Source organism: Thunnus thynnus, chromosome 16, assembly GCF_963924715.1.
Source record: "Thunnus thynnus chromosome 16, fThuThy2.1, whole genome shotgun sequence".
Lineage (NCBI taxonomy): Eukaryota > Metazoa > Chordata > Actinopteri > Scombriformes > Scombridae > Thunnus > Thunnus thynnus.
In genome coordinates, this window is record NC_089532.1 from 21,779,934 (window position 1) to 21,924,112 (window position 144,179).

The following is a 144,179-nucleotide window of genomic DNA, read 5'->3' on the forward strand; positions in this document are numbered from 1 at the left end:
GGTAACTAATTTAAAACCCCTGAAAAGTTGGCTTCAATGCTTGAGGATGTTAGCGACTGAATAAGTAAATCAAATTTAAAAACATCCTTACTGTGTGGTATTAGTTTAATCAGATTTGACTGGCAACACTAAAAAACTACACAACACATCTTCACATTTTTTTCAAATATGGTTAAAACCTGATTTGTTCGGAGAAGTATGTGACATCACCTTTTTCCTACTGAGCCCCACCCTCCTCACACCAGTGAGGGTCACAAAGATAAAGCAGCATAAACAGAAATCATAAAAAGTGGTGAAACTTTGGCTAAATGTTCATGTACTGCAGATACCCCATCGCCCAGAGTTAGAAGCTAACTTGAGAAAATAGGTTTTAAGGGCTTTTACTATACCACTTGGCACCCTAAAATTGTTTTAGGGTGCCAAATGTTGTTATAGCTTGTAATGCCACAGTGGCTCCCTCTTTACATGGTTGTTTCATTTGAATAGACAGCGCTACAGAGGTTTTCTAGCAAACAATTTATATATTACTAAAGGTTTTACGAGATAAGACATTACTTAATGGTGCAACCTGTTTTAGTAAATCACTCGTTTGAGACTAGCTAGTTATTACTGAGGACTTTACACACAAACTTTGCAATGGATTTACAATTAATGGGTGCAACCCAATACGAAAGTGAGAAGAGAGCTTGATGATGACGATGGAGAGGTTGTCCTTTTAAGTACGCATGCAACAAATTTTATTGATTTATGATGTGTTTGTATATAGTGCCCTGCATTTTATGACAACAAGAGTGTTTTTCTCATTTTCTCAAGCAATTACTGAAATGGATACATTTACGTGCGTGTGCAGGGGTGACCCATATTCTGTTCTACAACATAAAACACACTTTATTGCATATGCAGGCTATGCAGCCCTTATATTAAAAAGTGTTGGTCTAAGCATGGAAAGGATTTATTTAACCAGCACTAAATGCAATGCCACACATTTCATCAAACTAGCAGCCATGCATTGTTCTTCATTGTGGCAATGGAACGGGTGTGTTTTACGACACTTTCATCATCACAGTGTGTGTATCTCTGAAGTTTATTAGACATTGTTTATGGCTAGGAAGCAGAGCCTCCATGCCTGCTGCTCATGTGAGTTATTGATGTGTGTGGAGTGTCTGTGTGTAATTGTGCTGCGAGGTGTCCTGTCTATAATCAGGTCATTACATGAAGCCCTGTGTTGACAGACAGAGTCCTTGCTTGTGAATGTGTCACTGATTAAATGGGTCTGATTGAAATGCGTCCCAAGCGATGGGCTTGACCCATAAAGAGCCACCAGGGCCACACTGCCTCATTGCTTCTGTAACAACCGCTATATTTTAAGATGTTTCCTTGCACACAGACGTGCACACATGTGCAGCACATCAGCTGAACAAAGCCTGTATTGTGCATGGATACAGTATGAGCACTTGAGGCACAAAATGTCAACATGACCTACATGTGGGATTAGTTTTCATGCTTGAGTGAGATGCAACTTTGCAGCCATAATATTACATCATGACTGTGTTTTTTTTAGTTTGGGGGGGTTTTGTGATTTTTGGAGAATTTTTTTCAAATTTTCAGCATTTCCACTTAGGTTTTTTATGTGCAAATTGAAAATGCACATAAACACAGTGTGAGAGCAGTGGGTATGGGTCCCCATATGAAAATATGTACTACTCCTGCAAGTAAATAACAACAGAAAATATCCATTAACTAAAAGCATGTTATTTGTGGTAGGTAATGGATCATCAATCTCCCTGTCTTCATCTTTCTCCATCAGTTTCTATCTTAGTCCTTCTCTCTGATTTTCTCATTTCTTCATTTAATCTGTTCCTCTCTTTCTCTCATTTCTTTTTTTCCTCTGAGAGTTTGTCATCCTGTTTCTCCTCTCAGTTTCTCTTCTCACTCTTCTCTCCTTTTCCATCTCTCTCCAGTTTAACACTGCAGTGGCGCACCTGCAGCTTTTGGATCCTAATTAAAGGATTTGACTGATTTTCTATATTTATTTTCTTATTGTCAACAAATCTAACAGATGCAGAGCCAAACCAACAATGACTTACAAGTCCTACTTACAAGCAGTGTGCATATATCTGAAGTCTGATATATCGTATTCCTCTGTGCTGTAGACGAACATTGTTGGCCAATAACTATTAAAAACATGTTAATAAGCCACACTGTTGCACGACATGACATGTTCCTTCACCACCAAGAGTTTGGGTACGGTAGTTTGTTTAGAAACGGCTACAAAGACTAATAACAGTGATCATGTTTTCAGTCGTCGGACAGTAGTTCCTTGTACGGCAGACGCCATTGTGCATGCGTGGAAAAGCGTTTCTGTTTACAGAGCTTCACTTGCTTTTTGTGCGACATAACACAACCTCTTGACTTTATACTACTACAATGCACAACGCAGTATAAATGACCTCAAGATACAGCAGCAGCTCAGTCGCTCTGCTCTGTTGTGTTCTGGCTAACGTGCTATGATGAATATTCAATGGCATTCCAACAGTTTCCGGAGGCCTAAATGATTGTGGATTTTCTCCCTATTTTTGCCTATTTCCTGCCTATATCAGTGCTTTCCTCAGGCAGCTAAGGGATGTCGACGGGACTGAAAATATTGACTACTTTGCATACAGTTTTGGAACTGGAAAACTGTAGATATGCCCTGGCTGTTTCATTTGGAAATGCTGGGCTCTAGAGGAAAACTGTGTCTGAGAAAAACAGGAGACAGGGCAAATGAGTGAAGATCAAAGGTATTTATAAACCAGGAAAATTGTAGGAAATTTCCATCAATATTTAAGGATGGCTTATTGGCTGTCTGACAGATGGGGGAGAGAATGACAAGAGTGAGACAGAATAGTAAAGAGTTTCTCTAAATGTGGTTTCATCCTTTTTATAATACGCTGAATATTTTATCACAACCGTAGCAATTAAGCAGCTATAATTTTCATCCTATGTGAAGTATGGGGTCATCTTCTCTTCTCTACTCTTTTCTCTTCTCTTCTCTTGCTTTTCCTTCTTTCCAGAAAACATCAAAGAAGCAAACAGGGTATTTAGAGATTAGTCTTTCCTCCTACTTCTTGGAAAGTGTTACCAAACACTTCATTCACCTTGAACTCGTGGCGCACTTACAGATAGCAGGCACAGGGACTGGGACTTGACTCAAGCAACTTTTCCACGTGGCTGTCAAGAGGTAATTACATTAAATTTTCATTCATGAAGTGTTATGCAGCAGTAAAACATGACCCCTAGCTGTGCACAGATGGAAAGGGAGAAGTCATGCATGTCTAAAACCGAGCTACAAAAACAGCCCTGGGGACTGACGTGTTGCCAGACAGAGGGCAAAATTTCCCAGCAAAATTTCCTTGTGAATGCCTCCAACTAGGTTACATCATTCCTGCATGCAATGCCCTGCAGAGAATATTAGCCACATAAAACAGAGCTCTTTATCAACCACAGTTTTACAGGCGGTGATGTTTGCTCTGTATGTAAATGCCTCCACTCCTTTTTGACTGCTATTGATTGTATCCCCGTAGGGACATCTCATTCCTATCAATCAATAATTATTGGTCAGTTAGGTTTCATGTCCCCAATATCTCTGTTTATATTTCTTTTACATTAAAAGAGCCTAAAATAGCCAGGAGAAGGATAATAAAGCCCCACTCACAGTAGAAACTAGTGAGCACCTACTGAAGCATAAACAGTCTCCTTCGTTCCCTCTCACAGAAAGTCCTGGAAATTGACTAGAGGTTCAGTGTGTGAAAGTGCAGAGGTGGCTGCAAGAGAACAACACATTGATTCCATCTACAAGGTGCTGTTGTTTGGGTGCAGGTAATGTGTCTGAGTGCAGGGAGAGAGACTCTGGAGATGGCTCACAACTGCTTGGTTACGTTGTCTAATGAAAGCTTCATTTTCTCTGCTTTTGGATCGGGCTCACCTCATCCATCACTAGAAGCCCATCAGTGAGAGACAATGGGAAAGTGGGGAGCCTCTGGGACTCCCTCCATCCCCATCTCTGAAAATGAGAAAAGTAATAACAGAACATGGCTGGGCATTATCACAGAAGACATCGTAGTGTTTACTGCTTTTAGTTGGCTGACAAAACCACCCTCTTCCCCTCAGTTGGATTAAGATGTGTGTAGGTTTGAAAGATCAGATGTGGCTTAATGAGGTGGGTCAAACCTCAGGATCCAAACATCACACTGTAACTGCTTCTACCGTGACACATTCTTGCAAATTCTTATATTATCTTTCAGTATCCAATCAGACATTTCTACGTATTGTGGACACCTGTATTTGCATTTTAATGTTTATGTATGAGTTGCTTGCTACTATGAATGGCTGCTTGGTGTTTTCCACTCTGCCTGTGTGTCCTTTAAGTGCCACAGAGACAGAGTGAGGTATAGATGGAAGAAGAAGAACCTTCAGATCCCTGAGGGAATATGGCGGCGGCTCCACTGCTACACTAATGAACCCTGACTTAGCTGACCTCTCTGGACTCCAGAGAGTGTTAGCAGCCACACACACTGCAGCCAATTAGACCCGACCCAGAGCCAAGACACACAAGATTACAAGGAAGCAGTGACAGAGTCACTGATGAGTGTATGCTATGAGGAGGGATGGTATTGTTGTGAGGATGGATAAGGTTAGATGGTGAGATGAAGGCTTTGAATGAAAATGGACATTGGCCAGTTAACAGCCAACATGATGGAGGTGAGGATGGCAAAGTCATCAGTGTTAAAGCTGCACTAATCAATACTTTTATATCAACAGTTGATCAAACGACTATGTGTAATGTGAAAGGGGTGTCTTGTAGTGACAAACCGACGGAGAATCATTATGCAACTCTCATCTCTATAGAACGTTTTAGCATCTTTCAGCTAACTGTTTTGGTTTTATGGCAGAAATTATATTATTTTGTTTCAAGAAATCGTCACTTGGAACATGGAACAAAGACACCTATCTAAACCGGCTGCCTTACATGACCTACTCACAACATCATGTTAGGATTGAATTGTGTTAGTTTCTCACGGTGTTAATGACTTTTAGACAGGTATTTCAATCCTGAAATGAACTGCAAAGCATAAAATTCTCTTTTGTTGTCGTCATTTTTGGCATTAAAACGTTGGAGATGATAAGATGTGTATCCTCTTCACTACATGTATTTTCCCCTGTTGCTTTTTCTCCTGTGAGTTGTTGAATCTCTTTCTGTTGCAGTATAGATGTTGAGCTCTCCTTCACCTCCTCCACAACGCTCCCTGGGGACCCCATCACACCCACTGTCTCCCATGGATACCTCAATTCTCCCTCTCATTACTGTGGAGACCCAGCACGCCGTTTGCTCCCAGCAGGCATTGGTCGATAGCACAATTCAAGCAAGCCCCCAGGAAGTGCGCTGGGCTTTGAAGCCAATTAGGCATAGTGGCCAAACTGTTTAATTACATCTTCTGGGTCTGTCACGTGATGCTATTCGGCCGAAAAAGACTTTTTCCCATGGACTTACATTGTGAAAAAGGACGTTTGTAAATCAGCAGACACTTTTTTTGATTGTCACAACCCCCACGAACTTTATTCCCATTCAAGTTAGTGGAGGGCTAAATCGAAAGTTAGCTGGTTCGGCCAACAGAAGTCACTGGTGCACATGTTGTATGGGCCCAATGATCAGGAAGTGTGAGCAACATCTGCGTAATTTCTTTACTGCAGGAAGTGGCTTTTTTGACTTCATGCGCCACTGAGCAACTTTCATAGGAATGAACGGGGCCCCAACTCCAATGCTGTATCCTGTTCTCTTTATACATCCATGGATTCAACCAATAACACCTGCCCTAGTAGAGTCATTTAGCCAGTTCACATTCCTTTGAACGCCTCATGAGTTCCTGCACTGTTAAAGAGTTAAATGGCTCCAGTAATGATGCACTTCACTTGGAAAAACATGTTAGAAACTTATACATGATCAATAAATTAACAGAGTATTTGACCTTCTAATGAGCATCACATTTGAAATTTCCTCTAGCTAGTAGCTGTAAAGAGTTTTCATTACTTGATGATAGATTTTGCTTTGAAATTTGTTTCTATTATCTGCAAAATATCCCTATAATTAAAAAAAAAAAAATTAACTCTGGCTCTTTTCACGGTAACCTTTCTCCATTTTCATCTTAACTGTTTTGTGTTATTCTTGAAAAAAATACTAAAGAAATAAAAATAAAAGGGAACATTTTCCCTTGTAACAGGTTCAGTTTTCTCCTCTGAGGCTTGGTTGGGATTTGTTATCTCCTTTGCAGAAACAAATCTTCAAGGTTGCTCTGTTATCCTAGCAGGAAAAAGGGCCTGCAGACCTGATTTATTCAATTAACCCAATCTCTGGCGTGACATTCTGTTGTTTATATGCTTGTGATTTCTCCGTAGAGTTTCCCACCTCTTCCCATTCCTCTACTCCTCTGCCTATAACTTCATAAGTCTGCCCACAGTAATACCATTTTGGACCTCACATTAAATAGCAATGTGTGTAATGTATATTATAGGGGTGGGTTTTCATGCCAGAAACACATCTAAGCAGTTTGGACTGCCTCCCATCTGAACCTACCAGCTCACTGCCTCCAACTTCCAAGAATCCATCAGGACTCTCAAATAGCAGATTTAACATCTTCTATTGAATTTGCAAAGACCAACAAGTATTCCTGTGCAACAAATCCTAGTATTTCTTAGTAATCCTCAGTAATCCCCTATCACAGACTGTTTCAACTTGATGACTCTCAACATATCATATGCACTGCACATCCTGACAAAGATTCAAACGACCTCCTCCTGGGAGACATTACCACTAAGGTCAAGAGCTCCTCCCCTGACGACTATTACTTTTCTTAACCTAACCTTTACAATGCTGTTTTAGCTCACTTATAGGGTAGGAACACTCCTCTGGGAGATCTGGTCTTGCCTTTGGCAAATTAGGATTTTGTATGACGTCTCATGGAGCCAAACAGGTTACAGTTTATCATACTGTGAGTGCTTGTCAAGTTACAATCACTTCTTGAGGAGGCTTTGGTAGTTAAGTGTCTGCGGTGTCATGCTGCAGATGTTCTATTATTTGGCGGCTCAAGCTACTGAGCATCATAGACATGCCTTATGAATGAGGCTGACATTTTTTGTACTTAGTGAAATGTTTCATCAACAATTGGATGGATTGCCATGGAATTCGGTACAGATATTTATGGTCCCCAGAGAATGAATCCTACTGACTTTGGTTTCTCCCTTGACTTCTCATGTAGCACCACCAGCAGGTCAAAGTAAAACATCTCAACGTCAGCTAGATGGACGCATACTTGCAAAACTAAAGATGTTCCCACCAACCTCAGCTGTACTTTGTGTTTATAGTGCTAATTAGAAAATTTTAGCATGTAAACACACTAAACTAAAATGGTCATTGTCATGTAAGAAGTGTTGCACCATAATTTGTTCATCTCCCTTTATTTTTTATTCTATGCTATTTTACTTTATGTGTATTTTATTTCACTGTATATATAGTATATTATGATAATTTGTACTTTTCACTCTATTTTTATTTTATCCTGTTTTTATTTAGTATATAGCCTATGCATATTTCATGTTAATATGTATATATAGTATCGCTAAGATATAAATATATTATTAAATATATTTTACTATATATAGAAATAACCTTTTTGTTTACAAAAAATTATAATTTTCTTCTTTGCAATAAAATTCTTATCTTATTAAACAAAAAATTACATTTTTCATCTGATAATCAAATTGCCCAAACAATAATTACATATAAAGGATGTTCTCAGTGTTTGTTAATATACCAGTACCAAACATACCCAATCATGGTCTCTCTCTCTCTCACTCTCTCTCTCTCTCTCTCTCTCTCTCTCTCACTGTCTGTGCGACCCAATGAGCCAATGCTCCCTAGAGGAAGCAGTATCATCCATGTGCAGAATCTGTCTGTTTGTTTGATTTTGTCCCCCAAGCGTGTTTTATATGCACTCAGATTATTCATATAGCTTACAGCTATCTGATACCAACATGTTTAGATCATACATTACAGTGCACCCAGGGGCCTTACTGTTGCTTTGATATGTGCAGCAGTAGCTGAATTGTATTCAAAGCCTGGGGCTCATTCACTGGTATCTGCTCACATGCCTGTTTATCATAGAAAGAAAATATTCTTAGGTGATATACTGTAAGACATAAGGCAGTTTATTCTATCCTTTCATTGTTAGTTTAAATGTTCATGATTTACATTTAAAGGTTTTTTTAGTCACATATGGAACATGACAGAGATTTGCTGAGCCAAAAAATAGTAGATGAAAGCAATACGCAGTGTTTCTTTTTCTGTCTGGCTGGTGTAAGGCCACTGGAAGCTGCACATGGCCACCCTAACTCAAGCTGACACCCAACATTACAGCTGCTCTAGCTCCACTCCCTCCTCTGGTTAATCCACAAACCCTCTCTGGATTTCCTCAACTCCTCCTCAGTGTTTTTCTCCCTGTTAATTATCAATATGTCTGTAGAATGGTGGATCACATTCCTTCCAAAATGTGCTCAGTTGTCTTTCAGTTACTGCGCAGGGCAGGTGCACTGGGGGAGTAAAAGCCCTCTGCTCAACGGGCTTGTAAAAATAGAAGCTACAGTGAACTGGGCTCGTTACGGTGGAGTGAGATTGAGGGGGATTTTTATGAGATGTGTGGCCTGGTGGAAAGCCGGGAAACGTACGTGACAACGCCAAGAGCCAAGAGGCATCACAGACACTGAAAGTACCCACCAGGGGGGCCAAATCCCTTTTTTCAACCTTAAAGACATTTCTGTGCAGGACTTCAGGCCCATAGGAACTAGAGGTACCCAATAAAGTTCCACAGAGCCTTGACTAAAAGCTACAAAGGCTTAAAATCTTCAGTCTAAAACTAAAGCTGCCAAACACAACTACCATTGTGTCTATATCAAAACCAAAACCTGTGCTCACTGATCCTATCTGGCAAATCAAATTATAGACATTTTTCACATTTTGACATGTCACTGTAGGAAAAGCACAGGTGTAAAATTCTTGATGGATGAATTCCATTTAGCTGTTTCAGTTTTAGGGTCCAGGTATTGTGCATGATGGGTCACTGTCACACTGTCATGTCTTACTGGGACACTTAATGGAACGTAGCCATCGCTAATGTTAACACCTGTGCTTTTTGAGTCAAAATGCTGGGTGTAGTTACAGTAGGCTACATAACTTTTCCTGACACTGAAATGACGACATTTTTAAATTTCTGCTTGTGTCAATCAACATGTTAATTAGTGAGCTTTAAACATCCTGGTGGGTGGATCTTTGAACGTTAGAAAGAGTCAGGCTAGTTGTTTCTCCCTGTGTTTCCAGCCTATATGCTAAGCTAGGCTAAAAGTGTCCCAACCAAACGGCAACTACCTCAGCTTGAGGCTGAGGCCGATGGAAAAGTACCATAAAGTTCAAAGCCACCCACAGCTACCAGATGCTGGCTCCAACTGACTCCCATTCAAAAAGCGTCAACTTCTCTCTAGAAATACTAAGTCAATAATGTTTTTCAAAGAGTCATTATAGTCTCAATTGCTAATCTTTGTCCCTCTAATAAGTGTGCTGATGGTCATTTCTAGGAGTTATTGCTCCATTAATAAGATGTGAGGGCTCATAGTAGCTTTGATGTCTGCCATGTGCCATGCGTTGATTGACAGCTGTGATTGACAGTTGGCTCACCTGCTGCTCTCCCCAGCTCCAGGTCTCAAACTGTCTGACTTTAAGAGCTTTTGTTTGAAGAATAATTTCTCCAGACACGCAACTCTACTGTGTCTGTGGTTAAATTAGAGTTGAGTTGCAAGACCCTCACATGATGCTGTCATGCAATATTTCAGTAAGTTCCTTAATATACCTGCCTTGTTGCACAATTTAGCTAAAGTAGCTAATGCGTGCTCCGGTCGATGTTCTCAGCTAGTGTTCATTTCGCTCCGAGGTAGCATTTATGTATTTCCAGAGCTCCCCACACTCCGTAAATGGAAAAGATGGTGCCAACCATAAGCTGCATTTCTTGGCTTCAAACCAGCGCCAACGCAAACCAATGAGTGACGTTAAATCTTTACAGTCTATGGTCCCAACTCCAGCTGCATACTCAATATACAGACGTGAGAATGATATTGATCTTCTCATCTACCTCTCAACAAGAAAATGGGCATATTTTAAAAAATGTTGAACTGTTTATTTAAAACAGTCTTATTTGTAAGATTTTTAGAAGCCCAAAGGGATAAAATTATCCAGTAATTTACATGGAAATAGCAAATATGAGAGGAATGGCTGAAAAAATAAATATTATTTCGTGTAACATGTTTTTTTCAGCGTTTCTGTCTGTAAATTATTGACCCAGACAATCTCATTGCGAAACACTGTTCACTATATTCTTCTTTTTGGTTACTTAAAACATTTTTCCTTGTATACCTGTTTGTGATATTTGCACATAACTGGCTTCCACATACTGTACTGTGGCATGGCTCTAGTGGCATACTAGGCTCTAGCTTCTTATGGGCATGCTGACAACTCCATCTCCACTTGTCTTCACCTCCCTTAGACACACTGCAGGTAAAACAGCCTCTGGGGATGCCCTGCGGCTTTCTTGCACTGCTGGGTTTTTTAAGGAGATTTAAAAACCCCCACAGAGAGATACTTGATATCAACAAACTACCTCTTCCTCTCTCTGTCTCTCTCCGTCTCTCTACCAATTAATACACTGAGCAACTAGAATAATGAAAGCAGCATTCAAACCCTGTGTATGTTGATTGCCGAGGATGTTTGAATGTATCAAAACACATTTATATTTCACTACAAAGGATGTGACACAGCATGTAACAGGGTAGATGCTGATGTGTGATTTTGTTCCTGAGAACATGCCAGTTCTGCTTACTGTACCTGCTGCTGTTCACATGGTGGAGTCGGACTGGAAAGGAGATCCACAGCTCCCCCTGTGGGCCACCAGGAACACCACAAGACAGATAATTCAGCTGTCATGGTGTGTTGGGGTGTGTTTTACTGCACCCCAGTAGCCTGTCTGTATGTTAACTAGACATGCACACATAAACACAGCAGCAAAAACACACAGACACACAAGATGCGATTACTCTTGTGAAGTCTAATAAACTCTCAGCTCTCATCCTACCTCTCTGGACTCTCTCTCTCTTCAGCTCTCTCTTTCCCCTGAGGTCAATGAAACGCCACGTAATGTTTGTTCGCCCGTAAACACACTGTAAAATAGATGGTCCTGAAGTGGGGAAAGGTTCTGCAAAGTCACAGTGACATTGCTGAGGGAGGAACGAGAGTGCTGATGGAGGCACGAGATTGTACACAGATGAATATTCCACTGCTGAGAAATACCATTAATCAGGAGCTTACCTTTTCTGTCAAGCTGTGTGGTTAGCTTGCCCCAGACAGACGGTGGTTAAGGTCAGGGTGTGATGCCTGATACTAAAAGTGAAAAAGTTTTACCTTCCCTGTCCTTATCTAAACCTTTTCCTCTTTTTTATTCTCTGCCATATGCAAAGTATCACACATGCTCTTTATTAATGAGGACAGGTGTAATTTGAAAAACTAATGTTGCATCTGTATGTGTTTGAGCATGTTAATACCTTTTTTATGGAGTTACATTTGGAGAGTCTATCGTGCCCATGAGGTATATGGGATTAGTATGTTCCTCGACACCCTTACGTGTGATCATGACATCCTTGTTAGCTCCAAGCTTTTGTAATTTAGCATGAAAGGCGGTAAAAGGAAGGACAAAGTTAACACAACCGTGAACCCCTCAAGCTCTTCCTCTCTACCTCTTCATCTCTTTTATTAAAAGAATAAACTGGCAGCAGAATTAAATTACTTCTCAAAGAGTGAGGGGAATAGGAGAAGGTGGGGGGGGGGGGAGATCCTGCCCCAGGATATCGCCGCTTTCTCCTTCCGTAAAGTTGAGGAGTTTTGGAGCGGAAGATTTAGAGAGAAATGGGAGGTGATAATATGACAATTTATCTGCCAAATATGAATGAGATTCCGTAATCCGCTCTCACCAGCCGCTTGAGGAAGAATGGGATGATTTTTCTTGGGGATGTGATATTGCCATCCACTCTCACGGCAGTTCAGGAAATACTCACAAACTTTAATCGATAGATTTGTGTACATGGACGCAAATTTTCCATTTTTTCGTGACACTAAGCAGGACTTTCAAACTAATGTATTTCAATCATGATATCTTTCATGCCTGTCAGTCGGGACTCAGGAGCACAGATGCTGTATTTTTTTCTCATTTGTTATTTGTTTTTTTTTAACTATAACCGCTACATTACTCATTTAATCACAAGATTTTATTCTTGTTTTTATTTCTTTATTTTAATTTTATCAGTCCATATCAGCCCAGTGGGTGGACAGGAAGACGTGCCCGGAAGTATCTTCCTCACTGACAATGTGTTAAGGTTTTCTTTTAATGAAGTCTTTAACATTAACAACACAAGAACACGAAAGAATCCTTGATAACTCAACAATAAAATAGGTTCATGTAAATCATCATCAGTTTTAATTATGTCTCCTTCGATTATGAGAATTTGTTTTTGTTAGAAATCAAAGACTGACAAAACAGAGTTAATCTATCATATCTTGTCTCTGTCTCCTTCTTCTTTCTGTCCAGGGCCAAATGACCCTGAAGCATGCCCAGGCTGAGCTGAAGACCAAGTAGGCAGAGGTGAAAAAGATGGACAGTGACTATAAGAAGTATCAGGACTCCCTGCAGGCTGTGAGAAGCAACAGGGAGAAACTACAGGCTGAGCTAGCCAAACTCTATCAATAATACATGCAGTCAAATAGGTTAGAAAGGTTTCTTGGTCGGGCATCGTGTCATTTTTGGCGTGCAGTGAAGAGAATATGGTCCTAATTTGACATGCAGTATGGAAAAAGCACCTACATCAGCTGGTTGTCAGCCTATCATTACTTTTGAACTGGTCACACACTATCCAAGAGAGAAAAAGTGTCCTCTGCTCATCCAAGTTTTGGTCGAATAATAGATCAAAGTTTTCATGAAATTGGCTAAAAATGCTGTTGAAAATGCTAGCCAAGTAACATACCTGAGTGGAGTGTGGTTACCTAGCAACAACAAACTGGTTTTCTCGCTTCACAAATCAAGAGAGTTTGCACACTTTGCGTTTCTTAACATGCAAAGTGTGATCTAAATGTGATCCTACTTAAACAACTCTGAACACTACACAGGATTTTTCATACATGGGCTAAACAGCATTTTTGGCAATGATCTTACCTGTAGTTTGTTTTTCCTCTTTAGACGCTGTCATCAGCACATACAAAACAACACACCCGAAAGTAATGGAAACCATGACAAAGTACCTGAAGTATACACCAGAGAGGATGGGGGGTGGTGGTAACTGTAAGAAATGAAAACTCTCCCTTAAAGATCCACGCCACTTAGTTTATAAAGGGTTTAAAGACCCATAGTTAGTGTTGTTGTTAAATTTTTGTTTTAACAACATTCAGGAGAAAGAAGTCAGGATTTAGCTGTTGTAGTTATGTAGATGTGTTTTCCAACACTCCATTTTTGCATAAAATGGTGGCTTTAATAAATAATAAAAGTTGCCTGGAGTGGAACTTGTTTTTGTTTGTTTTGTTACAGTTTTATGTTTTACTGTTGTCATCTGAGCAGTTCCTCCCTCTCTGAATAAAAAAATATCTATATATATTCTAAAAAAGTGGTTTGTGTTTTTGTTTTTATACAATGTTTTTTCTCCCATACAATGTGGAACATCCTCACTCCTGAATTGCAACAGCTGCTTTCTCTCATGTTTATTCAGAAAGGTGCCATAATCTCTTTTTCCAGGGAGTCTCATTTAATCACATTCAAGCTTTACTGAGTTATTTAGAGGTGTTTATTTTTGTGTATATGGATAGTAATATTGAAAGTTAGGCACAGCAAGTTGCATACATGTAATCAAAACTTGAACAGTGTACTGAAAACATGAAATATGTAAATCACTGATTCAGTCAGTATTGTCATATGTTGATCCAATTGCAAACTAGATTATGATATGATTTAATTCACAATTGTGTACAGTTGCAGTTCCAGTATGAATATAAACTCGTAGCATCACTAATACTATTATTACAGTAATGCTAAGTGTATCTGTGGATCGGAATGGATGTATTAGCCTCGGCTTGACACACACTGCCCAGCGGGCCACTACAGCTTTATGTTCTGAGCAAGTTAGCTGTTGGATGCTAATCAACGTAACACAACGTTGCCAAGCAAAGGAATTCCTGCAGTTTGACCATTTCTTTTTCACATGCGTATCGTTACCTTCATGGCATGTCTATCAAGTACATTTACACAACGTTACAGCAGCAACACACATATACCAGCGAGGATCACAGAGCAGAATGGGCTTCTGTGTAACAACAAAGCTAGCTGAGCTAGTACTGCAGTTTCACCAAAAGCAACATGAAAAAACAGTTATCACCATCCAACCTACTACTGTCATTATTTAGTTGGCTTCAAATGAGGCTTATCGTCCATACAGTTTCTCTTGACTGTCCCTCAATATTACAACATTAGTCCAACATCGATCCAGTCTGTGGTACAATAGACGCTAGCAACATTCTAATGCCAAGTTCAACAGGCTAACCTAAATAAACAGTAAAACATTTTAAAACATGGCAAAACTTACAGCTTCCACGTCTGAATTTGGGTCACAGACAGCCAGTATCAATCCATCTTTGTGAATCCTGCTTTATACTGGCCCTCGTTCAGAAAACAGTCCGAAGTATAATGGTTCACGAACACATTCAACAGTTTTCCAGTTGCTGTAGCGACATTTCCATCAAAAACAAAGAATCCATTGAGTCTGAACTTCCTCAGATGATTGAAGAACGTCTCTGTGTTACCAAAGCTAGCATTAATGAGGAAACAACAATGGTGGACAGCGAGGTGGATTAGGTTTTCAGTGGGTGTGGACCATCAGCCTGCTGAAGGGCTGGAAGAGGTCCTATGTTCAACAGATCCTTTTATGATGTCATAAAGGGAGCCAAATTAAAACAGTGTTTTTGCACACACGTTTACTGAAAGATGGAGCAAGAAGAGAGAGGATGGTCTTTGCTCATAATCTGCGGGTCTTTAGACACACCAGGTACACATATTTATGTTAAAAAGACATGAAAAAGGGCATTTTGCATAAGATGTGACCTTTAAGGCCGGGTGATTTTTTTTCCTGTCAGGCGATATTTGAATGGAAGGAAAATTAAAGGTGGGGGAATTAGCTGAAGTTGAGTAAATGATCTTCATGTCCTTTTTGAAGGACTTTTTGAGATGGATTGATTGAGATGGAAACATTTTTTTCTCGTTTGCTGTTTTCACATGTCTTTTCTGTCTCCTGCATAAATAAAAGTGACTGAAAGTTACAATTACATAACAGTCATACTGTGAGGAGGGACAAACAACCCCGAGGGAAGTCAGGTTGTTTACGCATAACTTTCTGGTGACATTCTTTAATCAGAAATGCAGGAGATTAGCACCTGAAAGGCCTGCTGCGTGCTTGTTAGTGCAAAAACAGAAGTTCCGTCTGTCCAGGTTTATCAGTATTTCTCTAACATATGCATAAAGGAGGCATTCTAGCAGGTTGTATGCCAGTGAAGTCCACAGCTCCTCCCTGCAAGCAGCATGGTTTATAGTGCTGCTGATTTGTAATTTCCTTGTGCTCACAGGTCTCCTGGGGGAGGAGGTTTTTCTGCTTGCCCTCGCTCTCTGCATTAACTCTCATAAATGATAGAGGAGGCACGTGTCGGCCTTGGTTTGGGCCATTTCTTGAAACACACTGATGCTATCAAATATGAAATGCACACATCTCCTGTGTAGATATGAGAGGAAGTGGGTAACATATAGATAGAGATGACGTAATTCTCAAATGAGTGAATTCTCATAGAGAGAAAGAGTATCTTACATCCTATAAATGGCCAAGTGATATCTTAGTTGTATTAAAGCATAAAAAACATTTTCAACTACTTTATATGAAAGCAATCTTTCTCACAGAGAGACAATCCAAGAGACCTGTGTTTCAATCTTAATAATATTAAACCTTCTGGAATAATTTAGTGTCAGAAAAATATTTAAATTGCTGCTTTCTTTCATTACTCCTGTATCTCCTCTTTAGAGCCAGACCCAGCCAGGATTTTGAGTTCAGGCCCTCTGGGATGACGTCAAATCCCAGCAGGAGGTGAAGGTGGTGGGGCGGCCTCTTCAAAGGCAGGCTTGTCAGACATCCTCAGCCACAGCGCTCTTATGTAACTGTGTGCCTGCCTCTCAACTTGACAACCAAATGTGCCTCATCAGCTGTCTTCGCTGCATTATTCATGGAAAGAGTGGAAATGAGTGACTCGAATACACTTCATCTATCTTAAATGAGTGTCTTAGCCTTTGGTAGAGCACGCAGAGGTCTGAGCTGGGAGCTGTGTGTGGTCAAATCGAGAGATTGGAAAGTGCACACAGTTTACTGCAACTGATAATAAATGGAATAAGAGAAGTTTAAATGAATGTCTGATATTATTATGCAACAGAAAATGTGTGCACCATGACACATCTTTATTGAATAAGCTTGTCAACAACATAATCCTGAGAGTAAAATAAATGTCAAATAAATCATATTTTCAGCTTCAACCTCACACAATCCTTGATGTTAATGTTCCACAGTTGGTTAAAGAACATTTAAGACTTACAGTACAGGACTTAAGGGCTGGTGTGTCCTTGTCTGTGGCTTGTACTGGCAAGCAAATGGTGACATGTCTTAGTACAGCCACTAGAGGGCGTATTAATTCCTAAAACTGACTCTTGCAAAGCCCTCTGTGGAGTTAATGATTATGATAGCCTCTAAAATGCATGCATCAAACAGACGCAAGTCATCATACAATGCAAAGAAATTTCTTTTTGTTGACTTAAAGTTGATTAAAAGTTAATGAATTTTCCTTGTTTTTTAAAAATTTTTTTATCAAAGTTATTTTTTTGGAAGGTAGATAATCTGTAAATCCTTTTAAGACAGACCACAGGCTGAAACCCAGCAGAACACACAGTGAGATTTACCTGCAGCAAGTGTCTTCACTTCCTAGAAGACTTTCAGTACCAGGTGTTGCCACAGCATGTGCAATAGAGTACCAACTTTCGCACAGATGCCAGCATTGATCTGAGGGGTTTTGATCTATTTTAAGTTTTGAGGGGATGATATTTACCCTATGTGGAATTTTTTGACTGAACCATACCAAAGTAGATAATATCCCTTTCTTACTTGACACAGTATGTGCACTGCAGATGTAGTGTAGGAGATCAACAGCATACACAGTATGAAACAGTTCCTGCATCACAAGTGAGCATCCTTATTTCCAGTAGCTGAATTCAATCTGAAAGTATGAATTATATATTTTTTATAAAGGGGACTTATGAGCACCCAAAGACAACACTGTCCTGCAGGGTTTATGCTTCTATGATGATATGATTTCCCTTTTTTTAAGAATCTGTAGGAGAAGAGGAATCTGTGGTTTGTAGGAGAGGCACTGGATAATATTGCATTAGGCAGTTATTTACTCTATCCAGGCTCTTCCAGCTTTACATCTAGACTGTTTCCAACAGAGAGTTCCTCTTGGCTGTTTTTATTTTATGTCATCAAGACTGTGGAAAGAAATTAAATATTACTTGGGGAAGGATATTAAGCTTCAGTATTTCAGCTGTTCGCTGTAGAGTCTCACATCAGCTTGTTAGATGATCAACTAGCAAGCTCTTTAGGCAAGGTAATGTTCATGCATCATGTAACCAGTCGCTGAGAAAGTGATCTAATGTCTGTTTGTTTTGATCCTAACCCTCTCTCCCCATGCTCCCTGTATGTGACCTTTCCCCCGGCCCCTCCCAAAGCCACGTACATTTTCTTTGGGGACAAAGGCAAAGTCCCCGAATCCCGCTGACTCTGTGGCAGCGGTCCAGTCCCAGGGCCGCGCCACACTGAGCCTCCTCAGGGGCCCACGTCCTGAAGGCTGCAGCATCAAAGAGTTCCCGGGTCAGGGGGCCGAGTAGAACCTGGTTTAACCCTCCCGTGCCCTTTGCATCACAATGTCCGGGTACGTTCCCACTCTTTAACCCTCACTTTCCCCATGATATGCGTATATCAATGATGGTCCCCCTCCCTAACAACCTAATGTGTCCCTCCCACTGCTGCCTGACATACAGATCACACTCTCAGCCGCATGACTCTCATTATCTGACCTTGATAAAGGGGTTGAGAATTATGGGATTAAGAAGCCAGAAATGAGAATTTACGACAGTTTGATTTTGGAGTTAATAATAAATCTTATTATTACCGTCCTTAAAATATAAATATACTTGGATTATCACTAGATAATAGTGATGTCAGAAATCAACCCACGTTTCTGTGAGGCACAATAGATAATCACACAGTGAAATAATCCATCCTAATCTTCCGGTAGCAACCAGCTGATTCGTATGTTCTCTTTTTCATTATTCTGAAAAATTTGATGTTGCACATAAACTGTATTTTTAAATATGTAAATCTTTCAATGAGAAATGAACTGAATACAGATTATGGTTCTTAAATTGCACCTTTTAAGGTCATTTATTTCCATATTACACAAATGTACAATGCAGATCCATCTAGTAAAATGACATAAGGAGATTATGACCTATAATTAAGTTATTTTCTTACGCATCACTCATGCTAGATGACATTTTAGATTGGAGGAAAGAGATGGCCCAAACTTTCTGAGGGGAGCTTATGGTCCCACCAACCATACTCTATCCATAAAGATGTCAAAGGCATCACAAATCCCTTTATCTCACTGCCATTTCCACTGAGACTGTGATTATCCATGCCGCGCGAGACACATTATGCAACAGAGTATTAGACTTGCCATTCAAAGTTAATGGGATTATATTTCAGTCTGTGCTGCTCTGACATGTCTATAAACAGGGTTTTGCTGAGGGAAAAAAAAACTTTATTTGCAATCTAGATTTTGCAAGACACAATGGCACTACATGCAGGAAGTGTGGTTAATCTTTTAAGACACATTTTCAATTGTTCAGTCTAGCCCACGGTTATTCAAATAGCTCTGCAGAGGTTCAGTATAGTGGGAAAGGCATGTGTCTTGCATCATAAATAAACTGAAATACAATAGTTTTCACTGAAACTCTTCACACAAGCCAGAAAGTGAAACACTGAAGTCATCCCTTCTGGCTAGTTTAACATAACAAAATTCAATGTATTATCATGAGTTTACTTTTCAGGGGCTGAGCAGAAGGCAATTGTTTCAGAGGGATGATAGACTTGGTTAAGTCGAATGGGAGGAGGAGAGACGGAGGGCAAAGGGCACAATCTTACATGAGTTTCCTCTTTCTCTGATGCCCAATAAAGTTGTGAAAGGACTGAAAGTGAATGGCAGGGATGGGGTCACTGAAAGACACAATAGTAACTGAGGAGAGAGGAAATCTAATCAGCTTGGAGATGCTAATTTTATGGAGCACCAATTAAGGAGATTTTTTTATGACACTTTTTTGAGAAAACAAAACAGCATAGCTGTCCCCTCTTGGTTGGGGGCCCCTGGTCGAGTGGCCCTCTGTACCAGTGAAATACCCCCCTCTGCCTCAGCCTGAGCAGCATTGAGCCCAGGTCCTAATGGGATGGCACCTCCTTTCTGCCTGCCCTCGCCCACATTGGGGAAATGAGGCAGTGTCTGTTTGTTGTTCTGGAAGGCTGTGTGTCCCGTTTATCACTGTCAGAGCACAGAAACACACAGAAAGAGGTGGACTGAGGGGGGGGCTGTGCTGTCCAATCTGTCCTGCTTTGGGCTTTACGACCATGGACCCCACGTGGCGAGTACCCCACCCTGGACCCATACATCTCCATCTCTGCCTTTCGGGCACCGACGGCCTTTGTATCGGCTCACTCCGGCTGCCAAGATATGTGTCTGCGCTGCTAACGGGGGCCCGAGTAGAGCTCCTAACTAGACAATGACAAGAGATCCAAGACGGCCAATGTTTAACCAGTGAGCGGCCCACTCACACCCCTGCCTGGCCTCATAGCCCCCTGTGCCTTTGTGGGCTCAGGGTTAATCTTTTAAAGGCCGGAGCTGGGGCGCACCCCCTCCTGCCCACTGTCCCTCAAATATACTACCACACAGTCACTAGAGCTGTACTTTTATGGGACCTTTTGTTTAAGTGCTGCGTACTCTGCCTTTAAGTCTACAGCGCTTCATTACTCTCTGATCCTTAAATCTTTTTTAGGAATTAACACTATGAATAATAGATCACTTGGAAGACAAAGCAGTGTGAAAACTTTAGAGGATGCTTTGTACTCTTCAGTGCTAGTGTTTGGTAAACGTAAATAAAATCATTAATTAATGGTGGAAAGATGTGCTGTATAATAGATTATGAAACTTGGACACGGTTTTGGTTGTAAAAGGACAGGATGTTTGCTCACAACCCACAACAGGTGCAACAGGTGGATAGTCAGCTGACACCCTGCAGTGGCCTTTTCATATTCTTTTACATTTATGTCTATTTTCCATTTCTTCTCCTTTCCAGCTCTGCCCTAGTTTACATCTTCATGCACATGGGAGAAATGAGGCCCTTGGTCTTCTCGTTCTTTGCTGCTTTTCTGTATTGAGTATTTATGGGGGCTCGTAAACATGTATTGATATTTAATGCTGCGCTCAGCAGGGCAGGGTATGCTGGGCAGAACTTAGAGGCCCGTGCATCTCCGAGACAGGAAAAGTGAGACAAAGAATGATATCAATAACAAAGGTGCTATAAACCCACACTCAGCCCTCATGCCACTGAGAGGCCACACAACTATATGACAGTGGCCTGGTGTGGCATCTGAGAAACAGGCTGGTTGCTGTTTGCTTTGAGGAGAAACAACCTGAAGAAATCCTTCTCAGACAGCATTTTTTTCTTTCACAGTACATATGAAGAAAAATCTTCACTTGCTATCTCTTTGTATATAGATTTGACAATTTTTTTGTTCATGTGCTTGAGATCATCTGTTGGATCTTGTCAGTAGTCAGATTGTTAAACCTACTCATTTAGCTGATGAACTGAAGTAAAATACTAATTTGTTTAGTAGTTATTAAGATTATAATCTGATAAACTAATCACAGTTCCAGTCCTTAGTTCTGATTGGTTGAGCCATCTATGAAACTAATATAGAATACAAATAAATTCACACATGTGCATAACATTTCATATTAATGTGCATCATCACAGTTTTCTTACCAACCTCATAAAAATTAAATTAAGTAGTAAGGGATGATAGCAATAATGCAATGCAATTCAAAATACTTTATTTGTCCCTCAAGGGGTGATTTGAGGCATCCAAGTTTGCAAACAGAAGTACACATAGACAATTCATTTACACACATTTTAAAAAGATGTAAAAATACAAATATGACAATGTTAGAAAGAGATGAAATACACAAGGATTGATGGCATTTATTACTAAACTGTGAAACTCTAAAGCTGTTCTGAAAGGAATTGTAAACTGTTCTGCAGAGCATCAGAAAACAAATAAATTACAACAAATATCACAACCAAACAACAATGTATTTATGTTTTTACACAGATATTTTAAAAAAGAGAGATCAATTTGGCCTTTTGTATCAACACTGGCAGGCTGTCAGTATTCAGTTGTTTTATGAATACTGTAAAACATTTATTGGTTATCATGAGTTCTAAATTGAATGCATTAAGCACATTGTTAATTAAGGGCTACATTAGTGGAAAGGTAATGAATAAGGTGAATAAAGAATAATTAATTCATGTTGTTAATTGAATCATCAGTTGTTATAATTAAGCATTTATTGTATATCTTCTTTGTGGTGTCAGTCTTGTTTTAAGCTTCTCGTGACTGTGCTTCACCTGGTTCCTCATTGAACAGTGACTGATGGGCTGATTTAAAATAGCTGTTCAACAAAACCCCTCATGTCATATGTATTAAAGAGAAGGCTGAAGCCTGACAATGCAATCACATGACGTGAGTAACGATGAAGATATCCCAACCAGAATTTGAAAACGTCTCTATTCAATGACAGCAGCGGGACACAGATCTTCTATGATGGCAGCAGGTCAAGAGTGCTTTCCCTCTTCGTCCCTCCACTAGTTACACAACAGGAGGTCTATAAACCACAGGGTCATGGCCTGTTTTTCTGTCAGCAAAGCAAAGAAGAACAACACAGCCACTATGCGTGTGAGAGTTACTCTGTGTGTTTTTCCTTCATCTGTCACTCCTACAGGGACACAGTTACAGATCAGACCCTGCAGTAGAAGCGGTCCGTGTTTCAGCCATGTTGGACACTGGATGATAATGTGCCACAGGAACAGTTCTCCTCATCAGTATTCAGATCCAGCCATATGTGAATTAAGGTTTAATGTGCACCCGTAATTGCCCACCTGAGCCCCTTGTCGGTGACTCATGAAGTGAATGTGTGTGTGTGTGTGTGTGTGTGTGTGTGTGTGTGTGTGTGTGTGTGTGTGTGTGTGTGTGTGTGTGGGTGTCATGGGGGGGCAGGGGGTTGAAGACAGCAAAAGAGCAAGACAGATAAAGAGAAATTATGAGATGGAAGTGACAGACTGAAAGAATACAGCAGAATTTTAAGTTCAAATTCTGTTTTTACACTTAAAACATCAGTTACAAGAAGACACAAAACACATTAATAAATATTAAAGTAAAAATATTACAAAATATTACAGGAAAACAGCTCCATTCAGTTTTGTTAAAGTCCAGATAAGGCGTGTGCCTATTGACCTAAATTGCAGTTATTCATTTCACTACATCAAGCTAAAAGCCAAAGAAGTTAATTGTGTGTCACTAACTAGTCTGACGCCTTCAAAAGACCAATACTTAAAAAACAGACACGCTTGATTCAATGGGTCTGCAGAGGCCATATAGAAACCAAACATGTGGGTGCACACGCACTCACACTGACCATTGATCAGCTCGTCAATCACGGGCCAATGAGGATAGCCAGTGGCCACCAACACTCAGGTTATTGTGCACTGTGACCCCGGGGTCAGCGGTAAGTAGCTGAGGACTGAGCCCCACACAAAAGGACAGCATCATGTACTTTCCACATACAGTTGCGTTGCCGCCGGCACCCTTATGAATAGACACATGGCAGGCCTATCCACAGATGGGACGGGGACAAGGAAGAGGGGGGAGTATGTGTGTGTGTGTGTGTGTGTGCATGTGTTGCCGTGGTGAGGGAGCACAAGCGGAGGTAACAGACTGAAACAATGGTACTGATGAAAGGCAGTAGTCGTGCCTGGGCTTCGGGGAGGGAGATTATTGGGCGAGCAGGTCCTCTGTTTTATCAGACTGGATAACGTGGAGACAAGGGGGATGGAGGAGACAGAGGGGGGCACAGAGCGGCAGAAGTCTGCAGATCGGGGACACAAAGCCAGCCTCATGCACCAGTGAGTGGCCAACTGTTCAAAAGTGTGACCAGCACAATGCCGAACAGATACACTTTGTGTGTGTGTGTTGTGTGTAAGTGTGTGCATCTGTATAGGCTTGTGGGCATGTGTATGTGATTCTCTTGATTGATTAAGATTAGGAAGTAACAATTTTGAAGCAATTTTTTCTCATCAGGAACAACTATTTGTATCTCTTGTGCATCTTATGCACATGCAGTTGTCCTTTTTTGTAATTAACTCTGTTTAATTGTATTGGTAAGACTGAATCAGTGATCTTCAAAATCTTTAAGGGTCAGTCCACCTAAAATACAAAAAATTACAAATATGCTTATTTACCTGCAGCTGGTCTATGTAGCAATGCAGATAACTTTGGTTGTATTTTTCCAGGTTTTGAGATATTTGTCTCTGCCTCCACCCCAGTACAGAGGAGGTGGAATTTGGTTTGTGATTCTCACTGCCATAAAAAATATATTAAAGTTCAGCAGCAATGTATGTTTCTAGAAAACGTGTTCCCACTACTCTGGATAATTCACAGACCTCTCTTTATACAGTTAGTCCCTCTGAAATCTGCTCTTAGATTTAACACAGGACACTATTTTTGGAGAAAAAAAATGCTGTGAGCACCATAAATTCAGTTTCATGTACTCTCATTTTATTGTGGTGGAAGCAGAAATCTCAGAGACAGATATCTCAAAACTTACAAATAGAACTTTTGCATAATTTGGGCAAACTGATCCTTTGAAGATGCAGATACTTGGACAGTGAAGGTAGCAGCCTTTGAAGTCGTCATACTTAAAGTATAGACTATTTCTGTTTTTGAATCAGGTGCTCAAGTAGTTGACACTCATGCATTTTTTAGCCAACAGCCCCCCCCCCCCCCCAAACTATGCCCTCATGTCTTACTTTATGCACCTGCAAACTCTGGCACTGTGTCAGGTGGAATTTCAGCTTTGTAACACATTCATGAAGGCTTCTCCTTGATCTATTGTGGCTTGAATTGTACCTCATTTATTTGTCACTTTTGGACAAAAGCATCTGCCAAATGAATAAAAATAAATGTAATTCTTTGTATTATAAATAAAACTACAAGTATGTGCCTGTATGATGCATCTTGGAGCCTTCAGAAGTGAATCTTTCTCACTTTGTGGTGACAGTCTCAGGGAGGCAGCCATAATTTGGGTCCCAGCAACCTGAAGGCCAACATCTGGACCTGGGCCCTACGCCTCCTGATGACTGTCTGCTGGGCAACTGGTTCTGCTCTTTCCCCTTTCACTCTCTCCCCCTCTGGCCTGTCTTTCCTCCCTCGGTGTCCCCTCGAGGTAATTGTGGGGTAATTTATGAAGTTCTAGCAGCATGGAGCAGGCCAGTGTATGGGACAGCCTGCTGACCTAGCCCCATTCAGCTCCAGAGGAGAGGGCCTGGATTCCTTTTATCCTACCCATAATCAGCATCTCTCTGTGGGCCTGGGTCTCCCTCCTGATTCCCCTCGCCCTGCAGCCCTCCACAGCATGCAATCCTCCATAGCTGCTTAAAGATGAAGGGGAAAGTTATTGGACTCTTTAGTGACTCATAAACATCCTAGGGGATTTTCATAGCGCCTTTGTGTCTTTTTGTTGTGGCCAAGATAATGCAATTGTTTCAGGCAGTGTAAATGAATAAATCACCAAGCAGTTTGTCCCAGCGGTGAGAGATAACAAAGGGCAGCACTCCCCGTTCTCAGAAACACTTGTCAGCCCCGTTCAGACACTATGTGAAACAATTTTATATCTCTCTTCCCAGACGTTGGTACTCGAGGGAGATCTCGTGTAGATCTGTAGATGAAGCAAACCGAACCATGTTCACAGATCTGCTCCCCATGATCACTTTTCCTGCTATGATCTCGATCTCAGAGCCCTGATATCCAAGCGACATTGAGAATAATGGTGGTAAACAAAGGCTGCTGAGCATCCTCTATGGGCTCTGCTCTCGACTACATGCCCAGATTAAAGCCCAGTGTGTGTGTGTGTGTGTGTGTACAGAAGATCTAGCCACTGATCCTGTTAAACAATGACCAACAGAGAGTGAAGGAGGCCTTACGGTACACAGCACAGGTTTGCTCTTCAGCTTAGCGCTTTATTGAGCCATGATAGGCCCTAATCTAGCCTGATCCTCTGTCGCTACAAGCATATGCCTGTGATAATGCCCTCATTTTCTGGTCACCTGAGCACTTTCATTGGAGTGCACCCCGTGAGGCTGCAGAAAGGGGGTCTCTAAACCCTAAAGAAGGTCTGTTGCAGAGCTCTTGAATTGGATGAAAGGTCCTGAAAGGTGGCATCCAGAGAAGAAAGTCAAACACTCCAATGCAGGGTTAAAAATTGAAGGATTATGTGGAAACATGGAGGGTGGCTACGCTTTCATTTGTAAAATGCAAAGCTCAGAGATCCTTGTGTCTCTCTGTGTGGCCCGTTGCCTCTGTAAACACATGAATAAGAATAAGAATGAGCAGGAGAATGGGATTTATCTGGCTCATGCATATATCAATAGAGTAAGAGAAGGACTGATTACACCTCTTTTCTTCAGCTAGAGCCCCTGACAATGATCTATATATGTGTTCGTAGTGATTGTACTTTTACTAATATACAACTACAGCTCATGGCTGTTTTCTTATTGATGTGCTGTATTTCCATTCATTTTATGAGTGACAATCTCACTAATCTAACTTCATGTACAGTTAATGAGTAGCCTTGGCATATTTTTCAAGTTATAGATAATTTATTAAGACCATTAAAGAAACATTATCGATCGTTTTCTTCTCTTTGGACTGTGTAAAGCACAATGAAAGCTGTGGCATGGAACCAGCCATCAAAAGGGCTGAAAGACTGAAAAAAGAATGAAATCCGGACCATTGTGTCCAACATGGTTAATTAGGACCTGACCCAATTAGCAGAGGAGAGTCCAGCAGCCATGTTGGCTCTGAGCCTAACGACGGGAAAATCCATATGCTCCAAATAAATGGCCCATGTTGGCTCTCAAAGTTCCCCAATTATAATATCACTGAATGTTGGCTGAGCCAAAGCACCCTGCGGGGCCCCCTGATGGAGCTGTGGTGGGGGGTCCTGAGGGCCCTGCTTGATTCCCACTCCTAACTTTCTATGTGTCCGTGTTTGAGAAGCACACACAGTATAAATCAAACACTACATCACTGTCCGTGCAAGTCTATCAAACCACCAAAAAATACAAACACAAACATATAAATTGCAAGTCAGTGGTTTCTAGAACAATCATGAAGCTGCACAAAGACGCCTACGGCAGGAGGAGAGCCTCTGCTGGTGTTGGGTAAATATAAACCAGGGTGTCCTACTGTGTACCAAGAGGAGGAAAGCAAATAGTTTCTCAGATGAGCTGACAGATCAGGAAAAACAACACTTTCAAGCCATGAAGCCTCTGAAATGTTTCTTCCATTTGAACTGAATAAAATCTTGTATAATCACAGTGCATTTATTGCGCTCCAGGCAAGAATCAGGAATCAATGCTGCATCCAAGGTTCACAAAACTAATGTTTTTGCAAATCTCTTTTGCTACCCCAGATGGTGTAACACATGAGAATTATCATATGTTTAAACTACTGGCCCTCTAGCACTGCCTCATTGGAGGCTTTGCTTGGCAAGAGGAGACAGGAAATTCCTGAGCTGAACAGTGAAATCCAGCCTCAAAGAGAGACATGTTGAGAAGAGAGTGAACTCGGCTTGATCCGGCCACAAGATTAGATCAACAGATACATGCTTGACATCAAACTTGTTGGAATTTCATGGAAACTTCTCTATCTGAGATGAGGAAGAAACAATACTGTACAGTCATTTTTGCCTTGTGTTCCTGACAACTCCATGTCATATTAAGAAAATGAAAATGTGGGGAAAACTAAAAGTCAAGCAGATATGCAAAAACTGACATTCTGTGGATCTGAGAAAGTGCTAGTAGCTTTATGGTTGAATTAGGGGAAGACAATGCCATGCCCACTCTTTAGTATCTTTTTAACTACCTCCTCCCCACTGAAGGACCCCCTTCCAGTGATAGTGATGTGATTTCACAGACTGTTTGGGGAGCCAAGTCAAATTTATCTGACCCCTTTTGTCCTGAGCTCCTGGTGAATTGTACCTAGTCTGCCATTAACGCTGCTCTTTACATGTTTAAGCACCTCATATGGTGCTTCATACCTTTCTAAGTGTCTCATGGATACCATATGTAAATAAGGCCTTCAAGGCATCATATATCTGGTGTTATGGACCGGGGCAATAAGTCTGTTTCACTAAAGGGCCAAACTCTCGCTTTTACTTCACTTTCAGTGTTGATATATGGTGAATAAGGCACTATATTAGTATGACTTCAAAGATCAAACATGTGAAATCTCCAAAATTTCCATATCAGATTGAGTACATTAACCTTGTCTTCCTTAATCTAATCTATTTGCTGAATTTTAACTTTTAACCCAATTTTATCATCATACAACAAAACATACACCACTTTGTCTGTCTTTAATGAAGGTTTTAACAGTCCTAGTTAACTTCTGGGTGTGCAGCTTAACACAACATGTGAACAAACCCCTGTTTTGGTTAATGTGTAGGGGGTTCATCAGGGGTGGGGGAGTTAAATGTGGGTGTGGGAAGGTGAGGTGGGGGCTGCAGGAAGGCTGTGTGAGGGGGGGGGGGGGTGAAAGTGTGTCCCTTCTGCAATTGGCTGTGGCTCTAAGTGTCTCATTATGCGACTTATTGTTCCTTTGTTGTGTTGGCGGTATAAATACACCCCAGTGGGCCCAGAGGGTGACAGTTTAGACAGACTCACTCCTGTGGACAGACTGATCATCAGATTGAACAACACAAACTCTGAGAAGTGAGAGACTGTGGTGACTCTACAGGGAACTGAAGCAGCTTAAGAAACATAGAATTAGGAAGCATCTGTAGAATTCAAGCTCTTAGCTCAAGTTCTCAGCATTTAGAGTCATATTTTTGGACAGTTTTTTGCCTTTTCCCGCACTTTCCTCTGCTTCAACCAAGATGGATTCTGACGCTGGCTCCACCTGCAGCCGCTCGTCATCCCCAGACCTGGTGGTAGATGACTCTCCTGTGAGCTTCTTCTCCAACAAGATGTTCCAGACATACTGCCAAGAAAACAGGGCAGGCAGCGAGGCCGGCAAGGGCAGGACAGAGCACTGCAGTGGGGGCGGTAAGAACAAGAACAGGTCTGATCTCAGCAAGGAGGAGGTGCAAGACCTGAGACTGAAAGTCAACAGCCGGGAGAGGAAGAGGATGCATGACCTGAACCAGGCTATGGATGGCCTGCGAGAAGTCATGCCCTACGCTCATGGGCCCTCAGTCCGCAAGCTGTCAAAGATCTCCACCTTGCTGCTAGCCCGCAACTACATTCTCATGCTGTCCAGCTCTTTGGAGGAGATGAAGAAGTTGGTGGGGGATGTATATGGAGGCAGTGCTGCTGTCCAGAGCCGCACTGCAGCCCACCCCACGATTACCCCTGCAGCACCAACTGCCCACCTCCCACTGCATCCTCTGACCCAGTCCCTGCACTCTCTGGTGGGCGGCACGCCATCCACGCTGCATCACACACCTTCTACAGCGACCCCTGCCCCGCACTCACCGCCATCAGCTAGCTACCTGGGTTTCCATGCTCCGGTCCAGGGCCTTCTGAAGGACCCCCTCCACCTAACCAGCTCTTACAGGCACTTCCCTGGCATGCCTTGTCCCTGCTCACTCTGCCAGCCTCTGCCCACCACTACCTCCACACTGCACAGCCTGTCTATGAACAAGTGAGCCGGACTCTCTTAAAAAATGACCTCTGCTGTTCGGATGAATGCAACGAACCAAGCAGCTCAAAGAAAATTGTTCAACAAACTGCTAAAATGATGGCTGGTGCCTGAACTTGTATATACTGTACATATCTTCTGCCATGCAAACTGCTGCTATTTTTTATCAATTGTGTCTTCTGCATTGTTTATACAGAAATATTCTAAATGCACAATGGATTTTATCAGAGTAGCAAAGACTGTAATTTATCTGATATCTGTGGTGACGAAACATTGTCAAAAATGGATCTGGTGTGTCCTAATGTGCAGGATTTCTATTTTCCTAAATTAAAATTTTGTTATAATAATAATTCTTGTTTGCTCTCTTCTTTTCATAAATGTGACCCTTCAATTATTATTATACGTCATTATTTTCCTAAATGGTTGTGATTTGTAGTCAACAAGTCATATCTCTGGAAAACAAACCATGTCTGTCGGGTAGTATTTGTTTTTACAAAGCAGCTACTTTTCTGGAAGGGTTGGAAGTATACACTTATAAATGCATAGCAGCTATATCAGAATCATACAGCAACAACTTAGTTGTAAACATAGCTAAACAGAAGAGTTTTATGGTGCTATAGGAAAGACAGGGGAGTACTGCAAAAATGAATATTTAGGAAAGGGCGTCATTGACTGCTAACCAGCTTTGGAGAGACCAACCTCTAAAGAGCTAAAGAGGGACAGAAGGGCCAGACAATACGCCAGCACAGAAGCTGAATGTGGTGTTCTTGAGCCAGGGGACCATCCATCTTCACCTCAACAGGGTGCATGAGATGAAAGGACGACACAGGCGCCAGGAAGGCGCGTCACTTTTGTCTGACGCAGGCGAGGGACATAGCTATGTCCTTAGCTCTAGGCCAACGATTTGTCACTGTCTCATAAGAACATGGATATAGGCACACAAAGGGCAAATTTAAAGTAGGGGTCGGTCTAAAAAAAAGTCGCTTTAAAATTGTACTGGATACTTCTAATAAATATTCCCACACATTAAAAACTGAAGTGTAAACTGATAAAAATGATTAATCAACTGAACTGCAAACGTAACTATTATACACACTGATTGCCATGAACATGATTTAGTCAAACAACACAACAATGGCTGGCCTTCACTTAGCAACAAATCAAGCGTGTAAAATACATGCTTATCCTCCCACGGCTGACAGATGAGTTGGAGATCAGGGGAAAAATGAAGAGATGTAACTCATTCTCACCCACATCCCTCCTCCTCCTCCTCTGAGAGCCCTGAAAAGGTCTGAACAATAGCCATGCGTGGGACACAAAGGCCGAGGGAGTCCAAGCTCTCGTGCCTGAGACACAGGCCCCCTCCATTCAATCTACATTTCATCATGGTAACAAGCGCTGTCGGGCCAAAAGGCCTGACACCCTCGCTCACCACAAAGGCGGTTAGCTCTAATATATGAGGCTATTGACACTGTAAAGAGCCCCTGTCAGTACTGGGGGATTGTCAGCTGTGGGATGTCTCAGTGGGGGGAGGCAGCTGCCAGCCAAACCAAGCGGTGGAGCTTCTGTCGTGGGGACCAGCACTGCAGCGTCACCTGGTCCCTGGTCCCCTGACACAGAGACCCTGGGTCCTCCCACATGGCCCCCCTTTATTTGGGCACAGGTGGGAATGGGAAGCAGAACACATTGTGGAGATTAGTGGGGATCGGCCTCCCTTTGCTCTAGGTAGATAATTAGAGACACTGACTTGTGCAAAGCTGGTGTTTCCTGATCGGCACCAGATGGTGTTAACCCACGGTGTGGCATCAGCAGGCTGGAGTGAATGTGTGTGTCGGTGTGATGTGTGTGGTGTGTAATGGATATGCTTCTTAAATCATACAATATGGGCAGGTCCTCTGTGTGCCATTATGGTCAGCCGCTGCTGTCATCATGGTGCTCTTTAGCGTATGCTAACCAGCAGTGGCAGCACCACTTTCAGTCATAATGTTGTGCACAATTAACTCTGAAAATTAAACACAGTGATACAGAAAATGGTTATTTTAATATTCCATACAAACCATAATGCACAGAAAGGATTTCAATAGCTTCGAATATAGAGTGACAGTCTATAGCCTAAATATACCAATGCTGGACTATAATTATTCACAAACATCTGCACCTGAAACTGAAAAAACCCAAGATCGGAGAGGAAATATTACAAATTATTGCTCATCAGCTGAGGTGATATCATGCACAAATTGCAAAAATCAAAGACACTAACGTCTTAAACAACACAAAAGATGCAGTGTCAATATTACACAGCCCCCTTTTGTGCATTAAACCTGTGTCATACAAACACTATCACACTATGGCCATGTAGACAGATGGATAAGTTAACTGGTTCAGATACTGATCAATAGAGGGGTACTCGTCCAACCAGGCTCAGCACAACCTGCATTGACAGAGTTAATTGGGGGACTGAAAGACCCAATTAAGGGAATTGAGGGGCTGGACAGGGGAGACATATTGCAGGACATACGCATACATTGTGCAGCGTCTGGATGAAGGGGAACTTCAATTAAGAGAGAACACACTTCCAGAGGCTTGTTGCCTGTTCTTTTTCATTTTGTGCTCAGTAAACCCTACAGCCCCCTTTTCACCCAGAATACTGATGAGGAGAAAGCACAGCTGCTGGGGGTCAACACACATATGCATTTGGGCGTGCACATACGCTCACACACAAGTCCACAGATGTACTGAGAAGATGAGATTGATGAGGGGATTCAGGTTGGAATTGCTAAACACTGATTAGTCAACATAATGCCCCAAGAAGGAAATGTTTGCTCTTGATACATTTGTTTTCATGTTCAGCTTATTGGTTAAATTAGTTTTAATTAAAAGAAAAAAACTTGCATATGCTCAAATCATTATCATTATTCTCCATCATGGAGGAACTGTACTACAGTTTGTTTGTTTTTTCATTGTTTTCATGCAGTTCTGACAAACTCTGTTCTAAAACTGCAACTTCAAATGCATTCACTTAACTTCTTCTAATTATTTCTGGTTAATTTCAAGCAGCTCTCTTTACTTATTTGTTTGCAAAACACCTCATTTCATATCCAGGTCACACTATGAGGTCACATCACAACTGCTAAAGTGGATTTATCACAGAAAGCTTTTTAATCCAAGGACCAGGAAAAATTTACAGTGCAGTGATGTAAATGAAAGGCGAGATATGGAGAAGTGGCCTAAAGTATTTGTTATTATTATAATATCATTATTTTGTTTGTTATATTTAGCTTTGTTCATTTCAACTAAATGATGCATGTGGGAACTTGATTGGTTGAACTTGATGATTTGATGTTTTATCCAGTGATTTCTTTGTAGACACCAGCATGGGATTTTTACTAATTGATGATGTATGATTTTGTATAAATTTTTTTATCAAAAAACATACAGAAAAAAAACTGTAAGTCTTCTATCCTCCCGGTAGCATATAGCCCACAATAGTCTCCAAACTACGGTAACATTTACCACGTCTTTACCGTTACCGTCTAATTTGGTCATTTGCAGCCACCGTAGATAGCGCAAAAAATGCAGTGAAAAACATGTGCTGTTTACTAAATGTAAAATATGAGCATTGTAAACAATAGTTTCCCTCTGTGTGTATGAATGTGAATATCTATTAAGAAAAAGGGAAACGTAATTGCATCACGTGTGTATCTTTTCAAAGCCATGCAACCGGGGTTAGAGTTCAGTAAATACTGATGATGTCATCGTCTGAAGATGGCTGAAGGGTGAGAGTCAACCATTAGTTGTAGTTTTTTAATTTAATGTAGCAAACAGCACTGTCTTAGTATAATTGTGATGTTCCTTATAGTGTTGCGTCTCTTATTGTGTTCAGTGTAATTACTCTGTTAAAACGCTGCGTTGCTCAGCCTGCGGAATCAGTTCAGGAAGTGCATTTGTTTACCAAACACAGCCTAGCTAGCGTTAGCATAGCCTGGCTAGCTTTGGATTTATAGCAGCCTAAACAACAAAATAACAACAAACGGGCTGCATGTATGCTTGATTATAACGTCTGGTATTAACTTTACCAGTTGCAGTCGCGTCAAATTAGCCGTCTTTGCAGCGACAGGTGACGTTAGCAAAGTCGTTTAGCTTGCTAGGCTTTATTTGTGTAAGTTAGCTTTCTAGGTACCTTTACTAGTCAGCAGATGACAGTCAATAAGTTGTAGTCTGAAGATATTTGCGACACTGGATGAACGCACAACGAGAAAAATGTGTTGTTATGTGTGTGTAAATTTGTCCGCTCTGCATTTTGTTAATGAAAAGCAGCTAATGTCCAGATGTGCGTGTGTTCACAGAGAAGGCTGGTGGGGAGGCTGGCTTCAGCAGAGTTTCCAGGCCGTCAAAGACAAGGTAATCCTTTAATAATTAAAAATATGCACAGCAGAGAAAATAGCTCCCATAAATGTGTCTGTATAGCAGCTCATCAGCAGTTGAGATGTTATTTTTGCAAAGGTTGCAGAGTATTTCATCAGCTGTTTTTCCTTCATTGTTTACATTTCACCAAACTCAGTGAGTGCATAAAAAGAAAGTATTGATTTTAGACATTATACACACAACTGTCATAGAGGGACAACTATTATTGAGTATGTGAAAACAAACCTAAGCAGCATGATTACTGAAAAATTTAAATTTGGTAACGAAACTGTTTATGGTCAAATATGTTGTCACTGTCAGTGTCAGCATGCATCGATAACATTAAGCTCTTTCACTAAACTGGTTGCACAGCATTGTTAAGGTAAAATGCAAATCTAAAACTCAAACTGTTCCAAGCAATCTGTTTGAATAAGCAGGCAAAATCAAGGAAGCCACAGTTCTGAGACATCAGATCTCATAAATTTGAGCTTTAATGTTTTGCAATTTTTTTTTAGAATAAATCAGATGAGAGATCCATTTATCTACACTGCCTCAAGGTTGTTTAATACTATTACTAAGACACCAAATGTTAAGCAGACCTTATTAAACATATGTTTTTTTTAATATAGTGTTGCTGGAGAACTTAATGTATATTTCATGTGGTTTATATGCTGTTTTCATACACACTTTTATGAAGACTTCCTAGTGGAGATGATAAAGTTGAATCTGGATTTTGATTATGACTATTGGACTCTTTTCTTTGCAGTCATCTGAGGCCTTAGAATTCCTAAAGCGAGATCTGACTGAATTCTCCACTGTGGTGCAGCATGACACCGCCTGCTCAATTGTGGCCACAGCCACTGCTGTCAAAAATAAACTTGCGGTAAGTTGCAGCCAGAGTTATTGTTTTTTTTAATCTAAATGTCTCCCCATAGTCTAAGATTAATGGGTTCAAACGCAGGTCATGTGTGTATCTCTTGTATAATATGGTTATTTGTCACTAAATACCAAATTCAGCCTGTATATTTGACTGTTTTTCAGGTTGAAGGCTCCTCAGAGACCACAGAAAAGGTGAAGAAGAGCCTCTCTAGTTTCTTAGGGGTAATAACGGATACTCTTGCTCCACCCCCTGATAAAACCATTGACTGTGATGTAATCACATTGGTGGCAACACCTGCAGGAACTACAGAGGTCTACGACAGTTCTAAGGTGGGCATTTAGTTTTACTTGTAGCTGCTGTCAGCAGAAGTCTGGACTTTAGAGTGACACATTTATATGAGCAGTTGACAGAACCATGAAATGATGAGTTTCTAAATGTTAAAACAACAGAGTTGAACGTTTTCCCTGTACTCTTGAGCAGGGATTTGAAGATATAACAATGTTGTGATTCAGTACAGATTTAGTTTTGTTATGTTTTATTATAAGTGGCTGCAGGACTTTAAAAGTGAGCACATGATGTGCATGTGGGAGCAAAACAACCACATCTAAGCATTTGTTTTCCTTTCAGGCTCGTCTCTACAGTCTGCAGGCTGACCCTGCAACATACTGCAATGAGCCTGATGGTAAGATACTGTAAGATACAATACACAGTGAAGTAGTTGCACCAGAATGTTAGACTGATCATTGTTATTAGACATATTGTGTTTGAAGTAAGATGTTCTGCCTCTACCGCTTTTTGTTTTGTTTTGAATATTACTGAATAATAGAATTAGTAGTCAGCATATTTGCTGGATTTGTGCAATGATAGGTTGGGTAATGCATCCTCAATAAATATCTGTTATGCCTCTCTAGTGTATTTTAATCAGACATTATTTTTGTGTAGGTCCCCCGGAGCAGTTTGACAACTGGCTGTCTGGCTTCAGTTTGGAAGATAAGAAAGGAGAAATCTCAGAGCTTTTGGTCAGCAGTCCTTCTATACGAGCCCTCTACACCAAAATGGTATGTATTGTTGCAATTTGTCAACACTTGCTGTTACGGAGCACGGCCTCCAGTATTGTTTTGAACAAACAGACCAGATAAGGACAGTCTTCTTCTCTTTTTAAATGCACAGGTGCCAGCGGCTGTAGCCCATTCAGAATTCTGGCAGCGGTATTTCTACAAAGTCTTCCAGTTGGACCAGGTAAACTTGTCATTTTGTTCAGTTTATTGTAAACTCAAGAGTATCCTCATGATGTCACATAACCTTTCATGCCAGCTCAATTCATTGTCTTGGCTGCCACCTGCTGGCCAATTTTTTCTGCCTTTTTAAAATCAGGCAAAAAATGTAAACATGTGCCAGGTCCTACGCTGATGCCAGTGGCTTTATCTGCATGTAGGAAGCACAGGCTATGAATTGGACAGTCTTGTAAATCTAATTGAAAACAGTGATAGTGATGTGGTCTTAAAAGTTAACAGACTGGCTTGCATGGTTGTCAAACAAAGAATACAAATAATTTTTCTTATAAGGTTTTTTGAGCAGATCACCTTATCTGCTACACAAATGCTACCCATAGATAATCTTTTTTTATAGACCACAATACCAGAAAAGTAGGAACACCAGTACAAGCTAATGCAATCCAGCCTTGCAATAAATCTATTCTTAGCGAAGGTGACTGTTTCTGCTTTTTGACACCATGTCAGAAGTGTTGAGTCGACTTTATAGACCATAGCTTGTGGTGCTGTTGTATTGGATTGTATTATCTAAAAGGCGTTTCTTATATTTTGTCCCGTGAGGGTGAAATATCAGTATGTGTATTAACATTAAAAATGTGACCAAATAGTGATTGTTGGTGATTCAAATGTAAATCTCGAAAAAAAATCAGATGGGGATGTTTTGAAACTTAAATGTAAAATTTCAACAGGGCATTCACAAGGACAACTAGATGTTTTCAACATCTGCTTCCACTTTAAGCAACTACTGACACACAACACGTATGGATTACCCAGTATTGTAACATATATTCATTCTTTTTTTCCAGCTTTTCTAAAAAATCTGTTTGATTCTGTTCTCTAGGAAGAGGCAAGGAGAGTAGCTCTGAAGCAGAGAGCAGAACAGAGTACTCACACAGAGACGCTGGGCTGGGAGGAGGAAGAAGAGGAGGAGGGTAAGCTAGCAACCGTTGTGAATTGTGAATAATCAGCTTTATTTCAAACCTTCCTTTCTCACTTACACTGCCTCTCCGGTATTCTCGCCGTTACTGTCAGATGACTTCCTCGGCACCCCGTCATCATCTCAACTCAACTTTACACCCCCGTTGGACAAGAGCTCAACCCAACTGCCCACAACCTCGACAGCTCCCACAGGAACGACTCTGCTGAGCCCCGCTCTGTCTCCCAGTGAGGAGCGTGACGCCACCCTCTCTATCAGCAGCGACAGCGTCAGCCTGCCAACGCAGGTGGAAGTGCAGCCAGAGCCTGTTGTCACGGAGCTGGCCAAGAAACTGACAGAAGCTAGTGTGGAAGATGTTGGAGACAAGACACAAGAAGAGCAGAAGCCGGGCAAGAGCGACTCACCTCCCGAGGCTCAGGTGGAAGCTATTACCCAGCCAGAGGTCACTGTGGATGGGGCGTCAGTGCGCGCTTCTGCACCCGTCTCTAAACCAGAGGCCGCAAAGGAGGAAGGGCCCCAGGACCTGAGAGTTTTCGAGCTTAACTCTGACAGCGGAAAGTCTACGCCCTCTAACAACGGCAAGAAAGGTACAGTGACCTGAGGATGTTTTTCAGTTGGCAGTGAGATTCTTATTGTTCCAGTTTGGCACAATAAGAGTCTCTAAACAGGATTAAGTTTAGTGACGTGGTTATGAGTTTTCCACTAAATAGGCTTAAAAGGATCAACAGACTCAAGGTGACAGAAAGTTCCAAATTTGTCATTTGTCTTTTCCCGTCTAGGATCCAGTACTGATGTGAGTGAGGACTGGGAGAAAGACTTTGACCTGGATATGACAGAAGAAGAAGTCCAAATGGCACTCTCCAAAATTGAAGCTTCTGGGGAGGTTAGTTTGGCTTTTTTTTTTGGTTAAATGTGAAGTTAATATATATGAAAAGTGGAGATCTTTTACTAACCCTTGTGTCCTTTCATATCAGCTGGATGAAGACTGGGAGAACTGGGACTGAGAGCCACCGCAACACGAACTCTGTCCCGCCATTAAAGCTAGTTCTCGGCAGATGAACCATGCTTAACGTGTTTTAACTCTTTGTCCACACTGTCACCATGTCATGATTGTCAGTAGGGGATTTTTCCGACGGGTTCGGACCACATTGGTAAACCTGTTGAAAAGAGCAACAAGAAGACCAAGGCAATAAGAATTAGACTGCTCCGTCAGCTTAGTGCAGATAGCGTGGGTAATGACTCAGGTCTTGGCTATTTCTTGGAGTAACTTCTGACTTAGAGAGCATATGACACTAGTAATAGAGAGAGGTTTGTAATCATTCTGACCTAAAGCTTAAGGACACAGTGACAAGTCAGAATGTGAAAGGTCTCACCACAGCAGGGGAAGAGCTGTTTCCGCTTTTTTCTTTATGCCATTAAATACATCATGTACATTGTTGCGAGTGTATTTCAAGTCGGGCAAAGACTTAAACCGTAGGCTGAAAAATAGCCTTAAACTGTAATGCTGCTTGTCACTTTTCCAAGATGAAATACTTTTGCGAGTGATTTTTGAATGATGACGATTGATCGATTCAATTCTACCCGTGCCCAGCTTTCTTTCTCATCTTTATTATGCAAGTGAATCTTCAAAATGGAAACAAATATTTTGGCCTTCGTTCACAGAGCGTTTTTCATTTTGGATTCACTCCCAACTCTATATACATGGCCTTGTAAAGCACACAGTAGTGTGATAATGTTATCCAAACGTTTTTATTACAAGTTGGATTTCTCCCCCCCCCCCTTTGTTCCTCATATCGTGATTAATTTGAATATATGAGCTTGTCGCAGGCTACGTGTTATTTTCTGCTTATTTCACTCCTATGAGTTGTTTATCTGTTTGTCTTACTTTGGTAGAGGGAATTTGTTTATTAGTCATTAAGAGAGAAGTCCTATTTGACTTAATAAAGAGAATTCAAACTGCTTCCGGTGTCATGATACCGGGTTCTTTGGCTTGACATGGAGCGTAGCATCTCTTGTTATTTACTTGTATAGGAGAAAATTACAAATCTGAAGTTTTAAGTTTCTCTGTCGGCCCATGTTTGGAACAAAATAGCTCAGCAGGCAGTGTGCCAAGTAGACCAATGAGCAATGCGAGCACGCTCTATGCTTTTGATTTCCTTTTCCATCATCTGTAATGTAACATGAGAAAAAATAAGCCTAGAGATGTAATATTTATACTAAAATAAATGCTTAATTATTGTATTATGTGCTTTGGATTGCATGTCTGTGCAATAATATTATGCAAAACATTGTGCAGATGTTTACCGTTGAGTTGTATGTTTTTCGGTAAAAGACATTGGCTGTTCTTCAGGTTTTTGTGTTTCTGACAATGTGTTGCATGTCTATAATTCTCGGCTGTGTATTCCCTTCAGATTCACACTTGGAGCTAATCGAAGCTGTTCTACACTCATCTGTTTTCAAAGCTGTCAAGTTCTTTTTTAAGTCAAGTCTTTCACTATATTTTTCAAATGATCATTGTCATTAAAGCTTTCATGGCTAATGGGCTTAGTGTCTTGCATCTTAAAATAATCCAGCTGGGCCATTTTGCTGTTGAAGGAGAAAGAAACGGACAAGTCTGTTTAAACCAGACTAGGCTAGAAAAGCATTATAATTAGTGGCATGTTCAGTAGCTTCAATTACAGTGATGCAGAGGAAATCACCACTCATATGAAAACCCTTTCCTCATAACACCATCTAATGTTTGCTTAGCAACCAGGTTGTTAAGCTACTGCGCAGAAATACCAGGCCTATTACAAGAAAAACGCATTTCACAATGAAAAGTACACTCCGAGGAATTAGCTACGGATTTTTAAAACAAAGATTTCTGAAGTAGACTGCTGAAAGAATACACATTTATTTTCTGCTGGGATATGGCATTACCTGAAATGAGTTTTATTATTATCTGTGCCCCCGTACAGAACTATGGTGCTGTGTGAACCCACAGGCTGGGGAAACAATGTGGGTGTAAGCTTTGTTTGTTTGACTCTTAAATGTGAAGCTCAGTACATATTGAATACCCTTTACATATTGTGGGTCATTCTTTCCGCACATTGAGGAATGGGTATTATGTGTACAATGCATGGATAACAACAATTTGACAATTAAAAAATATGTAACCCTTAAACATACTGTTTTTTTTACTCTTTTGTAGCTGTAAGGTTACAAAAATCCTTTTTTCCACACTGTCTGACACTATCTTAGTATTCTGTATCAACTTTTCCAGCTTGTAAATAAAGCTGACACTAAGTGAAATATTCAAACCCAAGACATGTTTTTAACGCTGCACCATAACATTAGGTATATATTTTTCTGTTTTTTTTGCATCATTTTTACACATTTGGTAGCTTTGGAAACTTTGGGATCTCTATGAGTCTGAACACACAGCATGTGTTTGTAACGGCTGTGAGGTCAGTGAGGTTTAAACAAATTTCAAATGTGTATGTAAATAAGGAAACGGTAAAGTGTCTGCGTGCTTGTAATAAACTGTAAAAAATACCTGCAGGACACAGAATGAGTCACCTGATGGCGCTGTTGCTCCAGTTTGGCGGCCCCAGTCAGAAACCGCCACTCTTTTTCTTTCAGCTGCAGCATCCATCTCACAGACATGGATTGGCCACATGTTCTCTCACATGCCGTTTCTTCATCATCAGCCACATTAATGATTTATTTCCTGCAAATTTCATTTCATTTACACACAGAATCTCTTAATTTGCCCACAGTAGATGCCTCAGAAGAAGCAGCATTCAGTCATTGAAATGTATCTTTGTGGTCTTTGTGGTGGCATCAGCTGGGGTAATGTAGGTCAGCGTTGAGGGACACATGTACAGCGTGTTGGCTTTGCAATATGGACACTGCCTGTAAAGATGGCTACTATCTGTCTGTCTCTCTCTCTCCCTCATTTGATACCCAGACAATAGCAAGTGTGTGGTGGGTGTGGCTGTAGGCTTGAATGATGAGGGGATGAATGACCATTCGTCCGTTCCACCAATGTCAAGACAAACACAGCGTCAGTATGGAGGAAAAATCATGTTTGACGCTGTTCTCCCTTTGAAATTTCCATCATTTTAAGGATGAATGAACAAAACCTTGAACCTTGATCTCTTGCGAGTACGTTGACGGATATAATCAGAATGGATTAGGCATTCAGAGTGCAAATTAAATTCAACATATTCCCCCGGCACACTGTCTAAACACTAGGAGCCATGAAGACTTTGAGATGTGTTTTTTTGTGGCTGCAATGACGCTGCAATTCGCAGCTGGCTCCAGAAGATGAAATCATCTTTAAAAAAAGACCTTGTTTACCTGCTTTGTCGAATCACACTGCTCTTTCATTCCTAAACCAGTGCCCTCACACCCGCGTGGTAATGGCTTGTACATAACCGGACCCCAAATAACACAGACACCATATACATTACATTCTTTCTTACTCTGTTCCCACTCGGAGGCCTTAGTCAGCAGAAAGGCTGTAAAGGAATTTCCTGTTGAAGCCCACTGCTCCCTTGGCCTGACTCTGTGTGCGTGTGTGTGTGTGTGCCTGCGTGTGTGTGCTTTACATTACCTGCTCTCACCAATGTCATGTACAGATCATTTCACCGTGCACAGACAGTGAGGAGGGGGTAGCAGTGGACGACAATCAGACGGTGGAGAGAAATACTTCTCTCCTGAGGATCATCACAGCGTCCCCCCTTCCCCTCGTATTCCATCCTTGACCGAACACATCCTGCTTCTCTTTCTGCCTCTTTGACTTTCTCTCCCCGACCTATCACCGTCCACACGTATATACTGTCGCAAACCGAATCACGCACACACACACTCACTCAAAAACACACGCCAATGCATACATGCATAGAGAGTCAGGATCAGGATGAGGTCATTGTCTTGAGAATGAGTATTATTCTCGGCACCCTAAAGGGAGAAACCCTGTAACCCCTCTGCCTTTCAATAAGCACAAAAGACTCCCTTTGAGGGAGGAGACAGACTCCTATGGAATGTGTTACCAGGGTTTCTAGAACGACTGGCCTCCGAATTCACACCCATTTCATGTGTGTGTGTGTTTGTACGTCCCTCCATCTCCGTGCTTTCATGCAATTATTATCACTCAGCTTCAACGTTAGTGTCTTTTATTGTAGATAAGATAGAGAATGCAGTTAGTTATGCTCTCTGTCTGATAGGAACTGACATCTTTGTGCGAACTACATGTCCAATATAATTTTCTCCCTGCCACAAAGAGAGCAGCCACCAGTCCAAGCGTTGATCCATCGCTGAGCCTTGTGGGGGGGGGAAGAGAGGAGAGAGAGAAAAAAAAAAACTTCTAAAGGACTCTTGAGATGCCTCTGGATTTTTCCATGACAAACCATCGCCTTTCCCAATGTTGAGCGGTGGGAACTGGCCACTTTGTTTGTACGAAGCAGTGTCTGGGAGGAATGCGGGGTTTAGCCGGGGAGGGGACGGAGGAGGTGGGGGGAAGAGAGTATGATAACTCCCACTCCATTCAGATTTATGGTCAAGACAGAGGGGCTCCTCTGGATGCATGTCAGGGGACTAGTAGAACACCGCCCCTCTACTCCGGGCCTGCCAAAGCAAATGTTTAGTTGCACAACCCCTCACTATTCTTTACATCCCTATCTGTTTTTCTCTTCTGTCTCTCTCTCTCTCTCGCTCCCTCTCTGTGCCATCATATTGGAAAGTGAGCAGCTTCAACACAGCACACTGTGTGTTCATATTTCAGTCTGCACTTTGGGTGAACAGCAGCTACGGTGGTATGTGGTTTTCTCTTTAAAGCCAGGCACACATCTACTGAGTTTTAAACTTGATTATAAGCCACTGTTGGCCATGATTATGGATTTTCAAATATTCTGAAGAGTCTGCAGAGGTAAGCACACATCATTTTAGGTTTGAAAAATCTTGCCTTTTAAAGGAACACTCCAGCTGTTCATTATTTCACTTCACAGTCTTTTGTTAGACCCCTTGTGCCTAGTATGCCAACATCATTCAAACTCCACACCCCCACTTGAGAACACAGACTTTCTGATATACAGTATATACATACAAATGAATCTTTGGAAAAAGTTTAACAAGGAAGATCCTCTCTCTAATGTTCTTCCTTTTTCATTCATTTGTGAATTTTTACTATGTTCGTCCTTTTCTAATCTTCTGTCAATGTCCCTACATTCATAATTCTGACATCACCATACCTGACCAATGATCTTTCTGCCCTCGAGCCAATCACCACCATAATAACCTCCAGGATGTCCAGGGAGATTCACCTGAGAGTCTTTCTCTCTTTGCTGACCTAACAAATATATATACTGTACACACTTCTAATTGATTTGTCCTTTTTTAACTGTTTTCCACGGGCTGAATATTATCCCCGCTATGACAAGTAAACTAATATCCGTGTGCAAAATTGGTGGAGTTCCCCTTTAATTAAGTATTTGGCCAGGTCGATTCATCGTAATTACATTAATCTAATCAGATTTTACACCTGGAATGTGAACAAATCTGAATATGTTCGTGTAGTGTGAGCTGGTTAACGCTTGAGTGGCTCGTGATGTGTCCTTCTCAGTCCTTTTTAAATGTTTTCAAGTTTCTTTCTCACTTTATTAGCTGACTTTGCGGACAACAGTCGTTTCTGTGATGTGTGACTCACAAGCGGGTAGCGCCTTCAAAACACTAAAAGTCTTCAGAATTCTTCAATCTGCTCCCAAATGAACCCAACAGACACAACTGCACATAAAGCCCTCAGCCTCCGTCTCAGCTGTGTTCATTTTATCCTCTTTTCCAATTCTTTTAGAAGCAACACAAACCACTCTGAATGTCCTGTTCCCTTCCGTCCCTTCTCCCCTCCACCTCCTCCTCTTTTCATTACTGTCCCATTCATTCATTCATTCATTTATTCTCCGTCTTCTTCCCTGCTCCGGGACACCAGCAGACCCATTCATCTCTCCCTCTCTCTCTCTCTCTCTCTCACTCCCTGGTCTAATCAGAGGACCACACACTCCCTCATCTCATCTGATGTCTGGTAATTGAAGGTGAGATTGTTTTGGTGGCAGAGGAGAGGCGAGGCCGAGCCGGGTTTGACTGTCTGCAGCCATGCAAATTAGACTGTCAAAATTTCATGGTAGTCTCCATTATTCTATGAATAAAAGCCGACACTAGCTAGCCTGTTACATAAATCTGCCTTGTAAATGGCAGCGACTCCAGAATGCTCCCCTTGAGATGAAGCAAAGGGTCTGGTGAGGACTGCTGTTGAACTAAGTTTAGTTTTAAAATGGACCAGTCTCTGAATCTAGTCTCAGTGATGTAAGTTTTCAGACTATTTTCCAACCATTTTTATTTATACTACTCTCCTTTATTGGTTTCATAAAGTGATTCTCCACTTTTTGTACTTTTTAGCCCTGCTAGCAACATGGCCTTAGGGATTACAATGTTGGTTGATCAGTTTGTCACTTTGGTTCAAAATGATTTACATCTCAACTACTATTGGATGGACTACCATGCAATTTTATACAGAAATTCATGGTCCCCAGAGGATGAATCTTGGTGATCCTCTAACTGTTCCTCCAGCACCAGTGCCACACCAGCAGGATTTTACTTATTACCTTTTTTTTTTTTTTAACAGACATTCATGGTTCCTAGACGATGAATCCTAATAACTTTGGTGATCCTCTTAGTTTTGCTCTGGTGCCATCATGAGGTTCACATTTGCAGTTTTGAGTGAAATGTCTTGACAGCTATTGGATGGATTACCATGAAATTTGGTACACACATTCAAGGATGAATTGTTCTCACTTTGGTGACACCCCCCTCCCCCTCCCCCCATTGCCAGCTGTGGGCTTGACTAAGTTTAGAAACTGTTTCCCAGCAGGTTACCTGCTGTCCCACAGTGAGGACAACAGCTATAAATATATAAAACTCAACAGGCAGATAATAAAAGTTAACAAGTTAGACAAAGAGTGTTTTTCATATATACGGGCTGAAACATACCTGTTTTTAAGAGTGAACTATCAATAAAATAATACAGCATTTAGCAAAAAATAACAAGAGTAAGCACATTTTACATGTATACAGACAGGCTACACAGAATTTAAAGGGAACAATAAGATTTATTATTGAAACATTAGTGGTTAGAATTTTGAAATTTTCAATTTTAACCAAATAGCAAAACAAGCATGCTAACAAAGATGGTGAAGATTGTCAATATTACCTGCTTTACCTCAGTATGTTAACATTCTCATTGTGAGCATGTTAGCATGCCAATGTAAGCATTTAGCAACATTTAGGCTAGCATGGCCGTAGACTGTTAGTCTAGTTGTTGAATTAACTAAATGTATCTAAAGTTCTCCAAATAAACCCCAAAAAATATCTTCTGCATCTGCTATAGGCAAATATCCGCACCCAAACTCCTTCCTCATAACAAAGGCTTCTTAGTTGGCACAAAAGGATGGCAAGAGGCCACCAGGACTTCATCTCCTCTTCTGTCTGGAGAGGAAATTGTATCTTTTCTCAGGCAAACATGCAAAACAGCAGTGTGAATGTGCGTAAAAGAGAATCTGTGAGGTGTGTGTGTGTTTGTGTACGAAGTAAAAAGGGAACAAGACAGGCCTGTTGCATCAGATCCTAGGCAAATCCTTAACCCAGCCTGCAATTATGTCCAATGTCAGCCCCTTTTGTTGAAAGTCATTTCTAGCTCTGGTCTAAGCCTGGAATAAAAAGGTGAAGGGACTGTCTGCTTACATGCTGCTGATGCTGCCTCTGGCCAGCCAAACCTGCTGATCCTGGCGCAGCGGCTGGCGGCCCCTGGAGAACTCTCCTCCTCTACCGTCCCAATCCAGGGGATCCGATTGACACTGTGAGAGTGCCATCTGCGCCTCGACAAGATTACACAGTGCACTAGGCCAAGAAATCCTCCAGCACAGCAGATTAAATATGAAATATAGGACAGGAATAGTTGTGCCGCTGCATGTCTAGATTTAGTTCTGCCATGCAGCCCCTCCATATTTGTGCCACTGAAAGCTTTTTTTTCCCCAGGTGTGTGTCTGGATTTTGAATTTTCTTTATTTGTTTATGTCAGGCTTGTGTGTGTGTGTGTGTGTGTGTTTGTACTCTACTGCAACGTACCCGATCCTCCTCTTGTCTCTCCTCTTTAAATTTTAATGAATGTAGTCTTATTCCCACCTTTGCGCTGCTTATTTACTAAACTCCTTTGTGGTTGATTTACTCCAAAAACAGGAAACTGTGAAGGAAATGGAGGAAAAGACAGCAAATCAACAGAAAACTGAGAGCGAGCGAAGACAACCACTTAGTCTGAAAATGGTTACTATGGAAACTGTGCCTTTCTTTCCTCTCTTCTGGTCCATTTGGAGTCACACATTTTTGTGTAACAGTGGTTACAAATTAGCACTACCCACCCCCCTGTATACTTCAATACAGCCCTAGAGCATTTACTTCGCAATGTGTTTTTTTTTAAAGAATCGTCACTGGGAATCCGGCCAATGTTGCCTTAATGTTGCTGTTTGCAGGACTCTCCAGAAGAGATTAGGTTTTTGGATGAGTCTGAAAATGAATAGTGTGGCACCAATCAAAGCCCATTTGAAGTATGCCTAGAGTTGCCAAAAATCAAACATTTGAATGGGATTCCATGACCCATTTTTGTGTTTCGTGTCGCTGTTGTATGAATGAGAGTCCTCGTCAGCCTCTGAATGTGTCTGGAGAAGAATTGGGAGGGGAGGGAGTGTCATCTCTTGGCTGCCTCAGAAAGAATTTTCTTCACTTAGCTTGAAACAATCCAGATCCACACAACCATAACCCTTCACAGTCAGGGTTCTGCAGCTCTACACATGGCTGCGGTCGAAGTGGCGTGTGTGTGTGCGTGTGCGTGTGCGTGCTTTTTGTCTAATGCCTGAATGAGTGTGTCTCATCTGCTCAGATTTTCGGTGCCAATCTGTTGCATCACAAAACAAAACAATCGTTTCATCATGCAAAGTTTTAGTCTTTGACTAGTTTTGTACATCCTATTGTCTCTCTGTCACATTCTTCCCTTTCAGAATCACATTTCTCTCCATCTTTCAGCCTCTCCCCTTCTCTGTTTTCTCCACACACACACCCCCCACCTCTCCCTCCTCACTACCTCTGGCTCATTAGGCCTGGATGCCAAGCTGTTTTCACTGAGTGCCCATTTGTGGATTACTCACCAAGAAATCATGTGGCACAATTGAATTACTAGTGGTTACAGAGGCTTCACTTACTGCTGAGGCATCTGGAAAATGCTCCTTTTAACCAGCCAATCCCAGCCAAAACGTCCATGATTCCAGCACACAAAGAGACCCTTCTCCGTTGCCCTTGTTGCCCCTGAGGCACTACTGCAAACGCTGGCTTTTTGTATGTCCCTGGTGATGTTCTTCCCAGACAGGAGAATCTACAACATGCACAAGAGAGTTCAACAGAGAACCCAGAAAATATGTTATGGCTCCTATTATTTGTTTTTTATGATAATCCATTTTCAGTTTTATACATTCAGTGATGAATCTCAGGTGGGTTTTAAGTGTTTTTCTCCCTCCCTCTGTTTTCTCTGTCTTTTCCTCTCTTTTCTTTACAGTATGGGATATAGTGATTGCTGACTGGCTTCCATCCATGGCTGAGCAGATGTCCAACATAAAGATTTCAAATGCAGCTTTGTGTAGTGTGACTTACAACTCATGTCTGCACCGACTGAGGACCTCACAAGACAAGTCAACCCTGAGTATATTATCATTTGGAAGATTTGCACGGTTCATCCTCAAATTTTATTATTAGTTACTCAGGAAATACTACTGTAAATAAGCAGAGGCTGAAACCAGGCTGGGGATTGTTATCTTACTCTGAATGATTCCCATTGATTCCTTATTCAATGTTCACAAACTATCCACTTTTTGAAAATCATCTTGACTGTAATCAAAATGTCAATGAACACTAATCATTTTATTTTACGCCGTGAGCCATAGGGACAAGTTATGCAATATGGATAAAATCTATCATTATATAAGTAATTTTATACTGCAGTGTGATCATGAGATAGTGTGTTTTTCTGAAATGTATTTGATAATAATTGTATGGGAATGTTTTTGGCCACACAAGTATTGCCATTGAGTGCTGCTCATTGATTACAATATTGCTTGCAAAGAGCTAATACAGCACAGATTTAAAGTGGCAGCTACCTCGATAGGAAAGGTACAACAAAATCTTTGTAGGTTTGACAAATTTATACCATCTCACAATATATATTCTCATCACCCAACCCTAGTCAGTCAGTTACAAAATGGTATACAAGTGTGTAAAAAAATAAGTCTACAGCCATGCTTGTGGCTCTGTGAAGCTGTATTTAGGCACAACAGTGATTTGAGCTAAATGCTAACACTAACATTCTCACAATGACAATGCTAATATGCGGATGTTTAGCAGGTATATTTTTGACCTTGGTCATTGTCTTAGTTTAGTGTGTTCGCATGCTAAGATTTGCTAATTAGCATTAAACACAGAAGAGCTGAGGGTGGAGAGAATGTCATTAATTGTATCCTGAGGTGGACGTGAATGTCTGAGCCGAATTTCATGACAATCAATCCGTTAATGGTTGAGGAAATTAATAAATGGACTGCATTTATATGGCGCCATTCTAGTCTTCCGACCACTCAAAGTGCTTTACACTGCATATCAACATTCACCCATTCACACACACATTCATACACTGATGCCAACCTGCTCATCAGGAGATCTAATCTAATACTCATTAACACACACACTCACACATACTGGTGGCACAGCCTTTGGGAACAATTTGGGGCTCAGTATCTTGCCCAAGGACACTTTGACATGCAGACTGGAGGGGATCGCACCAATCGATCTTCTGATTAGTGGATGACACGCTCTACCTCCTGAGCCACAGCCGCCCTTGTACAAAATGATGTGCCAATCCATCCTGTGGACGTTGAGTTACTTAACTAGATAAGTAAAAAGTTTGACCTGCTGGTGGCACTAGATGAAAAGTCAGAGGGTCGCCAATGTCATTAGGATTAATCCTCTAATCACCATCTGTACATCTGTACTGCAATTCATCCAACAGTTACAGAGATATTTCAATAAAGACCAAAAAGTCAATCTCAGGGCATCAACAAAGTCACTTCATCCTCTGGGGAACATGAACGTCTGTATAACATTTCAAAGCCAAATATCCAGTGATGGTTGAGATATTTCATCCCTTGACATGCTGCTAATGTGGTTAAAAACTGGCAGAGAGAGAGAGAGAGAGAGAGAGAGAGAGAGAGAGAGAGGCCTTAGCAGGGTCCTCAGACTTTTTATTACCTGGTCATTTCCCTTTTCAAAATGACACATTTATATTCATAGTGCTGCTACTAAAATAAATACCAAGTCCTTTAAAGGTTAATGAAATAGCTCTGGCGCTCTCTCCCACTACCATCACCAGTACCCGGCCTACCACTGGCTGCCATGGCAACGCACCCACCGTTGATTTATGCTGCAGATAATTAGGAGCAAAGATGACAGAGCCCACAGGTGTGAACACAAACACACAAACATGTACACACACACACTCACACACACACACACACACACACACAGTCTCACACACAGAATGTTACAAAAACTCATTATCAAGTGGTTTTGCTTCCTAGATTTAATATCCCCTCCAATTTGGCAAGTCCAATCATCGTCTTTCATTCTCATTCAGGCTGGCACCTTGGCTGGCTACACTTTCACTCTCTCGTTAACACACACACAAGTCTGTTGCCTGCCAAGCATGAAGCCCCGCCTCCGTTAGTCTGCAGAAACAAGCAGCATTCCCTTTGTTGTGGAGAGAGGCGGAGCCATTACACAGAGGTTCTTCTTCCTCTCCATCACCCAGCTGTCTGCAGCCCACTGCGGCTCGCTAATCCTGATCGGAGGCTCCCTTCACCTCGGGGTCCCATTGAGAGTGTGAAACTAATCCAGCCAAATGGCTTTCATCAGGTGAAATGAAAAGGTAATGATACCTCTGGCACATTGGGCCCCTAAATGTCTCCTTCACTCTTTTTCTTCTTTTCTCCTCCTTTCCTCCTGCCATGTTTGGAGGGGTTTCAGGTTCCTGCTGAACATGGGTGGGGTCTCTGTTTGATAAGTGCTTCACACAACAATACTGGCATGCTTTCAGTGTGCATGTGAGAATGTGCACGCACTCACACAGATGCGTTTTTGACTAGGGAGAGCTGAGACGCATCATCCTTCCACCTGACAACCCATATCCACTCTCCTCACTTCCCAAAGGCCTTACTGCGGGGTCACTTAATAGACTGAAATTCCACATGCCAACAGACACATGCAGGCACACACACACATACACGCACACACACACACTCGCAAAGTGACATTCCCAGATGGATGGTGGGGGCCACTGCAAGGCCGAAGGCTCCTCTTTCATCAGACCAGTTTATCTTAAAAGTGCACACTCCCCTAGCACACACTGTGACACACACACACACACGCACATACACACTCCAGTGGCACTTCTCCCGCCCCTTTACCACCCACTCCATGCTGCTAAAACGTGCAAAACCCAAAGTCTGCAACCCAGACTGTAAAAATGATGGATGATGGTGTGAAATGCGACCTTTCTTTTTGCATTTTCCTGTCACTCCTGTCGTCCTCCCCCTTGCAGCCCTCCTGCATGTCTGATTTGATTTCTCCTGGTGGAAAATGTTTCACCAAGAAACGAAAAAAGGTGGACTGGGGAAAAGTGAATATATGTTATGAGTATATTCTAGCATGCATGTATTGTTAAAATGTTCATATATTTGTGGAGTGGAGACAACAGGGAAATTAAATTAAAAGGAGAGGGTCCTCTAAGCAAAACCACATTATATTCCAGATGGACTATGCACTCATAAGTTAGGTGTTGCTCCCTTGCTGCATTAGAGGGTTGGGTGAGGGGGGGATTGAACACACCCCTGAGTTCCAGATGTGCACGAACTGCGATATTTTTTGCGTTGTACTTTACAGACGAAGCTGGAACCTCTCCATGCACTCTTTCAAGTGTTGAGATTTCATAGAGGCAGATAAAGTCGGGGAGAAATACGAAGAGTGATGGGAGCCAGGGTCGTGTGAACTCTCCTCCTCACAAAACCCTCACATACCACACCATCACACACACACACACACACACAGGGCAGACACATTATCTCTCCTCCCACATGGGCACTCACACACACAAACACATGTTCATTCACACCAGCGCAGACCAAGTCATCAGTCACTCATTCTGGTATTCGATTTTCAACTCCTTTCTTCTTCAGCCTGCTTCTTGGCTTCATGAGTCTTCATTGGTGAGTTTAATAAGTGATAAGCAAGTGAGGTGTCATCTTATTCACACCGATCGAACACATGGCTCAATACTGATGGCAGTTGAGAAGTGCTTTTGGTTCCAAGAAAACGACAATCTCAGTGACAAAAGCTCCCTTTTATGTTCTGATAGAGTAGAAAATGTTACAATAGAAAATGTAACATTTTCACCATTAACAAGACAAGTAGACCTAAGGGAGATATGTTAAAGGGCCTGTTTGTTTGATTGACAGGTGTCTCTCAGTGTCCTCAAATCTGCATTCTCTGATTCTAACAACTTACAAATATAGCAGCAAGCAGTAAATCCAAATCCAAGCTTTGTTGTCAATCCTGAACTTTTCACTGGTGTTTTTTGGTTGGTTTTGTAAAGATTCTTGTACACACTGAACCATCTAAATGATAAATAGCTAAATTTCTTCTTCATCCTCTTTCCATTTGCAAACAACAACACTGTGCATCACAGTCATCATCTAGAGTGGTACAGAAACATACAGCTTGGTTAAGTTTCTGAGTCTCAGCTGGATAAACCTCCGCTCTGTCTGTTCTTGATAACCTATACTGTGTTTTTATAAAGCTGAAATCACAATTTCTTTTTTTCTCATTTACATATTTTTCTGATTCTGTTGTCAGACTGTCTACTGTTTATCGCATGATCAGCTCTGTTGACATTTATTGTAAAATAAGTGATAACAGAGAGGGTTAGAGGCGACAGAAAGTCTGCCGCACAGCCCCCGACCATGTCCAGGTAGGACTGCATCATTGTTTTCCAGAAGCTGTGTTTTCTTTGTCCACAGCAATGCGAGATAATGTGGATGAAGGTCCAAAACAAAGCGAAAAAAAGAGCTTGTCTTCCCAATAAAGACAACAAATAGAAATGGTATTTGTTTACATTCATGAGACAAAGCCTTCTTCTTCTTTGCTTCGAGCAAAGGAGGTAGTCGGGTGACGTTATAGAACCACAAAGTCTGCAGACGGAGAAGGAGGAGAGTCTGGGTGAATGAATAGCAAACAAAACATCAAACGTTAACCCGGAAGACTGCTGTACATTTCCCATTTCCTACTGACAGTCAACTTTGGTTTCCTTTAACCGTGACTGTGGTCGTTCCCTAACCGTAACCACATTGTTATTATTGTAACCACGACAGCGAAGGTCTCCTAACCTTAACGTATTAAGTATTTTAACCCAAACCACAATCTTCCCCTAAACCTAACTGTGTTTTTTTTTTGTTCCTAAACCTAACCAGGCCTGAACCATAAATCAGAAAACAGTTTTATTTCCTAAACTGCAATCGTCCTGTCAATAGGGTGATGGGGAGAACACTTGTGTCGTTCTGGAAGACGTGTGCGAGGCAATTTTTTACTTTAATTTGGAGGACTTGTTGAGAATGGGTTTTCAAATGTCCCCGGCTTATTGTGAATGTAGTTTTAATGAGCTGTTATCAGAGGGCCCAGAATTCCCCCAGTCCTATTCAATGACCTGTCACTCAAAGCCGCCGCCTACACCTGCTAGCTCCCTCATGTACAGCCTTTGCCAGATCAAACTATGTCCTTCCTCCTTTCCTTCCACAGCTTCATGTTCACCCAACAGTCTCAATTCACAAGTCAAAATATGCAACTCAAAACACCAAAGCAACTTTCATGTCACATTCCACGTTTTACATTTCCAAGTATAAAAAAATGAAAGTGCTCTTTTGTGAAACCCTCTGTGTCTTGAAGGCCTTTAACTGACAGGGGCCTCATGTCCCTGACCACTCCACACTCCAGAGTAAAGAGGGAATGCTGTAGCTCCAAAGCAGAATATCACAATAAACTTCCCCGCCCCGAACTGTGGTTCCCGGCCAAGCCTCAGATATTTCACTTTTGTTGACAAGACACTTTTCATTCCAGCACGTCCCCCCCCCCCCCCCCCCTTTACTGCACCCCTCTCTTTCTCTATCTCCTCACTTACAAACTATCCGTCCCCATGTGTAAAGTACTGCATGCATAATGAAGACTTGGATTATGAATCCTCACAGATGTTTTGCTGGATGTCCACACTTCAGAGAATTGTGGTTGCTTATAAGGTCCACTCCTTAATATGCTCAGCACACATATGGAAGAGTTTACATTCAGTAAAAAAAAAAAAAAAAAAAATGTTTTGGGGTCTGAATCACTCGAGGCCACAGGATCGAATGCGGGCCGGTGGAAAAAGCTGCATTTTTTTCACACTCGCACCAAAAATGATGGAATGATGTGCTCATAAAAGAGTTCCCCTCTGACCGCTATCCCTCTACTTGCATGTGTTCTGCATTACAACCCCCCTTAATTTCCGTCTTCCCCTGTTTTCACTTGCGCTGCTCGCCACTTGGTATGTGCTCATCCATGACCATCTTGAAGACAAACTTGAGAAATTTATCTGCATTTGCCTTTTCCATCACTTTTTTCCTCCCTCCTCCTCATCCTTTGTCTCCATCAGTCACCTCTCACACAATTGGCAGAAATGGATGATGAAAAGAGGAATTCTGTGTCTTATCTCCACCTGGGTCCTGCTCTCTGTCACTGAATGAAAAGAACTGTCCTCATTGTGTTTTATGTGGTGTGGGGAGCAACCCTGGACTTATCTCTCCTATCTGGAATCCCCCACAGCAGGAGTAAAATCCTCGAGGAGTCCAGGCTTGCAATTACATCATCCTGTTATGTTGTCGTTACATTAGCAAGCTGTCCACATGTTTCTAGTTGAACTTGTACTTTTTCGCTCACAGAGCACATTCAGCCTGTGTCATCTCAGCCTTGAACGAGCATGGCATTCTTCACCACGAATCTCCATGATCTCATTACAGAGCTGAGGTGGCTGGAATGGTGCGACTGATTAGCTCCGATGACCTTAAGTTTGTTTTCCAGCGTCGGAGAGCAGCACTGGAGATGTCCTCTAGTCATATTCAAGGCTCTGAAGCACCCTGTATACACAATTTATCTAACACAATTGTTCCCGGGGCTGTTGTTCAGATAGTTTAATGAAACATAAAGAAAAATAATGTGTCAGGCAGACTCGAGCCAAATGGTCTCATACTGTTAGTGTATTCTCAAAAGACTCACCACACCCGGTCCTGTCTTGGCTTGGGCCAATGTACACAGCTGGGATGAGCGGGTGGGACTGTCCATGGAGAGTGCAGAAGGTGACTTGGATGGCTTTATCAAGTGTGAGTAATGAGTCCTCTCCTGATGTGCGCAGGAAGACTCCCTTGCAGCAGATCAACCCTGCCTTCAATCCCTCCATCGCTCTCTCTAACTCCCTCAGTCCCTGATCTCTAAACACTGGCCCCTGAACAACTGTTCCCCAAAACCTAATAAAACCTCTGGGCCAAATATCATCCCTATGAGTCTATCTATCTATCTATCTATCTTATCTATCTATCTATCCATCTATCTATCTATATATCTATATATCTATCTGATTCTTCTCCTCCCATCCACAGCTGCCTTGGCTCTCTTTAGGGAGGAGGGGAGTAATTACACGATGCAGTGAAAAAGAAATAACACTTGGTTATAGCTGTCCACCGGGTTGGATTACGCTGATTGGCTGGTGGGCGCGCTCCAGGCCAACTCTTTGAGAATTTGTTATTAAATTTCTGGCTGGCTCTGTCTGCCAGAGGAGAAGAAATACCATCTGCACCTTCTGCAGAGTTCCCTCTGTGTTCTGGCGTTGATGTAGGGCACAAGATGCAAATCATTGTCTAAGCGGGAAATGATGGACTCACATGAGCCGTGTTATGTTTTTAAAGCCCCAAACAGCTGCAAGGTAGACGTTCAGTGTTGCCATTTTTACTGCAATCAAATTACACAATCTGGAGCAGTTTGGCCCTGATTGGATTGTAAAACATTGGCCTCCTTTGATGTAAGCATCAATGGGGCCATGACAGATGTACAATTCTGAGATAGTATCCCTAAGAATTACTTCCATATTTGGATCATTTGGCACCTCACCGTTTAAATTCAATGCCAAAATTCAGTGTCATTACAGGAAGTAGTATGCCCATTATGTAATGTGGTAAAAAGTTTTGACTTTACAACCCTATTGCCACTATTTGAAGATTCTCAAAACCTTGAATTACGCTCAATGCCAACATTTTTTAAATTCTTGTTTTCTACAATATCTGCGCATAGTGACATTGGTATGGTTATGAATGACAATGTATGAGAAATAAACAATGGTTAAGGTTAAGGTTAGGCAACTATGGGTGTTTTTAGACCTGCGTTATTTAATCCAAATGAATTTGGGCAGGTCTGAACACGGCAATTGTACTCGGGTGTGGACCAAAACAACCATAGGGAAACCCTTTAGAGGATGTGGTCTCAGTCTGTTCCCAAATGAAGCCTGCAGAAGTTTGTTTGCAGTGGGAACATGATCCAACTTCAGTCCGACCCAACTACAAGGCGTACAAGTTTGATCTAATCGGCTCCTGTGTGCTTTGCATGCTGGTATGCAGATGAGCAAACTCATCAGTTGTTAGAGACTAGCTGGAGAGTGAATCAAGGTCTGACCTGGACTAATGTTAAATGTTGCATTTTTCAATATTTGGCTGATAGGACCTTCTTCCTGTGTTTAACTTCTTGCTCCCGCCGCAGTCACATCTTACCAATGACCTGAGTGAATGTTCTCAGGTGGCTTTCAGTGTGTGAAAAGAAAACGTACAAAGTTTACCAACTCATCCACTGATTTTGAGAGCAAACAAACTATGGATTTAAAATGTCCTAAAACACGGTTTAGGTTTGGGAAAGGTCTTGTTTCCGATTATTAAAGAAGTGAATGTTAATTGCAGGTCTGTGACAGGATGTGCACCTGCATAAAAGTCTGACATGGTACACACCTATCCACCACCCTGACCTCCACACCCTTATTTTCCAACTTATTACATAAAGGAGACACAACTTCCTGCGCTGGCAATCAAAGTTGCCACTGGACATAAATCATGAGGTGCAGAATCGTCCAATATGGACTCAATTCCAAGGACACTGAGCTAGACTTTCAGGTAGGAGACCAAAGTGAGAGGAGGAGAAGTGTTTTAATTACCTAACTGTAACCATACCTTAACTGTAGTTTATTTGCCTCAATCATAATCTGTCCCTAACCTTAACTGTTCTATAATTGCCATGCGCAGAAACAGAAAGCAATAATTCTGATATGTTGGCACTGGATGTGTTCTGTGGTTTTGCAGAATTGTCCAGTATTGATGTTGTTGTTTGCTGATAGGGCTGGCTGAGATGCTGACCTGATGCGAGTTCTCCTCTAAGACCTTTAAAGATCATAAAAACATAAAAGTTACATCATCAGAAGTTTGTTAAGTATGCCGCACTTTCACTGGTAAATATTAGCTAAAGCACATATGTACTAAACATGTTGTTATATGCATCTAAAGAAGACTGACACCAGACAGAGAGGAGCCTGCGACATCATAACTGAGTAATTATAATTTAACCTCTAAGGCATTCAGAAGAATGATTGATGGGTCTACAGTCAGGCTGCTTATTGGTTCCTCCTGTTCATACTCCTTTGTTTACAGACACCTCTGGTTACACTCCCAGTGTTTACACTGCCTGAGGAGTAAGTAGTTCAGATGGTGTGTGTCATGTAACCTCTTGGGTGAACTAACAGGTTTTTGTTTTGTCTCTTCCCGGACCTGTAACCAAATACTGTCAGATATGCTATTTGTTTTGTATGTTAATGCTTTCAGATACTTTCTTTCAGCAACACCAGTTCAAATTCAATGGCTGGCTCATCAATCAGCTTGAAATGACAAACACAGAACCTCATTAGTTTGCAGTTTGGCTGTAATTATATTTTATGCAGGATGGCATGCTTACAATACTGTATGTGATTCCAACCAATTTCCACACTTTAGAATTGCTGAAATCTACAGTATGCGTAAGCAGTGTTTTTTGATGTCATGTCAAGAGAACCATCAGTGCATTTGAATGCATATGTACTGTCTTTTCACAGCATGTACTGTATTTTAATTGTGTGCGCAAAGCAGAGACAGCTGTCTACGCCTGGGAAACTGCAAGAAAACGACACATTTTTCACCAGCTTTAGAGTGATAGAGGCCGGGCGGTTTAATCCTTCAGTGCGCAGAATTAATTTGGTGTTCCTTGACTCCCTGGCTCAGAGCGTAGGGCCATATGGCATGGCTGGCCACTGCGGGCCCTGGAAGACACAGCTTCAAGCCAGAGGTGAAGCAGAGTTGAGAACATGGGGACTATACTGTCACGTCTGGATCTGGATCAGATCAGTTTAGTGGCCTTGCAACAATGTGAATGATTCAGAAATATTAGCCTGAGAAACAGGAGTGACACTTTTCATGTCTCTGAGGAACATCCCAGCCACTTCTCCTGCCACACTGTGACAGTTTTGATTGACACTTATCAATGCTGCCACTTCCTTTATGTCTAACTTACTGTAGTTGTCACTCCTATCATATCACAAAACTCACTTGCTATCCAGAGATTTGAGGCTCCTTGATGTGCTATCAATGGCTGCAGTTGTCTGCATGGTTGCCCTGCTATGACAAGTCCTGCCTCAGTTTAACACACTGTGACTCACACGTAGTGAATAGAAATTTGACACCTGACCCCAAATGACTGGAGGGAAATGGTAGTGACATCTCTTCTGCTCCACTCTGGACAATATACTGCACTGTACGCCTCATACAGGCATTCAGCACCAGCCTGCAGAAAACTCAGCTGTCAAAGCATTTAGACTATTAAACATAACTCAGGGTTTTTGTATTCTATCAACCCACTCTTTTTTTTTTTTTTTTACTACAAAGACTCACCGAGTGATTGTTGATTTTATTTCATTGCTCTCTAATCCATCAGAGCTGACTGAAGAATCCTCTTGCCAGCGTGAGTATCATAAATATAGACATGTTTCATTCAGGGGTAACAAGTTTAGGTGCTACAGAGACACGTCAGAGCATCACTACAACATGACCCTCCCACCATCCTCCTGCAGTTGCTCCTAGCAACAGAATTTTCCTGAATGTCAGGAGAGTGAGCGATGTCGCCGGGTGTCTGATTATGACGCAGCGAACGGCTCCCGTGGCTAGAGACAATGCAATTATCTCCTGCGTCATCTCACCCGGCGAGAAAGCGTAAGGACGGCAACTGAAGTGTGTTGGTTGTATGTTGCGTGTCATGCATCAGTCGGTTTGATAATCCTGCTCGTGCCAGCTCTTTTTTTGAACATGCTGTCAGGTTTGCACATGAATGAAAAGTTGAAATTCGATACCCTCTGTCATTGCATTTATCTCTGGCTTCCTTTGCCTCGTATATCTCTCTTGGGTTGTTTAATACTTTGGTGCATTTTCTTCTGCAGTATGGATCAATAAAGTCCTTTTTGTTCTTCTGTACAACATAATTCATCTCATTAAGACATCTTTTGTTGCAAATGGCATCTCCTTCTTCTATCTGAACCTCATTTTCTCAATTTCACTCTCTTTATCCCATTTTCCTTTGCAGGCAATCTAGAGCGTTCCTCTGGGATGCTGGCTTTAGTGTAATTCAGGAGTAGATTAAGAAAAGATATGGTATCTAAAGGCAGCAGGCCTGAGAGAGACAGCACTTGAGAGACAAAGAGAGGAAGAGAATGAGATGAGAAAGAAAGACAAAGAAAGAAACAGAGACAGGCAGAGATTGATGACTGCAGAACTCCCGGTGTAGTAGGAGAAAGTGGATCAGATAAAGAAGAAAGAGGGACAAAAAGAGAAAGAGACAGACACAGACATCGATAGATGCAGACAGACATTCTTTGTTATTGGCCCACAGGGACAAAGTTAGACCAGAGCCACTCAATTCCTCTTAGTCTTAAAGACTCTCTGTTAATCGGACAACATCATACAGTTTCTCCTCTGGGGCCTTCCAGATGTTTGACCCAAGGCATGCACATCACAAGCTCCACATTGTCACACAGGATGTAAGGATTATCACCATAAAAAGGACCAAACATCATATGATGATAACAGATATCACAGATAAGACAAACATCCACCAGCTGCTTTGTAAAACTACATGTCCTGAATTAAACTGTGAGCCTATTTAGCTTAATTTAAGAATAGTGACTGAGATGGTGGCAGTGTGGCAGGGATCAAGCCGCCATGTTATACGGCAACACATAGGATGTCATGGCATGTGCGGCAGAAAGATATATATATAACTGATATATATATATATATCAATTTTTGTCATGTTTGGAGAGACAATCGACCAATCACAGCTTTGAATGCGGGATTAAAAAGGGGAAAATCTCCTGCATTTGCCAGAGCCATATAAAATTACAAAGTAGCAATAAATAAAACTAGATAAATAAAAAGTAGCAGAAGAAAAATTGCCGCACAAATGGCAACAAGCATAGATGAGATTGACGCTGCTGTAAATGTTCTTAAAGCTGATTTACAGATATAAAAAGTTTTGAATCTGCATTTTGCTTCAAACGTTGCTGACAGTGCTGGATAGTTCATTTCATGCTACACATATTACACTTTAACTTTGCTACATTTCAGCAGATATACTGTACTTTTACTGCACTTCATTAGTATTACAAACAGTTACTTTTCATATTAAGACATCACATAAAACACAAGAATATAAACATATCAAATCGTTGTTCCTAAATTGTTTTGGCTTGTGACCCAGTTGTTCCCCTTTAAACTTCTCAGATGGTTAAATAACTGTTTGAGGCCCAAAGCTGTCATATTATCTATTATTTCAAACAAAAAGCAAGTATTAGCTAAAAGTATTTAAGAAATGAAGACAAATCTGTGAAGAGTGTAGAAGAAGTTTTTGTTGCTGTTGTTGTTCTTTTCTCTCTTGCTCTCTCTCTCTCTCCATTAATCATCTCCCCTCTGACCCCTCAGATTTATCTTGGGACTCTTTGGAGGGGCCTGACCCCTAGATTGTAAACACTGGACTAAACTAGCCAAGTGTATATAAACAGCAGTTCAGACTCACTCTACCTCGAACAGCTACAACAGTATGCTGCTTACACATTGATGCATCACTAGTAACAATCTAATAAAAGTAATCTGTAATCATTTTTCAGTCACAGGGGAAATTCTGCTGAAGTACTTTCATACTTGTTGTACTGGTACTTTGACTTCAGTAAAGAAGCAGAGTACTCCTTCCACCACTGGTTACTGATTGATTAAGGCAAAACAAAACAAAATAACCCCCCTAAGACAGAAATCAGCAGACCTGAACATGATGTCAGACTGAATAATGAAGTGAAACAAAATGGAAATTCAATGTGATTTTCAGGTAAAATTCAGCGATGTGCACTTATTGGGTGCGTTCAGGTGCATTCTTTTTAACAGCAGGCTCCTACTCCTCCACCTGCAGCCTCACTAAACAACAACGATACCTCAACCTACTCAGCTTGGAGCGGCTCACTCCGATTCTCCCCCCGCTGGCCCGTGAAGCATGGCATCCTACTGAGTGCGCCCGTCACTGTGTCATAGCTCTGTGTGTCTCTGACAGCTGGGACAGAGGAACAGTTGGAGAAGGGGTCTTCTGGCCACGTCCCAGCGCATTGCAGCACAGCTCGGCTCCGAGATCATCGTCATCATCCTGAGGCAAAGACAAGGAGCCGTCAGACTGATGAACTGTGCAGCACCAGTAACACCAGTGGTCTGTCTGCTGCGGTCATGATGACATCAAACATGAGGCGTGCAGTGGTGCTGTGCTGTAACTGGAGCTGAGCTGAGGTGAGGCACATACAGAGAGACTAACCTTTTGCAACACATTATGGTTGCTGTGCCACATTCAGTCAGTGTCTGAACCGGATCAATAGTGCATGCTGGGTAAGACAAAATGTGAATTTTTCATTTATATTAGAACTAAAAAGATGCGCTTTCACTGTGAGCCTGCCAATCTTAATATGAAGACCAGTAATGTGATATGGCTACGTCTCGCCTCTCGCTATGCACCATGCTGGCCAGACATCACCAAAACATGATAACACAGCCTGCCCCAACAGGCGGCACCCTCTCCCCTCCATTCTCTCTTTCTCTCCCTCCCTGTTTTTCATGGAGGGGGGCCCCGCAGCCCAGTAACAGGTTTGATTGGAAAGCATCTAGCCCCCAGCAACCAATCCCCCACCAGTATTGCACACACAAACACACACAGGGTTTCCGTGGCAACTGTAGTGCAGGGGGTAGACAGAATGATTTGGTCTACGGAGCGAGCCAGACTATGGTGATGAGGGGGACGAGGCCTCCACCAGAGAGTGAGGAGGCGGGAGTGGGGGGGACGCACCACTGGTCCATGGTGGAGAGAAAACAGATAGAAAAAGAAAGAGGAGACAAGTTAGGTTCAATAAGGAATCGTTTGTGAACTGTTTTACAGGGAGAATGCATTCACAACACCTACTGAATTCAATTTGTTAGACTCATAAGGTCCAAAGTGTGCATTCAAATCTAGAAAACACATAATGATTAAAAGTCAAGTGTAGATACAACTTGCAAAGCAAATGTGCCCGCAAAGTTTGACATTGATTTGGTAACGACGTCAAGGCTGTTAGCTTTTGTCTCATCTCTGTGCAGTTTGTTTACAACATTACTCTTCCTCCTGATTTTGAACGGGCGATTTAAAAAAAAAACAGGGCTGTAATGGCCGACTAGCTGGCTGTCTGAGTTGTTCTACTTGGAGCCGGATGTCACACAGCTTCCAAAAACTGGGCTTTTTGGAGATTACTGACTCTGAACCAGTTTTCTCTGGTTACTGGAATGGGATTAACCACTGTGTGTGTGTGTGTGCGCATGTATGCTTGTGTGTGTGTCTTATGTGTGTATGTTTATGTATCCATGCACATATGTACATGTGCGAAAAAGTAGGAGAGAGAGTTAAAGAGAGAGAGAGAGAGAGAGAGAGAGAAAGTAAGAAAGAGAAATGGTGTGTCTGTTTGTGCTTTACCAGCATCCTTTGTTGTCTGGCCTGATAACTGTGGCTTAGCCCAGAATCGTCTGTTTAATCTTGCCGCCATTTTGTTGTCTGGTGTCTATGGCTCTTCTCTCTCTCTCTCTCATGGCAGTCATAGAGGCAGGCTTAACTTCCCAGAATGGTCACTATGGCAACACAGACAGAGGTTTATCAGTGGCCATGGCGACGGCTGATGCACCGAGATGTGCCTTGCCATGGTTTTGGGATGCAGAAGAATTGGGGGGGAGTGAGTGGGGATGGCAGCCACACCTTGATGAGGAAGATGGTGCAAGTTGAAAATTTAAAAACCCTTTTTTTCCCTCTATCATTTAGAGCCAACTAACCAGCACTGGTCCGCGTCTGCTTGTGGTTTATTAAAAACCAGCAGTGGGGACATGCATGCATGAGTGGATACATGAATCTGCCTGGGTTTTTATTTTTTTTTGGCTGTGTGTCAGAAAAGCTTATTTCTGTGTGTGAGCGAGATAGCTTGACTGTGCACCAATCAGTGCTGTCTGGTCTTAAGAGACTCAAATCTTGCCTCTCTAGTGAGGTGAGAATTCTCAAATCAATTTCTCTGCCATTTTCCCTCCACCTTGAATGGATTGGGTTTTTTTTTTTTTTCCTCCCTCTCCTCCTCTGCAGCCGAATTGTAATTTAAAAAGCGTTTGGTGTAAATACTGCTATTGTTGGAGGTGTAATCAAACATTCATGAGGGAGAGGGATCTAGGGAGAAGCAGAGAATCTAGGTCACGGATGCGCTGGCAAGTCTCTGAGACGGCTGCTTCGCTGAGTACGCCGCTCTCTCTCTCTCTCTCTCTCTCTCTCTCTAAACCTCTTTCACTCTGTATTCTCCTCTTTGTCTTCTCTGCTATCTCTCCGTTTCCTCTTTCCTCCACTCCCTCAACCCTCCTTCCCTCCCCTCTTCTCTTTCTCTCATCTCATTCTCGTCGTCTCCCCATTCTCCCTCGTCTCCTCTTCACCCCCCTCCTCTCCTCTCATTTGTATTCCACTTCTCCCTTTCTCCTCTCATCTTCTGCCCTCTCATCTCTCCATGGCTCCTCTTCCTCCTGCCTGCCTTCTCCATACTCTTCTGTTCCTTATCTTTCTCTCATTTCTACAAGTATATTTTTCCAGGCAACTCCAGTAAAATAACACAATTTTGACCACTTTTTTTTTTTCTTTTTTTAAACATTACGTTCATCAGTCTTTGAGAAAAAAAAATTCAAAACACGTCTGCATCCTTGAATAACCACAATGTAACGCCTGCAGACAGCTTAGACAGTAGCTCATAGTAATGGCCCTCTTGACCATCATCAGTCAAGGAGAAGGTCATGTTGTCAGTGCTTTTACAACCATCTCCAAGCCTACTGTGGCACACTGAGCAACACATTAACAGAGGCTGACCTTGTGAGTGTGTCCACGGAGCCGGCAAGGACGAGACAGACGCCACTAGAGAAACATAAGGAAGAGGGAGATGCTCCAAGCGGAGGAAGTCGGCCTCAAGGTTCTGTTTTAGGAGTAAACAAAAAACTTAATTCAAAATCACATCAGCATTTGTAAACACAAATATCCAGCCCTGGAAACTCATTTAACTGTGCTGCATGTTGTGCATCATATAAAATTGGGTGTTGAAATATTGTATTTTACTAAAATTTACTTAATATTTCTCTTTTTAATGAGCATCACCATCACCATGAGCATCCCTTTGCCTTGACAAAGGGAAGTCGAGAGGCTGAAGTAGATTTATTTATATCAGAATATGGATTTTAATTTTTCAATATGACTGATGGAAGATGCATAAGGCAGCAGTTTGACATATTTGGGAAATACACTTATTTGCTTTCTTGCCAAGAATTAGATGAGATCATTACCATGCTCACATCTGTCTGGTAAATATGAAGCTACAAGCTAGCAGCCACGTAGCATAAAGACTGGAAACGGGGGGAAACAGCTAGCCTGGCTCTGTCCAAAAAAAAAAGAGTCCTCATGGTGAGGTTAACAGGCAACCAGCAGAGACTTCAGGGAGTCACTGCTCACAGCCAAGAAGTAGTCCAGCACATAACCCCCTGTAAATCTACAAATTGACATTTTTACAGAACCATTTTTGCAAAGATTTACAACAAAACATAACAGGCAAGATATAACATGTTTATTTGTGAGGTTCAGGGGCGCTACTAGGTGTATTTCTATACCTTCAGACAGAGAACAGGCTAACTATTTCCCCTGTTTCCAGTCTTTATGCTAAACTATGCTAACCGGTGGCTGGCTGTAGAGTGACATTGATCTATTAGCTTGTAGAACAGTGGCTAGACAGGAAGTGGACTTCGGTTCTCCATGGGGCAAGAAACATGAGCGGTCAGACAGTTTGTAAGAAAAACATGTGCAGAACAATACGACCGGACACGGTTGAGCCACAAAGTCAACTGTGACAGATGTCCACCATGGAGGTTTTGGGTAATAATCGTACCATCGTTTTCTCCTCCATATCCTTTAACCTCTTCAAGGATAAGAAAGCGGTGCATTTGGAAGTGGTGGTGGTTTATCTCTTTCCCTGTCTCTCTTTTGTTTTGTCTGTGTGTGTGTGTGTGTGTGTGTGTGTGTGTGTGTGTGAGAGAGAGAGAGAGAGAGAGAGATAGGGAAAGAGCGTGCATGGTGGCCTCTAGCCAGTGCATATATACCGTATTAGTGGACAGTTCTGTGTGTGTTTGTTTGTGTGCATCTTTTCCCCCTAACTGCCTCTGTGTGTCTGCATGTTTTCCTCTGAGCACATGTTGATTTTAATACTGGTCTCGCCATGTTCCAGCTGATCAAGAACCTAAATCCCTGGATCTGTCCATCATCCACCCCCTCAGCCCCTCCTCTCCCATCCACCCCCCCCTCTGCAGTATTAGAGGGTCCGAATCCACTGGCCACTACAGACCCAACAGACCCACTGGCATTGAACTCTCTCCAGCTAATCCATTTGTATGTTTTCAATTATATATCGGGGGCTGCGGAGCAAGTGGACAGTAAGCTCTCGGCCTCTGCCTGGAAAACGTCCCCTCATGACCTAAATATCAAGCTAAAGAAGAGGGATGGGAGGGTGGATGTATACGGGGGGTTAAAACAAAACAAAAAAAAAATAGGTCACATAATTCCCAGTTCCACGCCACAGGATTGGATTGCGCCGAGGAGAAATAATCACGGTCATGTTTGGATCTGACAGGCAGATTGCCGGACTGCCATTCCTCTCGGTCATCTTGGATGAGCCAACTGGCTGAAAGGATGACTCAGTTTTCTGTGGCGAGTGTCAGAAACTCCATGTTGGTTCAAACGTAACCTCAGACGGTAAAAAACCAGAGGGATGTAGCCAACGTTCTTCAACTTTGAGCTTCTTGGGAGTTTTGTGTTGGCTGCTAAATGAGTCTGCACATAAAAATAAATCACATGTATTGAAAAAAATCCATAAGATATTACATGGTTGAGATGTCAGGGGGTAGAAATCGACTGAGCCACATTAAAGAATATGACCTGTAGCTGCCACATCAGATTTTATCTCAGTTATTTTCAAATCCCTCAACTCCATTATTATTTTCTCATTTTAATCTCACTCCTCCTTTCCCTCCATCTTTTAGTCTGCCTTTCTGTCTGGCTTCCTCTCCTCTTTTCCTCTTCTTTTCTGTCTCTGTTCATTATTCACCACTACTGGGGGAACCGCTTTTAGGCTCAGCAGACCTTAAGCCAAACCGTCCTCTCATCCCACCCCTCCCTCCCTCCGTCTCGATCCTTTTCTCCCCTTGATCTCTCCGTCCTCTTGCTTCCCACAACCTGATGAAGAGTAGCCATGACAGGCTCATCAATAACCCAAGATGGCTTAAACACACCTGCAGCTCCAGACCATAGCTTTTTATATTTAATAATTAGATGCTGATGTCTTTTTTTTTTTTTTGCTCCTTGACATCCCTTCTTCCACAATATTCCAGTATTCCTAAAGCTTTCTCCTCCATTCTTCTACTTTCTCCCTCTTGGATGCCAGATTTGTATCTGTTCCCATCCACAGCCGTCTCCAGTGCTGTTCCTTTTTCCTTCGTCGTCTCCTCCTCTTCCTCAGCCTGCTGGTAACACAGGAAAAATTGACCACCTTCCCTCTTTACTCCCTACCTCCTCCTCTCCTCTGCTTCCTCCTACCATCTTTCCTTCCATCAACCAGTCCTGAGGGCTGGACTTTAATAAATGTCACATCACATCAAGCGCAGCATCATCTGCGGAACAGACAGACGCAAAAGGAAAGAGAGAGCAGAGGGGGCAGACAGAGTGCCCTCTGCCTCTCCTAGCCTCATCTCCCCCCGCCTAACCTCGATATGAAGCAACATCAGAGGGGTGGAAAGCGGAGGAGAGCAGGATGACAGTGCAATTAAGTTCCCTTCCCCATTGGCTTTCCCCATGTGTACCTCGCTCTGTCTGTAATATTTCTGCGCAGCGCCGATGACCTTTTAACCTCTGTGTCTAGTTCAGAAGTACTCTGCTCATGTGTAAAACACAAACAAACATATGTTTGTTTGCGCTGCCTCACAGTGCTTCCTCCTCTGCTTCCTCCCCTCTGAAGAGGCGAGTGATGATGCAAAGCAAAGGACTGCGGAGGAGGTGAGACCTTGAATGAAACCATGAAGTCACAGAGTGAGATGTTTTTTGTTTTTTTTCCTGTGGATGTAACTGTCAAAGGGTGACAATTGAGGGAGGAAGAGAAAGTGTTTAATAATGTAAACTACAAAGATAGTATATGCAGGTCTTTAGGGAGAGCATGTTTATGTACATTAAGTTCACACATGAATGATTCAAATGCATCAGCATAATAAGTGTGTTTTCATGTTTGCATACCTTTCAACTCTGGAATGTATGTTTGACTGCTGGCATGTAAATGCATGTTGCAGCATTTACGTCGCCACAGTCAACCTCTACTTCCTGTGTTTCATCCAACCAACCCAAAAACAGAGACAAGTTTACCCCCACATGCATCAGTGCCTCCGTATCGAGAGCGCTCCATTGAGCAAGGGAAAGTTTTTCATGTTTGGCATTATTTCAAAGTGCTCCTTTAAAAATGACTCATGCATCAGTAATTGGCAGTCCTCTGAGTGCCGTGCTACGGCGGGAGCTAGTTTGACCGTCCGTGCCCCATATAATGTAGTGTCTGCCGTCAGGGAATCAAAGCTAGCTGCAGTTCAGGCTTTTAAAAAACAATGCCCTGATCCAAAATAGAGTGTAGTCTGCTGCCTCGCTGATGTGTCTGGCTGAAGAGCTTCATGTTCAGAGTGGGAGAGTATTTTTCCTGCAGTCAAACTATTCTAGGCCAACTCTGCTCTCAACCCCACATGACATCACAAAAGTTTTACAACAAAGTCCACTCTGTATTAAAGGTAACAGGTATCACTTTCCTAATAAAGCATACATCATAAATAAGCTATGGCTTGAATAATAATTAATAAATCATTTATAATGCTTTATAGATCAGTAATAAGCCATTGATTAGTACTGATATTAAAGATGTTGACTGATTTTTGCTGGGTTGTAAAACATACTTTTAGCTGGTGTATATCTAACATACCCTGGTTTGTCTTTGTAGCTGGTCATGCAGGAATATTTACAGCTGCAGACATTTTTAAAATTCTAATTACTAAATAAATTACAGCAGAGCATTAGTGCTGGAAGAAGTTTTCACATCCTTTAAGAAAAAGTAGCAGCAATGTTAAATTCTAAGTACAAGTTCACAATTCAAAATTTTACTCCACTAAAAGTATATTTAAGAGTACATTAATATTATCAAGAAACTACTTAAAGTATCAAAAGTAAAAGTACTCATTGCAGAATGACCCTCCTCAGAGTGGGATATTACATTAATGGATTATTATTATTGATGCATTAACATGTAAGCAGCCAATTTTAACATTTGTTGTAATTTAAATGTATAATATTAAAGCTGCTCATTTTCTGTATGTATAATCTCAATCTGAAAAGTACAGTAATAAGTAACTACATGTGTCAGAGTAGAAATATAAAGTAGCATCAAACAGTAATACTCAAATAAAGTACAAATACCTCAAAATTGCACATATTTAGTTACATTTAGTTACATTGGATTGATAACTGTATGAACACATTTTAAACTAACTTTAAACTTAAAAGATCTGATGGATTACTGCAGTGGAATAATTAATAAAATGTATTCATTTATTGATTTAGTAACATTTATAACAGTACATCTGATGGATTATGAAGCCATTAAATACAATTTACAAAGCCTTATATTACAAAAAGCACATTTGTCAGTGTCATATCACTAGGAATCCATCCACAGTTTTCAACCATATTGAATATCAATAAGAGACTGTGAGAAACAGAATATCCTTTGTAAGTAACAGTTAATTCTCCATGAGGTGTCCGCAGGGAACAGGTGGGTCTGAGCTCTGCCTCTCAGGTGGTGTCAGGGGGGGTCAGGTGCTGGACGGCTGCTTCTAATTAGGCTGTCTCAGTGACAAGTGTATCCACAGCCTTCACAGGCCACGCCACGCGGCGACGGGCTTAACTGAGCGAGTAATGGGCGCCCAGAGAGAGCAGCGTGACCTCCGCAGCCCCTCCCCTCCGGCTACGTGGCCAATTAGATGAACACTGGGTAATGACAGTGGTGGCTTTGTTTATCTCTGAGTGTGTAATAGATATAGTTCTTATAATTGTAGCAGTGTCTGTGTGTGCGCGTGTGCGTGTATGTGTGTGTGTGTGTGTGTCTGTGTGTGTGTAGGCCAAGCCCTCACCACCTGTTTAGGAAGCATTTTTAGGGCAGCTTGTGTCAAATGATGACATTAGCACTTCTAATAGAGCACTGGCACTCTATGGCAGATACACAGGCGCAGCCTAAGGTCTACTGTTGGGGTGTGTGAGCCAGCTTTGTCAGCTAAATCAAATTTGTCACGCTCCATGGATCTTCTATTAGAACAGGCTATTTCAATAAAACGTGAATACCTCCCACTTTGACCAGTTTGGAAACGCCAATGCTTAACTTCACTGCAAATAAGTCACATATACCCATGGGCTTGCTTGTTGGTGGGAGATCGGTGAAACATATACACATTCTCAAACACACACACACACATATGCACACAAAGGCACCCCTCGGCAGCTAAGTAGCTAAGCAGGGTGCTTAGCAGAACCAACCGCAGGGGAAGGGAAAACAAACAGAGAGGCCACCAGTAAATCACCTCCATCCGCAGCAGCTCACCAGGGATTGGATGGCACCGGGAGGCCCTGTGAGAAACAGCAACCAGGGACATGATGGAGGGGGACCCACAGTCCTGACGATCAAGCCGAGGAAACCTAGTGAGTGATGGATGCTGCTGGGGGATCAAGAGGCGGCAGAAGGCAGAAAAAGGATACTCACAATACTAAAAAAAAAACCTTCAGCTCACCCCTGCCTCTTAGCTAATTTGTCCAAGTAGAGAGAAAGGAGAGGGAGGAGGGCAGGATGGGTGGAGAAAGAGGAAAAGATAGGGGCATTGTCACAGCTACGCCAGATATCTAACCTCCATGTCTCTCCCTTTCACGTTCCTGTCTCCCCTTCCCCTTCACGCTCCTCCAATCCCATCATCCCAAATGGCAGGAAGCAGGGCGTTTGCCCTTTGACCCATCAGGAATGTTTTCCTCCTCTATCCCAGCAGCAGCAGCAGCAGCAGCGGACGGAGCTCCCTGCCCCTGACAGTCAAGCCTGTCACAGAGCTGACAGAGAGGAGCCTGCGAAACAACACTTTGACCTCCTGCACTGAGCCCATCCATCCACACACACATCTATATGTGCAGTGTATATACAGAAAGCTTCATTTTTATCCCCACTTTTCTAAATTTATGGTATAATCACACAACTCGTAGCCTGTGCCATTCCGTAAAGTGTGAATGAATGTCAGAAAGATGATGCCTCCGATAATGATGCGACAAGTGGCCTGGCAGGCTCAGATAGGGGCCTATCTGTCCCTGTGGCACACTGCCAGCCAGCGAGTGAGGTATTGCACCATGGTCCTCGGTGAGCTGCCTTTGGTAATGACTGTGAATGGGCTCTATCTATGGGCCATTACTCTATGGACTCAGCTGAGGCAGCAGGGTAATGCTGACTAATGGAGATGAACTTTTCGACTGATGAATAGTATATCCTGCTGATGACGCTTCGCAATGGCCACTGTCCCCCCCTTCCTGATGCTTATTAGTTCGTTTCCAAAGCAATGACCATTAAAAAGAAAATGAGTTGGCACAGAGCTGTAGACAACTTGTTGTTGAATGACCGAGGAGAGTGTTCATTCTGGTTGGCTGTTAAACTGTGAATCTATTAGTGTGTATAAACCAGACAGCAAATTAATTTGGGGATGTATTCTATTGTAGCAGTGATATTGTTTTTCCTGCAGGAAGCTCTTTGTTAATGAGGTGAGCGGAGGGCAATATTGCATACCAAGACACAAAATGTGTCGCCTATTACATGAGCTGACAATAATTTGATTACAATATTTTAAGTGCTACATACTGTGATATTAAGCAGGAATTCCCTGTTGTTTCACATCTTGTACAGTAATCAATCAGGCATACGTCAGCATTATAAAAGTGACTCTCTGTTTGCCCCCTGCCCTCCCTCACTGACCATTTCTGGCATGAGGCCTTCAGGCACTTTTCAGGATGGCTCAGTTTCCTCTTATCGCCTATTAGATCCAGATGATATCCAAGCCTCTCCTGACCACAACCCTGTCTCAAATGTTCGCAATTTAAAGCAGATGGTGGCTATAACACGAGCCAAAGGGGCCTGCCGAAGCTGCTGCGGTGTGTGTTTGCCAGGACAAGACGGGGCCGTGTTAGCTAACTCACAAATTCTCTTCCATTAAAGGGAGTGTGATTGAGTGTCAAAGGCTGTTAGGCTGAGCTGAAGCTCATATACTGGAATAACAGTTTGATTTAAAAACATGGATCTTAAATGTTGTTTTCCTTTTTGCGCAACATTAACTGTCAGTCATGATCGTATCTGCATTACGGCTGAGGCATGATCTCACAAAGGTCCGAGGGTAATAGGAAACAAGATTAAGGAGACCCCTAACACACACATCAGTACATACACACACATGCCAGAGATATTGGGCATATAACGTTGAAGCTGTGTGGTAATGTCACACACTCATAAAAGGCTCTTTTATATGTGTCTAATGTTTGAAGCTGCCCTGAAGCCTTCCTCTTATATTTTAAACGACATTTGACACACCCATGTCATAAACAATATATGTACAGACAATCTTATGCCAAAAAATTCCTGAAATTGTTTAGTCTTGTTAGGGTGGAGAAACATAAGCAATAAGTGCATCATGGGACACTACAACTATTCAGTGAAAGTCATACTAATAAAGTTTGGCTCCTCAAAGCAGGTTTCATTACAAGTGTTACAGACTTAAAAAACCCTAAAGCTGTATTCACTCACTTGTCTACTAAAATACGATTCACCATCTTGAGAAGAGCAGCTGAAGCACAGGATAATATAACAACGTAATAATCATCTAGGGGAAGATTTAGGGGTGTGACAGCCTACACTACTCCTGTACTCATTTGCACTGATAGCTTTTAAACATGAAAGATAGCCGAGTAAAAGTAACGTTTACCATGTCCCTTGATAATGTTACGTTAGCTTACAATAAATGTTGGCGTGCTGCCCTGCATGTTCCACAGTTTGTCCCAGCAGTTTAGGTCCTGCTTCTTGTCTAATTTTCAGTGGGATTGTAGATGAATTGTGTCTGTGAGATTTTCCTTCTAAAAACCAGTAACGTTAGCTAACATTACATTACGTTAGCTAACATCTTGCATTCAGTAGCAAACACTATGCTACTGAATGCAAGATGCTGCTTATTAGTGCAAGCAGCTAAATGAACTTCTGAAAAGGGGATATTTTGAGGTGCTGTGGATACTGTTTTACCATTTAGGAGCTTAAAATATAACATTATGACTTCACAGATGCATGCACATAGTTGAATACGACTCTAAATTAAAAGAGCATAGTTCATTTGTCTATTCATGCATCTATCAACTTATCTCATAGGTTTTATTCGTTAACCCAAAATTGTAACACATTTCCTAGTAGTTTTCGTTTCCAAAGGTTACTTAATTTATATTTATTTAGTTTAAGTCTCATTTTCATTGTGGAAAAAAGTTCCTCAAAGAATGTTCCTAGGCACATTTTTCATTGACGTAACACTGGTGTGGGATGTCATTACGAGTCGAATTCATGATTTAGATTAAAAGAGCAGTATCCAACCAAACCAAATGCTGATACTCCTGGCCTCTATACTCATCATGGTGTCTGCAGCTGTTCACCTTCCCCTTGCCTGGAGGTCAAAGCTGGTCAAGGTGCTGATATGCTGGGGGGGGGGGGGGTGTCGTCTCTCCTCCTCTCTAATCTCTGTTTACATTGCTGTCTGTCCCGAGCATTCAACACTTAATCAGGTTCGCCCCGGTGCCAGCCCCCATCATACAGCAAAACAGGGCTTCCTCTCTGACCTTTAGTGACTGGATGACCCTTGACCTTTGACTTCCACATATGCATTCACACTTATACAATACCAGGCCTCTGACTAAAAAATGTGTTATGCAGTTCAGGAGGCAGCTGCACTTGTGCTGGAGAAGGAAATAATAGTCTGATTGAGAACAGAGAGAGCTGGAGTATGAGTGATTTGCTGCTTGTCTGGTTTTTAACTGGGGATCCTCTCTCTATTTGATATATTATGTTGTCATCTTTCTGTCTGTCTGGCTGTTTTCTCTCTCTGTCACTTCCTCCCCCCTTACTCCTTTTCACTCGAAAATAGAGGATAAGTAAAGCTTTTGCCCTGGTGGTGGTGGACGGGGGGGAAGGAGGGGGATAGTAATGAGGCCAATAAAAAGATAGCATATCACATGTTTCCATGCAGACATCCTGAGCTCATTGTATTGGAAGCTTCCAACTCAATCTTGATTAAGTCCAGTTTTTCTCCATTTACCAAATAGTTATTAAAATCACTTGGGGACAATCTTTTGATAAGCCACCTCACATAAAATGGCTATAACATTTATATAATCCGATATTTATATATTCATATGTGTGTATATCTTCAAATGATTACCCTTATAAGCATTCTTTTCTTTTGTGGGTTTTAAAAAATCTGTAATTCCATCTCTCTTTTTATTCCTTAATGTGTGTTTAATGACTCGTGCTAACAACAACAAAACTTTCCAGAAATAAAGATTACATTATTATAATTATGAATTAATAGTTCCCAGATTTTCTTTTCAGAGTTTTGTTGCAGTATTAGGAAATGTTTTTGAATGAAATTACTTCAACATGACGATTTCTATTTCTTGTCTGAGCTAGTCGATTTCAGATATTGTAAATCTACTGAACTTCACCTGTTGGGCTTCAATTTTTCACCTCCACCTTGGAGGCAGTCCCAGCTGCTGATTTAGTAAATCAGAGGCTAATGACAATGGTTGTGAACACAAATGGGTAGACGTGCACAGTTCCTAAATTTGACCCCCAGGATGATATTCAAAGATGGGTTCAGATGGATATTTTATCACTTTTACTGTAAGATCTTACCTGACTTAAGGGACCCAAAGACAACCAATGAGTTTTAAAACATTCAGCTATCTAATAAGTTTGAAACCTCAGTCCTTTTTGATGTCACCAAACTAGGTCTTGAAATATGTTTCTCCTTTTTTGCAGACTACAGTTTGCCTTGTTAGTGAACATTTTCTGCAGCTGCCTCTTCCACGCTCTAAATCGAAAAATATTTGTGGGGAAACTAACAAACACAGGTCCGTTTTCGGGGATTTTCAGTTTCAAACCAAACCAGACACCACACTGAATATGCAAAGTATCAGCCAATATAAGCTCTATATTGCTGTGCAGAATTTTTGCACAATCAAACTTAACTATGTTGAACTGAAGGATTCATCTCATTGGTGTAAAAAACATTATTTGTGTATTTTCAGAGCTTTCGATTGTCTAGTTTCTGTCTTAAGGAAAAATGCTATGTATGTTAACAAATTCTTACAATGTTGACTGTGCTGCCCAAGGCTAGAAAAACATTTGCACATTGTGAACTGCATGGTGTTTCCCTTTAACACTTGTTCCACCACAGTATCACTGTTTTTCTTTGCTGTTCTTATACAGGAGGAATCCAACAAGGACGTTTATTCATCACAGTGGACTTCCTCGGTCTCCCTGTAAGACGACAGCACTATTCATTGGAGTGCAGACAGGCCTATTCATTCCCTTACACACAGACAGAGCCTAGTCAATATCCACTGTACGATGGGCAGGGACAAAGCAGAGCGCATCCCCTCCAGAAGGTATCTTTGATGCTCATTTGCGTGTGTAAATGCTTTGATGTACGTGTATATTAGGTTGCGGTATGGCTGTAATCAGTTGGTCTGAGGTGTGTTATATTGCTAACATGCAAGTGTGTGTGCATGCACCGATGCGTACGTGCAGTCCATTGATCGTGCTCTAAGCCCGGCAGCAGCCAGTGAGGTAATGGATGATGCTGCTGAGCGCTATCTGAACCCCTTGACCTCCTCCAGCTTGACTGACAGCGCAGGGAGAGGATCAGAGAGGAGATAGAGAGGGTTAGCCACATACCATACATCCCAAAGACAGCAAACAGCATCTCAGAGCTTAGAGAAAAGGGCCACCAATTTAATTTAATTGTTCTCCAAAGGGTCCGGGACAGAGATCCTTGACTGGGGGAGGGAGGAGGGTTAGAACAGTGGGATGGAGAGATGAGAAAGACGTGGGAGGATGATTGATTGAAATTATAGGATGGAGAAGATAAAAGATAGCCTGATGAAAGGATAGTGGGATTTGCTTTTGTGGGTCAAAATGTGTCACTGGTTGAGTGATCTTTCAAATATGGATTTCAATCAATTTGCTCCCACAGGAATGGCCTGAGCTATGCAGTGAAATATGCTTCTTCATAATATAGAGTGCCGGTAGTTTGTCCATTCAGATCAGAGGCTGGAGGCAGGGCAGCTACACGTGAAGATGTGTTGATCCAGCCACGTTTCTCAATATTTCTCTGTCTTTCCAACACTGCGGTAGACCACAGAGACATTCCCATTGTGGCCTCTGTCACCCACCCACCGCCATCTAACACTCTACAGCATAATTGGGATGAATCTACACCAAGGATTCACATCACAAACCACCGATGTTACCATCTCATCCCACCACCCGCTGTGAGAAATTTCCCACACCCCACCACACCTCCTCTTCTCTCCAGGCTCCCCGGTTGCACACTGCACCACCGCCAACGAACAAGATCCACATGTGGAGCCTGGTGCGATCAAATTGCACAAATGGTTTCAATGATTTACAGTCGCACAGTAGACAGGATGGCTGTGTGATTGCATCTGGCTCCAACAACTCTCTCAGCTATCTCCACATCTCACAGGGATGACTTCCCACAATGCTGCTAGAGCCGGCTCGTTAGCTGCCACACACACACACACCACAGGAGGTTTTACAGCACATCAAATGTGTTGGGGATAAATCTAGAGCCAAGCAAATGTATTACATGGTGAAAACACTGAAATGCTGATTAATTGTACATCTGCTCTAAATCAAATGAATTCTTTCAGTGGTTGTTGAACTTTCTTTTTTTTAAACTGCATACATAGAATGTTTTCCCCCCGCTGGGGACTATTACAATACAGATATTCAAACCACCAAAGCAAACACTCACTATTCCAATCCCATTCCACTGGTGCAGCCAATCGTTAAGGAAATGAGAGAGCACCACATTTAGTTTTGCTGAGCTCAAGATTTTCCTACGTTTCTAAAGAAAGAATCAGCATCTCAAGACAAGGGGGAAGTGATGACAGTGAACTTGCTCCAGAGTAAACTTTCTTCACTCGAGTCAGCTCCTGCAGTCTCGTTTGAGTGGATTTCCTCTTGTGTCGTCCATTTAGACTGTCCGCCGTTGGCGCAAGTTGCCTGTGGTGATTGGTGGGAAGCGAGAGGGTCCAGAGCAGCACACTTATCCTCAATTGATCTGCTGATGGCAATCATGTTGAGTTGTTCAATCTAAAGCAGCGTGGAAATGAATTTAATGCCCCACATGTTCTTGATAAATAGTAGCATTTCTCTTATAATGATACTGCAACTATTCTGCATAGTTTTCCATTTTTGTAAAGAGGATAAAACCATGTTTTTCCCATATTATTCAAAACAGATTTTTAATGGGTCCAGTATTGGAGATGGTGGAAGTGAGTAGTTCTGTGACCACAGCACTCGTAACCTTATCTTGTGATGCACGACATGACATAGAGTACCCCTAAAACCAAAAAAACAATGGCTAACGTTGAACTCCCAGCTGATTAACTACCAAAAACACAGATATTGCATCAATTAAATTACAGTACCAACATTGTCAGTTGAAACCAACAGTTCAGTCTGCTTGGAGAAGACTATGCAAGGGGTACTGTCATGGCAGAAAAAACAAATAAAAATGTTTTGGTAATTACAATTTTGACAAAAGAAGAACACAAGTTAAAACAAACAGCATGTATACACTGGTTTCTTAGCAAAAGTGGATGTTCATTGCGGTTCAACTGTGAGGAAATCAGTGCTACTGTCATGCTTATAATCAAACTCTATTGTTGGATAAGAATCAAATGTACCATGCAGACAACAGCAATAACCACTATTTTGTTTATTTTTGTTATTGTTGTTATCAAAACTTCATATCCATGGGAAGCAGAGGGCTCGACGTTGGTATGTCAACACTCTCCAACAATATTGGTTCAAGTATTTCCTGTAGTTTATTTACACAGAGTCTGGTGGCAAAAACTGAGCAATAGTTGGAAATTTGTCAGGGTTGTGATGAAGGCCTCCATAAACAGTTTCGGGTTGTAATGCAGTCAAAGTTCCTCCATATTTCCTGAGTATAATTACTAATCTACATTCAGTGAATTGCTTTCTGTGATTAAAGGACTAAGTGAGAAGTGGAACAAGTTAAAATATGACAAAACAATAACTTGCAGCTAATTCTTTTGCATGCATTTATAATCTTTTTTTCAGTCAGGTTATAAACAGCTGAGGGCAAGCTAATGGCCTAATTTGTGTGTGTGTGTGTGTGTGTGTGTGTTCGTGCATTTGTGCATACTCGTCTAGTCACTGCAAATGCATTTCTAGCTGAAAGGAGTGCTGATGGGAAGCTGGGTTTGGTCCGCTTGTGTCCTTCTTTTTTCTGTGACACTGAGCAGTCACTGCTGTGTTTACAGGAGCAGAGCAGCTCAGAGGCAGCAGAGGTGTCACTGCCTGCTACTGAGAGCAAAACACACACAAATAACCACTCACGTGCACGTTAAAACACATATAAATATAGTACATGCAAAGCCTTTATTTACACATTCACACTTCTTGTGTGATTCACATATTGTGCAGCACGATGAAGAAATACTCAGCCAGCTTTGTATATGTTCTTATGATAACTGTAAGGACAAATAGATACTTTTTTTACTACATTACAAAAATAAATTAATTTCATAATAACAAGATGTTTTGTACATAATAATCTCACTGTGGTTTCACAAATCAACAGCTATACAATCATATACTGTGTGTATGTGAGCTCAATATATTATCAAAAATAACTGCTTAATAAGAGGGGAATGGCTTAAAATAAATAACCAATAGTAGTTGGTTAAAAGTCTAACAGGCCAATGCAAATTTGGCATAAAAAAGGGTGCAGAAGATAAAAGCAATGCCAATATTACTGTAGCACTGTTGGTCTTATGGTGGGTCAGTCCACCACTTTTGAAATTTCTCAAACTGTTGGATGTATTGGCATGATAATCAAAGGAATTCCCATTAGCCTTGGTGAATATGGCAAACATTACCTGCTAAACAGCAGCATATTAGCATTGTCATCATGAGCATGTTAACATTAGCATCTACTTCAAAGCAGTGCTGCGCCTATAACAGTTTCTGCACTGGAGGCATTTCATCCACGTTATTCATCTGTTTCACACACATCTGACAAAACAGATGTGTTTTTATTTTAAATGTTTTATTTGCAAGAATCAGACATTCCTTCTCATTAGTGAAACCAGTGGCCATTAAATGAGCTGCAGTCAACATCCCGTCCCTCGTGCTCGCTCATGTGCTCGCTCAGCAGCACAAGACTATTGCAGGTGAGGTCTTTTTCCTCGCTCACACTCATAATAACATAAAAGATCTGTAATGTTGTGTTTTGCATGTGTTTCAGCAAAGCATCTCTGAATCCCAGTCAGCCCCCCTCTCACCCATACGTGCACACACTCGTTCACACACAAACACACACACACACAGAGTCCTGTTGAGCTGTGGCCACCGGCCAGTGACAGCCAATCCGCACCACCTAACCTGCAAAAATGTGTTAATTAACCACCTGAACCAGGCCCAACCCCCAAACCCCTACCTTTTTTCTTTTTTTTTTTTTACCAACTGCGTTTACTAAATACCGGTAGGCTCAGCAAGCTGTGGCCAGGGAGGCACACGCTGCTGTTTTGTTGTGAAATGTGTGCTTATTACCACCTTTAGACTACCAACAGAGGCAACACAGGGTAATGGGGTAATCTACGTTCTGTTATCGCTCTGGAGATTGTTTTCTGCTTTGTTGTAGAAATAACGTTTTAGCTGTGTGTGTGTGTGCTTGGGAGTGGGCGACTTGTCATTGTTGGGGTGTTTCGTTGTGAAATGTGTTGTGGTCGACGGAGGCAGCTAGCTGTCTCATTAGCTGGAGAGCTAATATCTGCAGGGTGTTTCTACTCGGATAGCACCGTTTTTGTTGTGTTGTTGTGTTGTTATGCCGGTCATTTGTAGACATTAGCAGGAGAGAGACAAGGCACTCGGGAGCATCACATCCTTTAGATTTTTGTGGAAAATCCAGCCTGGGTCCTTCACATAGAAATCAGTCCACAGGCTGTTAGGCAACCGAGAAAGTCCGAGAAGGTGTCATTTTGTAAGTTACGTTACAACCCGTTCACTCATTGGAAATAAAAAATGATTAATTCATGTAAATTGCTTCACAATTCTTACATATAGAACCTTTAATCAATACAGCTCTCTGCACAGGCCAGATGAAGGCTCGTGTTTCACTTGTGCTGTATGCAGGTCACCATGACCTGAAGTGTATTTTTACGCTTCATGTCTACTTTCTTTTGTTTTATGGGCCTAACCACTGTGATTTTGTGTTGATCTCTAAGTGCTACCAAAGTGTGCCACATTGTGCCTGAATACATCCTGTGTCAATGGAGGACTGAAGCTACTGCTGCTGCTCTGCTAACGTGCTACTTTCACTATGCAGCCTGTGTACACATTGTTAACTACAGCAAACTATTAGTCTTGGTTCTGTATATTTGGATTGACAAACACATTGACAGATCACACTATAATGTATTTTTACCCTTGATAACGGTTCATTTTTTTCCACGTTTTTAATAAAGTTTTAAGAAGCATGCCAACTTTTAGTAAGCAACAACATTTCATAATACATTCTTCTTCAATTTACCTACATAAGAACTGAACACAGGAAGAGGAAGCATCAAACATGATGAAACTTCAAACAGTGGCATCAGTCTGGAACAAGATAAGCAGTGTAACTCCAGCAGAAGTCTCTTCACTCTGCGTTGATAACATCCTCTAAATGGGTCATATGTGGTAATCTATGGTTTCTGGTTGTGGAATGATTTAACTGCAGTTCTAGGTACAGTTGTTTCTATTTTTTCACAAATTGAATCCACCACAGACTCAGTGAATCCATTGATGCCATTGGTGATCTCAACAGTGGTGTCCTGGAACATGCTCCAGACTGTTATGGCCTGATCTCTCATGTCACTGGGGGCATGCGTTGTACTTTGTTTACATACTTTGACCTCAGCAAGATGGCCCCATGGTCACTCTTCCCGAATGTGGGTAGTGATTCCACTCTGTAACCATTTTTGAATGGTGTGAAACGGTGATCTAGAGTGTTTATTCCCCTTGAGGCGCAGTCAATATTTGATGGAAATCAGGTATAACCTTCTTAAGGTTAGCCTGATTGAAGTCTCCAGCTACAATGAGCGCACATCAGCATTCATCATCATCAGCGTCTGTGAGCAGTTCAAGCCTTTGCAAAGATCCGCCAGGGCAGCGTCTGTAGTCACCCGTGGTGGGATGTAGACCGCTGTGTTAATGACTGATTTAAATTCCCTTGGTAGAAAGTGTGGTCTGCATTTAATTGAAAATAACTATGGTGTATATGTATGCGTGTGTGTGTGTGTGTGTGGTTTATGTGGCTGCCGTGCCAGGCTATGTTCAAGTGTCATTTTTAACATTACTGAGCATGTTGTTGCCAGTGTACCTCTATCCATACGCTTGATTAATGATGCTGTTGTGTCTGTCAGCTGAGTGTGTGTGTGTGTGTGTGTGTGTGTGAATATGTGGCCGCCGTGCCAGGCTATGCGATGCTGTTAATGTTCATCTCGGTGTCTGTCACATTACTTCTGATGATGTATAAGGCTTGTATGATTAAACTGTGGCGCATTCAGGCAAATATAGTTGTAACGGCCTACTTTGGTAAACATATGCATTTCAGAACTAAACCTAACCTATGATTGGTCTTGGAGGGGCTAGGCCCACCTGATTTTCTCTGTGCCCACCCACACTGTGATTGAAATTTCATTTCATTTCAACCTTTATTTAAGATTCTTAGAAAACCATTGAGGGTGACCCTCATTTATAATAATGTCGAGATTACACATGGAAAAACAAAAAACATAAAAAGAAATAACAAAGAAACATACATAGTCAACAAAATCAGTCAAAACAGTTACAGACAGGCAGTGAATGGTTATTAATTGTATTCCTGAAGTGTCCAAGAGGTATCAGGGTATTCAGGTCACATTGCAAGAGATTCCTTGAGTTTACTGCACTGACATTAAAAGCAGTCTTTCCAAATTCAGTCCTGGCACGAGGTACCTGAAGAGCCAGACAGTCACTGGAGCAGGTTAGAAGTGGACCAGCGTTCCAGAGCAACAGAGATGTGATGTATGATGGTAATTTTCCGGTCAGGACTTCATAGATATACAGATAGCAGTAATTATTGTGTCTCTCAGTCAGAGAGGGCCAGCCGACCTTATCATACAGGATACAGTGGTGAGTATTGTAGCCATCACCAGTAATAAATCTCAGCGCTGAATGGTAAACTGAGTCTAAAGGCCTAAGTGTGGAGGAGGCAGCATTTCTGTAAATTACATTCCCATCAGTCTGAGATTAATGAGAGAATGTTGCAGTTCATGAAAGGAAAGTTGCATTTTGAGATGGTTGTCTCCTTGATTAAATACATTTATGTTGTGAACATCAGCAATATCTCCAAGTATCTTTTATTCACTGTAGAAATGCAGAATGTAAGACTTAATGATTTGCTGATACCGGCTGATACACACACCAACATGTGAATAAGGGGTGTATTGGCACTTATTTTTTTCCACTTCAAGCACTCATCGTCCAATATTATTCGCAAAAAGTACAACAAACATTGTAAAAGTAAACATAAAGAGCATAAAATTGCATACATTTAGCAGAGCTAACAGGGAGGCGACTGGAAAGGTCTGGCCTTGATAAATGATGATAGATTTATCATTTGTGCTGGATGCTTCTGAAATAGACATTTGGACAAGAGAGCAGACAGTGTGTCACTCCGCTCTTTCCCCAGTTGACCCTCTGATGCGCCTGGTGATAAAAAAAGATGATCATAAAGCATTTTACGTAAGAAGGAGATTGTGCGGGATTATGACGGTGGTGAATGTACATGGCCTTCCACATAAACACACTGTTAGCGTTGGGGGACAACAATGCAACAAGGCCACACACAGATGTGATTTGGGTCAACCAGTAAGTAGTGGACCAAGGTTTTAATTCTGCTAATGACTAAAACCTGTCTGTCTTTTCCGCGGCCTTTACCACAGCTCGGTTCTGCCAAAGGTCACAATCTGAGGACACACTCATCAGTAGGCTGCTGGTTTCTGCTGTTGTTTTGGCTCTGATGAAAAGAGAGATGAAAGGGAGGAGGGAAGGAGAGACAGAGCGTCTTGCTTGTTTCCTCTCCGCCAGCAGAGGAAATACTGCTTGAGCAGGGGTGTGGGAACGCCAAAGCCAGCAGCTAGGGGCTCAGCAGGGCGCCGAAGGCCTCCTTGGCAGGACGCAAGCAAAGGGGATTGTGGGAAATTACACGGGATTAGAGCGGGCGTCTAATGCCTTCATCCAGCGGGACATTTTCATCAAGAAACAGGGCTGTCGGACAGGCACAAAGAGAGAGAGTGAGAAAGAGAGAGAGAAACCTCAGCCGACCCTTTTTTTTTCTCCCCAGCTCCCCAGGATTAGACCTTGCAGGAACCTTTCTTCTCCTTTGTGTTGCTTTTGCAAGCTGGCACCTCTTTGAGCAATTGTCCGAGCACACAGAAAAAGAGAGGGAGACGGAGAGCAATGAGGATGCTGACGGGTGGAAATCCTGCTGTTTAAGTTGTGATTGGGTTTGCGGGCCTCCACTATGACCTACCTTCCTCTCTCCACATGAGGTTCGTAACATGGTAGCTGTCGAGTCCTTGGAAGTTAGTCCGAGCCTGCACAAAACTCCATGAACAACAAGAGTTCAATCTCAGGCCTCGAACTTTCTTAGAGTGGGTTTGGCTTTATTAGGAGATATAAAGAAAACAGAAAGAACTCGACCAAGCAGTTGATATCTAAAGTTCGAACCAAAACACTTAATTTGATTTTCTTGGAGACATTGGTTTAAGGTTAACAGAGGCAAATATTCTATGACATGCTGAGACATTAGCAGCAGACAGACAAATTGCACTAGAAGTAGACATTTAGTAAACATAAATTCTCTGGTAGGGTTACAACCTTGTCTTCTAAGAGTGATCTTTAGATACTACTGAATGTTTTTTGGAGGAAACATAATAGCTGCCTGGATTATGTCTAGTGTCTTTTTACTGTTTTATACCGCACAGTAGCCGTTGAGAGGTTGTTGGGGTGGATTGTGGGTGTACAAAGCACAGGCCTTTGACACAGGAGACCAGAGTTTGCACCCATGATCTTGCTTGTGGTTAAGTTTGGGCAACTGAAACACTTCAGTTAAGGTTAGACAAAGATCATGGTTTGGTTAAGTACTGACAAAGTAAACACATCTTGTTCCACGCTTTAACTCAGTGTTGATTTTTTAAATATTTAAGGCCATAATCTTTCCCTAACGTAAACCATGTGCTTTGAGTTGCCTTAACATTACCATAAAAAGGTTTATCATGAGGACTGGATAGTGAAAGAGAAACGATGAAATTTGTTGACAGTTATGGAATTTGGGGGACAATAGTAACTTGCTGAAACCGACCATCCAACATCCACACCAACTTTACACAGCGTCTTGCCAGGTGTGTGGAGGTAAGACAGTATGCAGGACATGACCTTCTCTTTCAAGCACTCTTCCTCATTCTTCACACAACTACTTCAGTCACTTTGTGTGTATAATTGCCTTTGAGGAAAAACTATCCTGATTATGGCATCTTGCTCTTCTCTAACAAGCTTCTCACCCTTTGAATAAGGCCATCCAAAACATAAAAACCTGACATTTCGTACAAAATAGTTTGTTTCTCGCATATGAAAAACATTATCTGCGTGACATTAAGAATGACGTTTTTGCTGTTGCAAATTAGTAATATATAGACCTGTTTTTTCATCGGTAGAAAACTTGTCCTTCACTGGCAGATGGGGACAGTGTCTCTCTGTACTTTTGGATATCTGGGACCATTTAGTGTCCATGAATGAGCCATCAATTGTCACTCAGTCAAAATGTACCACCGCTTTGTTCTTTCTTCTCATCTGAATTGCCTGGTCTATGAGGCAAGGGAGTCCATAAAAATGACAAGATGAGCCCAATCCCTGCTGCTTTTAAAGACAGGCTGTAAAAGCAGAAGACTTTACTGCCACTTTACTCATCCTAATGGTACAGGACATTTTAACACGCACAGAAGTGAGGGGGGAAAAAAAGCAATCCTACGCATACGTTTCCTATGGTTTGGCAAGGTTGGAAAAACAGGAAGCCACTGTCTTTATGAGGAAAAATAAAACCTTAATGGCCTTTTTAATATTTGGGTTGCCAGGTGCTGCCTACTCTGGCATGCGTTTCGCCCCTTGACTTGCCTGGGCCTATTCTCTATGGACGTCTGTTGAATGCTGTGGGAGAAGCCACTGAGAAGCCATTCACTAACCTTGTAGTGGTTTACATGCCCATTAAATCAGGCTTAAACAGTGCCTATATAGACATGACTGCTTTGTGTAATTAGTTGAGGAGGGATAATAACAAGGTCACTGAATGTTATTGTGTGCAATCTGATGAAAAATCCTTCATTTCTGGCCAGCCACTAACTAATAAGATGTTAGACCTTGAAAAGTAAAGGATTAATAAAGCTTTGCAGATTTATTCAACAAAGCATTAAATTTTAACCTTTCACATAAGTTTAAAAGAAAAGATATCATTTTTAAGGTTATCTCTTCATCTTAGAATGTAACCAACTTTTTTTGCATTTGATTTACATCAGAAGATCAGATTTTGTCCTTTGTTGGGGAGGTTTCTGTCTGCAATTGCTATGAATGCCATACTTCATAAACATACAGAGGTATGTTTTAGATCCACAGCAGAACAAATCAGTAAATCTAACTCTTGACTTCAAAGTCCCATTGATATCTGACACTTACAGGGGTTTTCCTTTTGACTGGTGCATTCCAATTATGCTTTCCACTCCTCTTTTTCTTTACTTCATCTTTATTCACTTCTTTTTTTTACAGTCTCTCTCACTAAAAATACATCTGTAAATTACATTTTGAGTCATTAAATGGTCATTTTTGCCTTTTCTGTTCAAACATCATACAGCTGGGTCCAAAATTGCATTTGCCAACTTCTAAAAGAGACTAGTGTTATCCCATGAACTTGAGAATGCAGCTGGTGAAATATATGAAATATGAGTGCAATACTGGCATTTTTTGTTAAGTACTGTACAGCGCAGCCTATAAAGCTGTACTTTTAACACCACAGATAGCATGTTGCACTGCCAACCAACACAAACTTGAGGTCACACAATTTTGGTTTACTAATCCTTCCAAGAATCAAAAACTGCAGGCAGCAGGACTTTCCAAAGCAGAACACCACTAATATGGAATAGCCACAAATAAGGACAGACAGTCTCAGCAACCCAGTCTCTTAGAAATTTAGTACATACAGTAAACAGCTACAACAGTAAATGCGTTTTGAAGGAAATATAATGTGGCCTGAGTTAGGTTTTCTTTAACATAATGAGGAAACTGACTCGTTTGATATCGAACATAGTAATTGAGAAACTAAAACATAAGACAGAAAAGCAATTACGTTTTTCACCACAAGGTAATTGGGACAGGGTTGGTCTCTGCGTTTGAACCCAAAGACTGTGGTTCTCCTCTGTCTCCTCAGATGTCCAACATCCACTAACAGCGTGGTCCTTCTGCTCAACCCCACCCTGCAAGTCCCTTGTCTCCAGGAAAATGCAAATCCCTTCCACAATAAGGGCGAGCAGTGTACAAACAGTGATGAATGGCTTGTATTTTATGATGCATAACAAGAGTGATTAGTCAGAGAGCTAATTATTCCTTTGGAGAAGTGTGGGGAGACACCATGGGCTTTGTCAGAAAGTATTTTTCATTTTGAAGTTAACCTCAAGTAACCCCAAGCAGGCAGGGGAAATACATTGTAGTGGTTTTTGTTTGTACACTCTCTCTTATTCACCACAAATAACACATGGTTCCTCTTCTTTATTTAGGTATTTCCCTAAGCCCTCCTCTGTTTTCTTGCTACAGCAGTGACTTGGTTTCCTACCTCAAAAGCAGTTTGGCCATAAGCCACACGGAGTGTCGAGTGTAAAGAGCCATAAAATAAACAGCGCAACTTGAGAAATGCTTTACCCTGCCAGGTTCACGATGTCAGTGACACAATATCAACAGTTTTAATCTTGAAACATACCCCAGTTCTAACACCTTTCATCTACACCCCTCGTGACATTGAGAGAGTTTCACACATTCAACCCAAAACTGTGTCATTACATGCTGCTTTGCATTGCTGCTGAGCAAGTGAGCCTCATTCGTGCAACATTCTCGAGACAGGAAGCGGCATATTCGACAGTGACATAAAGGAGAATAAAGTTCATCGGTGTTGTTACTATGGAGATTTTTTATCAGTTGTTCCTTCATCGAAAGAAAATGCTGTATCAGGACAAAAAATAGAAACCTATGCTTGTCGCTCAAATGAGCAAAAATATGATTAATACAGGAGAGTTTGAAAAGGTTGCAGCGGGTAGTAGCCATGACAAATGTTGGCACAGTGACTTCACACACAGCCACCAGTGAGTGCACTAAATATACAGCTCGTTCAGTGAAAAATCAACAGTGTCACAGCTGGCAGGTTGTTTGTACTGCCCCGACAACAGTCGAGCTCTATAAACAGTACTGAAGTGCTGCCCCTGCCCTACAACTCACACATACACACACTCACACTCACGCACACGCACTCCACCGGTCCACTTGTTTGCATTCCCTGCTGCATGACATCACCGCCCAGGGTCAAAACCCCGCAAGCTGATTGGTTGGCTGTGGTGGAATTGCTGATCAGGTCCAAAGATCACAAAGTCGTGCCAAGAGGTGACATCAGCGTGTGGAGCTTAGCCAATGGCCGAGAGATGCCTGGATGACTCTAAAGCAACATCCTATTTACACACACACACACACACACACACACACACACTCACACTCACACACACACACACATGCACACAAAGCAAAGCAGCTTTCAGCAAATGCGACGTGCAAATGTGGCCCTTCACTCCATCCAGCTGATACTGTATGTTGGAGAGGATGTGAAGCAGCTGACAATAAGTTGTGTCATAAATAAAAAATGTGCTGTGGTTGAGTTTTGGGTCTCTGTTTCTTATTGACTCTCACTTCCACTATTTATGACAACTTGACGGTACGATGGAGTCGTGCGCTTTCACCCCTGAAACACGTGTCTACGGAGTGTGCGTGCCTTCATGCTTGCATGTATTTCGGTGTGCAGTTTATGACTGCTTTTATCCACATTAAAAGGAATCAGATGATGCATGTGTTGCATTACTTTGATAATTCTAAAACCCACAAGAATTTAGTAATTTAAGAGATAGACTTACTCATGATTTGGATTTCCCCATTCCTTCCAAAGAAAACATCTCATAATGATATCAGCTGTGTTTGTCTACAGATGGGCCGCATATGTACAACACACTTGTTAAGTTTCATCAGCATTTTTCACTTGGAATTCATAACTTAGGAATCACTTTATTTAAATGTAGCATATCTAGTATGTAAAGTTCACTGTTTTCATTTTTTCAACATTTTTTGCCTAAAAAAGGATTTTTTTTTAAAAAATGAACACATTAGTTTAGAACTCAGAAATTAATTTTAAAAAACAACAACAACAGTTAAACAGTGATGTATATTTTTTCAGTCAGTTTTTACCTGAATTAAACACAGATAAATTCATAGACTTTTTAAATGAGCCCCACCAAAATGAGATTCTTCCAACAATTTCTAACATGACCTAACTCTCCCACTGGGGTCTTTAAAGGAATAACTTGGCTTGCTTGTCGAGAGTTAGATGAGAAGATGGATACCATGTGTATACGGTAGATATGAAGCTGCAGCCAGCAGCTGGTTAGCTTAGTTTAGGATAAAAACTGGAAACAGGGGGAAATAGCTAGCCTAGCTCTGTCCAAAGGTATAAAAATCTTCCTACTGGAAACTTCAAAACTCACTAACAATATATTAATACACGTTTGCTTGTGGTTTGTGGGTTTACAGGGGTTATGTGATGAACTATCATAGCTGAGTTCAGTGACTTCCTGGAGGCAATCAACTGGCACTTCCCCCCTTCTTTTAGTCTTTATACTAAGCTAACCTAATTGGTTCCTGATAGTAGCTTCATATTTACAGAGATCAGAGATGCATTGATCCTTACGTATCAAATTCTAATTCAAGAAGACAAATAAGCTTATTTCTCAATGTTGCACTATTCCTTTAATACATTCATAAGAGGGGTATTCATGGGCAAGTTATCAGTCATTTTAAGGTGAAGTGTAGCATGCTAGTGTGTACATATATGTTGGTAAATGTGCAGGCGATGTGTGTTTGTGTGCCTCTGTGTGTGTGTGTGGGTGTGTGTACACTAACCCAGTGTGGGTCAGCTGAGTGAAAGAAGTCTAAACCACCAACAGAGACATTATGACTGAGTCACTTCTTGATGGGCAGCCCCCTAATAAGTTTGCTCCTCACAAGCCAGTTCCTGGAAAAAACATTTTATCGGCTCAAAGTGGGTCTGTTTTCCATTCAAATCTGTTTGATTTTTCATTAGGAAAAGAAAAGCTCGATCCTACCTCAACATGACATTGATGAATCATTTGTCTTTGAAACGGCGGTTAACAAACTTTGACTAACCAGACTCCCGGAGAGCTTCCCACAAAAACTCCCAGGGTGCACAACAGGAGGCCACGTTCACTGCTTTAGCAATGTGGATAAAAGCCTGTCCCAGCGGCCTCTGTAAGACTTCACAAAGACTCATGGGATTAAGCCTTCTCTAAACTTGACTGTGTTTGGAACAAAAGGCGTAGATGCTGCTCAGTATTACTGTTTTACTGACTGTTGTTAATATATATGATATACATATGACATTCAGACATAAACACAAAGATAGGATGATAATGTGTTCCATGCCTTAGAATCTCTTCAGTTTAAAAATCATGACATTACTAACCCGAAAGTGATAAAATCCATAAGTCCTTCTAACACAGGCACTGTTTTGTGGTTGCAACACATATTTAAAGCGTGGCATTTGGGGATTTTTGTAAGCCAGTGCGTGCTTTCTGTCCCTGTCTGTCCCCTCCTCTGATACAATAAGATTAAATAGCCTGTACATCTCTGTAAGTTCAGGGACTTTTTACTCTTAGGAGAAGCTGAATTTGTCATGCCGCAGGCTGGGAAGGTAGGGGATTTTTCTAGCACCTACTGTACCAAAATCGAAATGCCACATCCAACTGTGGATGCACAAGAAATACACTTCCTCTTTTTTGCTTTCATTTTCCCTCATTGTTGAATCTAGCGGGGGTGTAAAACAGTGAGAAAGGGCAATACAAACCTTAAGCAGAAATAGACTTTTCTCATTAGCCAGTGACAGACATTTCGCCCCACATTTCACAAGAGCGGCCATTGTTGAGGGCTGAGGGAAGCACAGCGTGTGGTAAGTCAGGGACGGGTGAATGACAGGGCTTAAGAGTAGGCTTCTGTTAGTCATTGTACATTACCGTTAACACGTCTGAATGCCTGGCAACGACTCCACTGTACAAGAAGGAGTGTGAAATCCCATCAGACTGTACCATCATGCCTCACACACACTCATATATAAATACAGTCATGTCATAGTGACACACAACCCCATGCCCTCCTCCCATGCAGGGCTGGTTTGCCTGGTGATAGATAGTTTGGTTGGCAGGCACTGAGGGAGGAGTCTGTGTGCCCTCTTGTCTGCTTGGCGAATAGACTTTGACTCAGCTTCCTGGCACTGAACCTGGTGGTGGTGCAGAGGAGGGTGAAGTTCCTCTGACAGCTCAAAGGCAACCAAGCAAACATCTATTAATACCAATAAGATGATGACAGTTCTCAAGCAACTGGTGGTGGTTATGCCCTTGTTTACTTGTGGTGTGTGTGGTTTACAATTTACACTTTCCATACAAATTAAAGTTGCCCTGAATAGCTCATTCATAAAGTACTATATGCAAGGCCAAAGCCAGGATTTAAAGTGTAAATTCCCAGAGAAGAACCCAGATTCCCATTTTGAAAACACAAGACCAAGAGTCTACATGCTAGTGTTTAGCAAGTATATTGTTGACCATGTTCACCCTCTTAGTTTGGTGTGTTGGCATTCTAACATTTGCTAATTAGCACTAAACACAAAGTACAGCTGATGGGAATGTCATTAGTTCTTTTATTACCAAACTATTGAACAAATTAAATGTTTGACCTTTATTGCATCTTCTTTTTTCAACTCTCCAACTTTTCCACCTCAGCCACAAACATTTTTTTTTTGTGATATTTCAGCTTTTTCAAACTTCTGTCATCTCCACTTTGGTTTTGTTGTATGCATATTGAAAAAGTCTAAACCCACTGCAGAGGCTCAAACTGTCCTTTCAACTGAAGTCCACCTTATCTGCTGGAAATCAGAGGCCCCCCTGTTATTTTGGAAAAATCAATTAGAACAGCTTGCAGATACATACCGATGCATTGATGAACATAATCCATCACTGTAAATGAGACAATTCAATTTGTTCCTCCAAACACAACTTCATAAGACAACATCGATTGCCATTATAATCCTGTCAACAGCTGTTTCATTTTGCCAGAATGGAATAAGAACAGGTTACTGCACATTTCCTGTCTTATCTGTCTGATCATGTTGCCTCTGCACTGCCACTAAAAGTATATGACAGTATGCCCTAACTGAAAATGAAAAACTAGTTTTATTAAGTGTTGTAATCACTGGCTTTGTGCAGTCCTATAAGAGAAATTACTAGTTGTCTCATTTAACATGATGGATAGTATCAGTTAGTACAGCACTGTGTCTCTCTGTTGTTTTAATTGATTTTTTAAACAATACCTCTATGATGCCAGACAAAGCTTGAACCACTACATACTTTTTCTTGATGGCACATGGAATATAATGGTTTTATAAGGTTTATTCCTCACTGATAGTCATCTGGGCTCAAGTTTGAAACTTAAACTTTTGTGGGGATGTGACATTTATCAACACTTGTGTTTTTTTTTCCATAGATAAGCACAGGAATACCTTCAGGCCACTGGCTATTACAATATAAACTGGTTGGTGCACCTAAAGTTTTTGGCACCACATAAAATAAAATTTGTATCCGTTTGATGATAAAATCTCTGCCTTAATACAATTTCTACCCACCATGATTAACTATGTGCTTGAGCTGCACTGTAAAATATTTATTAAAATACACTGCAGTCATCGCTCACCTCAAATGTTCTTTAAGTCTTGAGACTGATGAATGCTTCCCAGGGAGCTGTTTTTTTTAAATTCAGTACTAAGTGAGAAAAGGCCTGCAGCTCTTTAGCACAAGGTCAGCTTTGAAAATTCCAGCCTGTACATCAAGTCAGGACTGTAAATATTATATTGGCAGTCAGCAGAGAAATCCTCATGGGATTCAATGTGTTGCAGGACCTCTTGGCAGGAATTTTTACACGACAAGATGGAGATGTGGATCTCATCGGGTATAACTGTGTTTTGACAAAGTGTGGGCCCAGAAATAATTATGTTTCCCTACTCTGAAACTATATTTAAGCCTCATGTGTCAGAATCTCCTTCAATCAAATTAGTCCTCTCATCACTTTAGTTATTACAGTTCATCCTGAGGGGGACATGAACGTCTGTACCTAATTTCCTGACAATCAAGACATTTCATGAAAGAAACAAAAACAGTCAGGGGATCACTAGTCAGTAATGAGGACAATGATTGTCTTTCAAAAATTTGATGGAAGTCCATTTAAAAGTTGATACTTCGGTTTAAGTGGTGGACTAGCATGACCACTAAACACAAAAAAGGGGAAATACTGGATTTACAACAATAAGGTATTGTATTATGGGTACTTTGTGGGTTTTCTTCCATTTTTCGAAATACATAAGAAAACTGACCTCAGCAATTCTCCTACAGTTGCGTCAGATATGGAATGTTTTAGTAGTTCTGCATTTGAGAGAAAAGGAATCTGTGGGGTTTCCATCAGCCTTTGTCTGACCCAGCCAGCTGTCAGGTTTCTTCTGTCTGTTTCAGTGGCGTCACACACATCTCACAGGGCTTGACGTAACTTTCTTTTTCCTACTCTCAGCGAGACTCCTGCACACTTCCACTGTAGTCGATGTCATAAGGCCATAAACAAGCTCTACGGGGAGTACGACATGATTGAGGGAGAGTGACAGCTTTTTTTGTGTGTGTGTGTTGTTATATTATGAATATTTATTTCAACACTAGTTGACAAAACAGTCAAAACACAACTACATGTTTCTGCAGAATTAAATTTAAGCTGCAGTACATGTTTTTCAGTGGGCTTTGATATTGAGAAGGCAGCGCAGTGTTTTGACAGCTTTCAGACTGTGATGGAGAGGGGGGGCAAAGATGGGAGAGGAAGACAGAGAGTAGGGGGGAGGTGGGTGTGGCAGAAAAGGAATCCCTGGCTGCTCAATGTCACACTAGGGAGGACTGCAGGGAGGAAAAAAAAAACGGGGGGGATGGGGGAGGTTAGAAGGACAGGCTTATCAGTGTGTTTGTGAAGATAGAGGGGAGCAGGCTGGATGCCCAAACCACAACAGGATGGAGAAGTAATCCAAAGAGGAGAGATACGCTGTGGAGCTCATGGAAACACACACGTATAATATGTGCTGTACGTGGACACACGGATTAAACCCCTCCTGCTCGCCTTTCTTTTCTGTCTCTCTTACACACATGCTCACATTATGTCAAGTAACACTGCAGAAAGGCTCGGGGTGAATGGATATTTAATGAAACACCCCCCCCTCCTCCCCATCCCCACTCATCCTCCACCAAATCTGCTCACTAGCACGGGAGTCCAATGGAGGAGGAAGACGGAAAGTAGGGCACGTCTGCAGATTTAATGAAGCAAAAAAGCGCTGTATGACAAGCTTATGTTTTCTACTCCAGCAGAGCTACTCGCTGCAAAAGACAGACTCCATTCTCTCCCGACACACACGGCAGCATTAGTGAGGCCGTCTTGTACGATTTCTTTCAATACTGAATTTCTGCGGATACTTAATAGTGGAGTAGAGGCCGTAGAAATGAGTCTCATCTATTGCATGTCACAGCAATCATGTTTGATCGTTTTTAGGATGTAATCCCATTGAGCGGGCTTACAGTGCATTAAATCCCAAACCCCTTTTCATTTCTGATGTGTATTACGTTGAGTCACAATGCAACTGTATGTTGAGGGGACAATTATTCAGACCTCATTAACTCAAGAATGGCTGATTCTCTTCATATTTGGGATCTGCAGGGGAATAAAAGACACTGTGGTGAAAAAAGAGGAAGATCTAACTGCTGTAATTAGCATAAAGTGCAAAAGTGATAACAAAAGAAGAAGTTTTCAGATGATCATTAGGCCTGAGGGCAAACCAGCCTAAGGATCCATGGTGCTAGTCCCTACATGGCATTCTCTGATCCAACCACAGACACTATTTTAGTAGAGATGTGCTCAAGCTTATTTCACCTGGGGGGATTCTGGTTGCTAAAACAGGGGCACACACACACACACACACACAGTCCCCTTGGTATGGCTAAATACACACCCGTACGTACAAATCACAAATATGCACACATGTAAATACTTCACAGCAAGTGCACATACTTCAGAAGCAGCCTGTGCCGGCCTCCGTGAAGGATCAAGACAATAAGGACAACCATGTATCCAGAAACAGCCGAATATGTGGCTAATTACATCTTGAGGTAAGTCACGACTCCTCATAAGACCTTGTTTACCATTTGCAGCAGATTTCTGCCTCATGCTTTTACGCTGTTTTACACCAAGTCATTGTATCTATAATTGAGGACATGGGTTGTTTCCAACAAGGTTGCCGTGTTTTACTGACCCAGCGTGAAGCGAGTGGCGACATGACTCAGATGTTTGTTCAGTAGGTGTCAGAAAGGCAGAATTTTCCAGAGTGGCTGTCAATTTGTTTGTCTACATTCTTACTGTGGAAAATCACAGTGTGACACTGTGGTTTGTGGTCAGAGTGACATCGGTTTAAAAAAAACAGAACATATCTGATCTTACGATTTTTGGTACTATCATCTCACCACCTGCTTCAATCCTGCTTTCAATTCCTACGTTTCCTTAAGATTTATGATTGTTTTACTACTTGTGTCTCAGAAGCTCTTTGAAAAGAATCCCTGCTTGAAATGTAATGACAGCCATAAACCAGGGCTGTTACATAAAAGCCTAAAAAGAAGGTCTTGTCAATAAGTGTGTTTTTTCCACCCTGTCTCGGTTGGAAATGAAAAATGCATCTCATCACGTCGACTTTCAAAGTGTCTGTCATTTTCACCCTGGGTGAGCTGGAAGACGAGCGGACGCAGGCAGCGAGGTAGAGGGAGAGAATGAAAGTCGGATGCTGTTCAGTGTGCATTTGATTGCTGTCTGATTACAGTTGCTCCTGGTGGGACCCGGTTCAGATTTTCTCTCACAAACACATATCACTGAGTTCATTAGAGGCCTGCTGAAATCAGATATCTGGACCTACATTACCACTGTAGTTGGGACACGGTCCCACACACACGCACACACACAACATGCTCAAACATTCACAAAGGCACTCTCAAAAGCAACTGGAGACACGCTGATGTGTGTGTGCGCCTCCGTGCTTCCCAAGCAATAATGTAATGTATTCAATGCCTCATGGGGCCATACGAGTCCAAATGCATTTGACTTTCTCATGATAAAACTGCATACATATTCGACTCAAGCAACTGCCTCTTGTTTTTTGGGCTTTTTTTTTGCCAGTGGTTTTATAAGGGCTTTCTGCTTTGCCTCTGGTGGATATGAATGGATCAGGAGGAGATGGAGGAAAAGGAAGGATGTGTGTGTGAAAGAGAGAGAATGCGGCCGAGCCAAGCCAAGCGGGCCTCGGGGGCTGTATGAGGGGTTGAGTGGGTGGAGGTCTGGGGCCCCTTCCATGCCATCGTATCCCCAGGCGTCCCTCTAAAATTACCCACTGTCTGTGGCTGCGGCCTGCGGGTCTCACATCACTGTGTTCATTAAAGGCTTGCTGTAACCAGATAGCTTCAACTGGACCCACATCGCCATCATATTTTGCTCGGCATGTATGCGGTCACTCTGTCACGCACATACACGTATCCTCACCTCCCTCAGCTCTTTCCTTCTATCATTTCCAATTCTTCTTTCCTAAAGCATAGGCTAGTTCATTTCAGGTCCACCGTAGTTAGTGAGAGATGTGTGGCGCCAACAAGGTAAATCACGTATCACTTGACTGAGCTGGCACTGTGACAACACTGCTAATGCTGGCCTGTGTACGTGCTTGGTGATTTACTTCAGGAGAAAGTTACTAAAAAAAAAGGAAGGAAAAAGGTGAAAAAGAAGAAGTGGAGTTAATTTTCTTTAGCTGGCATATGAGTCATACCTTCTTGCTTCCGTTAGTTACACTCATGTTCAAAAACACAATTATTAACGTCCTTCTATCTCCTAAAACTAGATTGAAATATGTAAAGACCTTTCAGTGAGCGCGCCCTTGCTTTTATGTCTGTGATTAAATAAGGCCACACAGCTAGGAAATGAGTACACTGAGTAATGCTGTGGATGTATTGATTTCCTGTCTCTGCCTTCCTCTCTTTCTACTCCCCCCCATGTAGGAAGCCTCGTCTGAGCCTGTACGAGCCCCTGTATGTGAGGCGCTACTGGAGACCAGAGCTGCCAAATTTCTCCACCCCACACCAGGGGAAGGGAGGATACTGGTGGAGTCCCCAGAGGTACCAGGAGGTGGGGTCAACATGGAGAGATACGCGCCGACGTCGGGTGGTCTTCCCTGGGAACACCGGATTCTCTGACGTGCTTTCGAGTCAGAGCGCAGGCTACTGCCACCTACGCCCCACCTTGGTGTGAGTTTATAGATAGGATTTGGGCGGTGGATAGGGCTTCAAACGCACCTCCCTGCATGTGTGTGCTGGCACTGTGTTGTCCGGTATGTTCTTGACGGGCTTGCTTTTGACGAGCCTCTTCTTAAGTAGATGTTTGTTGTCAGCACTATGGGAGAAGCAGCCGACAGACCAGCTAGTACTCAATCAGCACTTCACCGGCTTATCAGAGGCCAGGCGTGGAGCGACAGTCAGGAGCTCTCCTTACGTTGTCACCAGGCTCGTACGTCACCAAATCAACATCTTCACAGAGGGGCCATTAAGCCTGACAGAAAGTATGTTCGCCTACAGAGTCACCTCCTCATCTGAACGCATTCTTCCCATCTCCTATTGATGCTGTTGTCGTCACTAATCTATAATTTCTGCCAAACAGGATTCTTGTATACTGTGCGCCTCATACAGTTCGCCAACTAAGTATGCAAGGACAGTGGTTAAATACAACTGAGATACTTGACACTGTACTTAAGTATTTCCTTTTTATGCTACTTTATACTTCCCCTCCACTACATTCCAGAGGAAATCTACTTCTTACTTTACTACTTTAAAATTACTGTTAGTTGTAACTTTGAAGATTAAGGTTTTAGCAAGGCTAACACTGTATCTACACAGAAAGCGTAGCACGGGCAGCACGTTTAGCAGAGCAGCAGCAGCGAGTGCTCCGTCTGTGTGTCTACACTGGAGGTGTTCAGGTACAGTGTTGGGCCTAGGTCACCCACATTTTGGAAGCGCTCAGAGCCTAATACATGATTACGGTAGTAATAGATTTAAAAATTGCCTACAAATATGCTTTGAGGCACGGTTTTGTATAGCGTGTGTGACACACAAACCATTACGCAGGCTGTGTAGACAGCTGTATTGATTAGAAGCATACTGTTCCGTCAGATGCGTGAGATGGACGGATGAAAAACGCAGCTGAGACACTTTTGTTTTAGCCACGCTAGCTGCTCTGTGAGGCTGTACTTAAGCACAGCAGTTCTTTGAGCTAACATGCTGATGTTTAGCAGGTAAAAATTTAGTCTCCATTTTAGTTTATCATCTTAGCATGCTGATTCTGCTAATTACTAAACACAAAGTAAAATTAAGGGATCACCAAAGTGATTAACAATTCATCAAAAAACATCAAGCTCATGGTGGTGATAGAGGAAATGTCAGGGGATCACCAAGGCCATTGGGATTCATCCTCTGGGGACTAAATTCCATCAAATCCATCAAACAGCTGTTGAGATAGTCAGGACCAAAAGACATTGCCCCCCCTCCCCATCTCTGCTACATTAAAATGTGGCTTACACTTACAATCCAATATGATATATAATAATGTAACACTGACAGGTGCCATTCTGCTGCACAATGGCAACTTCTGCTTTTGATTCATTTTGCTGCTAATACTTATGTGCTTTCACTTAAGTATTCATTTTCAGTGCAGGGTTTTTAATTGTAATGGGGTTGTATTGTTTCATGTCTATTGACACTTTTTCCACCACACAAATACACACATTTATGTTGAAATGTATGTCATTGTTCATCCCTAGAAGCACTCCAGCTCCCACCCTTAAATCATCACATCACAGTATATACACTGTCTATCACTACAGCAACTATTCCCAATCCCCCCATCACCAACCCAATATATATTATACACTGTAGATCCTTTACCCTCGAGCTACCCTTCCTCACCCCCTACATCCCCCCAGGAGGCTGATAACCCAGAGAACACTGACCTAAATGGATGGGCAGAGTAATGGTCTCTACGCCCCAGAGCATCTTGTTGTCATGACAGCAGAATAGTTGTGACCGCCTGGGTGTTCCCTCACACTGATCTGATTTTTTACCGCTCTGTCAATTGAGGTGGTTGGTATGGAAGAGGAGGAAGGAGGTGTTGATGGTGGGGGGGTGGGGTGAAGAGGTGTGATGTACCAGTGGGTCAGAGGGAGGGAAATGAAACAAGTGAGGTGAACACCCATCACTGAGAGCCATTTCCTTTTCCAGGAAGCTGAAAAAGGCCTCTTCACTGCAAGATGGAGAGAGGAAGGAAGAGGAAAAGACAGAGAGAGCGAGAAAAAGAATGAGCAAAAGAGAAAAAAAGTTTGGACCTGGAGAGAAATTTCAAAAAGTGATACAGGTAGAGTTTAGGAAGCAGATGACAAAGGCAAAGAGAGACACTTAAAATGGAAAGAGATGTGTTTGAGCAAAAGAGAGAAAGATTGATGGTCAGGAAAAAAAAAGAGAGAGTGAAAAAAAGGAAAGAAGTGGAAAGAGAGAAAAAGCCAGGGGGCTAATGGGCTCGTGGCTAATCAATCCTGAGTGATGGCCACTTTAGAGTGGACCAGGCTGACAGATGGAGACCATCCCTCTGCTTTAGCTCTCCCCTGACTCCTCAGCTCCTAACTCACAGCACTGGAGCACATCAGCACCCACTCCGCCTATCTACCCCCCGAGGGCGTCTGTTAGATTGTCCGATACATTTATCATGTGAGAAACGGCTGTATCAGGGGTCCATACTGTTATTCCTGATATGGATGAGTTTGAATGAGTGCAGCATCAGTTGTAGATTGATTCTCCATAAGGATTGATTGGACTAAATGAGCGCTGGGATCGATTGTTGGAGATAGGAGGGGTAGAGGGTGAATGAGTTACTACTCACGCAACCAGATTGTACTTTTGTGCACTTGTTCTCAGTTAGCAGAGAGAGTGAAAACGTTCTATTTATACGAGATTACCGTATAAATCAGGGATGTACCACGACGGCAAGAAAGACACACATTTTCCACATTGCTGTACAAACCCACAGCACGTGGACAGAAATGGACAAGAGGATAATGAATGGAAAAAGGGGAAGATGGATGCTATTTAAGGAGTCTCGGGATGATGTCGTTTTTCTAAATACACAGGGCTGTTAAAATATACTTTTTAGTAATACTGAAAACAATTTTATAATGTGGCATAACATATAATATATATATATATTTTATTTGTTTATTTATATATATTTTTTACAGTCTATGGCTATAACCCATGATGAAGCACTGTAGCAACAGCCTCAAACATAGCAACACAACTAACAATGTAATATTTCTATTTCACCCGCAGCATCCCACGCATAGTCCAGACACTAAAGGTTGTTTACAATCTTGTACTGAAACCAAGCCAGGGTCTGAAACAGGGCCAAACAAGAAAGCAGTGTCATAAATTGCTCTCTACTGGCCTGTTAAAAAAGATTAAAGGGAAGAAAGTGCAATTCAGTGGCAGGCTGCTTGGACAGGGAGTGGATGGAGGGCTTCTATCAGCTCCTGTAGGACAGCAGGAGGGAGGAGGGAGGAGGAGGAGGACAACAGAGCTCCACTGATAGATATTCAGCAGATAGTTACTTTCTGCCCACACTATCAGCGGGGATGCTGCCACTGGGTCAAGCTCGCAGCCATACAAGCCTCTAACAGCTGCAAGATTCCAGTTGCTACTGTGTGCTTGTTTGCTGCTGCGTTAGTGCGTTCATCTGTGCACACATGCATGTGTCACTCTCATGTTTTCTTTGTGCACACTAAATCAACGCTTCATACAATCCAGCGCGTTGTCTGCTCTGTCCTTTGCCAATCCTTTTGCTGGGGCACAGCTCTGTTTTCCTCACCCAGCTGTCATGTCGACAGTCAGTCAGTCATTCAGTAAGACACTCAGTCAGGCAGCAACGCAATTCCTCCCCAAGACCTCGCTAGAGTTTAGATCCTTCACTTCCTGAGCCACGGAAAAGGGTCAAAGCACAAGCCACAGATGGCAAAAAAACGCGGGCAGAGAGAAATCCAACTCTGCTCAGGGGTAGAGAGATAGAAGGTCGAAAAGGCAGAGAGAGAGGAAAAAGAAATGGATCTAACTGGAAATGAGGGAGAAAAGTGAGCAGCAACAGGCCTTTTTTATTTTTCCACAACCTAGCACGCACATACACAGTGGAACGCGTCAATTAGGATTGGGCCAGAAACAGTATTGCTTCACAGATCATGAGGTCTTCTTTCAAATCACCTGTTTCCTAAATTCCATCATTAAGTTTTAATAGTGTTGATTTTGCAGAGATGTATTCTGTAAGATCACAAGCTCTCCAGTATGTCCTTCTTACCCGTGAATGGCACCTTTGAAAAAAGAAGCTTCTAATCCATTGACATTTTGAAAAGTAAAGTCTGGCCTCTTGGTGCTGTGAGAAAATCACCTGCTGAGCTTGGTAATTGAATGGCGCTGTTCTGCTATTATTATCCCTGTTCACCTCTGAGAGGCTGACATGCTCAATAATGAAGTCTTTGGTAATTAAGTTAGCTGATTAGGGATCTGATATATAATTAAATTTCCAGGGAATAGTTACAAGGATTGTCTGTTTCATTGTTAACCATTTTTGGCCTTATAGGAAATGAAAAATCTGTATTCATGGCCTTTATTGCTTGGCGAGTTACTTGAAAAAAATTACACATTACCTATTACTTCACAGCAAAAGTAATTAGCAAAATTACCCGTTACATTACTTTCTTACACTCAGCTTTAAACAACTCAAAAGCTTCCAAATCCACATGACACATTATTTAACACTTGTAGAAATAAAAAAAACACACATTGTGGTTTAACATATAATAGCCTACATTTTGGAGGTATTAACTGACCATCAACAGCGAGCTTAATGTTAGCCTTGGTCTCATTCTCAAGCTGCAGGGTTCACCCTCATATTAAACCAGGTCATTTCTGAATGTAGGCTTAGCTAGCGGCTAACGTTAGCAAGCTAGCTAAAAAGGCACACCATGTAAATAAAGCCCATTCCACACACTGAATACGTACATTTGCTGCCTTTCTCTATCTATTAAAGTGAAAACTTTTTGTTATTCTTATATGTTAATGTTCCTTACGGTGTAATTCAGAGACAATAGGACATTTTTTTGGAATCCCATTTCACTATACATCACATGACTGGGATAGGACAGGAAAAAAGTCAACAGGAGGGGGCTGAACAGGAATCATATTAACAATAGGTCAATTTTTATATAGACTAAATATGCAGTTCTAATATGAATAAACTCTATTTTTTTATTTTGAACATCATGGTAGTCATTCTGATAGCTTTTTAAATTCTTTCTTATTCTTTCCTGTCTCCTGTGGTGGCTGGTTGCTGGTTGGTTGCAGCTAGAGGCTGACATTTTTCTGGGAGTCATTTTTCCAGGATTGGGATGGGACAGGAGTATTTTTCTGGGAGATGGATATGGGACAGGAGTGAAAATCCACCCCATGTCACCCTCTACCACTGAAAATGAACAGTCTTGAGTTTGAGTTTCATGATATGAAAGAGGTAGAGTGTGTTCTTTTCTGAAGCTGCATCAGTGATTGATTTATTGAATTTATTTGGCCTAATAAATGTTCTCATCAGTGTCATCATTTACTGTTATTAGATCAATTCTGCCGCCTGTTTTATAACGTAGTATAAAAGCGCTGAATGGCAACACGTTAATTGGGACTCCTTTAATGCGTATTTGCTGGTCTGATTATTACTGTGGTTGTTATGAGGGTGCCCCACGAGAGGAGAAGTAAATGTTATAATCTGATCTAATGTGAGAAGAATATCCTCAACAATTTAAAATTGGCTCAGTGTTTATTAAACTAATTTTATTTTCTCTGTGCATCAGAGATGATAATTAAATGATACATTTATTACAGAGATCTGAGAAGGCAGAACAAGACACATTTAATCCCTCTCGCTCTGCATATTTAACCTTGTGCTGCTTTGCTCTTTATATTCATCTGACGGGATTCAATTTCGACTTGTGTCGTGTTGAAAGTGTTACAGAAATGTTCTGACCTAGCAAGATTTCCGTGGTGACTTTTATATAAAAATTACTTTTGGTGACTTGTTAAATTGCCATTCACATTTACGTAATGAGGTGCATGTCTGAAAGTGGCATAAAACAACTTCGGATTACTTTGGATTTACCAGGAGATTAATTTTCTTCTCTTTTGGTAGAGGCAAGTCGCCTCCAGCCTGCTCCATGCTAACACATTCAGTCTCTACAGAATGCAGAGACCAAACTGCATTAGTGGTGTTAGTGCCATTAATAACTTCAATTTCAAATTGTCATCACTTGCACCACTCGCACATTACTGTAATGCTTCACCAAGTAATGTGTTATTGCCATGTGTCATTACAGACTCGCCAAATAAAGATGTTATCATTTCAATTCATCTCGTGTAAGACTGATTCTGTCCGGCTAAAAGGAGCAGAATAGACACAAGCGTGGACGGAACAAATGATTCTGCCTGGGTGCTCAAAGACACAAATTAGTCATTAAGGATTGAAAATCAGATAAGTGAAGCGTTAATGCTTGACAAACACCCTTTTCGTCACACCCTCTCTGTCAATTCGCGGAGCGTCCAGTGAAAGACGATGCCGGGTGGCAGAAGGCGGCGTGCTGAACAGGTGACAACACAACCCCGTCCCTCCCTGAGACAGCCAGCCAGGCTCAGTTTACTGTAGAAAGTCACACAGCAGATGGTGTCCAAGGAAGTGAATTAGCTCAGAGAGGCCGTGTCCACACACACCAGATGGGGGTAGAAGAAGAGACAAAGAAACTGGTGGAGAAAAACAATGTCATAAAGGCAAAACAGGCAAGGTGGAAAGGGGGGTATTTGGGGGGGGGGGGTGGGCAAGGCTTTGTATGGGCACATTTGTTTGTTTGCTTGTGTGTGTGTGTTTGTGTCTTTGTTGGCCCATTGTGAGCCTTGGCCAAGTTCATGGGTCTGTCGACTGCGATTATACCCATTCATTCACTCATTAATGGGCCAGATCTCAAATGTAACGCGTCTCATTTTGATGATAATTTTACATGTGTTGTGCGAAGCAAAGCTGTTCAAACATGCTAAACTGTGTTTTGTTTACTGCTTTAAAAGGTGGCGATATCGCTGGCAAAAACTGAGGGAGAGGGTGCCACAAGTGCTGAAAGGAAGAGAGTAAGAAACTGAAGCCTTTTTTCCCCTCAAAAAATAAAAGTCATAGTGGTGTATTCCTCAACCTGTTTCTAATATGATGTTTTTTTTCCCTTTTGGTCCTTTTCTCTTCTAGTAACTTTCTTGCTCTATGAGGTTTCCATAGACTCAGAGCAATTGTGGAGCCCCGACACTTGATACGTACATATTATACGGGTGACAAATCGCTCTTTTGAAAAACATAAATGACTGCTGCAATTTGTATTGGAGCTGGAGGGAAACAACCATGTTTTGGTCAAGGTAATCTCACAGTGTCAGTGGTTCAGGAATGGGCTCTGGAATGTTAATAAGGGGCAAAAAAAGGCCAACACGACTTAAATGCCACACAGATGTGGCCTATTGGTGATGCAATCTAGCAAGGAAATGAGTTGTAGCACTCTCAGCTGCAGTATTGTGTTGGAAGCTGTTAACTTTATGTATTGACTGTACGCAAGGCTGTGAATGGAAATGTCAGAATAAAGTTGTCCTGTAACCTTACTCTGAAAATGTGCTATCTTGTTTTTCAATCTCTCTCGCTGTTCACGCCCCTCCACAGCCCATCTGGCTGTGATTATTGGCCATGGCCTAATCCAGCGCTGTGTCCCTTTTGACACAATGGGGGGGGGGGGGCAACTCTCTGTTGTCTCACTCATTCTTCTTCTCTGACTCTTTCCCTCCTTTCTCTCTCTTTCGATCTCTCTCTGTTTTAACTCTTGTTCCTTTTCTCCTCTTTGCCTGACTGCTGCTGCATCTGTCACTAGTCGAGCGGCAAGCGCCTGTGTGGCACTCTGCCAATGCTGACAGCTGGCAGAGAGAAAGAAAGAGAAAAATAAACGGTGGAGGGGAGAGAGCAAAGAGAAAGAGGGGCGAGGGAGGGAGGGCGCTCGATAAATATCAGCACGAGTCAAAAATTCCAATATCACCTTTCTGACTGCACACAGTATAGCATAAGTCGCAAAGGAAATCAATGATAGTGTGACGGATGAACAACATAAAGGAGTGATACAACAAAACAAAACAAAACAAAAACTGCTTGAGGAAGCAGGTGGCAGAGCACCTTTTGTCCATTAAACGGGACCTATTATGCTCACTTCCAGCTCTATATTTTTATTTTTGGACTCCACTAGAGTAGCTTTGCATGTGAACAGTTCAAAAAACTCCTTATTTATCTTACTGGGCCTTTACACAGTCCCTCAGTTCAGCCTGTGTCTCTAACCAGCTTCCCAGAAGCCTGCAGAGAGGCAGCCGTATCAGAGTCATTTCAAGTTACTGCCGATGAAAACTTACAGCTCCATATTAAAAGCTTTTAACTTACTAAATAACTAGAGACTTTTATTGTGAAGAATTTACAGGAAATGAAAGGTGTTCCTCATCGAATAAGCAGCGCTAAAAATTGGTTGACACAGCGACTTTTGGAGATATTTGGAGCTCTTTGTTCAGCGGATCAGTTAGAAATAATGCAGAGACAAATAGAACAAGCAGAAACAGCCACATCGATGATGACGTTTGATGAAGAGCTGCAGACGACCAGCACACCTCTAACAGGTAAACTACTTACGCCTGGGACACACTGGATGCGTGAGCAGCGTGCGTCGCGGAACCTATTGCTTTTCATTTTGGCGCCCATGTTAACAGGTTAGAGCAGCCACACAGCCCATGTGAGACGCGCGTCTCACGCGAGGCTGCTGCATCGCATCGTCTGGAGATTCGAGGTCTCGCCTGTTTTCTCCGCATGACGTGCGCGGTTCTCAGCAGAAATAAACAGGGAACATGATAGTAATGGAAAAACACTCACAGCGTACCAGCTTGACTCGAGTCATGGCTCGGCGTGACTACCCCCAAGACAATGGAATAAAACCATGTTAGCGGAGCAGAGTAGTGAACTCCTGCACTGTGCGTGGGGACAGATGACCATATGAAGAAATCCGTCACAAGTTGACATCAGCTCGGGCTGAGAAAGAGCAGTCTGAAACTGGTGCTTTTTGCTCACAGGGAGTACTTCTACATACGTTTACCTCATTATTTGACACTTTGGCCACGTTTAATGTGAACATCCAACATCGTAACATTATATGCTTATAACTGAAAATAAGGAAATGCATAATAGGTACCCTTTAACTCAAGAAAGATTACTCTTCTTCTCTTTCCTTTTTGCTTTTGGCCTTATTGGAGGTAGTCTGAAGAAATTCTGTCCCTCTGTCCTCTTTCTGTTGGCAGGCTGCCATGTTTCATGACGGGCGGTCCACTCAGGAAGAGAGCTCTGACTCGATTGCTCTGTTTTATTGACCTGTGTTTGTTTACAGGAGGAAATAAATAATCAGCTGATGGATTTTGTGTTAAACTGAGAGACTGTGGAATGATCCTTAACGCCAACATTCAGTTCATCATCACAGAAAAAGGGTGAATTTGGGGGTTTGGTTGGAAAGTCCCATTATGCATTGTTTTACTCAGCATTCTGCTGGAAGACAAACTGCAAGCAGGCCGCATTTAGAGGAAATTATCAGCACAGACACACTTTTTAAAGTAGCATTGCTTTGTGATGCTGCAGTCTTATAACCTTTACAATCATGAGAAAGTATGAAAGACTTCATACAAATTCACGAAGCGTTCAAAGGTGACAGATTAGCAAATTGCCCACTCTCCTGATGCAGCATCATTCTTTGTGTTAGCATTTAATCCTGCGTGCAACGTCAAGGGAACACAGTGGGTGACCGGTCTTATAAATATCAGCGGTGTGTTTATTTGGCAGCATAACACTATTCTTTCACTCCTCTGTCTGCAGTGTAAAAACAACAGTGGCATGTTTATAATACATACATAGCGATATATGAGAGCTCTAGTGGAAAAATATTTCTGTATTTCACAGTCTGGAATCTCAGGAATCACAAGGGTCCTTACTTTGACAACAGAGAAGAGGACTGCAGAGGGGGATTTGGAGGAGAAGGAACGAAACAAAAATGCAGCATTCCAGCGAAGAAGATGTGGCACTTTTTCAGTAATGACAGAGTGTGTTACAATGAAAAATAAATGTGCCGCTGGAGAAACTGGAGGAGATGTATCGAAAAGATAAGCTGCGGGTCAGGTGAGGCGGAGAAAAAGAAAAAGAGACAAAAGTCCACACTGGTTTCCACCGCCGTCCTCCAGCATACAGACAGGCAATAACACTCGAGAGAAATGAGACTTTTCCTGAGCAGAATACAAAATGGTTCAAACACTCTCTCATGCTTAGGAACGAGCTGGTCGTAGTAAGTCTGATTAAACGTTGGGGGAGGTGGGCATCGAGGGAGAAAAGGAGTAAATCTCCATTTTTCCATCTGCGGAATGTATGTCAGTGGGCTGCCTGGCCCACATCTCGCTCTCTCTCTCTCTCACTTTCTCAGCCTTTCTGAGTGGGACTGATTCAGTGCAGTTAAGTACAGTAGTCAGCTGCCAATACAGCCAATTCATATTCAGAGTGCGTACTCTCCACTCTCGCACAGCGCACACTGCACACTCCCATTGACTGTCTAATGGACGAATTGAAGAGGTCTATCTGGGCAGCACATAGTCAGCTCATTAAAGTCACAATCGCTCTACTGTAACATCTTTTTTCATATAGTTAAATACTACGAGGGAACTGCAAAATGAGCAACATATGGTATCATGTCAATTGAATTAAGACTATTCACATGAACGTTTTACAGTGCATGACCGAAAATATGTGGACAGCACAACATTTGCTGAAGACCCATACTGTACATACATCCATCCCATACATCTTGTTCCAAAACCATGAACATTTTCTCCCATTCAGCCACAACAGCATTAGTGAGTTTGGTGACAAGGCCTGTTCATCCAAATGTGTTGGATGAAGTTGAGTATGAGTCAGACCTCTGCGCAAGTTAGTCAGGTTTTTCTTACACAGGAAACCCAGGAAAACCTTTCTTTGAGCACAGGGTTACTGCCATGTTGAAACAAGAAAGGGACTATCTTCTCCAAACTGTTGCCACAAAGTTAGAAGCACACTATAATAGTACTAACTCTAATAGTGGTATACTTGAGCATTAAAATTACTCTTTGTTAGAATTAAGCGGGTGTTAAGAGCCATGCTGTATTGCTTGTAAGGGCCGGGTTATTATTATTTTTATTATTATTATTATTAAGTTTGTACGATATGTCATTCAACCACATCAGAGGGAGTGAACACTATTATTGTCTGAATATGAGTATAACAGTGTACATTTTCAGTCTTTCGTGGGAGGCGTTCATAGTGTTGCACTTGGTTGTACACACAAAAAGTAATTGTGTAAAGAAGTTATTTTTAAAAAGAGAGATTAAGCAAAAGTTCACACACTGCCAACTTTCAAATCTCTTCACGCCTGGCTAATTTTTGACATAGCCTGCCCAATTCTGATATCACAACAGTGCAGGGGGGTTTCAAAGCTGTTTTAAAATTTGACAAGCAGTATACTCTCCCCTTAATAGATCCATGAGTTTGAAGGCTTGTCAAAATGCTAAAACACAACTGTTTACGATATTATGAGGAAGGATCTTACTGCCCTGAAGAGTTATCACTTCACTAGCATCTTTTCTTTCGTTGTGATGAATTTGAGGTAAACAGCAGAAATACTGTGTTCACATTACAAAGTAATCTACAAGGAATGTGTGCCTGCTCATATTTGATTGACCAATGTAGCCTCCTGCCAGATGGTGTCATATGGGCAAAACTTTCTGGATGTCCCTGCACTTTTTTTTGCCAAAGCCCCTGCGTTGATCAATGAATGATGAGGCTGCATTTTTCAGCCTCCTCAGACCGACTTTGCAGGGCTAAAGCCAGTGTGAACGTAGCCAAGAGGTCCATTCCAAACCATGAAAAACTACCCACAACAAAATTTAGTACCCAAACATGTGTGGACAGGGGTTTACAAATAAAAATAAGAACTATTTTGATGTCATGTTTTACCTCAAGGCTCGTGTCAGAGGGGACATTCATCCCTTACTCCATCCAACAGCAGGATGGATTCAGAGACATGCCAAGCATGACTCGATTGGGACGCCGCTCCTCGCTAGTTTAAATTATTCGACCGCCTGCAAGATCAATAAGACCATGGAATGTATTTCCTAAATAGGTAATGGAATTTCAAACTTTTTAAACTTTTTAGATTATCGACAGTGCTTAGGGGAATATCCCCATGGCACAAACACAATTATATGTACACACCACTCCTTCCCACAACAATGCCCCCACCACCCACCCCATTCTCCAGACTGAATTACAGCTTTAATGAAGAAGTTATTTACCTCAGTCTGTATAACCTCAAGCAAAGGAGCAAAGACATCCCTGGTCTAGTAGATAGAAAAGCTCACCACAGTCTGTTTCCTTATCTTCAAGCTATCTGCATCAGTTGATATCTAAGTCTTCTGTTTGTGTGTAACTCATACAGACGGTGATAATGTTTGAGCAAAGAGAAGTTGTGCTTGTCTGCCTGAGAACTTCGCTCACACTCTGTTTCCTGTGTTGTGGTTCCAGTGCCAACAGCTGTAGGGGAAGTCACGGGGTATGTGTGGGGTTAGGCACTCATTTGCGTGTCTGTGTGTATATGTATATGTATACTATACTATATGTATGTGTGTGTGTGTGTGTGTGTCTGTGTGTCTGTGTGAGAGTACACGGCCTCTTCTTCCACTTCCCTGCTGGGGCTGCTCTATTTCCTGGTTGCAGGTGCTTCAGTGAGATCACTTCCTGCCGGCTCCCCCCTGTGTGTGTATCCGTGGGCTCCAGCCATTTCCTGTCCACAGAGAAGAGGAAACTATAGGAAACAGGATGAGCCTCCCGGGCAGGAGGGGTCAGAGAAGGATGGGAGAGGTGGACGGAGGGGTTGATGACCCTGGAAATAAGGGAGACGACCACGGATACACGGATGCGCCATATCAGGGTTTGTTTGCCTTGTTGGGAGTAGATAGAGATGGCTTGTAGAGCCACTAGCACTCACAAGAGACAGTCAGTTTCAGTCAGTCAGACAGAGACAGTTATATTCTTGTATTTTCACAGAGGAGTTGTAGGGAAATCCCAGAATTACTTCTCTGAGATTCACCTTTTATTTTGAACCCATCATTCCCCTTAATAAGAAGATCACAAAACAGGATTACAGTATCATCTATTATAAAGGCATGGTTCTAGATTTGAAAGCTATGCTTATTCACTTTCTTGCCAAGAGTTAGACAAGACTATTTATTTCATTTCTGTCCATTAAATATAGCTTAGCTTAGCATAAAGACTGACTACCAGTGTACCAATCTCCTGTGGTTGCCTGGCAACCTCACAGTGACAACAAGACATCAAGAATTCACTGCTGCCTGCCACAAAGTAGTCCACAAGCACATAACTCCCCATAAAACAACTTAAACAACTTGTCATTCTTACACTTAACGTTTTTGTACAGATTAAACAAACAACAGGTTAGCCGTTTCACACCGTTTCCAGTCTTCATGCTAAGCTAAGCTAACCGTCTTCTAGCTGTAGCATCATATTTAACATACAGATCTGAGAGTGACATAATTTTTCACATCTTACTCTTGGAAAGAAAGCAAGTCAGAGTATTTCCATAAATCTTGAACTACTATTATTGCTTTAAACTTTTTTTTTCTGTACCTCTCATTCTTACTGCTCTCAGAATTGGGTATAAACGATAAATACTTTAGCGCCACAGCCCACCGACAGTGTATAACCTTGCCAGAATGAGTAAAGGTCAAAAGTCATAATGATGATATAACAAACTCTCCTGTTTGTTTCCTGTCTTTAACTCATATTTCCTTTAACTGACAAGAAACTTCCGTCCTACCTTGAAACTCACTGTCACCCATAAGACAGATGTTATTCACGTATTCTCACATGTAGTCACACATGCTGTACACTCTGACACACACAGGCCCATTCATTACCAAAGACCACGGGCCATGTGAAGGGCAAGCCCAGGCAGATAAGCCTCTCTTCTGACATTTCCACTTCACTTCTCTCTGTCTGTCTTACTATGTTCCCCTTCTGGGAAAAATCATGCACTTGTGGAAAACATTTTGTGATGTCACCTTTTAAAGAGTGTCTGTATGTGAGTGTTGATGTTGAATGATGTAGTTTGAAAAATTTTAGGAAGATATGTCTTCACCATTGAGGAAGGTTTTTTTTAATAATATCTGGTCTCCTGTAATATAGCTGGTCAGACTATTCAAAATAAAATTGCTAAAGAGTTTCCGAATGTGCTATAACTTTGAAAGGATCCTTTCAATAGTAATTGTTTTATTATTATGACCAACTGCCCTGTGTGCACAGTGAAATTTGTTTCATCTTAGGGGTCACCTTAGACATTTACTTTCTCTCTTTGTGTATAAAAGAGAAAGTTAACCCACCGTACCAAAACATGTGATCTGCATCTTTCCAGGAAATTCCTCTCCACTTCACGGCTCCATCTGAAGATGAAGTGGAGACATCCGAGGTCAAAGGATGATCCAAGTCCTATTTATGTAAACCCCCAAAACCACCCACACAGATCCCAATTTAAACCCAGTACTCAGCTGACCTCTGACCTTTTCATATCCTGTCAGAAGTTGCTGCGTTGCAGTGACTGACACACAGACCTTCATCTGCTTGGCTCTGCTTGGTTATGCACCGCACTCATGTGTTTGTGTGTCAAGATTTATGAATGAACTGGCGGGCCAAACTGGCGGAGCTTCCTGACTTGCTGGCGCATGTGCGTCGCTGGAACTTCCTGTCAAAATATGTGCGATTTCCCGTGCTCACACAGCTGTGCTGTGAAGCACTCTGGGAAAACATATATAGGGAATGCTTAGAGAAGGCACAGTGAGCTAAATATCCCTCAGTTCAATATGAATTGAGTTATATTGTTTTGAGGCATATATTCAAATTTGAGAGAAATAGACTCAATTTCATTCATTAAGCTAGTCCTTGGAGCAATGACATTTCTTCACAAATGTTGAAACCCCTCCTTGGTTTTTCCATGTGTTGATTAAAGGCCCTTAGGTACATAAGGAGTCCTTTAAACTCTCTCAGCCAGCATTCTTATGGGCACATGTCATCAGCCTATTCAGGCATGCCAGGAATGTAAGGAAAGACAGAAAGACAGAGACACAAGATGAGGATGGGGATGATTAAGTCTTCGAAACATCTCTATCTGGAGCTTCATGAAAGTGTGAAAGCTTTGTTTTGCCTCTCTTGGGGCTGGCTTGCAACTGTTTGAGAGCTATGTTGTTTTGGGCCGTCAGCATAAATTAGTTGTGCATTAAATTAAACAGTCCGCTGACACTTAAACCCCTTTGTCAGAGATTTGTCCTTAGAAAACAGTGCAGCTCCCTTTGGGAGAACTTCAAGAAAAATCAGATAAAAAATATCTAAACATTCATCTCAAGTGACTGTGGTGTGTGTATTTGTTTGTGGTGAGATGACTGAGGTGATAGTCCGTAATTTTCATTGTGAAAGAATGCGGTCATTCAAAGATTGTAGATTGCTAGGTCCAAAAGACACGTAAGAACAGATGAATATCTTGAACTAAGAGAAAACCTTAATTTATCTATTGTTTACTGGTGAGTTTTGACACAAATTTTTATTTTGATCTCACATAACAGTCCCATCTCTGACCACCTCCCTGTCCCCTATCACTTTAAACATACTCCTTCTCCCTATTTATGAGGTCCTAATTGGTGGAGGGCTGCCTGTAGGAGGCAACCGAGATGGGGCCACACTTAAGATGCTCACTCCTCTGATCTCTCCTGGGGGTGGGTTAATGGGCCAAGATCAGGCTAACAGACTGACTGGTCCCCCAGTTAGCCCCTAGGACGAGTGTGTCACAGGGCCATTAACGCTTTAGCAAAAATGGCAGGTTTATATGAGGTGTCAAACCTGGTGGGACAACACATTTCCAAACTGTAAAAAGGAAAACACATTAAAAGTAGCCAAACTGAGAAGTTATGCTCCTTCAAGGTTATGTATTTAAAATAGCTCTGAAGATTTTTTAAAAAGTCAGCAAATGACGAAATACTAAGCTGATTAATCTGGTAGTGGACTGTATTGTTAGTCTCATGTGGAGGCTCATTGGGTATGAAAGGATTTCCTCTTTCCTCCCAGGAGCCGTAACCGGAAGCACTATGTCCAAGCGTAACTGCATATCCTCATCTTTTATATCTGCTACTTCATTGACTCCATTTATCTGGGTGGTTCATTTCTTTTGTCACTGAGAATGAATGGCCTGTTATCAATAGCCCCTTTTTACACAGCCTGTTCAAGCCGGGAATGTTGCGCCGTTATTCCGCCTCGCCGTTCTGTATAAAAGGTACGAACACAGAATAGGGGGGCTTGTTGTTCCACCATTAAGCCAGCAGCAGAGGTTGCCGGATCGATGTCTGTGTAAAAGGGACAGACGGCATAGCGGGACAGTTAACACTAGATGCCGATGCTGTTTTGTTACACGCCTCTGATTATGGAATGCCGGCATGCTACCTAAAATCACACACTGGGTTATTATGCCGGGGTTTTTTTTTTTTGGTTCAGTGTAAAGAAGCAAAGCCAGCATAATAAAGGGTCTTCTTTACAGTAATATTACGGGATCTCTGTATAAAAGGGGCTAGTGTTGAGTCTGCAGAGTCTCATTAGTTTGTGAATCAACTTCAGCGCAGCCACTATTACCCAATATCCTCCAGTCCTGTCTCCTGCAGATGTTGTAAATTCTTTGAACGTTTATCAGCCTGACACCTTGACTCTTCAAATCTCTCTCTGTCTGTCTCGCTCTGACAATCTTTTACACATGTGTCACCTCTCCATATCTCTGGGGAAAACATGCAAGGGCACTTCCTCTTCCTGTGGGACGAGTAACCCAGCATCCTGCATATGCTCTGCTGCCCAGCGGGGTGCTGTCACTTCCTGTATGACCTGGGGGGCAGAGGGGGCATTCAGGGAGGCGGAGAGGGAACTGAAAGCAGCGATGACTGAGAGGTAAAATCATCATATGATTCAAGAATTTAGCTGCATTCCAGGTGTTGTGCTTGCCTGAATATAGATCTTCATTACGACATGATGAAGGGATCATTTAGAAAGCCCCAGAGATGCTGACACTGAAATTAATCAGTGTGCAGTGGCTCCTCTCTCACACACATGCAAGTCATTAGTAAGTTAATTTTGATTCAGCCTCAGTTCCAAAGCTTTTGTCCCACTTTGTAGCTGGCAGTGAGCTATTTTAAAACTGAATGAAAATGGTTCCAGCTGAAGAAAATGCAAAGCCTTTAGCAAAAAATATTCTACTAAGTACCAAATAATGTTATAACTGGTCAAAATGAAATATATTTTCTCTCTGAATGGGTTGAAAATGTAACAAAAACCTTTAATGCAGGGTCACAAGTATTCTAGGATCCATCATAGTTACATTCAACTTCATTTTTTCTCTTTGTTTCCATTTGTAGGCATAATAATTACACTTTATTACAAAGATGTGGAGAAGATGGTTTCTTAAGATGGCTTCAATGCTAAAGGCTGACACTGTTGGGTTGGCAACATCAAGAGAAAGATTAATTGAATAACTTGAAGCCTATTGTGGCAAATATAGTGTGGTTGTAATCAAGAGCAGAACCCTGCAAAGATCTGCAACTAATTAAAAACACTTGAATAGATAGATTACAAATTATGATGTTCCATTTGGAATTAAAACAAAAGTGTATGAAGCTACCTTCTCCTCTATTTTGTACGGTTGTCAGGCTTGGTTTAAAAGAGTTCACCAACTTAGCATTGCACTCCACTGTTGGACTCACAATGGACAGTTTTTTTCTTTTAAAGGATCAGAGTCGATGCAGCGGAACCAGTGATATTGTCTTTTTTATCCTATGCATTCTTCTTCCTTGTCAAAATCTGATGCAACTCGACTCAATTCACTCAACCGTATAGATTCGGGTGTGTTACGCTAGTAGCGGCTTATGTAGCATCGAGCTGCTAGCCTCAAGCAGAGATGAGGAGTGGGCTACAGAGGTCTGGTAAACTCACTAACCCTCAGAGTTTTGTCATTTTCAAACTTGTAGTCATCAACCCCAGCTGACACTGACTCATCACTTGAGGGAAATTTACTTTGCGCACCAGCCTCTGGAGCTGGATTTACACAACTTTTTTCACATATGTAGTCATACTCCCCAACACATTTAAACAGACTTTGATTTGTAAAATGTGTTCCCCTTTAAAGTTATTTAAACTCTAATGAGACCCTCTACATGGCTGGAATAAAATCTTTGGAGTGAGCTTGGATTGAGGACCTCCACACCCAACTCTATGTAAGTCAACTAACTAATGACTTAACAGCATTACAAAAAGAGCAAACTGCATTTAATATGAAAATGCAATAAAACGTTCAATACTAAAACAATAACCTATTATGATGATTTGAAGTACTACAGATAACCTAATACTGTTATGAGATCACATTATCTGACAGTTGAGGCTGTTTTGTTTCCGTTCTTTTCTTTTTTTTACAGACGTGTTAACTTCACACCTTTAGCCAGATGTTCACGGTCAGCACAACCACAAGTGCTGTTTCTGTATTTTCGCTCGAGCTCTGTCAACTGGAAACCCCAAACAAAGAAAGAATGCGCTTATAACAGTGCAGTATAATTACTACACGGAGTCAACAAGCATCCTCTCCTCTTCATTGTGAAAGAAATTCTCCACCACAAGTCAGTCAAGATTACAGATTTCCATTCTCAATGAGGAAGTGCCACAAAAATGACACTTATTCTGACACAAACATGAAAAGGAATGCGGTCAGGCACGCACTTGCCCGCTGAGAAAATTGGCACCCCAAAAGTGGCGGATTGTTTGCACTACATTGTTATCAGTGTGTGTATTTGGTGTGGTGCGTTTGTGTGCGTTTGCATGCATGTGTAAACGGTACCTAACTCATAGCTTTCATAGCTCAGATTCCTCTGGTTGCCCGTGTTTATAGCAGATAGAGATTCTCCTCTGCTTGTCTTCCTCCATCTTGAGCCGAAGCTGAAAGAATGTTGGAGTTTAGATAGCGAAGAGATTTAACCAGAAGTTGACGCCAATTTTTTTTTCACGGCTGCCAAACATTTTTGTACATTTGTTTGGTCTAGTCGAGGTTTGAATCCATGCACGGGTTTGCGCTATTACTTTTCGGCTCCTTCTCACACATATTCTCTGATCCCCATTTCCATGTCTTTCCCCTCTCTGTTTGTAGCTCTTTCACTCCAGTTCTTTCACTGTCCACAAGGGAAGCCAATAGTATTTAAGCTGGAGCTCACGGGACTCAGATAAAACACACAACCAAAAGGAATTCCACAGAAAGTCATGCACATGTATGTGCACAGTCCAAGATATACAGGGACTTCAAATATGAAACACTGTTCCCTCTCAGCAACAAATATGTTGGTCTAGTTCCCGGTCAGGAACTAGAACAAAGAAAATAAAAAGAAATGAGTGAACATAAAGAAAAAACATTGATATTTAGTGTGGAATTAGTGTGGAACTACAAGATGAATTGCAGTGACACGTGGCTTGGCATGGCACACATGGGCACACAACACATGGAAGAAGATCTGGAATGTGCTGAGAAGAAAATATGGTGGAAACATGATCACAGACATACACAAGATCATATCTAGAGCTTCAGTGAAAATCTTCAGACTGTTTCCAATTTTGGAGCAGTCAACACCAATGACTGACGACGTCTGCTATATGCACGCCATACACTGTATGACACTTCTGCAGTACTCAATTTATGTCCAGTGGCAACATTCAGTGTCGATTCAGGAAGTATAATGGCCTTTATGTAACGCAGTGGAAAGTAAGGTTGTGGAGGTTGGGATGAGGGATGGGTGTGTAGTGCATTACAAATCTTGTCACAATCCAACAGTTATCTTTTTTAAAACTGTAGCCAGTGCTGTAGTTTCCTAACCTAATAGTCAACTTTTAGCTGGACAACCCTGCATTGTTTTGCCGGTGTTCCTTGCGTTGGCACCCCCACTGTGTCAACACACTGCCCCCATTCAAATGAATGAGAAGACAGTGTTTTTTCATGCAGGCCTTAAGTTGGTCTGAACATGGCCTCAGGATGTGAATCCAGCTGTCCAGTGTCAATGTCCTGCAATTTGTACGGCCATCAACAACTTCGACCACCTCCCAGCAATTTGTTAATTTGTGTGACCCTTCCTACGCAGTGAAAATAATCTAGGTAGCAATTTCTACTCAAAACATATATATGAATCCATTTTTAGGAGTCTGGGTTGGAATACTCCAATACCAGTATTCTGTGATAGGAAACATGCAACCCCATAGCAACTGATCATCAAACATGTTTTTCATGTTGGCTTTGTTTCTGGGTTTGTCCTCCATGTTGATCCCTGTGTGGTGTTGGGTATTGAGCCTTTATCGAAAGGCCAAAGTGGGGCTTACAGCGGAGCCTGAAGGGACATGGGTGGGTGGTGGTGGAGGACCATGTCAGGGCTTATTAAAAGGATCACGTTCCCTCCTGAAGACCCAGGGGGCAAGACTTCTTCCTGTGGCCATACGGCAAGCACCAAACTATAGATAAGACAAGATTTAACAGATGGACCTGCCAGAGTCCAGGGAATTGAGTATTTCCTCTGAAACTGAAACTCTTCGGCTCCTGTTCTGCACAGACTCACCTCCGTCTATCAGGACTACTTTCTCCTATAAAATATCTTTAAATTATTCATTCATTTCTGTTTAACTTCTTGCTCCTTATTTCATGAGGCTCATTTGTTTTCTGCATACTCACTTGCATCCAACCCCCTTTGTCTTTTCCTTCCTCTCCTCCTGTCCAGCTCAGCTATATTTTTTTCTTTAAAGCTTGCACCTCATTTCCTTTGAACCCGCTCCAAATCCATTACATACGTCTGCTCGCGCTCTGTTGAGATACAGCATTCGCTCTCAGCTCCGACGTAGACGTAGCCTTGCATCTCTTTGCTCTCCAAGATGAGACGGGGACAGAGGTGTCAGATCTCTTGACTATGAACATCTGGACAATGTTAATGCAATCAACGCAAATCAGATTCCTCTAACAGTCATTGGCAGCAGTTCAGGGCTCGGGAGGAATGGAGCACAGAGAAAGGGACCGGTGCCAGCAGGGGAATGAAAGAGGAAAAGGTTGCTGGTTTGTGTCCTAGAGATCTATACAGACGTGTCATTAAAAAGGTGGCACATTCTTTTTTTTTCTCTCACTGATGGCGGTGGTGTTTTCGCCAAACTGTTATGCTCATGCGTACAGCCTGAGAGATTAGAGAGGAAACACTTAGGTGGTGAGAAAATGGGGCCCACTCACAAATGAAATCCCAACCCGTGAGATGTATGATCATGTACCATGGAAGGGGAGAGAGGTTCAGGGTCACACTCTGTGTGTGTGTGATTAGTGTGGCTGTTGAATGGCTGAACGTGAGAGTGAGCCATTTGTAATGCTAGCCTTTGACCTCTCAGTTCAGGGCTGTCATAACTACGTTTCCTCTCCCCTGGGTATGTGTGTGTGTGTGCACATGTGCTGTCACAGGGGGAATAGACGTATTTCCTGGTGCTCAGTCTCCCCAAGTCCCAATGTAGTGACTGACTGGGAAAATAATGATAATGCAGGAGCCTCTCTCTCTCTCTCTCTTTCTCCCTCTCTCTCTTTCACTCTCTCTCTCTCTCTCTCTCAGCCTCAACTGACCCAGATTGCAGTAACTGCCAAAGCAGATTTTGGTCCAACCCCTCCACCCCCATGGACAGAGCACGGCCCCCAGGCCTGCATGTGAGCTACACACTCCTCTTTTCTCAATTCATGCATACTGGGTTTATCATTGTGAAACTGTCACTGAACACTACTCTGCTGTCCATGAGTTACCATAACCACTGATGACATCCACACATGCTGCTACAGTACGCTGCACTTGTAGGCTCAACATCACGTAAAAATGTGAAGCAGTGCAGCCTTCTGTTCCTACTAATGTTTGCATTTGTGATTTGTCTGTCAGGGGATATACACAGAAAATATATTATGTAATATATATATAGCATGTTTATTATCTTTTGTCTGTCCTTCTACCTGTTTTCCTCAATACAGAAAAAAAGACTTGAAAGGAAGGAAGGCAGCCGAAAGAAGAATCACGCCGAGGGAAGGATGTGAAGGACAGGATGAGGTAAAGAAAGATACTGAAGGGAAGCCTGTAAAAGGTATTTATACCCTTCTGTTGAGGCGACTAAAAGACAGACAAGGAGGCAGACTAACAAGCATACAGCCAATATAAAGGCGGAGGAATAAAGCCAGGTGGCTGAACCAGACAGTATGCAATCAAAAGTGAAGATGGAAAATTCAAGGGTGATTTTTTTTAGAATTTTTAGAAGACTTTGTGATCTGAACCAAAGCCAGACATCATGCAGCAGATGTTGGCGACAAAGGGCAGGTAAAGGCTGTCTGATACTGTCTGGAGGTGATTGTTAACTTTTGGAGCTGTTATTTAGAGTAGATGGCAGATGACTCTTGGGGCTGGAGGGAGGATCAACTCAGGGTCCACACACACCAAAAGCCCTAAACTCAAATCTTCGTCATATATTCAAAATTAAATCAAATACACCATACAATCATGATAGAGCCAGCAAAGATGAAAAATATTAACAATAATACTGTTTCCTCTTCCCTGCAATACTGGTGGAGTTATTGTAGCCTTACACTGCTTATCTGTGAGAGAAGAGAAACTGGAAACGCTGGTGTCTGGGCTTGCTGCCTGTTTGCAGCTGTTAAACTACTCTGTCTAATGTCTGCTTAAAGACAAGCCTGCAGTATTACTGATGTAATTAATGCTTTATGGACCAAATACCAACTAGAGCCTGTGATTACTGACTGGAGTTTTGCCTTGGGTTGGTAGAAAGATTTAGAAAATATGATTTCTTAAAAGAGCAGTAGTGGAAAAATGTTTTTCTTGTTACCTGTATGGCACATAAATCAACAATAACATACTTTTATTGCGTTCATTTAGCCTATTATATTAAATTAACAGCACAGACTATAGTAATTACTTAAAGTCAAATTGAAAATTGAATTCTCCTCACTTTTAGTGTGAGGAGATATGAAAAGCAATGATAATGCAGCTATTGTGCATATTTTTTCACAAAACGGGGCATATTTGTGGAAACAGTGTCTTATCTTCAGGCCTCTGGGTGGGTGTTTCACATGGCAGCGGTTGACTGACATCTGATGGTTAGTGTGGTTACAAGATGCACTGTTGACTACCATGGGACATTACTGACTGAAGCACATCATAATATATATCCTAAAAAATTTAATGTGGAGTTTTTTCCCATTTTCCAAAAAGTCAACAAAGCGTGTCAACTGTTAGCAATATATTTGTCCTTTTAATATTCAACATTTCCCATTGAACATTTTGGGAAGACACATCTGGGTGTAATGTTTGTAAAATGAAGCTAGTTAGCCTAGCTTGCTAATGTTAGCACTGATTCCCATGGTTTGGCTCTGCACATGAGATTTGTTGACAACAAGAAAAATATAGAAAATTGACAGCCAAATCCTTAAAGTCCGGTGCCATTGTCAAGCTCTTGCACACTCAATGTGGTTTGTCCCACATTGTAGAAAGGATGGGGTCTAGCTAGCGTTAGCTTTCTCTCTTTCATGGGTCTGGTTATGCTGATGGCAAACAACCAGAATGACCAATATGTAGTCCTGTAGTAAACCCAGCACAGAGTCATGTAGTGAGTGCTCAAATTCACCGATGGGACTAAGCAACAGCTAACAATAGCCCTGTTCACACCAGGTATTACAATGTGTCACACATAGAGAGCTCTAAGTACACGTGTGAACACACCCAAGATGCATTGAGGATGCATTGAGATCTGATCACTCAAACCACATTCGGAGGTGGTCTGGGCCGCTTATGGCCACATTCTTTTAGTAGTGAGTATGCAAATGTGTCCGGGGCCACATTGAAGGACAGCCTACTCAACTGACATCTTCTGCGTAAGCAGAAGTACATACTTATTCATGCGCCAATGACGTCATATTAAAGCGCGAAACAACAAGAAGAAGCCACAGAAACAGGCAAAATGGATTCGCCAGCAATATCTTCAAATTTCCGACCAACTAGACATGGATGTGCAGTAAAACAACAACGCATTTGGTCATTGCAAACAGAAATTATGTACATGTTTATTTGCATATGGAGTAGGGAAATAAGATCTGATCACAAGTGGTCACTTGACACATATGTGAAGACGCATTCTAATGCCAGGTGCGAACTGACATACTTACTTGCAATCGGATCACCGACGCATGCTAATGCCAGGTGTGAACAGGGCCTATGTTGGTTCCACCGGGTTTTAACTGGCTGTGTGGAATTAAAGTGATAGAATGAACCATTTTTAGTGTCTGCCAACACAGATATTACAGCAATCAATGATTTCTTGAGAGCACTAACATCACTGCAAAAAGATAAATGGAAGTTAAATTTCTTCTTTTGGGCTCTTAAAAGTTTGAAGTTAACCAGTCAAAACAAATACTAAGTATATACATTTGGCAAAAATGAATTTTAATTTCAGTTCAACTCGAAGAGGGGCCCCTAAAGAGATCTCTGCCACTTCTATACCTGTACCACGTCTTGTAAATGGTGATAGAGGTCTTTTTTATACACATTTATAAATACATATTTCATACATAGTCATAATATATTGACAGCATTAAGATATGCATGATTGGCCTTGTTGACTTATAAAATGAGTGATCACCAAGCAAACAGGAAGTTGACCTTTTAACTTGCCATGCCTGTGACAGTTTCAAAGGATATGAAAGTGTTTTCAAAAAGATGCACTTGCATTGTCTACAGACCTTTTTAAAGGTATTCTCTCTAGACATAGTTTTTGAGAAGTTCTGTTTTTGATGGTGACAAAGGCCATTTTGCTGTGGATGCGAGCCAAAACAGAGAGGAATAGATGCTGTTTCAAATTTATCTCCATTAGTGTGTACACGGCCTAAGCAGGGCACAGAGGGTGGGGAGGGTCAAACTATCACCTTTCTGCCCCCAAGTTCTCCCACAGCTGCCACCTCCATCTCAAACAATTACTGTCAAAAGACCCCCACTACATACCGCATACTCTCTCTCTCTCTCCCTCTCTCTCCCTCTCAGTCACACACACATCAAGCACACACCCAGACCAACTGCAAACCAGTGGGGAGTCAAAGATGTTACCATTTCATATAAATCACCACACATCCCCTTTTAACTACAGACTTTCACCAACCCTCTTTCTCAGTAGTCTGGGGGAGTTTTTGGAAACTCCCAGAATTCACCAAGGAACACTTGTGTGGCACTTGTGGTGGGTCAAATTAGAGCAGGCATGCTGTGTGGCATTCTGTGTTGGCACAAGGCACTTAACCTACTTCCATGAAAGCATTAAGACCCAGTCATGTTAAGAGTGTAAGCCAGGGGCCAGGACAACGTCAAGCAATTTGATGGCCTCGTTTGATGAAATTCAGTACTTCCATCAGCAAAATAACATAATGTCAACGCTGTTTTCATAGATAGAGATGACAGGGTGTGGTAAGACTTGACTGATGAGCAGAGGCCAATCGTAATGACCCATAAACTTAGCACAGGGTGTGGTAATCAGCTTAGAAGTTCACGACAGCTCCTGAGAGTTAGATGGCGGGTGGTGCGATAAAACCATGATGCATTATGAAATAAAGAGCTCAAGGCAGCCCCTAACAGAGTAATGTTATTGAGTTATCCCATAACTGGCTCAGCCAAATCCGCCTGCTGCACTTTGCTTAATGTACAACAGCTGGGGGCAGCTGGGGCCTGTGGAAGCCATGATGGATGTGATGTCATATCGCAACTCCCGCCCACCCTGACCTCCCATGATTCTTCATCTGCTGCAGGCTCCAGGAGAGTGGTGAGTTTGGTGGAATGAGTGGTGGATGTTTGTGGTATGCACATCATGCACAGCTTATGCCTGCAAAACCTGCTTTTTTTCCCTGGAGATGATGAATGGGAGAGGGGACATGAAGGGTTGCTAGAGTTGATCTTATCTGTCCTATATATATTTTACTCTTCATTCTATCGCTTCCACCCTCTCTGTTCAAACACACCCAAAGCTTGTCTTCCCATTAGTATGCAACAGAGAGCAGCAAGTTCAATTGGGATCGTGCTGACTTTTTCTCAGTGCCGTGTATCTGACCATGTGTTCAGACAGTTAAACCAACTTGAAACTCAGCTTTGGGACAGTGGGAGGTTTGTGGATTGTGGTACAATATGTATTGTGCTGGTATGTACTATATATGTGTTTGCAAGTGGGGTGACAGGATCTACTTTCTCGTTGTATGCTACCAAAGGTTCCTAAGGTTCAATCTCCTCCGTTCATGTGATCGCCATGCCAAATGAATTCCATCACTGTTGTCATGGCATTGTCATGGCAACCACTTGGATCCCTGTCACTGAAGCCACTGCTCAGTCAACAGGGGAAACTGAGAGCAAGTGAAAAGCAAAATAAGGGCAGGGGGAGGTCGAAAGTGAAAGACGTGGAGTCCTAAATGACAAGGGGGATTTACAGTGATTGACAGGATGAGAGTAAATATTTCATGTGTGACCTGACCATTAAAGCATTTTTAATAATGGAGGGGAGCTGCGAGCGCTGCCTGAAATGAGCGTTACTAGTGACTAAGGGCTTTACATGGATCCAGTTCTGTTAACAGGCAGACCCACTATGACTGTCCCCTCCTTTCTCTCCTGCAGGGATACTGGGGAAGAGCTGGGATGCACAGCAGGTACATGGTTTATTCATGATTATGACTCTATTTTGAGACTCCATGTGAGACACGTTTGTCTGAGAGGGCAAAAAATGCACATACCCCCATACTTGATCTTTACATATCTGAGGGCATATGGCTTGTTTTTCTCCCCCTCATCTATGTCACAACATAGAGACATAAAGTACGCAGAACAGACGCAATTTCATCACAATATAACCACATGTTGAGTTTCAGCTCTCTTGCTCACTCTCTACACCCACCTCCAGAATTGTACTCCTACGAACTCTCACAATGAAACACATATATTCAACCCTCCTTCCTCCATCTGTTTTCCTCTATCTGTCTCGTTTTTTTGTTTCACTTTTGCACACACAAAAAACATGGATACACACACATGCATATTTCACCATGCCCTGGCACAAGCACACCACTCTACCCTCCCTTCAGACCAGGAGCTACAAGATTAATCCATTTGCACAGCAGCAGAAGGGAGAGAGAAGCGACCAGAGGGACCAACAGAGAGAAATAGAAGGGGAAGAAGAGAAAGAGAAAGAGTTGTGCGTTAGCTGTATTTTAACAGAGACTTTACTGTATCTTTTACATTTAGACTGTGACAATCATGCTGTGCAGTCAAAGTCAAAGGAGTTAGGGACCCTCAAGTGGCACAATATCTACTGCCACTGTACGTCTTACTCATGCTTCTTATAAGCAGGTACATTATTAACACCTTCCACCTGGTAAACAGTATTAGCACAGACTGAAAACAAGATATTGTCACTTGTTCGTGCGTGCAAAGATTTGCACAGCCGCTGTTCTTTGATGTATCAGTGGATGATATGTGACATGTAATGATGCAAGCTGATGAAAAAGTGAAAGGGGCTTCAGCAAGGGAATGTGGTTCAAGTCTGCAGGGAGCATGTCAGAGATGATGAGAGCTGTCTATGTGAGGATGTATCTGAGTCTAAGCGAGGTTGGAAAAACAATTAGCGAAAGGGTTACATTGGCTGATTCCTTTCTGAGAAAAGATAATGGAGCTGTTACCTCTGACAGTAGATTGTTCAAGCAGATATGTAAAGCTGCCGGATCTGTTTGCAAATGCTAGTGGTATTACAGACACAAGCGGTAAAACGTAGTCCGTTTGAAATCCGACAACTCACAGACTGGCTTTCATCTGCTGTGTCATTACTGTCTTCACTGTCTGTGCAATTGCTGGAGAGGCCCAGGCCAAAGCAAAGATGGGTATCTTTCCATTACAGTGCTCCCCTCTCATCCATTATCCTCATCTGAAAGGTGTACCTTTCTATTGATTTTCTCCACTTGCCAAAAGCTTGGTGAACAGCTGCTTGGTTGGACAGCCACATTACTCATCCTGGACACTTAACAGATATCAATAATCAGTCCTTTCCCTCTTCTCTATTTGGAATAACATGGCTATACAGTACATCAGGCCCAACAGTCACTAGCTTGCTGCCAAACTGTTTGAGGCTCCAAACTCTTTCAGCCCTTATAAGGTGATTCAGCCTGTGGTTGGACAAGTGAAGGAGAAGATGGGTCTATAGGTTGGGACATTAGAAACACGCCCAGCAGTGCTGAGTGGGCTGCTGCTCTTCTGTGTCCTGTTTATGTTCAGCTCTGAATACTGAGAAATTCAGCTCATTAAGCTTTATTCCTCCCTATAGCCAAGCCATTACTGCCCTGAAACAACCTCTTGTTATACTATGACACAGCACATTGGGAACACACACACGTGTGACATGCCCATCGATCAAGCTAGAGACCGTGTCCTTGAACAGCCGTGAGTGTGTCTGCATGAGTGCAAGGACTCATCTGCGTGTGCACGTCCAACAGACCCTCTAAAGGTTTGAGGTGTTTGATGATAGCACGGGAGATAAAGCTGGTCAAAGTACTTTGTCGCTGGTCGTTAATTACTCCGGCTTACCCTGACCTTGAGGAGGCCTGGGTCACTCTACCCATTAGGAGGGACAACTTGCCTCCACCCAGGCAACTTTCCCATGACACCCCCATAAATCTCCTTAAAAGAATCCTCTGAATGAATGCTCTGCAGAGAGCATAAAACCAGGCAGCACAGTTAAATAAGACACAACGTCCTTTCAACCAGTTTATTACCTGCCTGTCTTCCAAATACTGTCCACCTGGAATAAAAGATTCTAGGAATTCTGGGAACTGTGAGGACACCTCTTGTCACTTTTTTGTCCACTCTCTGACAGCTGGAATGTAAGAGTATGATAGTTGTCTTTACTGATATATATTGCAAATTTGGGGGAGAAATTTGAACACCCTGGAATGTTTCAGGAATGAGCCCCTTTTGGGCAAATTCTTAAGCAAATGAAAAAGACGCTGGCCCATAACTAGCCCCATCAACATCCATCATATACTGCAGGGACACAGCATGACACTAAATAGCCTTGATAGTTCAACAGTCTTTGCTTACCAGAATGAAACCGCCACTATCCCCGGAGGGCACACCGCACCAGCAGGCAACAGAAATCAGGCCACAATGGACAGTGATCAAATTGCTCCTGTTGTGCATGCATCACATCAATCTGGTCATCTCCCAGTGACACAGGTTATGTGCTTATGTTACACATCTATAGGCTTAAATCCCCCAATGACATTAATACAGAACTGACAATCTTATCAAATTATATATACATATATATATATATATATATATATATAGACCATTGTCATTGGATTCACGCAGATTATCTCCCACACAGGCCTGATCGGCTTACATGTTGGGTATTTAAGTATGTTATGGAGGTCCACCAGGAGCACCTGATCATATGGCGCACGACCTCCTGAGACCTGCACCAACCGATGCCCTTGGCCCCAATACCATGCCTGCTGTCCCTCCTGATGGTGACAGCTCCATTGTGTGCAGATACCAAGGGTCTTCTAACTGCTTTCCCATTGATCTTCAGTCCCAGCTCATCACTGATCCATGATAACCTTGTTAGTATGCCTCAAGGGGAAGACACACAAAGGAAGTCATGCCGTCTCCCTTTGGAACTGAAATATGGCTTTTTTGTCCCTCAGCTGTTGTCAGAGCAGGTGTCTTTCATATTGTACCTGTCAGTGCGAGATATATTAATCCCGTTTTGTTTTTAATGTATCTTTCTGTCAGGGCGGTATCTCAGGCTCTGACAAGGAGTGAATGTACGAGAGAATAATTCGGGCACTAACAGTAAATCTTTAGCCAAACTGACTGCACTTATTTCCTGATGAGACACAAACGTAAATAACTGTCCGCAGTACCCACACCCTTACCTCACTCCACCTCCCTCTCTATTCCCTGTTTCAACCAATCAATCTCTAATCAATCACTTGTAATCATTGTCAGGCGGTGGCCAGAGTGTTCTGGGCTAACCAGACCTAGGCTAGCAGGAGGTTAATGCAGACTCAACTGGGCAGGTTGGTCAGGCTGTCATAGATCAATGCTAGCTGTCTCAGCAGACCAGTGGAGATGAGGTCAGTGCTACACTGCAAACACAGTCATGCAGTTCAGGATCAATTAAAGCAATGATAAGAGGGCGTGAGGCATTGCTGGCACAATGGTAAGAAATGCAAGCTGGGTTGCCAGAGGTTAGAGGTGCAATGTTACTGACAGTGTGACGATAGAGTTGTGAAGGCTGGCTAGAGGTCAATACCAGCAGGTTGGGTGAGATTCTGGGAAGCTGTAGCCATTGTCTTTATAGCCTCATAGTCATTAATCTAATGAGGAGAGGGAGTTGTACGCTGGTACAGCCTTCAGGCTGGAGACTCCTAACCTCATTTGCATGACTGACATCTGCAGACGTTTACAGTATAGACAAAGGTGAAGATAAGCATAGAGACATCATGACTTTTTTTAGCAGCAACATCATCTTTTGCTTATTTTGTATTCCAAATAAACAACTGACATTTAGCTAATTGTCTCCATTATGCCACTTTTGAGCTAAGAATATTTCTTAAGAGTGAAATTTAAATAACCCAGACTCAACACCTTTCCCTGTCTTCTGAATTATTTAATAACTCAAAGATTTTCATGCCACAGTGATGGCCCACTACTGGTTCAAAGGGAGCTGTTTTTATGTAACCATGTTTTGATAAACTGGAGGAGGACAAGAGAGGGAATTGGGGGCAAGAGATAGAGGGGGTGGGTTATAAATAGGTCACTCACAAACAAGAGCAACACACGGCAATGATGCTCCATGACTACCCAGCTGCAATGGCAGATGGATAAAATGGAAAACTGGAGCAAAAATGACAAAGCTGAGTATACTACACAAAAAAATTTGATTATTATTTTTTTTTTTTTATAGGCTGGTTTGAGTTGTGTTGCCTTGTGGCACAGTGAGCGGGAAGGCCATCCCTCTGCTGGAGGACCTGTATCTTTTGGGCAAAAGATGTTTATGTGCCACTGAGCTACTTGTTCAGTAATTGATCCTGCACTCAAATACCAGCAGTGGAGGGCCAGGAAATAATAAAAACAAATTATCACATAATTATTCTCTACAAAAAACAGGTTAACAGTGTTAAAAAAATACTAATTGAACCAAGCATGTAACTGTGTGCTGCTTTGATCTTGTGCAATTTAGTGTAATCACGCGCAGGGAATAAGGAGTCAACGACAGAAGTGAGCTGACTGTCTTTTTTCAGCGCAATCAGAGGTGCAGAGTCAATGAATCCATCCCACACACGGCTCATTAAAACACAATGGTTTTGACTCTAGACATTTATTTATTTTCGCCGGGGGCCTTTTTCTGCTCTCTGCCCTCCATCCTGGTGTATGTGAGTTGATGGGAGGGGAGGGGAGGGGAGGGGTGCACTGTCAGAGGAGGGTAGTGGCTCGGTGAGGTTTGACTTCTTGCCTCTGTGCTCAGAGAGAGACTGGATTACAATCCGACAGCTGGGACAAGCGTGGCCATAGTTTAAGCTGCAGACATAAGAACTAGACAGCCCCAAAATGCACACACCCACACCAACACACAGACACACCAACACACACACACACTGGTTGCACACATGCTAATACACACCCTGACAACAGCTGAACAGTCTGTTGTGAGCAAATTAGTGAGATTTCAGTAATGGCTTTACTGCTTCGACGCAGATAAAAATTGCAAATTGCAAATTATGATCGTTCTTCATTTTCAGTTAGTTTGATATGCTGTTAGTCTATGACAGAGGGAACAACAACATGACCCCAGTGACATTAAGCTCATTATGTCTAGACAGAACAAAATGCCATAGAACATCCTATTCTTCTCCGTTCCACTCCTGGATGAGATTACTGTTGAATGAAGATGCGAGGGGCGTGTCTGCCATCTTTTATTTTAAGATGAGGTCGGGATGTTGATATCTGATGTCTGAGTCATGTATACAGGCTGGGGGATAACCCTAGAAGCTCTCTCTGTCTCTCTCTCTTGGTCTCCCCTCCCCCAGCCCACGCCGGACCGCCCGCTGAGGCACAGCGGGGCTGCCAGGTCATACTTAACACCAACCACAGCCTCTCCACAAACCTCCTCTTTCTCCCCATCCCCCTATGATCCCATCCCCCACCCGATCCTTAAATCTGCATTACAATGAAGATGGTTGAGGGGGAGGGGGGTGGTTTGAGGAGCCGGGGGAGGAAATACAGATGGGGACTCAGGGAGAGTGATGATCTCACAGATTTGCAAAAAAAGAAAAAGCTCCAGCTAGCAGAAAACCAAAACCTGAGCTAGTTTCAGTCTGAGTCTGTGTGTACATGCTCTGGGTGTGTGTGTGTGTGTGAAGAGCGGTGGTGGGGGGTAAATGCATTTGCATGTGGTTGCACACAACTGGTTGTTGTCGTATATACAGTATATTCTTTGTGTATACCAAACAAACAACACTGATGTTGCCTGTTATTTCTGTGCAGCAGGGGAGATGTCTGTGTCATCTTATGTCACTCAGGCCCTTTTGTAATATGCAGGAATGCAAAGCTGTCATGAAATATAGCCTGTAATGTTTTATTGGTCTGCTTTTAACGGTGTGGAGTGTGTCAGGCTGTCTGTGCTTCTACTTTGAGACCATTAAACTGGTTCCTCAATGGATAATTGCTTTCTGTCTGTCACGGGGCATCTGACATTTAGTGATTTTTGACAGACAGACATGGTTTTGATGTCTGGTAGTGATGACTTACTTCCCCTTTTGTTATTGACAGGTCCTTAAAACCTGCTTAAACTGTTTTGCACAGTACAACTTTCAGGTATGTCACCCTTTATAAGTGTTAGTAAGTTCTCAATAAAGGATAAGGGTCTATTTTTCTAATAAAACATACATTATTCCATTACAAATGTTAAATGCAACTGCAAAAATACAATGCAGTGATGTAGCATTTGGTCACGCTAACCTGCTACTTAAAAGAATATATACTTAAAACAGCTTGTGACTGGAAACCTTGCATGATGTATACCTAACGATTACTGGGAAATGCAGTGAAAATAGTAGTGCCGCTATTTCCCAAACCCTGCCAGCTAAGAAGTAATCCAGCACATAAAATCTGTATAAAACCACACATTATACGCTTCAGTTTCATGCTTTATAAAAACAACATATAAGGTGTTTATTGGTGAGCTTTATTGGTGTCGGTGGGCATTTTTGTTTTTTTAATTTTAGAGCCAGGCTAGCTGTTTCCCCCTGTTTCCAGGCTTAATGCTAAACGAAGCTAACCTGGTTGTAGCTTCATATTTACCATACAGGCATAAGATGAGAATCATCTCATCTAATGCCTGAATAAGCATATTTCCCAAAAATTTGATGTAATTTTTTAACTTTGTTAATACATACACACACTTTGATGCACAATGTTACTGTTTACCTACTGAATAGAAGATGATGAAGATGAGATTTAGCCATTCTGCTATCGTTTAGGCATTTCAGTTTCAGGAGAGCCTTCCAATATATGAGCATCTGGCCTAGGATGGCCCTAGCTACAGTGTTATACCTCGACATGGAATCGAACCTTATAGACTTGCACCGTCTGAGTCTGTTTAGGTTTTACTTTCCATTCTGACTGAAGCGTAGAGTCTCTCCCATTGTGGTGCGTGTGAGCGAAGAAGAGAACAACTGCAAGAAAGCGTGGGAGGGATGAAGAGGGAGAGTGTAGGAGGAAGAGCAGGCTGTGATAATGATGAATGAGATGATGGCACACTGACCTAGTAACGCTGCAGTGCCGTTGCCAGTGGGGAAGAGCTGCCCTACTACTGTACACCCCTGTCTGACACACACACATGCACACACATCGACTCTGCCCAGCCCCTATCCTCTCCCTCTGCTTCACTCATCAACGCTTTCTGTACTCCTTAACCCCTCACCCTCTCCTTTTACTTGTCTCGCCATCTGCTTTATCTCTCTCTGCTTTCTTACTTGGCCTGACTGGATGAATTTGCCTATAATGACTCAAGCCTTGATACTAGAGACAAAAAGCTGAGAGAAGGAGGGAGTGCCAGAGAGAGGCAAATGCGTATAGAGTATGTCTGAATTTGAGAGATGGAATTCATGATGAGGAAGAAAAAAATAGGCTGACGGGAAGGTGGTGAAGGTTAATGTCAAAAGGAAACCACGCTTGATTTCCCTGTGGTCACAAAGGTTACGAGTTTTGATTGCATAAATTGTGGGAGTCGGAGTCATGTCAGCTAAACAAACCCAAGATGATAAGGCAAACAAAAACAACACCAAAGCTGTATCCTCTTCCTTTCTCCCCTTGACTGGGTTCCCACCAAACCACGTCCCTCCGTAACATCAGCCCAGAGAAGTCGATAGAAGCAGTAGTTGCCATGGTAACCGGCTCTGTGGCATGTCTGCACACACGCAGAAATGTAGGAGGGGTATGTCGCGTCATGAGTGTGTCTGTCACCTTCGGCACAGAGAGACAGAGACGGCGAAAGGGGCGATCAACTGCACACATCAACATGATTACTGTTGGTTTCCCTCCATCTTTAGAGTTTGTGTGTTGTGTTTCCAAGCTCCCCCATGAACAACTATTTCATCAATGAGGCGAGTCAAACATGCAAGCCTGGCTGAGCATTGGACATCCAGCTACATCCCTTCCTCCTCCTCCAAGAGCCACTGCCAGAGCCCGACTGACAGATACGTCTGCACAAGCCTCCGGCCAAGATGGCTGCCATGTGCAGCTTTGTGGTTGCCTGCTGGTGAGGGCCTTTTTGCAGTCAATAAGCCAGTTGATTTAATTAATTAGCATTACAAAGGGCTTTCTTTTAAGTCTACGCACCCCTATTCATGCCAATGAAGACGGCTGTGCACCTGATTCTCCTTGTAATTAGGTGCTTGGCAATGCAAATGTTCTGTTTATGCCAGACTAAATCAAACATATAAAATCAAAATTACATCTCGGTTTATACAAACAAAGCTGCTTATAACTGATATAACTTTTGAGCAAATCCAATGCTGCATTTGCATTTATGATACATTAAAATGTAATATAGTTGTTTTGAAGGTGTGTTGTTGTAGTCATAACTGCAAGTTTGGCTATATACTTGTCACTTTTTGCTACCTTTTCCTCACATTTATTCCCATTATAAAATCTATTTTATGACTTTGCCTCAAAAGATGGCATTACATTAGGTCTTGAGGTATTTGGGCCATTAACTGTGCACAACTGCAACAAATTTGTTGCCATCAGTGTATCACAAAACTGTAAGAAAGTGCACAGCAAACAGCTTGCACTCTCATTTATGTGATTGTGTATGCATGAATTGCTGACAAACTGTGGAACCCTGGGAAATTACATATTCATCAAGCTGATATGCTCAAGTCATCTGTTCAAGGTGACTGTCATAAAGACAACTTTCTCCTCCCTGAAGCAAAAGGAACCCCAGAGACATGTTTCTGATTCTTCTCCTTCACTCCAGTCCTCCTCCCTATCCTTTCTCTTTCTACTTGTGATGCTCATCAGTTGGCTCGCTAAAACAGAGACAATGGAGGCTTTTAGCAGATTTAAGAGCTCATCCTGTGTCAGGGCATGAAAAATGGGCAACCACACAAACAGGGGCATTGACGAGCTCAAAGGGAAAAAAGTGTGTGAAGAGGAGAAGAAGCACCACGTTTAACGTGACAGAAATAAGTAGGCAGGACGAGGCCAGAGGAAGTCCTCCAGCCACAATCTCATTTTCCTCAAGGAAATCAGGCCTTGTCATCACCACAATGTGTGTACTACGAGTGTGTGTGCGTAGTAAATGAATGGTAAAGCTTTCATTGTCAGTATTCACTACTTTTTCAGCTTCGGTCCACACTAATTTAGATGAATTTTAAATTGATGTTTTTGGTGACGTTTTCAGGGCATAGACTGTACAATCCTCTTGTCCAGTGCATGCTGGGATAGGTCATCCCCCAGTGAGCCTAACAGCATTATAGAGAGATAGATGTGAAGATTGATAGCACATTCATGCCTGTTAGCTAAATATGAAGCTGGAGCTAGCAGGGGATTAGCTTAGTTTAGCAGAAAGACTGGAAACAAGAGAGGACAGCTAGCCTGGCTCGGTCCAAAGGTAAAACAAATATGCCAACCAACGCCTCTATGACTTCTAATTAATAAGACAAAACACAAAACAAAAATGTAAAAACAAGTTGTTGTTTCATGAGGAGTTACAGGCAGGGACTATTCCTTGGCGAGGTGCTGTTATTTCCTGGAATCTGATCGTGACTGTAGAGACTTTTACCTTCGAACAGAGTCTGGCTAGTTGTTTCTCTCTGCTTCCAGTTTTTCTGCTAAGCTAAGCTAATCACTGGCTGGTGGTCATCGAACTCTTAGAGAGAAAGTGTATAAACTTATTTCATTCACGGTCTACCTATTCAGTGGTATCAAACCACTCATTTAAATAGATAAAGAACATTGTTGGATGGATGGACGCTGGAGTTTACAAATTCCTGTCTTAAAGCTTACTGTGAACACTGAAGTACTGAAATTTAATACTATACTAGACTTCACAGGCCTCATGAGTGAGAGACCACTTTTGTAGTTTACAACAAGCACAAAGAATTGAGGGTGACAACAAAAATGGATCACATGACAATCAAATGTGAAACTTTTTAAGAAAAGTTTGTTTTTCTCTTTAAACAATGCGTTACTACATGTACATTACATTTTCAACAATAAAGGATTATTTTAAAATCTTTTTTCAGTTGTCAGAAATTCCAACTTTTTGTGGACTTGAGGCCAAAATAGAAAAAACTGAGAGATAACAACTGATCCACATTTTACCTTTGTAGTTTATGGGTTGCAAAAACCTGGGCAGCAGTGTCTCTGCAGAAGCTTGGACGTCCTGCTGTGAAACCACCTCTTTCTTGTGCTGATCAAACCAGGAACACCCCTTTGAAATCTGACAACCTTAATGTGTGGACTTCATCAGAATAAAGACCCGACTCAGGCGTCCCACATCAGAAAGCAGTGAGGAATTCCACAGACATGATTGGGCTATGAATGTACGTTACACTAGATGGTGGAATGGGGGTGGGAAAAAAAAAAGTCTTTCAAACATGTTGTTCTCTTTCTTGACTCAGTTTGAGAGTATGTATGGAGGGATAGTGGTTGGTTAGAAAGGGTAGGAGGTGGGGTTAAGGGGAGTGGGGTGCAGATTTAAAGCCCCTGAGGGTGTATTCCACACTGGGAAGCTCAGCTCACTGAATGGATGGAGATCATTCTCTGAGTGGCGTATGCATGCCTCGCATACCACAGCTGTGACATGTTTGTGTGAGTGTGTGTATGTGTGGAAGGGGGGGGGCATCGGATTGTCGGAAACAATGTCAGAAAGGGATGCCTCAGAAGAATACAGGACTTTAATAAGAGGAAATCATAAATTAATAAAGTCCTATAAAGATGACAAGCAGACAGAGTACCATTGTTAACATGGGTTCATCGCTGGGATAAATGAGGGCCTTGTTGATGGGAAAGAAGGGATAATTTGTTTAAAGTTGCCAGAATTAAGAGTAACGGCTTGAAAATGAGGCAGCTGGCATGTTTAATGCATGTATGACCCTGTCTCATGGCTGGCTGGGCTCACTGGCGCTCATAACTCAGCTTAAAACATATAACCCTTGACCCCGCTGGATCACAAGAGGAACCCATCAGCTTTGGGCTCCCAAAAAAAAAAATGCAGTGTCATTGCTGCGATCGTGGGATTCACTCGTCTGGCCAAGAGACCTCATTACTGTCTGACAGGCGGATTCACTGTCTCTCTGTCTGTGTCGGTAACAAAGCAGCCGCAGTGCCATCAGAAGGTCTCCTCTGAATGCGAAGCTGGCTGCGTGTTATGTAACGAGTTTACTCTTGGAAAGCCGGGCCTGTCACTCAAAATCCACTCAATCATTCAAATGCTGGTTTTCTACACCCTAAAATTGGACCATCAAGATCATCTGAGAATTTATTATAGCTAATTAAAGTCACTGAAACTGTGATAGATGACCTTAAGCTTGAAATGGAGTTGACGTTATCTTCAAACAAAGTGTATGCAAGAGCTTTGAATGATCTACCGCACCGGAACCCAGCCTTTGTAGCCAAGTAATGCCGAATTCACAGGTTGTGTATTTCTATGAGCTGTAAGCAGTTGAACCAATGAGTGATGTTCTCTTAGATTGGCTGATTTTAATAGTTTTTAGAGGCCCGGAGAGGCAAAACTCTACTATTTCACAAGAAAAACCACAAGATTTAATAACAAAATAGTTCTGTGTAGCAAAAATAATTGTTTTTCTTCTTTCTTATCTTGTTAATCATTTCGTGACCTTTCGAATTAATCTTATGACCCCTTGTGGGGTCTTGAACCTTAGGTTGGGAACCACTGATCGGATGATAAAACATTTTTGAAGTAATTTGTGATGTGTCTGTGAATTTACAGTAATATTTATAGTATTGTTTGCTCATATGGCATCATATTAACACTATATACAATTTATTTACATGACATCCTCATAGAGTGAACCATTTCTGTGACCTGTATGATTCATCCAACACATATGCAACAAGTGCTGAGTGAGTTCATGAACAAAGTTTACAAAGTTTTAAAATGTCCAAAATCTTGCAGACATCTGAAACAGTGGAAAAAGTCTTGTTGAGGATGAAGTCCAGTCGCACACTGTTGCAGTGACAGGGGGTGCATGAGGCCCACCCCCCCGGCTGCAGATTGGACAAAAACCGGCCGACACGCCCAGGGGAGGAGACTTCGGTCGATTGTGAGGCGCGGTTGAAATACTCACAGTCGTTTCTCTGACATCCTTTAATTTGTGCTCAGCCGCCGTGGGGTCCACACTCACATAAGGGGGAACTTGTCGTTTCCAAAGCCCAGCTAGGGAGAAGGAGATCCGGTCGGATTTTTCACCTCTTTGGCAAGATTTTTACCTATCCAAGATCTGGATTTTTAAATCTCAAAAACTCCTCCAGGTTTTTCTTTTTCGATTTTATTTTTTGTTCAGATCACCTAAAGGAAAAAAAAATGGGAGCCCAGTTGTCCAAGGGTGGAGTAGCTGTTGAGGGGAAAGCCGCCGCCGACCCTGCTGCTGCCAAAGCCAACGGCCAGGTGAGTAAAGTTTGCCTGCAATGCTGATCATCAGCGGGGAGCCACATGGCACCCAACGCCCACTGCCAGCATGGGTGCCACGGTGGGGCTGAGGGCAGCGACGGGGGCTTAGCTGTTGCTCATTCACACTCTGCACTGAGAGACAGATTCACGCCTCCACACACCACATGGCTGCAGAAAATGTACTTCGAATGAATTTAAAGCAGGTTGTTTAAATCCAGGGGACCTCCAGCAGACCAGCCGTCGAATGGCCATGCTCGTCCCCCTCTCAGCGCGCACCAGATCTGCCTTTGTTAAATTCTGTCTGCCGGTCTCAAAAGGGGCGATTTACTCCTAAAAATGTGATACTAGAATGGCAGATTCGTGTCGAAATGTGTGTTTGGAGCGTGTTTTCTCTCATGAGTTGGCTGCAGTCGGGGAGATAGTCGCTCCCACGTCGAACAAAAGATGCGAGGCGAGCGGTGCAAAGGATGCAAATGCGCTCTGCTGGAGGCGCATTTTGCGGAGTTGCAAACAAAGCGCGGCCAGGCGCCAGTTCAAACCACAACTCCTATCTACATAAATGCGTTTTTCCCACATGTTGCTCGAGTGGGTTTAAAAAAAGAAGGCGAAAAAAAAATGCGTGTTAAGATGACTGAAAGGTGATTATTAAACTGCTGATTGTGTGGAGAGTTGGCTGAGTGGATCTGACTCTAAATGCATTTTATGTGATTCCGTTTAGAGATGTTCATGAACTCATTTGAATTCATCGACGTTTAGATCAGCGCTGTGGATTCACCGTCTACAGTGCTTTAAATCTGTGTGTGTGTGTGTGTGAGAGAGAGAGAGAGAGAGTGAGTGAGTGAGTGGTGTGTGCTGGCTGTCCATGGCCGCACCGTGCTGATGTACGGAGCAGTTGTAGATGTGAGCTGCAGCTCCTGGATGAGAGCACAGACCAGGTTTCACGGGGATTCCTTTGTTCCGCAACTTGCTCGCCGTGTTGACGTTTTGACGCAGCACTACTGCCCCCATGTGTCCGCTCAGAGTCATGCAAACAGCTGTTGAACCCCCCCCCCCCTCCCTTTCCCCCCGAACCGCTGTAGGGGCAAGCAGCTTTCCTCAAGTATAACATGGATTAAATGGGAATAAATGGGCTAATGCTAATCTGTCATATGCCAGATCCCCCTTTAGATTTATTTGCAATGTTAGCAGACATTTCATCACTTTATCCATCTGTGTATGTAAATGATTTCCTCTCTCCGCAGGCAACATGTTTATGTTGACCCAGTTTGATTAGTTAATGCATTACTAATGAGTCCTCTTCTCTGCAGGAGAACGGTCATGTCAAAACCAATGGCGATGTGTCAGCCAAGCCCGACGGGGAAGTGGCCGCCGCCGATGGTAACGGAACAGCTGAGCCAGCCAAGGATGGCGAGACCAGCGCCGGAGATGCCATCGAGCCTGCTCCCGCAGCCGAGGGCGAGGCCGCCAAAGCAGAGGGCGAGGCCGCCAAGGATGGCAAGAAGAAGAAGAAGTTCTCCCTGAAGAACTCTTTCAAGTTCAAGGGCATCTCACTGAAGAAGAGCAAGAAGGGCAGCGAAGAGGGCAAGGAGGAGGCCACCTCCCCCACGACCGAGGACAAGCCCGAGGAGAACGGCCACGCGGCCAAGGAAACCAAAGAGGAGACGCCGGCCGCTGAGGTCAAGGAGGGCGAGGCCGCAGCCGCCGCTGCCCCCGAGGGAGAGACCAAGGCGGCGGAGGAGGCCCCACCCACAGAGGCTGCCCCCGCTGAGGAGGCCGCAGCCGCCGCTGCCCCCGCCGAGGACACGACACCTGCAGCCTCCGAGGGCGAGGCCAAGGCAGAGTGACTGCACCCCGCCACGGCACCTGAACTGATTTTCCAAGATTAAAGTATATAAATATATATATGAGAGACTCGTGCCACGTTCTTAAAGTTATAAACAAAACTACAAAAGAAGACAAAGGATATATCACGTTTGCTGATTCAACCACCAGTTCACTGCCTTTTATTAGTTCTTCGACAGACGGAATCTCACCGGGCCCTCTCGTGATGAAAGTGTCGGCTTGTGTCGCCCCCTCATGGTACACACGGGGACTGGCGTGTGGCGAAGGTAATGGATTGGATGTGGAGCGAATCAGGAATACTGACTTATTTTCCCAATTCATGGAGAAGCATCCTTTTTAACAGCGTGGCAGCCCTATAACATTTTATTTTTCTTTCTCATCTTTTTGGGATCTAAAAATTGTCACCGTCGCGGAGCAGGGCAGACCATCTCCTTCACTCGAAATGACTGTTATATGGACACATAAACCTTTCAAATGATCTTATTAATTTTTAGAATTCTACATTCCTATGTTTTACCCCCAAATTTCAAGTATTTTGTCATGTATAGAAAAGTGAAAAACCGAGGAGGGGAGGTGGAAAAAGAGCTATGTCTTTGTTCGTGCATTTTGATTCTTTTCTGGCTAAAACCACATTCAAGCTTCTTGAGTATTGCAGTGTTCACATTTCAGAGTTTATGATGCAGGGGTTGGGATTGTGTACAAAAATGTGAGCTTTTTATCTGCAAACTGTCTCTGTAAATATGTTTTGGCCAATATTTTTGGTTCTCTTTATTTTGCTATCATTTGAAGATGTTAATGGTTTTATTGTAACTTTTAATAAGGGTAAATAAATGTTCGATCCCCTCTGTCTTGTGTTCTGCCTTGTGATTCACACCCAAAAGACACACGGATTCAGGTAGAGTGTTAGAAGGTCAGACTGGGTTTAAACTGTTTTTTTTTTTTTTTTTTTTTCCTTGGGAGGAAGCTGGCTCAGTTACTACATCATTCATACACTAAAACAATCAGTTATATGATAGAAACAGGGTTATATCAAGTATGCTTTCCTACATGAACATATATTATTGAAATCAACCCTGATGAATGAAATGAGGGGTCCAAATAAGTTTCCACATCACTATCAAGTCAAGTAGATGATAGCTGAAGAAATTAAAATATTGACATTATGTATGATAAAACTATAGACAGTTGGAAGGAATATGTAGATGCTAAATTATAGTGAACATGAACTACATAGGTGATAATTACCTGAGTCATACCTCCTTGTCACACCTGCATCAATATTCTGTTGCAAAAAAACACATTTTTTGTCTCAATTAAGGAGGCAGATCTCCAGCACAGCGGGAGAGTTTAATGAGAACAAAGCCACGTTCAGTTTTACATTAAAATCTCTTACATAATTAATAAGTAATTATGACAACATACTTGACATTTAGTCATCACACGCCAGAATTAGACCCACTTCATTAATTAGCTGACAGCCAGCTAACCGACCTCGTTTTAATATGTTGGTCTGTGGCTCCCTCTAGTGGACAGTATATGTACGACATGTGATTCTACACCCTGTTGCTTCTCGGTTCCAGTAAACAGAATTTCAGGTAATTGTTCATGTTTGGTGATTAGTCAGGGGGTTTAGCCACCATTTGTGTTTATCAAAGCTTATGGTGCATTGTAATGAGGCGTGGGAATGATTTTGGCATACACGTTTCTGTGTTTACAGATAGAAGCAACAACGTGTTGTAAAATGTGGGCTATAAACAGACCCAATAACGTCAAGTACTATAAATATAAAAAGAAAACAGCTGTGACTGGTGATATGATAGCCCAATGACTAATATATAGTAGACGAGGTGGCCGAGTGGTTAAGGCGATGGACTGCTAATCCATTGTGCTCTGCACGCGTGGGTTCGAATCCCATCCTCGTCGAAATTTTCATTGTGAGATAAAGTTATGCTAGTTAAAATATGAGCAGCATGGGCTGTTAGATTAAAGGGCACAACTGAGCTTTCACTCCTCCCGAGCCCCGTTCTCCTCTGTCTTGGCACTTGACCAATGGCCGTCCACGGCTGTGGTCCCATGATTAGATCTCATCCAGCCAATCAGATGCTCCATTTCACCTTCGAGAATTCAACTTTTGACAACCAATAGGACAGCCGGATTTGACAGCGCTCAGTTTACCGCCTGACCCGACAGAAGCAAGTTTGTAAGTGAAATATTATTATTATTATTTTATTATTAAAACAACGCCATTTATATAAGCAGAATGTGAAAAAAAATGCACATGATTTAATTTTCCGTCCCGGCATCATCACATTAATCTTGTATTTAAACTTACCTAGCTGCTTTGCTAACGGCACTTCTGATTCTAATAACGGCGCTGTAGTGTGCAGTCTTATTGATAAATTGTGGACAACATGATATAATTATGATATATGATATAATTATTCATTCAAATATCAGTCATTCAGAAACATTTTCAAAGCTCGTGTGTATTTGCAACTGCTCCATTTAACGAGCAGTTGCTGAGTGGCAGGCTCAGAAAACCACTGGTGACTTCTTTATTTGTTTATTTGTAGTGTAAACAAATAAAGAAAGTTGTAAATTGTGAGATAATTGTGCCATCTTTAAATTCTTAAGCGGAATAGTAGTTTTCCAGCTGTCCAGCTGTGTTGTTGTCTCCACTCTCATAGTAATATAATAATGGAGTTCGGGCTTATGAATATTTGTAGTAAAGGAGCAACACCTCGCTGAAAGTGTCACAAAAACACAGTTCTTAAATCTTATTTTTCACAGGAATTCTGTTTTCTGAATTTACAGTCCAGGTGTATGATCATGCCAAACCATTGAGTTAGGTTCAGAAACTCTCTTGTACATAATTATTGCCTGATGAAAAGCCGATTTTGAGAGCAAAAGTAAATGATACGAAACATTCGTATAATGACTTATTTTCCTCTGAGAAAAGCTCAGTTTTAGCTTTGTGTCTTGGTTTCAGTCTGATGTGTTGCTATGGTTACCACTTAGCGCATTTATGAATGGCTGTAGTAACTCTTCCTCTGTGTGGAGTCAGTGTGTTACTCACGTCCACACACATATGTTCAATTGGACACCAGATTTTGGTCACAGTAGGAATAAGATACTGTTAAATAACTCCTGTGAGGTTCATGTAGTCTACTGAGCTGAAAAATGAATAAAGTGCATCATGTGGAATCGACTGACTTGAAATCAGATTCTGCTTCTTCTCTTGTTAGCAACAGCTTAACATCACTGCACTTCACATTTAAACATTTCATATCATGTTTACGAGTCTCTAACCTTCTTCTTTGTTTCTGTTGCTCATTTTCAGAAATGAATTATAAGCCCACATTTGTGTACACACCCAGGTCCACCCAGCTCCAGCTGCACACCAGCCCTGCAGCTGCTCGGGTGGCCTGGCAGAACCGGCAGGATGCCAGTCAACCCCGTCCCATAAAGTCTGCACCAAGGGCCGAGGCTGATGTGTGGGGGCGGGTCACAGCACTGAGGGGGGAACCTGGCTGACCAGCGTCACATCGCTCCAGCCACCCCCTCCGTATCATCCTTCACCGTCCAGAGGACCACACCAGCCCATCCTCATTCCAGCCAGTCACTGCTTAATCCTAGGATGAGAAGGGCCATTTTCCTGTCAGGTATATGTCCGGCCCTCCTCTTCACTCACATTTACACTGTATTGTCTGAGTCCTTAGCAGCAGTTATTTTACTGTTGGGTAATGGTGTCTCCAGGTTCCTTTGATGAGGACAACAAGCTGCTGGTGGAAGCTGCTGCTGCTGCTGCTGCTGAACTGGCTGCTTCAGGTGAGTATCTGTGTTTCATCAAGCTGTGAATGAGGACAAAGTCATGTATTCTTTTACTTTAATGTAGTCAGTACCAGGAGAGGTCATAGGCAGTACATCACGTGAGCTGTGTTTCCACGTTGGCTCAGCTTTTAATTCATAAAATTGGATGCAATACTATCTAATGAGTATAATGTTTATATACATATTAAACTTTTATATGTTTCTTTGTTCTATTTTCAGTCAGCAGTGTTACTTTTCTTCTATCTACATGTGTATTATATGGAATTGAACATTGTACATATTTACTAAGAGCTTTTACTATTCTCCATTCATTACTACATCATTTACTAAGACCCCACACTGTTCTGTAGTTATTTTGTCTTCAGTTAAACTGCCTTACAACTGCTGAAACCCTTTTCTATCCTTACTTGAACTGCCAACTTTCTGCTCTGCACCAGATACACAGGAGCAGAACCCTCCTTTCCTCTCTTCCTGTCTCCCCCCTTCACAGAGACGAATAGACGGTATCCTGACTTCATCATGAGGCAGATTCTATGAGCCATGTCAAAATAGTAAAAATTGTTTTGGTTTGACTTCTAGTAAGCTACGGAATCTAATTTATGCAAGTAAACAACTGGCACACAGGCCCTTGAATAGCAAGTGAAGACAGCATGCTGTGTATGTGGCACCCAAAATGTTTAGGTTTGGACTCCTGCACCATCCTGTGAGGCAAGCTGGTGATACAGGCGTGCTTCTCCACCTTGCAGATCTGCACAGATAAAAGGTGTTGCTTACCTTGATGACATGTTTGAAGTGAAAGTGCGTGCCTGTTGCTTGCACCTCTTCATCCAACCAGTTCACCTCGACCGCCTCTTGTTTTACCATTCCTCCCTCGCAATGCTTAAAACTTACTAACAGGCTGGAAAAAAGACAGATAGGATTTTTAAAGAGGGAGCATTCATGCAGTCATTTAGTTTTACTTTATTGTGGCATTGTTTATATATACTTGTAAAACTAAACATTAAATGGGTAGATATATAGATAGATAGCATTTGGTTTATTTAACTTGGATAATGCTGCCATCTAGTGGTCACACAACAAAACATAATGAAAATATTTTCTGTCCAGATTTTGAACATGAACAGCTCTCATAAGTCCTCACTGAATGTTTGTAATACAATGCTGCCTTAAATCAACAAATTCAAATGCATTCATTTGCACAATAGGTCTTTTTCACAGAAGACATGTTGACACATCACAGTCGGAAAAGCATAGGTATAAATAATATAATTAATGATGGCTGAATTTCATTTAGTTGCTTGAGTTGTTCATGCTGGCTCACTGTCAGAGCTTACAGGGGCACTTGAGCAGAACATCGTTACTGGCATTGTTATTAGTAACACTTGCGCTTTTTACTATGGCAAGTCAAAATGTGCTGTGAAAAAGGGCTATGAGGCATTTATGAACAACTAAACACCAAAGTTTGCATTTAATATTAAATACAACTTAAATTTGATAAATCACAATTGCTGCTAAATGGACTTTTGAGTTTATCACTGATATTATAAGCAGCATCACACTGTATATATATATATATGAACCCCAAATACCTGTAGGGAAAAAGTAATATTTTTTTTCTGTAAACAAAGATGGTCTTGACACACAGGGTATGATCAGCATTTTTACTTTACAAGCATTTAAATATAGTACTATAGCCTGTATCAGCCTGTCTTAAAGTTACTACAAGGAACTCTGAAATGGTTATGAAACAGTCTCAAGTTGCCTGTATATGACCTACATAAGCAAACAAGACCATCAACGAGAATATTGACTTCGATCAGGCGGTAAGGAGTGAGTGGTCGAGTATGATGGCAAAAATGGCATCGGAGCAGGAATAGGAGAACGAAATTGAAATTAAGGACACAATTCTGTGACCATTCTTGTCACAGAATGATAGTGGTGACAAGAACGGATGGCATTTTCAAGAATCCACATGAGGTTTGAAAGTTTGTTGAAGGAAAACTTGTAGCTGTTAAGTCGGTCAGGATAACTAGAAGTGAGATGGTCATAATTGATTGTATATGTAAGCGTCAGCGATTGAAAGCCCTGAACATTAATACATATAAAGATCATAGCTGCGTGGAATGTTTCTGACTTGGACCAGAAGCAAAGAAGGAAGGAGTAATAAGTGGCAGGCCACTGTCAATAGACGCTGAGTTGTTTGAGTAGGTTTAAGATGTGTTTGAAGCAAGAAGAATGAAAGATTCAGAAAAGGTAAAAAAGAAGACAGCAAGTCGATATGTTTGACCTTTAAAGGAGAAGTACCAGAAAGAGAGTGCCTGGATTATGTGTACTACAAGGTGAGGCCATATGAGAGGGCTCCTCTCAGATGTTTTTGCTCTCAGGAATATGGACAAGTGGGAAGGACAACTGCAAAATGAAGGACTGTAAAGAACAAGCAAAGTGCCTGCACAGTGAGGGGAAGCAATATGCAGGGTCAGCACAGTGTCCAAAAAGGATTAAAGAAGTAAAAGTGAGTAAGATCAGAACAGAAATGGGCCAAAGCTGTTAAGAGAATGGAAAGAAACAACAAGATGGTGGCAGTACAAAAGGAACCAGAGCAGAAAAGTTATGGAGCTGAACAACATATCTGCTTATTGGCATTCATTGCCAGTTGTGCTATTGAAATACATGGGAATCAGAAAGGATGAAGATGGTGTTGGACGCTGCCAGGAGATTCTTGAATGATGTGGTCATTTCTGGAGAGGAGCTGGATTTAACACTGAGGGAGGGAGGCATTTGGGGTTATAGAATGGACACTGCGATTAGGAGCACTTTGGGTGAACGCTGTAAATAGTTTACACTGTGGAACTGATAAAATTCAGTAGTGAGCGGTAATGCATCTGAAAGGTGTTTGCTAACTGCCAATAAACAACAAAAGAAGCAGAAGGAAGAAAATTGGCTATTTCTGTAGTTCTTCTAAATGCCTGCGGCTGGCTTGGAAATCAGGCTAAATGATTTAGGGCACGTAGACTAGAAGCGCTTATGTTTACATTACATTTAGCATGAGGGAGTACAAAGATGTTACAAGGACAGGGGGGACAACAGTTCTACCTGTCTCATAACGTTAGAAGTAAAGTTAGACTTTTT

The 144,179-nt window shown here is 42.1% G+C and overlaps 3 protein-coding genes, 3 long non-coding RNA genes and 1 other non-coding gene across 9 annotated transcripts; 5 read left to right on the forward strand and 2 right to left on the reverse strand.

Moving 5' to 3' along the window:
* Positions 1-3,415: 3,415 nt before the first annotated feature.
* Positions 3,416-11,294, reverse strand: LOC137199529 (uncharacterized). Its single transcript, XR_010931800.1, has 3 exons — positions 11,208-11,294; positions 10,961-11,013; positions 3,416-4,042 (listed from the first exon to the last, which is right to left on the reverse strand). It is a non-coding gene; the product is annotated as an uncharacterized lncRNA (long non-coding RNA).
* A 16,993-nt stretch (positions 11,295-28,287) lies between these two features.
* Positions 28,288-29,568, forward strand: olig4 (oligodendrocyte transcription factor 4). Its single transcript, XM_067614527.1, has one exon. It carries the CDS (start codon positions 28,571-28,573, stop codon positions 29,339-29,341), a length of 771 nt encoding a protein of 256 aa, XP_067470628.1. The 5' UTR covers positions 28,288-28,570; the 3' UTR covers positions 29,342-29,568.
* Positions 29,569-32,923: 3,355 nt separating this feature from the next.
* On the forward strand, positions 32,924-39,365 carry bsdc1 (BSD domain containing 1). The gene is made up of 11 exons (XM_067613731.1): positions 32,924-33,110; positions 33,681-33,735; positions 34,505-34,621; positions 34,780-34,947; positions 35,246-35,300; positions 35,561-35,676; positions 35,789-35,857; positions 36,731-36,821; positions 36,922-37,413; positions 37,606-37,709; positions 37,801-39,365. The coding sequence occupies exons 1-11, from the start codon at positions 33,100-33,102 to the stop codon at positions 37,828-37,830; spliced, it is 1,308 nt and encodes a 435-aa protein (XP_067469832.1). The 5' UTR covers positions 32,924-33,099; the 3' UTR covers positions 37,831-39,365.
* A 5,469-nt stretch (positions 39,366-44,834) lies between these two features.
* Positions 44,835-63,796, reverse strand: LOC137199490 (uncharacterized). 3 transcript variants are annotated; one of them, XR_010931793.1, is made up of 7 exons: positions 63,584-63,796; positions 62,171-62,322; positions 60,631-60,826; positions 47,113-47,282; positions 45,986-46,100; positions 45,602-45,729; positions 44,836-45,346 (listed from the first exon to the last, which is right to left on the reverse strand). It is a non-coding gene; the product is annotated as an uncharacterized lncRNA (long non-coding RNA). The 3 variants fall into 3 exon arrangements; XR_010931792.1 differs by having other exon boundaries at positions 44,835-45,346; positions 45,602-46,100; XR_010931794.1 differs by lacking the exon at positions 62,171-62,322 and having other exon boundaries at positions 44,835-45,346; positions 45,602-46,100.
* Positions 63,797-117,679: 53,883 nt separating this feature from the next.
* Positions 117,680-121,956, forward strand: LOC137199365 (uncharacterized). Its single transcript, XR_010931772.1, has 3 exons — positions 117,680-117,813; positions 118,126-118,201; positions 121,851-121,956. It is a non-coding gene; the product is annotated as an uncharacterized lncRNA (long non-coding RNA).
* Positions 121,957-135,064: 13,108 nt separating this feature from the next.
* On the forward strand, positions 135,065-138,064 carry marcksl1a (MARCKS-like 1a). The gene is made up of 2 exons (XM_067615237.1): positions 135,065-135,374; positions 136,685-138,064. Exons 1-2 carry the CDS (start codon positions 135,291-135,293, stop codon positions 137,219-137,221), a joined length of 621 nt encoding a protein of 206 aa, XP_067471338.1. The 5' UTR covers positions 135,065-135,290; the 3' UTR covers positions 137,222-138,064.
* A 996-nt stretch (positions 138,065-139,060) lies between these two features.
* trnas-gcu (transfer RNA serine (anticodon GCU)) lies at positions 139,061-139,142 on the forward strand. Its single transcript has one exon. It is a non-coding gene; the product is annotated as a tRNA-Ser (tRNA).
* The last annotated feature ends 5,037 nt before the right edge of the window (positions 139,143-144,179 follow it).

Bases quoted from the DNA above. Each gene is read 5' to 3' on its own strand.
- olig4 (XM_067614527.1), top strand. From the start codon at position 28,571: ATGGATTCTGACGCTGGCTCCACCTGCAGCCGCTCGTCATCCCCAGAC.
- bsdc1 (XM_067613731.1), top strand. The intron at 35,301-35,560 runs GTAAGATACTGT...ATTTTTGTGTAG, and splicing joins ATACTGCAATGAGCCTGATG to GTCCCCCGGAGCAGTTTGAC. The intron at 35,677-35,788 runs GTATGTATTGTT...TTAAATGCACAG, and splicing joins GAGCCCTCTACACCAAAATG to GTGCCAGCGGCTGTAGCCCA.
- marcksl1a (XM_067615237.1), top strand. From the start codon at position 135,291: ATGGGAGCCCAGTTGTCCAAGGGTGGAGTAGCTGTTGAGGGGAAAGCC. The intron at 135,375-136,684 runs GTGAGTAAAGTT...TCTTCTCTGCAG, and splicing joins CTGCCAAAGCCAACGGCCAG to GAGAACGGTCATGTCAAAAC.